Consider the following 113949-nt stretch of genomic DNA (forward strand, 5'->3'; position numbering starts at 1 on the left):
GCAATGTGTAGGATGGGTTAAAGCAGGATGGGGGCAGAGCTGATGCGGGGAGAGTACACCCAAAAGCTGGTAAGCGCTTGGGCGAAGGAACAGGCATTGAGAACAGTGAAGGGATGGATTCAGAAGTAAGAAACCAAAGGCCCTGAGACAAAGTGAATATACAGAGTATGAGAAAAATCCAGACTATCTGAGAGCCTTGGAAATTGCATGGAATATGCTGCACAGTAAATACAGCTGACCCTTGAGCAATGTGGGTTTGATCTGTGCAGGTCCATCTACACTGGAAATCTTTTTTTTTTTTTTATAAACACAGTACTGAAAATGATTTTAATAACATTCTCTTTCCTCTAGCTTACTTTAAGAATGTATGTAACAGTATGTAACATAGAAAATACGTGTTAGTCGGCTATGTTATTGGTAAGGGTTCTGGTCAACAGTAAGCTATATTATCTATATTATGCTCTAGTTGCTCCATCATTAAAATGTATATTTTAAAATGTATATTCTTTCTTAATTAAAATGTAGCTCAAAATTCCTAAACAGTATCCCTTCTAATAACATGTGAGTTTTCAAAAAAACCATAATGTTTCAAAACATTATTTTATAAGAATTGAGACACTAGGGGATCCCTGGGTGGCTCAGCGGTTTGACGCCTGCCTTTGGCCCAGGGCGCGATCCTGGAGTCCCGGGATCGAGTCCCATGTCGGGCTCCCTGCATGGAGCCTGCTTGCAATTCTATTCCACAAATAAAGAACTTTTAAAGATCTAGACAATGATGAAATATACTTAACTACAAAATTCATGTAACATCAATAAAACAATTTCATATTTAATATTTTAAAGTTAATCAAGATATTTTAGACTCTTGAAGAGTGTTATGCATAGAATTTCAAAAGTCCGGTGTTTTTTTTCAAAAGTCAATTATTATATTGTGGTTGTTTGAAAATGTAACTACATAATTAAATGCTCTTCTATTAAACTGAATACTAAATAATACATTTTATTATACCAAAATCAAAGAATGCAGACAATAAGGCAAATGCAGAATAATTTATTGTGCCACCAATTATAATTTAATAAAATACACAAATAACATATTGAATATGTATTTTCTAACTCTACATTGAAATAGCAGCATAAAATAATAAGAAATTAACTATTCCTAAACTCCTAAATAGAGAACTTTTTGCAAACACATATGAATATTTATATTAAGAGGATGGAGGCTTATTTAAGAGTATGCTGTGACATCAACATGTTAACTCCCAGAAGAATCTTCCCTTTTTTCACAGTATGACAGCCTATACATTTTCTGATTATATTCACAAGAAAATAGGACCTAACAACATAAGAACAGATTTGTTATGAATAAATAAAAACTTATCAGTGAAAAATAGTACATACCTATCGAGCACCCACAGAATTAAGTCATTTCAATATGAGTACAATTTGTAAGCTTTAAAATGACTATCACTGGATAATTTTTTCCAAGAAAAAGAATGTGATCCAAAAATGGTATTACAGATTTATTTCTGCCAAAATGTCTTCCAGCATATTGTTTTAATTACTATATCCTAATTGGAAAAAAAAAAACTCCAAGCAATAAAGAATTTAGCTAGCAAAAATAGCACTACAGTGTTCGTAACATGTTCTTTCTGATACTTTAATAGTGAGTTTTAGTATCTCCTCAAATCTTGAAAAAGTACTACTTTGAATTTATTGTGTTCACACATATCCTATATCTGATGTTCCTAATGGTATTGATGAATAAAATTATATGCCAAAGTCACATTCTACAAAGTATATATTTTCATTTTTAACAATTTCTTTTGCTTAACGCCATTCCTTTCTAATTTATGTTATCTTAATATCTTAATATATAACATTTAAAATTATGAACTTGGAAACAACTCTGGAAAGTTATCTCTTTTCTTCATATTTCCAAGGAGAAGTGAGGAGAAGTGAAGAATTTAGAAAGGAATGATTACATCTAACCACTAAATAATATCTATTTAGAAGGAAATGTTTTAGTTACTTAGTATAACAAAAAGAGATGTTTAGAATAATGTATGTTCATTTTAGGAAACAAACCTTTTACATTTTATTAAGAATTACTAAATTATTCCTTAGTCCATCCATGTGATAAAGCACTTTTTGAGATCTCTATTTAAAAATGTAAGAAAAAAATAAAAATTAAAATTAAAATGTAAGAAAATATTTCCCCTCTCATTTCATATCATTTCTAGTTAAACAGTAATTCTGTGTAGGTAATAAGGACTGCAGTTAAAAATAGAATAAAAGAACAAACAGAGCTGATCACTTGAAAAATTACATTGTGCTCTATTGGACAAACAACAGCACATGATTTAGGAGAATCTACAAGACAAGTCAGTGTCTAAGTAGCATTTTAGGTGTAAGCCTCCATCATTCTAAATATTTATATTACAGAAAACATCTACACTGCATGGAAAATTGCTCTTGCATGTCCTTTAACTCCTCTAACATTTTCATGTGTTTGAAACAAGCTGAACTATTGTAAGTCTTACAGGTTTGGGGCCCAATTCCAGTTCATTAAATTGAGAATGGTGGCGATCCTATTTTGGGGGAATGGGTAGCAAAAAAACAATGGACAAGTGACTTGCTTACTTTATAGAAGCTTTCATATAGTTTAATACAGATGTAACTTTCCTACAAAGGCTAATTTTAAAAATGACCTTTAAAATATATTCAAGATAAATAATAAATCCTCAAGATAGAGCTTTACAAACTTAGACAGGAAGCACTCAGACATGCACCTGCAAATACACATTCCCCCTTCTTCATCTCTCTCTGATTTCTCTTTCCAGACTCAACCTTTTTGAGAAAAACAAAAAACAAACAAATGAAAAAAGAAGTCCTAGAAAAACATATTCCAGGGTTTGACCTTATTTTACATTCAATTCATCTCTCCTTTAAAATGCTTAGTGCTGAAGACACACTCATTTTGAAAAAACTAAATCCCCCACGGAGTACGTACAATATTAACAAAATCTTCATCATTTACTATCCCTATACTTAGACCTTCATAGTAATCCTCAAATTCACCATAGGACACTTCATCAGACTTGCTGCAGGCACCTTTTAATGTTTCTAGGAAAGATAATTTGATTTCTTCCTCTGTGGAATGGCCTGTAAGATAGTACCGACTGTGAAACAATCTCCTTAAAATACCAGTAAAATGACTGATGACAATAAAGAAATACTAAATCACCTTATGGAATCTTTTCAACCATTTCAAATCTTATGTCAAACTATCCTCTAATTTATTTAAACATTTTCTTGCATTAATCAGAATTTAATGGTGATGACTTTTACACACATTTGAGGCATCTTTTAAGCTTCTGACCAGATGTGTCCTATACATATAAGCAAAACAACAGTCACTACTGTAGATATTCTTATATTTCTTAATGTTTAAGAGGACTCGGCTTTATTCCCATTAGAAATGAGGAAAGAAGAAAACAAATAATTTCAAATATTTATAGGCTATTAACGCAGTAATGTAATGTGTGAAAAAACATCCCTATCTACATTCAGGCATTACTTATTTTATGGATCAGTTACTCATAACTGCAGCTAGAAAATATTACTGTGAACAGGATTCAGAGGCCTATGAAAATCTTTGCCAGAAGAATTGTCACTGGATTAAATCGTTCTATTTTAATCTGTAACATTAAGTAGGCTATTTTTACTAGGTTATACTAAATATGATTAATTTCATTCTATAAGATGCTACTGAGAGTCACATATGTAAAAAATAATTATAATTCTTCAGTTCATTATTTAAAGAGAGAACATGACTACTAAGCAAACTAAGTCAGAGAAAGACAAACACCCTATGACTTCATTCATTATGTGGAATTTAAGAAACAAAACAGATGAATGTAGGGGAAGGAAAAGAAAAGTAAAATAAGATGAAAACAGAGAGGGAGGCAACCCATAAGAGACTCAAAATGAGGGTTTCTTGGAGGGAAGTGGGGGGTGACTGGGTGACCAGCTGAAGGAGCCACGTGATGGCACCTTGGATGTTGTACGCAACTCAGGAGTCAGTGATCTGTCCTGAAACTAATGTTATATGTTAACTAACTTCAATTTCAATAAGTAAGTAAATAAATAATAAATGAAATCTAAGAAAACCATTCCTTTGACAATGATTCCTAACCCTGCGTATCCCTGAGATGATGGACGCTGCAGTCTCCATCCACGGATTGGGACTGAAAACCACTCCTAAAAAGAATACTCTACAGAGTTTAACTTAGGAGAAGCAGGTCGATTTTAGTAAATCAGGAAAAATATATTAAACCTGGAAATTTTAGCACCATGGTGCTTCGTTAAAAAGCTTTTGTTGATAAAAATAAATAAATAAATAAATAAATAAATAAATAAATAAATAAATAAACAAACAAACAAACCTGGAATGTTTATATCCTTAGAATTTCCCTCTCACAGCTGCTTAAATTTAACTACTATAAAGTTATAAAAAAAAGAAAGAGGGAACATAAAATATCTGATTCAGTCTTTTAATTCATTTGATTTTTTTTTAAGATTTTTATTTGACAGAGAGAGAGAGCGTGCACAAGCAGGGCGAGGGAGAGAAGCAGGGGAGCTGGAGCCTGATGTGGGTCCCTCCCAGGACCCCAGGATAGTGACTCAACCGAAAGCAGATGCCTAACTGACTGAGTCATCCAGGGGCCCCCTCATTTGATTTTTTTTTTTTTAATTCAGAAAGAGAACAATAAGCTATTTAGGTAGCTTGGATTATATTTGATCAGTTAAAGGAAAGGAACAATCTTGGGTGCGACCCTCCTCACACAGATCTACTCCCAGGATCCTAGCACAGAACAGGAAAAGACTCTCATTAAGGTTTTGTTAAAAGGAATTAAAAGATGAAAGGAAGCTACAGAATATGATAGATGATACTCAAAGAAAGTAGAGACACATATATAAAGGCAAAGAGGGTAAGAAAAATTTAAATGACCCTCTAAATCATTTTGAAGTCATGTTGCATTTTGAAATAACAAACTTAAATTGGGAATACCACCCTAATAGTCTAATGGGATGGGCAAAAACAGGATAAGAGTTGGATCTTTTCCAAAAACCAGAGGTTCTCTCCTGGACTTAGATAATAACTCATTGTATGGGGATCCCTGGGGGCTCAGCGGGTGAGCACCTGCCTTCGGCCAAGGCGTGACCCTAGGGTCCCGGGATTGAGTCCCGCATCGGGCTCCCTGTGTGGGGCCTGCTTCTCCCTCTGCCTGTGTCTCTGCCTCTCTCTCTGTGTCTCTCATGAATAAATAAAATCTTTAATAAAAAAGAACTCATTGTAAAGTGCCTTTCAAACTAAAAAACGCTTCAGACAAGATGTTTGCTGTCTTTTAAAACATGCATGCAAAAATAGAGAATAAGTGATGATTCTATTTATTAAAAAAAGACTGAATAAACAAGGACTGACTACTTACTTTCTGCAGAAATAGTAATATAGAACAATAGAGTAGATTTGTTATTGAGTGTTAGTCAAGGATTAAAATTAATCAAGATCTGATCTATATAAAAATATAGACCTGTTGGCAGAAGAGATCTCCTCCTCTCTTTACCATCCATACTTTTGAACAAATGAGTTTTAACACTATTTTTGTAATGAAAACATTTTTAATTTAAATTTGTGTTTCAAATGCTCAAGAATTTTAGACCTCCTCTGTATCCCCACCCAAGAAATACGTATCTTTTACCATTTGTAATTAACCTTTCTTTCTCTCCTCTTAGATACCATGAAGTGTTTAATAAACAATGTTAAATTTCTAATATCTTTACACAGAAATACATTTGAGGTATCTCATTCCTATTAAAGCTGAAAATACTTTTTTAATAAATTATTTAAGCAAGGTAAAAAGAAAGTATTTCCTACAGTTAAATTATACAACAAAAGCCTTAATTTGAAATTAATTATAAATAATCTAGGGACACCTAGGTGGTTTAGTTGGTTGAGCGTCCAAGTCTAGATTTCAGTTCAGGTCACAGGCTCAGGGTCGTAAGATCAAGCCCTGCATTGGGCTCTGTGCTCCGTGGGAAGTCTGCTTCTCTCCCTCTCTCCCTCCCTCTCCATCGGCCCCACCTCCTGCTCACACACACACTCTCTCTCCTTCTCAAATAAATAAATAAATAAATCTTTTTAAAAAATTATAAATAATCTATATTCCAGAGGTGGGTATGTGAATATATTATAACTTGTAATTATAGATAATAATAATTTTTAAATTTTAAAAAACTGTAATTGGTTCCTCTTTTTCAGAGTGTTTATGTCTGCTAGCTTCTCTTCCTTAATGTGAATGTGAAGATGAGGTATGGAATTTCTCAAGCTAATGAAGGCTTCTCCAACAAGAACAAAACCCTCACCAACAATTCAATGACATCTAGCAAAACTAAAGCTACTTTAGCAATTTAATTAAGATTACTAGAGGGGAAAAAAAGATTAAAGAGAAGAACAACATAGGGGTGTTGAAATCACCTAATTTTGAAATAAGTAAACCATCTTGTTCCTATATTTAGCAAGACTAGAATGACATAGGTTTAAAGGAAAAGATATGCTAAATCCAATTAAATAATGCTAGAAATTTTCTTATGGCAACTGCAGTTCATTTAAAGACACTGATAAGCGGCAGCCCGGGTGGTGCAGCGGTTTAGCCCCACCTGCAGCCTAGGGCATGATCCTGGAGACCTGGGATTGAGTCCCATGTCAGGCTCCCTGCGTGGAGCCTGCTTCTCCCTCTGCCTGTGTCTCTGCCTCTCTCTTCTCTCTCTGTGTATCTCATGAATAAATAAATAAAATATTTTAAAAAAAGACACTGATAAGCAAATTATTCAGACCTGAAATAGATTATTAGAAATTGGGAAGCCAGTGATGATTAGCTTTAATCTTCATAACAAACTGTTAGTTTTTTCACTTCATAATTAAAAGTAATAAATAAACCACTTATAAGGGTTAATGATGATAAAAAACTGAAGTAATTATAGTATATCATCTTTTAATAATAAAAATATTAAAGGAAAATTCTAGAACAATAGTATTCTATATTATTTAACAGTATATGATTAAAATCATAAATTAGAAAAACTTCATAAAATATAAATTAAAAATGTTCAAAAAATATACAAACATATGTTTAACCTTCCAAATAACCAGGGAAATGCAAATAATCATTCTTTATAGTCTACTGGATTGGCAATATTCTATGGTGTTGCCATGATAGAGAAATAAATTCTCCAACTAATGGCAATATAATCTGGCTTAGTCATTTTACAATGCAATTTGGAAGTATCAATTAAAATTCAAAATGTAGATATTGTAGGTATTGAAACTACCCCTCCTGCATAGGAAATAGCAGACAATGAGCTTAAGGAGTCACAAATAAGCATGTTCATTGCTTCACTGCTTAGAAATTAAAGTCTGCCAGTAGGAGACTAGCTAGGTAAACTGCAGTGTATTGATTTTTAAAAAGAATAAACGTAGCAGATAAAAATAAGGTCACTCATTGTGGATTATTAATATGGTAAGAGCTCCTAAACGTATTTTTGAGTGTAAAAAGTAAACTACATAGCAGTGTGTTCTTTGTACCTGTCACATTAGAAAAAAAAAAAAACACTTCAAGAAGTAGTAGATATTTATAGTACAGACACAGCTATGAAAATTCATAGAGTAAGGACTGAAATGGTTAAATGATTATGTCTGCTACCTCTATGAAGGAAAGTGTAATGAAAAGAGGAGAGTTACCATGGCCAAGTGCTGTCCTTATACTGAAAATTTATAAATCAATTACGTAAAAATTAAAGTCAGAAGAAAGGGATCCCTGGGTGGCGCAGCGGTTTGGCGCCTGCCTTTGGCCCAGGGCGCGATCCTGGAGACCCGGGATCGAATCCCACGTCAGGCTCCCTGCATGGAGCCTGCTTCTCCCTCTGCCTGTGTCTCTGCCTCTCTCTCTCTCTCTGTGTGACTATCATGAATAAATAAAAAAAAAAAAAAAAAAAAACAAAATAAAGTCAGAAGAAATATAGTAGGGAATGAATCCCTAAAATCACAGCTCTTCCCTGACTCGTGACAAAGTTACATCTGATAAACCCATTGTACACTGAAACTGTGCTGAGCCGAACATCATTTGCTCACCTCGCTACTGACCACCAGCCTACCCTATCGGTGCTCAGGACACTTGCAATCGTCTACACTTGGGCAGAGCACCTGATGCAAAGCCGAGCTCCTAACATAGCATTGACTACCTCACGTAAGTTTTGGAATACTTGTACTGAAAGTGAAAAACAGAACGGCCACAGGGGTAACTCAGAGAACTTGCACGTGTAATCATTCGTCCTCTAAATCTACTCTGTTCTAACTCAAATTCCTCATAATCTCCTCTGTACAAAATAAAAGTTCCATCTCATTTTATAAACATCAAAGAAAAAAAAATAAACACAGACAATAGACCTAGGAATTTTTAAATGAAGAAGACCAAATGGCTCTTATGTTTCTGGTTTTAAAAATAATTGTTTATTTCCTCCCTTAATGGCCTCAGGTCCACACTGTAAGTTAATATGATTTAAGTATACTACTTTTATTAATGACATTTTAGAAATCTAATGCATTTTGGCTCCTGATAATTACCTGAAATGACTTGAGGATGCTTCTTTGCACAGTAACATTTTCTTATGTCTGTAAGAGGCACACAGCCAGTTTTGTTGAAATCCAGTTTCATGAAGGCCTGAAGAGAGAAATGTTATTTTTTTTCTGTGAAATCATTAAACATGAGAACCTAATTCTCTATTCTGTAGGAAGTTCTTTTTGAGCCAGTTTAAAAGTACTAAACTCGGTCCCCTGCGGGGCTCAGTCAGGAAGACATCTGCCTTCTGCTCTGGTCACAATCTCTGGGTCCTGGGATCGAGACCTGCATGGGGGCCCCCTGCCCAGTGGGGAGCCCGCTTCTCCCTCTCCTTCTCCTTCTCCCCCTCTCTCTCTGTTCTTTCTTTCTCTTTCAAATAAATAAATAAAATCTTCCAAAAAACAAAACAAAACAAAACAAAACAAAACAAAAAACCCACAGTACTCTGCCATATATAAACTGATATATGAAGGGAACATCATGAATACAGGAAGATACTAGAGCAAAATGTTGGGCATTCTGCACCACACTTATTCTGCACTTTCTGGCCCCGTGACCTTGACAGGGTAACCTGACCTCTGGTGCTGAAGACTTGGCCAAAAGACCTTCTGGTAACTTCCAGCACTAGGAGTTATAGGAAACTGATAAATGGCCAAGACAAACTACCAGGACTGTTTTGACTCAAAAAGTGAACATGCAAATACTCATAATCAGTGAGAAAGTACAATATTTTTTAAGTGACTTGACTCTATTTCCTTAAACTTAGCACTACTTTCTATATGCCAGTTGTTTTACTGCTCCTCTTACTCAATGCAATTTTTAGTATCATAAAATAAAAAATATTTTATGGGGAAGGGGAAGAGGAATGGGGCATATAGAAACACACAGCCACCCCAAAGCCACAGCCCCACTTGCAGAAGAGTCAAAACTACAATCAAGTTTGTTAATTCACAGTGTGTTCACAGAAATATGGTACCTGATATGGGCTGAACCCCCATCATACGCTGAAACCCTAACCCCTGCCCCTCCCCCACCTCAGAATGTGACTGTTATTTGGAGATGGGGGTAATGAGGTTAACATGGAATCACTAGGGTAGACTCCAATCCAGTGTGACTGGTCTATAAGGACAGGAGACGGGGACACAGACAACCAGACAGGGATGACCACGTGAGCACAGAGGGAAAAGGCAGCCAGTCACAGGCCAAGGGGAAATGCCTCAGGAAACAGCAGACCTGCCGACATCTTGGCCTTGGCCTTCTAGCCTCCAGGACTGTGAGGCGATAAATTTCTGTTATTTAAATCAGCCAGTCTGCAGAATTTGCTAGGGCAGCCCTGGGAACAGTACTCTGTAACTCTACTTCGGCCCCTAGTCCCAGTACCAAGATTCATGAAGGAGATAACCCTCCAGCTTCTACTTCGGAAACTCAAATCTGTCACCAGGACACCTGAAGTACAAATAAATTCAAATTTATAAATTATTATGTGGTGAATTCATTCAACATAAAGTTTTTATTGCGTCTTTTGGCCGGGAAAGATAAAAAATTTGATGTTTTCTATTTGAGATTTACACCTCGTGTAGTGGTTTATACTTTTCATGCACAAAAGCTTTGCCTCAGTATTAGACACATCTACATCTTATATCAGGTGCACGTCCAAAAAAGAAGGAAACTACGTCGCTCAAAAGTATGCTCTGAAAAAGGCCCTCAGAACCTGAGTAATACATACTTTCCTATAAAAATCGAGGCTCCTGGGGGCACCTGGGTGGCTCAGTCGGTTAAGCCTCAACCCTTGATTTGGGTTCAGGTCATGATCTGGGGGTGAGAAGGAGCTGGTGTTGGGCTCCCACTGGGGGTGGAGTCTATGTGGGATCCTCTCTCCTCCTCAGCCCGCCCTGTCTCTTGAGCACACACTCTCTCTCTCACCCTCCAAAATAAATAAATTCATGAATCTTTAGAAAAAAAAAAATCAGGGGTCCTGTTTTTCATTCTAATCTAATAAGGTCATTTTAATCGTCATTTGAACGGCTCGCTAACATGCATATTATAAAACCCAGAGAAACAGCTCTTAGTCATGGTCCTAAGATTGAGCCTCGACCCTGGAACAGCCATAATGTTAAGAATTTTACCTGTTGAATCCTTGTACCACCTCTATGAGACAAGAAACTATGATCAGAGATATTTAATAATAAATGGTCATATAACTGGTCATTTATGGAGCCAGCAATTTATGGAACTAGTCACCTGTGAACCCAAAATTTGATTTCAGATTTTATTTTCCTTTTAAAATCTGTTTCTAAAACACACCCTCAAATTATTTTGCTTTGTCCTGGAAGATCTGTACGTGTACGTGTTTGCCTCCGTTTACTAAACCCAAAAGACATTACGGCTAAAAGGACTGAAGACATGTGCAAAGGCAATTCAATACAGTTTTGAAATGGTGAGCCTGACACTCTTAAAGGCGACTTTCAAAGATCACTCGACGAAGTTACCTTCCGGACAAACGATTTCCTGTACTCATTCATTTCCCCGATGACGGCGCGTGTGAACTCTCCGTAGTCGGCCTTGCCACCCGCGTCGCCCTCCAGAACTTGCCACGCAGACTCCAGGGCCTAGAAGCGTTCAGAGAGCAGATTCGGTGCACCGTAGGCAGCACCACAACTGAACTCCTCTCGACAGTGTTTTGTTACTACTTTTGTAGCCCCAACCAGGTGGCGGACTCAAGGCAATTCCAAAAACTTGCATGTAAACCCAAACAAAGGTGCTAAGAGAGCTACTTGCAGGAACCCCGTGGTGGTGACAGTGCCCTACAGTTAAGGGTCACGTAGGAGGGGCAGTTTCACAAATTCGTATTTTAAGTTTGATTCCTTTCTATACAAAAATGCTTACCACCTATCGAATTTGAACATGGAATTATCTCTGAGTATTAAACACATGGCAACAACAAAGTCCCTCTGGTTCCGCGAGGCTTCCTAACAGCCTGCCTACTGGCCCTCACGTTTGACGGCTCAGGACGTCGGAACAGCTCCAACGTCATTCCACAGTTCACACCCAAAGGTGTTATTTTGAGTAAATCCTCATGCCAGTTTGTTCCTTGCACCATTGCCACCTCATGCCAGTTTGTTCCTTGCACCATTGCCACTTATTTCTTTGCAAATGCATAATTTCATAGAATGTTCTACTCATAAAGTTCCTAATAACAAAAAGAATCACAGCATGGGGTTTTCTTCTACTCCGGTAAATCAATATATTTTCAGTGTTTCAGTCAGGCTGCTAGCTTTCAATGAGAATGTAAATAAGATAGCTAGCAAGGTGCTGACAAACGATGGGTACGAATAAAAGTTCTCTGCTACTACCTCCTATTTTCAATGACCCCTAATTTGTCTGTTACAATGCCCAGTATATGACTGACTTTAAGAGTCTGTAAAATTGTTCTTAAATTAAAAACTGAGTTTGACCTTTAAAATCGTACATAATACGGATAAAAGATGAATTTGCATGCCCAGTTCATGGACTAGAATTAAAAGACACTGCTTGAAGCTTAAAATAAATAATTTTCAAAAATGGAATAATTTACCAAAAGTGGCAACAACTCCATGGAAGTCTTTCTAAGATACGGTACAGAATGGAAAATAACTTAGTTGAAAAAAAAAAAAAACTGAGCTTAAATTTATTATAGTATCTCTAATAAATTAGGCTACTTAGGATGCATATCAATTTTTTACATTTCAGATCAAGGAAAAATGACTATGTCTTCCCCAAACTAGTTCCACAATTAGACCCAGATGGTGATTCTTGATTTCTTATTTTTGCTTATCATTGCATGGTTCCTTAATGGTATTAAAGGGGCAAAAGGAGGGGATATTATTTTTTAAATAAGAAAAAGGGAAGCTTATATTTTCCAAGTATATGTTAGAAGTCTTATATAATTATTTTAGTTTTTATTCCTGACTCCAGTGATAAAAATTTAGCAATCAACCAAGAAGAGAAGTACTACTGGTTGATGAAGAATGCCAGACTGGCCTAGAGTATCTGGGTTCCAAGTGGAATTACCTGTGTGATGGTGGATGAAGACACCAAGGCGTTCTAATTTAATGCTGCTGTTTTTACTGTTACCATTATTTTATTATTCTTGAGAGGAAGAGTTAAAGTTAGATGATTTCTAGTATGCTTCACTAGGTGGGCCACAAAGTTAAATTTGGTAAAAAACACAAAAGAAGGAGCGCCTAGGTGGCTCCATCGGTTGAGCCTCTGGCTCAGGTCATGATCCGGGGTCCTGGCCCCCTGCTCCGTGGGGAGCCGGCTTCTCCCTCTGCTCTGCATCTCCCTGCTTGTGTTCTCTCTCTCTCTCTCATAATAAATAAACACACACACACACACACACAACAGTGTGTCACAGTGATAAGCACATCAAACAGGCACAGGATTTTAGCTGGAAAGGTACATTCCTGCGTCATCTTCTCATCTGAGGTTCAAAGTAACTCTGGCCACAGGTATCATCTGTGGACTGCCCACGTAGAGCCTGGCAATCAGAAAAGGTAAAAGACCTATGCAAGACCACACACTTGAAGTAGTAGGTCTAGAGCTTGAATCTCCATCTCCTAAGTTCAATTCCCAGTGTTCTTCCCACAGAATACACTAGGTCTTGTGACAAGACCATTTGAAGCAAGAGACTCTCTCATCTGAAATCCTTGAGGCAGATGTGTTCCAAATGTGCTTTTAGAATACAGCCCAACCTTCTTAGCACAGCACGCAAGGCTTCTGGGCAGCGGACCCTGCCAGGCTTACTTCCCCCGGGTCTTCTCTTTCCCCATCCCATGCATCCACCCACGTAAACTGACGCTGTTCATTCAGCACCTGCCCTATGCTAGGTTCCGTCCGAGGTGTTAGATACAGAGCAGGAAGCCAGAGCACCTTGGGCCCTGCCCTGATGGAGCTTACACTCTACTTGCCAGAAAAGCCAGAAAACCCTTGCAAAGTGGCATGAAGAAAATAAAATGGCAAATGGTATAGAGAGGACCAGGGATCATGTGCAGCATTGGACACATCACTGTAGAGCCCCAGCCAGGGAAAGCCTGCAGGATGGGAAATCCAGCCACTCAAAGGTCTAGTCGGAGGTTGCTCACAGCGTAAGGAATGGGATGTGTGGAAGCTCAGGGGCCGGGGGAGTGAGGCTGAGGTTCTGCAATTCCTAGAACAGGCAACACATGCCCTCGCCTTCGTGCCTTCACACGTGCTTCTCCTTTCATGTGAAGCATCACTGTGTGATCCATATTCCTCCTCCCGTCTCATCTGTTTAACTCCTCCTCATCTTTCACAACTCAGCTGAGCCACAGCCTCCCCTGGGAATCCTCCTCTTCCCAGTAACCTGGCCTGGTTCTCTATTTAGCACATATGGTGTTTAAATTCTTCCTATCTTTCTTTTCCTTTGATTATAAAGACCTTAAGAGGACAGAGTGTGCCTTCTCAGAGCTTAGGGAAGTGCCTATGTACTAGGTTCTTAGTAGGTATATGAGGGAGGAATGAATATTGGAATTTTAAAGTTAACAGTACTTGTAGCCTGGAGGCTAACACTGATTATGAGGCATAAAGAGACACATGGGGGCCCCTGGTGGCTCCGTCGGTGAAGCATCCAAATCGAGATCTGGGCTCAGTTCATGATCTCAGGGTTGTGCAATCGAGCCCTGGGTGGGGTTCAGGGTCTGGGGTTCAGGGCTCAGCACAGAGTCTGCTTCTGTCTTCCTCTTCGTCTGCCCTGACTCAACTCATGCTCTAAATAAATAAATAAATAAATAAATAAATAAATAAATAAAATCCTCCCCAAACCGAGGAGACACACATGAACTACTAAAATCTCAGAAGGAAAGGAAGCAATGTCCTTCATCGCAGTACGTACGTCTTCAGACACTTGCAAGTGAAACTCTTGCAGAGCTCGCTTGACAGCTGCCTTGTCCAAAAGTCCAGTTCCTTCCTTGTCCAATTGTTTAAGGTATTTTCCCAATCCGGTCAAAATACGAACACCCCTTTTGAGTAGCTGTTCCTTTAGCACATCTGTTTAGGAAGAAGAGAGAGCGAGAAACCAATTATTCCCATACACAAGGTACCACTTGTCTTTTTTTTTTTTTTCCACTTTTTTTTTTCCACTTGTCTCTTGTAGGAAAATTAAAGCTGTTGTGAGTGGTGTAAGGGACGTGAATATGCACCCAGGGGGCATATAGGACTGGCAAGACTCCCGGAGCCTGGAAGCTTTCAGAAGTGTTCAGCGTAAATACACTAGAACTATAGCACCACTGTGTGGTCAAAGTGTTATATGGAAAAGTAAGGGATCACTTCCTCAGCATGAAAATAATTTACGTGTCCCAAATAAAATCTTAGTTTTTACTTTCCAGGCTTCCTCTTCATCTAATGACCTCACACCTCGTTCCTCTTTGCCATAATTACAAAATTGATGCCAGGCAAGTCACTCAGAAATAACAAGCTCAAAGTCTCTAAAATAGTTTGGAATCTTCACATCGTAACCTCCATATGAACGACATCAAGGCTCTGGAGTGCTTTCTTCTACTTGCACACTTAAAGTAACGCTTTCTTCTAGGAATTTTTAGTTATATTCTCAAGCTTTTAACATTCTCTTTGCAGGCCAGTGATCACATTTAATACAGTTTGTGCCATCTTTACTTAAGAAAACATAGTTCACTTTACAAAGCAGTTATTAAATTCATAAAGAACAGATGTCACGGATTCAAGTGACAAATCCTGTGCTGCCCAGGACAGAACAAAGAAAATGGTTTCCTGACAATGACATCAGGAATCTCGGGGGAGTTCCATCACCAACCCCAAACAACTTTTAAATCTGTTTCTAGCCTTCTTACTACTCTTGTATCATTTTTAAGTGACAAATAGGATTTATCGAACTTCATAAATTATAGGTTGATTTCTGTGATTACTTGTCTAATGTCTTCTCCTTGACCATGAGAATCACCAAAGAAGCTATCTGAGCCTAGTATACTCCAGCGGTTACAAGACTGGACCCTACAAACAAAATCTGTAACGTCTTTTCATGTCCGAAGCCTGCACATATCTCATTTATTACTACAACTCTGGAAAGTTAATAAAACTGGTTATCCCCATTTTAGAGATGAAGAAAAAATTGTAAGAGGTTTACACAATATAATATGTCTACCAAATGGCAGAGTCCAAACACCAACCTGGCTCCCAGTCTAGCATTTTTCTTTTATGAGAGGCTGCCATAAATCTCTTTAGTATATCATCTCATGCATAAAACAAGTATTATATTACAAAAATCACTTACATTTATTCATTTCATGGAGAAAACCCATACTATCTAGTGCTTTCTAATACTCTTAAATTCATAATTCATACAATACTAGTTATTCAGTTAAACAAGATCATTAAAATGGAAAAAATCCTAAAAATGTTTTTTCAAATCTATCAACTTTATAAAAATATTTTTAAATATATAAATTCCTAAAAAGATAAGCAAATAAGAAATATAAACAAAGTGCCTTTGTTATAAAACTAAAAAGAAATCTGGAAAACACTGCTTTACTCTGCTTTACTGCTTGCAAAGAATATCATTGCAATTAGAACTACTTGAGACTATAGTCATGATCCATACCTTGAACGGCCTCTAGGACAAGCCTATCATTGGCTTCTTGACTGGTTATATCATCTTCATGTTCCACAGAATCAGTTCTGCAATTGATATGTTCACAGCAGATAAAAATCTATTGTTTTGTGATCTTCAGTACAAAAACGTTACTAAGCTCTTCTCTGTTCCAGATTCAAAGAAACTCTCCAAATTGGAAGAGCGCTTAGAGATTTCTCAAGTCCCAGCTGGCTTGCTGCCGTAATCCCCAGAAAGATTAAATATGCTAAATCGAGCTAAAATCCTTAAGCCTTCCTAGAAGTACCTTTAAACATTATATTCATTTGGTAGCTATATCGATGTTCTTTTAAAATAATTAAAACGATAAAATTTAAAAGCATTTCTAACTTTCAAAGTACAAAATGTAAACACATTATTTTAAAAAGCCAAAAAATTGGGACGCCTGGGTGGCTCAGTGGTTGAGCATTTGCCTTTGGCTCAGGATGTGATCCCAGGGTCCCGGGATCGAGTCCTGCGTCAGGTTTCCTGTGTGGAGCCTGCTTCTGCCTGTGTCTCTGCTTCTCTCTCTCACTCTCCCCCTGTCTCTCATGAATAAATAAAATCTTTAAAAAAATATATATAAGTAAGTAAGTAAATAAATAAATAGCAAAAAAAAACCTGTATTCATTTGAACAATACAGTAAATGACAAAGAAACAGATGTCCTTTAGCTAATTCAGGGGATGTGGCTTCTAATGCACATACAGTATGCCAATTCTTGTCATTTTGAAATGGATTCAGCACCAAGAAATGCTTGAAAGAGTAGGATAAATACATGTATATTTTGTTATTTAAAAATATGTATTTTAATATATATTCTATGATCATATATATTTTATATTTTACTTATGTAACTTATACACAAATATGTATATAAAATGTATATTGTTTATATATAATGCCATGAATGATATGAATCAAAACTGTTTTTAAATGAATTTGGATTTTTTTAAATCACAGAATATATATATTATATACACAAATAATATAGATTGTAACTGACATGTTCATACATATATGTGATAACATATAATGTTTTATATAATATGTATTCTGTGATTAAAAAACTCAAATTCATTTAAAAGCACTTTTGATTCACAGTATTATTTCTTCATTATGCATATCATTAATCATATGAAACTCAAGACATTCTTTAAGTGCTAAAAAAAAGCATTACACTAAAAATGTGGGAAATGTTATAATACTGTACTGTAGCCTACCTTTTGTCTTTTTTATTTTTTTATTTTTAAAGATTTTATTTATTTGTTCATGAGAGACAAAGAGAGGCAGAGACACATGCAGAGGGAGAAGCAGGCTCCTGCTGGGAACCTGATGCAGGACTCGATCCCAGGACCCTGAGGTCATGCCCTGAGCCGAAGGCAGATGCTCAACCATTGAGCCCCCAGGCACCCCTACCTTTTAAAATTGACTGCTTGGTGGTATTTGGTAAAATACCAAATTATCTGCTATAACACAGACCAATTAATAAAGTATCTTTAACATAAAATGGGACACTTTTGATCTTTATATAACTATTCCCACACATAATGTATATTTGAGTACAATACAGCACATAAAGTAGACACATATAGTTATGCTTTGTTTTTAAAAAATATAAACTCTAAAGTCAAAATGCTTTAGGATGGAATATCATCTTAAGATAATAAAAAATGGTGTTTTCACTTACTTTCAAAATGATACATGTATTTGACTTACTTGAGAGAATACAGAGCTATCTGATCAATATTAGTGATTCGAAGTATAAGTAATTTGTTTTCCTTTATGCTTTCTGGAAGTCTGGGATGATCAGAACTCAAAAATGTCAAGTTTCCACCCTAAAGAAATTAACAGATAAATTCCTTAAAGCTAGAAAGTATATAAGAAGTAAAATACAACTAATACTAATTTTAAATAATCAAGTCTGATTATATGTGACATGGTCTACTTTTATACTGATCTTTTAAAAGTGTATTTAGAGAATATTTAGAAACCACACAGGCTTCAGCTAATAATATTAGAAAATAAAGGAAATAATTTCCCAATCTCTCCAACCACTGAGTCACCCGGCTGTCCAGAACTATCTTAGATTTAACAATTGATATCAAGAAATAGGAACTCCAACTGTTTATAAGAGCCAAAGGAAGAAAGGACAAGTTATTTTAACTGAAATTATGACCTCCCTAAGCTCAGAAATAGAACTATTGATTCACAGAAAGATGTAGTGCACACTGCTGAGCTCTGATGGGTTCCTCATCCTCTCACCTGGTCTTTTGCCAACAAACATCATCGAAATGTGAAACTAACTATAACCTAACTGGAGCAGCAAGGCTTTGAAAAGATTCCTATCAAAAATCCCTAATCCAAACTTAGAAAATTGTTATTATTTTAATTCCTGAGTTGCTCAAATAAATATGGTCCAATATGGACAAACACAAATTTAAACTAGGGGCTTAATTTTCTCTCTTGAAAACAAGGGGATAGATCTCTTTCCTCTCCTTTTTCCTGAAGCATTTACTTTAAAAAAAAAAAAACAAAAACTTGTAACTACAGGACTTTCTCCGTTCTTTAAAATGTGTATCAGTTCTTTTGAAATGATGGCAGGACTCGATGAGAGCCTGGGCAAAGGGGGAGCCGGGCCTGCCCGGCTCGTGCGCATCCACAGCAAGATGCTAGGAGGGAGGGACGGAGCCTGCAGGTGCGCCTCTCGGCTGCGTCTGTCGCGCAGGCACCTGTTTCTGGTGTCACCTCAGCAGCCTGCACTGAGGTTTCTTTCTGGGCATGTCGGGGAAACGTCCTCAGGAGGGGGGGGGCACACCAAAGTAAAAGGTGAGTTCCAGAGTGACCCCTGGAAGGCAGACGAGACCTGCCCCCACTTCCACGAAGAAAGGAAAATAAGCCAAATATTTCTGCATAAAGAAACTGAAGATTGTGGCAAGAGCAAGAGATGGAGGACGTCAGAAGGTGGAGGGGAGGACCTAGACTGCGGGAATGTCTAAGGGACATATTTTTAAGAATAAGAATGTCTAATGACAAAGTAGAAGTCGCTCCCCCTGCTGCAATGTACACTTCTGTCCACACTCCCTTCACAGGTGTGCTGCTCAAAGCTCCCACGTGTGGTCTGCGTGGTTCCCCCTCTGTCCTTCGACCTTTCTCCCTTCATCCCTCCATTCCGCTCCCTCCACTCTTCCTTCCTTTCTCTTTCTCCTGTCTCCCCTCCACCCTTTTCTCTCTGGGAAATCCCAAAAGGGAGCCGAGTTCGCATCGGGCTCAAGCAAAACAGGAGAGGGATGCGAAGAAGGAACCATCAACTGCAGTAGATTCTGGAGCAGAAGTTGAGAGCCGACCCTGACCCTCCTGCTGCAGGCTGTCAATGGGATCTGGGGCTGACCCCAGGACCCCGAGGGGCAGCCAGGCGGCCCGGGCACTTAACCCAGTTGAAGGCGGGAGGGTCTTCCTCACCCAGCTCCCCCCGCGGCAGTCACACCTCCTACTGCCTCTGCCTCCTGGAGACTTGAAAAGTCGTTTCTAGTTAGCTTCATAGCCCCGGCCACCCAGCCACCCAGCCACCCGGCCACCCGGCCACCCGCGAGTCAAGGCTGCTCTAACCTCCTTCCCGCTTAACAGAATTAAGTCCAATCTGGTTCCTTCCTCTAGCCGTCAAGGCCTCCCCGTACTGTAACCAGAAAGATCTTCCTTCTAAATCCCAAACCCGATGTCAGCTCCCCTCAGTCCACCCACCTCTCATCTCTCAGTGACTCCCCAATACATTTTAGAGAATTTTTTGACATAACACTCCTCTAAATAAGCTCCGACTCGTCTCTTGCCAACTCCTACCTTCAGCTAAACCAAGCGCCTCCCAGGTCTCCACGTAAGCCACGCTCTTTCACGTCCTTGCTCCTTGCACCAGCTGTCTCCGCCTCTGGAAGCCCGTCCTACCTTCTCCTGTCCACCTATCCCACCCCAGCTAACCCCCTTTCTAGATCAGTATGGACGGCACTCTCCCCAGGAAGTCTTCTCCGACCCAACAAGACTGACTCGTTGCCCCTCCTATCCGGCTGTATTGCCCATAGGCTGTAAGCTCCACAAAAGTAGGGAACTGACTTGACCTACTGCCTGTTCTGTCTCCAGCACTTGGCCTGAGTCTGTATGTTCGTTATGTGGGCGGTCACCGCGGACACTGCTAAGGTTTACTCTTGAGATAATGTGGACATAATTCAAAATTGACGAGCGCAATACAAACTGTAATATTACCTATGACCGACCCATTCTAGGGAACCTCCGTCACACACCGTAAGGTAGGGTCATGTGAGGTAGGGAACCGCAGGTGGAGAAGCCGACTACCAGGCCTGACAGCTGCAGAGGCCCCGCATCCCTCCGTGCAGAGAACAGGCACCTTCAGGAGGCGAGCCTGCATCACAGGACCTTTACCCCTGGGGCCACTGACGTAGCCCCTTAACACTGGCACAGCCTTGTAGGGCCTTTGAGAGTACCAAGGGACACGCTCTCCCAAGCTTATACCATAGCTTCTTGAGGGAAGCTCACTCGCACCTGCACCTGAGAGGAGGGACCTCCTGGGGAAAGATCAGTCACCGGCCCCTGCTCTACAAGGAGGGAGAATAAATTGAAAACTCGGAAACCCTGGTCCTGCTCCCCAGCAGGATCCTACCCAATTCAGCCACTGGCATTAACACATCTGCACACACACACCCCACTTACGACATAAAAATCACCGAGTTGGTACTGCTTCCCTTTTCTTCGTCCACACTGATGACTATAAATGTTTTTTTGAATAAAAGGAAGCACGTTTGTCCTAGAAGGTAAATGATAAAAATGTGAAGTCATTCAGCTTCCCTCAGAAGTGATCATCTTGCCAACTGCAACAATGCTTTACCACATACCTGTTTTTTCCAAATTGCCGATACTCATAAATTGTTAGGGACTGGTCATGAATGAAAAAGAATCCAATCAGCTCTCTGCAAGCATCACGTCCATTTCTAGAAAGGTAGAATGATGTTAAAGATTCTCACACAGAAAAAAAAAAAAAAAAGATTCTCACACAGGATAATTTTCAAATTAAATAATAAGCCAGAATTGTGTTATGTCAAAAAGTGGGCCTAAGTGTCTTGAATGTGCGGCAGCGAGCGAGGCCTACGGGAAGTTACAGGAAACGTGGCACGGCTTGCTGAAGTGTCAGTTTAAGGAAGATGTGGGTGGAGAAAAAGGCTTTATCTTATGCTGATATGATATAGATATATTATAACGTAAATTACTGTTATGACAGAGTTTTAAGATAAAACGGAAGATCTTTAAAAATGCTGACCTTGCAAGAAGTCACTCAAGGATAGACACTTACCAACTTTGCTACAGAAAGTTTAAAATCGCTGAAGAGACTTGATAATTTTTACAAACACACTTCACCTCTAATATACACAAAGAACATCAGCATTGTGTATGATCAGAAGTTTGCAAGAGATAGCTTCCCACTGACCAACATCTATCAATAATCTACTATTAATTTAAGCCATTGCAAGAAAATCAAAGATAGTCGTTTACATAAAGGTTAATTTTTAAATGCTTTACCATCTTCTAGTAGTAGTATATATCTTTAAAAAATTCACTTCTAAAAAATAAATAAATAAATAAAATAAAAAATAAAAAAATAAAAAATTCACTTCTAAGTTTCTTTCGAAAGCCATTTTAAAATGACTTTTTAAAATAACTTCTAATTAAAATGTCTTATTGAAAAAAATAAAATAAAATGTCTTATTGATAGGCTTATAGTCTCCATAATTTTTGTAACGTATTAGTATATACTACCTTAAAATGTTCATTCTAAATTCACCACTTTGCACTTATATGGGACAAACTTAAATAATCTCATTATTGTTATCTCTATTTGAAGAGATTATTTGTTTTATGACCATAGGATTAAAAGTTTAATAAAATCACAATTACCTTGATATGATCCTACCATCAAACTGTACTTTATGAGAAAGCATATTTTCAGTTAATGTGGAATGGGTTCTTATCCTGTTAAGAAATACATTTGTCAGTAATTATTTTAAAGTCTCCAATACTTGATGTAAATGATAAAGTACAAAAAAAGTTATGTTGATATTTCGAAATGCACAGAACGAAGATGTCATAGACCTCTCTTGTTTTTTACTTGAGGGGATGAGCACTGGGTGTTATTCTGTATGTTGGCAAATTGAACACCAATAAAAAATAAATTTATTATTAAAAAAAAAAGAAAGTGCTAACTGAAGCGGACTCAGAGAAAATAGCCCTGAGATATAGTGCATAATACACGCATGACTTCTGTGTTAGGACGTACGTACCAAAGTGCTATATTCTAACTGGTCCTGCTACAGGGCTCGCTGGCTGCCATTTCTAACCCTGTTCTGCTTCGCCTTTCTCCAACCATCTAATTTGCTTTTCTAGCAGTAGAGGTGACGAAGGGACAAAGTTCTGTCAATGGTCTTCCAGGAAAGACTTTCTTTCGTCCTAATAAGAGATGGGCACGGGAACAGTTCCTGCCTGTGGACGTGACAGGAATATGATGCTAGGAGCCCCTGTCGCCATCAGGCAACCAAGTCAGAAAGGCCAGTAAGATCTTGAGGAAGCCAGCCCAGAGCTGTGTTGTCACTGAGCCACTGAACTAAAACCAACTGTCGCTTCCAGGCAGCTGGTTTTATAGGAAAATGAATCATGACTTGTTTAAGTCACTATCAGTCAGGTTTTTCTTACCAAAATAACAGAATAGTGGAAGACGTGCTAGATGGAGCTCCAGCCTTGGAATAGGTCTAGTGGTAGGACCTCAGATCTGCTGTTTGATGTTTATGGCCTTCAGATGGCACTAAATGATTTCACAAAGATTGACGGTCCTGAAATTCTGTTTAATAGTATGAAGCAAAACTCAAATGTCCACACATTAGCACCCTACTACTAGTAGTCTCCTTTATAATAAGAAATCTGAAGATTTGGTAATGTATCTTTACGCTCCTTCCTAAATAACTACATGGCACTCCAATAAAACTAACTACAGGTCTAATGAAACTGCAATAATGTAAATAGTAAGTAAGTGTATGGGTCACTGGGATCCTGAAAAGTAAAACCTCTATAAAGTCTAGGTCTCTGAAAAATAAGCAGCATGTAGACAGGAAAAGTCTGTGGTCCAAAGGAGCTGGTGAACACAGGATAGAGTCCTGAAAGACTGGTCTTCTCACTTCAGTTGAATCCATTAATATCAATGTGTCTATTGAATGCTCACTACCTGCCTGAGAAAATTCTAAATGCCAAGAAAATAACAGCAATAATAACAGCTACTATTTATTAAGAACTCCCTGGACACCAGTCGTTATTAAAATAACTTAAATGCACACTTGTTCATTCAATGCTTGCAATAACTCCACAAAGTAAGTACTATTATCTCTTCTTACAAATAAATTTTCATTATGTAATTAGTGCATGACAGCCCAACCTTGCTTATCATAACCGCTAGGTTATATTGCTTCTCAAAGGTGAATAGAATTCAATTTAACAGCGATAGGCTGAAGTCTAAAGTCTACAGTCTCCTTGAAAAGATAAAAGACATAAATAGGACATTTATATTATAAATGGAAAGTTCTGTGTTAAGGTGTTAGGTATCCAGTAAGTAGTAACAACCACTTCTCTCCATCCAAGGTCTTAACCAACATGGGAATAAGAATCAGGCAGATGAGACCAAAATATGAATTTTATTAGTGACAAAGCTGTTGGAAGCCATGGCTTAGGAATGAAGTGACCCTAGGTTTACACAGACTAACCCACTCATTCCCATTGGATAGGGACTCTGTGAAACCGTGCATGCAGCAGCTTCTGCAGCCAGCAGGCTCCCAAGGAAAGAGGAGAGGAGGGCTGCGGTGTTCCTGCTTCCGACTCTGTGAAGCAAAATCGTCTTCTCCCTCTCCAGGAGAATGAATAAGGGGGGTAAAATCCATAAGTTCAATAAATCTAATTAATACCCCCTTAGGGTTTTTCATTAAACTAGGGTAGCTAAATCTAAAATTTATATTGAAGAGGAAACAGCATGGTATATCAAGATAATATTGAAGATAATAAAGCTACAAGTATTTAATATAAAGCAATAGCAATTAAGACAGGATAGTAAAAAAAAAAAAAAAAGACAGGATAGTATTGGTGGTGGGATACAGAACGGGGAGACAAGACTGAAGGAAAAGCCTTGAAACCAGCTATACATTTATAACAATTTGATATATTATGATGTAAGTGCATTACAAGTCAGAGGGACAATGAGTCTGCGGGAGGCAGAGATTTTGTAAAGATACACGGGGCACTAACAATAAATGGAAAGACTGGAGAACAGGTCTGCATCAAAATTAGGAACTCCTATTCAGCAAAAGACATGATCAAGAGAATGAAAAGGTAACCACAGAGTGGGAGAAGACATGGCGAGCAAACATAACTGAAAGAGCACTTGTAACAGGAATATATAAGTAAGTCCCACAAGTCAACATGGGAATGATAACCCAACCCACCTGCTGGGAAATTTCAGATAGGAGGATGTCTATTTCCCATAAGAGGGTACTGGTGTGGATTCATAAGAAGAGCGAAGATGAAAAACCCGGGCCGAACTGAGTGCTGGCAGAGATGCTGTCAACTAGCATGTCTTTGTGCTCCTGGCGGGAGTGCTGACTGCAGCAGCCCCTCTCAAAACCTGCGGTGTGGGATTTTTTGAAGTTGAACACATGCGTACTCAATGGGCCAGACAGTCCGTGTCTACGGTGAGCAGGAGGGACATCCTCGAGACCTCAACATCCACGAGACCGGGTGCCACGGGTCACGGGAGCACCAGTCGTCACAGCCCAGGCCCGTGAGCATCCGTAGACACACTGTGTGCTCGCACAATCCGCACGTGGCCGTGCAATGCCCTACGGGAGGGTGGGAAACAAATGCACACTACGTCGCGGATACACTGACAACCGTGTTGAGTAAAAGCAGCCGGTCACAGAGTCCAAATGAGGTGATTTTGGTAAGTTCATCAGGAGGCAGCCGGAGCCGGCGTCCCTGGCACCAGGACAGGGGCTGCCCTGCAACGCACCTGCACAGTCGTGGGGGTGCAGGTGGGGAGATTCTGGGGTCCTAGCAATGCTCTGTTTCTTGATCCAGGAACTCGGTGCATGAGTATCGTTCAGTTTGTGGAAATTCCTATGCTGTGTACACTTAAAATGTGTACACTTTGTGGATGTATATATATTTTATTTCAATAAAAGGTTACTTAAGAAAAAAAGAGATAGAAGCTTAGATGTGTCAGCGAAATGACCCTCCAGAGTCTTTCATAGCCTCCGCCTCAGAACACGCCAACCCGTTGGGATGGCATGACATGGGGGGCACCCGGCACGTGGGAGTCGGGGCCTTGAGGTGAGGGAGGGGCGGGCTCACCCAGCTGCAGTCAACAGCCACACGCGTCTCTACGGGAAGGCAGAGGGGTATGTGGGCACAGAAGAGTGTCAGGGTGATAACACACCCGCTGCTGACTTTGCACGTGGAGGAAGGGGCCAGAGCCAAGGAATAAAGGCCTCCAGAGGCTGAAAGGGGTGAGGAAGTGGAGCCTCCCCAGAAGCCTCCAGAAGGAATGTCAGTGGGATCTCAGGCTTCTGACCTCCAGACCGTAAGAGAATAAATCTGCATTGTTGTCTGTGCTCATTTGTTGCAGCAACCACAGGAAATTAATACCCGGTAACTCTGAATACTTAAAGGTATGGAAACAGAGTCTTCCAGAAAATAAGAATAAGCCAAAAAGGTAAGTTCTAAGAACTTTCAGACCTCTACACAGTCTAAAAACATGAAAGAACTGATGTGGGAACTGGTGGATTTTCTTAGTCTCCTAAGGCTGAGGCTACCCACCAACAGCCAGCGAAGTTTTGAGAGATTTAAGTGGACTGAGCCTGAAAACTGCGAGAAGCCCAAAGATTTTATACATTGCAAAGTAAAAGGCAAAATAATAAGGACTTGTAAGCAATACTAATTTTGAAGGTATTATATCGACGAGATATCTCAGTTACTCTATTTTCACATATATTATCTCCTAGGTTGTAACTGTTATTCCTAATTTACTAATAAAAAAAACCTGGAGGGCAAAGTCTACTCCTCTATCTTAAAGTGGTGGAACTGGGATTTGAACTCCGAAAATTCCACTTCTCTTTAAATAGAAAAAAGGAAAAACTAGCCAAAAATGTCTCTTCAGTTGGACACAAGATACATTTTTAAAAATTCATTGCTAACATACTATATCTTAATTTGATTAAGTAAAATTTTCTTACTTAGTTTCATGCAGTGTTCTTTTCCTAAATCGAAGAGGTGCTATCCTGGAATCTGGAAAGACATGAGCACCGTCTTCCCTCGCAGTGGTTAGGTTTTGTTCTGGATCACTGATTACAGCCCTATGCAGGAAAATACAAAGTCTGACAACCCAGTATAATAATCAATGCACTACTCTAGCACTCACATATTCACAGGCAGCCCATCTACAAATGCAAAGTTATGCTAGGGTCAGAATTATGTATTTGCCAGATACCAAATGAATGAATTTAATAAAAGATACCAGCCATAAAAAGGTGGATATTCCCATCTATCTCTTTCTCCACAGGTGTTATCTAAATAGAAACTGAAATTTTTGAGAGAACTCTGAGCTCCATGTCTTATTATTCTTTAAACAAACAGACACTGAGCTGGTGACTTCTGAGTAAAAAACATGAAGCAAAATAATTAAATGACCATATGGATTTCTGGGGGGAAAGTATCCCAAGCAGAGGAGAAAATAAATGCAAAATATCTAACACAGGAGAGAACCTGGTATGTCTCAGGCTTAATGGCTAAAGCAGAAAAGAAGAGAAGGTGAGAAGTAGGAAAAGCGGTCCAGGGTGGGGGTAGGCAGGTCATGAGGGCTGGGGTGAACTATATCACTGGCCACAGTTTTTTAAGACTCCTGATTCACATCCTCACCCTGGCCTCATTGTAGGTGTTCTGTACTAATGTCTCACCCTTCAGCCTTGAGCTCAGCCATTTGACTTTGGCCAATTATATACAGCTGGATGGCTCTGCTGATGTCGATTAAACTAACTCGCATAAGGATGGCTCGACTGGGGATCTGCTCATCCAGCATAATCTTGGCTAGGTGGCCCAGCTGCATTTTCAGAGTCATGCTCTTCTTGAGATCAGTGGGTTGGCCAAGCTGTGTTCTTCTCACAAATATGGCAAAAGCTCAAAAAGGCAAGTGGAAACACACATGGCTTCTTAAGGCCTAAGCTAAGAACCGAGACCACTGCTTTTGGCCAAAGTGGGTAACAAGGCAAGAGCCACTTGGCCGAGCCTAGCCTGCACAGCTGGTCTGAAGATGCACAAGCCCTAATTAATTACTGTCGCTTTACGCTACTAGGATTTGTGGTGAGATGTAACCCACACGTATATTGTACCCTGAGATGGGAAATCACTGGAGGGTCTGGTCTGGCTGACTGGCTCATAAACTTATTTTGGTTGCTGGGTTAATAGCAGACTAACGGGGGGCAAACGCAAACACAAGTCCCGGTAGAAAGTGACTGAAATAATCCAGGAGAAGGAAGATTATACTGTCAACAGGGGTGATGGCAGCAGAAGGGGTAAATTTATTTTAAGGTAGAACTCAGAGGCTTTGCTGATAAACTAATATAGGATCTGAGAAAAAGAGAGGCATCAAAAGCAGCACCAAGATTGTAGATCTAAATAACCTAAAGAATGAAGAAAAATTACAGAGGATTTGGTCATGGGGAAGGAGGAAAGAATGCCCAGGAACCCGGAGCAGCAAAGGCTATACTGGAACCTTCAATTAGGGAAGCATCAGCGTATAAGTAGCTTTTAAAGGCATGACACCGGATGAGATCACTCGGGAAGTCAGTGTAGAAAAGCCTACGAATGGAGCCCAGGGAGCTCCCGGGTGTAAGGACGGGGTTGACAGAAAGGAAGCAGGGAAGAGACTGAGGGGCAGGAGGGAGGAGGAAACCCAGCTACGTGTTGTGTGTAAGGAACCAAACGGAAGAGAGAAAAGTATTTTGGAGAGGAGAGTTTTCAACGGAGACAGAGGTCGCTGACAAGAAGTGAGAAGTCACCATTAGGCAAGCAACGCAGATGTCACCAGTCATCTTACGAGGACATGATACGGTGGACGGTGTGCGTGCAAACATCATCAAAGTGAGTTCAAGACGTAGCAGAAGGAAGAACCAGGAGTATAATTAATTAATTATTAATAATTAATTATTTCAAGACAGTTACTGGAAAACATACATGTAGAACACCCTTCTCTCTGCCACCTAAACAAACCATCATTCTTTTCGTTTCTTTTCGTTTTTCTTTTCTTTTCTTTTCTTTCCTTTTCTTTTCTTTTCTTTCTTTTTTTTCCCATCATTCTTTTCAAAGGTAACCATACGCCTTGCGTCTTCCTAGAAGACTGCCTGGACTACTCCAGGCTTTTCTGAAATCTTATGATATTTCCATATTGTCATGAATGTTTAGCACAGCAGATACTTAAGCTTTACACACTTTTCTAAGAGTCATGAAACTTTAGATTGAGTTTTAAATTAACAGGCCCACAGTTCCCAAACTGTGCACCAAGGCACCCCAAGGTGCCACAGGGAATCCACAGGGAGGATGTGGGATATTTTTAGGGTTTTTTTTTTTTTAATATTTTTAATTTGTGAGGGAAATGCAATGATACTCGATATTTGTTGGCAACTACATGAACTACTAGCTCAAGGTAGTTCACGGTTTCAACAGGGTATTATGCTACACTCTTTACTCTTTCACTCTTTCACTTTTTCACCAACCTTTACAGAGCTGGGTTTTCTACGGTCACCATGATAACTAGCAAGTGCCATGTGGAATTGGAACTGAAAGTGACGGCATCCCAAAAAGGTCTAAGGTTTGCGAGATTGTGCTAAGCAACTGTGGCTATTTAAGAATGAAATACAAATATCTTTTGTTTAATTTATGTGCATTATTTTTTTTTGAAACAGCCATTAAGTTGTCATGAAATAGATACTTCTTTATTTGTATATAATTGCTATTTAGACAAAAGTACTTGACAAATAGAACTGTTGAGGATTTCTACTGGCCTAGAAATGCTGTAGGAAACATCACTACAACACTGTGAGGGCAGTGAACAGAGAACATTTGGGAGCTTCCGAGTTGGCCACTTGTTGATTGACTTAAAAAAAAATTGATGAAAACTTTCTGAATGGATTTCTGCTTCTCATTATTACTAACTCTCACCTAGATAAGTGGTCTGTCATCACTTGCTCTGCAACAGTCTGTTTCTTCCTCTCTGCAGCCACAATTTCCTGAGAAGAATCGAAAATTTTTAAAATTTCATTATCCATAAAACAGAACAACCCTAGAGTTAACACAAGAACCCTAACTAGATTTAACTAGATGTTATTTTTTTTAGATTTAACTAGATGTTAAATTTCCAACTTTCTGCTTAAATATGGATTACTATATCCATCATTAATAAAAACAAATTCCAATTACTTAATCTGAACAAAAGTAATACACTTACATTTCGATAGAAATCATCAGAGAGTTCCACACCTGCCCCTGAATTTCACGGAGCCAGAATGAAGGAGGAGGAGGCTACGATGCCCCTCTCCTTGACAGACACCCCGTAAAAGGCACTTTAACCTGCTCCAAGAAGAATACCAACGTTGACACATTCAGAGTTTGTTCTAAAACTATTCATAGTAGATGAAGCTAAAACGGAACTGGAGTCATTCAATCCTTTATCAAAAATCTAAGAATAAAAATCTTCCAAATGCCTCCTGTCATTAAAAGAATAACATTTTCTCTGCATATAATCCATTAACACTTGATCAACTTATCTCAATTACTGGTTTGATTAAACTACCTTCCCACTAGTTTTTCCTTTTCTAACTCATTTGAGAACAGTTTTACTACATTTTAGGTTATATCAAATTGAAAGATTAGCAATCATTCAGTTCTAATTAGATTATAATGTAACTATATTTACTAAAATGTTTCTTTTGAAGAGTAAATAAAAGATGTTCAAAAATTTAGGAGTCACAATAAAGCCTGTTGTACTTCTACACTGTAAATTACTGTCGTCTCCATAGATCAACCCAGGAAATGAAATCAACTACCATAATATAGCTTACGATTGAGGCTCAGTGGCATTAGGGAGAGTGTTCTATTCAAAATGAGCACAAAATTCAAATAAGAATGACTAAAGTTATGTCATAGAAACTCCTGAGAAACTTGACAATTTGGGTGCAATTACTTAAATGTTAGCCTATAATTGAATTTGGTCTTTTTTTTAGTTTCATAGAAATTAAGGTACAGTTTACAGCCAAATATGCCCCATATAAAGTTCACGTCATTTAACATTTGACTGCATCTGGTGTCCCCTCGGTTCACTTTATAATGACTTTTATTTAGGAATAGATTTAAAACGGCAATTAAAAAGTTAGAAAGTGTATGGTAACTACAGGCACAGAAAAGTGTGTTTTATGTCTCAGGGTGATGAAGGTGAACACTGACTAAAATATGAAATTATTTACAGAAAAGGTCAACCAGAACATAGGTGTAAAACCCAGCAGCAAGCGAAAGAGGGGAGATTAACGAATAGGGAGCCCGTGCAGAAAGCCCACCTTGGGAGTTGACATTTATGGTGGCTTTTTGCAGGAAAGGTTGGAACCACCCCCAGGCACACTGATTTTGAGGTCTGTGTAAACATAAAGCAGATTAGAAGCAGAAGTCACTCTGATGCAAAGGATCTAATAATGTTAAAAAGTGAGAAGCAAACTAGAAGAGATGGATATGAAAACCACAGGTTCACCACTTCTGGTGTTCGATTAAGTAGCTACAAATTAAAAAGTTTCTACCTAGATTTTGAAAATAAACCAGTACCAATTTCAAATGCATTCACACAAACATATCCTTGGGGGGAAAAACCGATAAATGCGTGCCACCACAATAAAGTAAAATACTCGATGCTGAACTTGCTGAACAAAAGCAGCTGTAAGTAAAAAAAAAAAAAAAAAAAAAAAAACCGCTAACACCCGGATGGCTTTGGGTGACACCAAGAACAACACCCGGCGGGCCTTACGCGTCAGTAGCACCCATTTCAAGTACAACTTCAGGAACATATCAAAGTAAGCCTGGTCTGGGATACTGTCGTGCCTTGTCAAGTAGCTTTTTAAATTTTAGGATAATCCTGGCAATATTCCTTATTCTATCAAACATAAATATCTAAATAGTAGGCATAGAAGATGATGTTCATATTGTTTTATTTGGTACAAAAACTACAACAAACTAGCAGCTTGAAACGCCCACAGAACATCCGGCCGTGGTCCAGACACGGATTGCATATTGCTGCCAACTGAGAACATATTAATTCTGGGTGACTGTAATCCAAATAAAATATATATCGACTCTCCTCTCAGTGATAACGATTATATAACTGCCTAAAACCATATCTAAACCAGAGCTCTCCCAACTTTTGAACCACCACACACTGATATTTCACGAATCCATTACAAGGACGTCTAGGGGATTAGTCACCTGGGGGTGTCTGGGGTGGCCAGTGGACTCCGACCTAAAACAGCTTGGTCTGATCACCCCAGGACACTATAAAAATGTAATTATCTATTTGCACCAGACCTGGCCTAAGCCATACTCATCCAACAATCTAATTGATTTTGTTTCTTTGTTTTTTTGTTTTTATTTATGATAGTCACACACGGAGAGAGAGAGAGAGAGAGGCAGAGACATAACTGATTTTGTAAAAGACACCATTTAAAGTTAATATTGAGAGTCTACAGTTTTGCTTCCCTTTTCCTAAAAATAAAATTATTCTTGCCCTTTTCCTTAACTTGCTGGAATTTCTCTAGTCTTATTAGCTTATCACTTCTAAAAAACAACTAGGTCAAGGGCATCTGGGTGGCTCAGTCAGTTAAGTATCTACCTTCGGTCATGATCGAGTCCTGGGATGGAGTCCTGTGTCAGGCCTCCTGCTCAGCAAGGAGTCTGCTTCTCCCTCTGCCCTTTCCCCCTGCTCATGATATCTCTCTCAAATAAATAAAATCTTTAAAAAAAAAATTAGGTTACTTTGGGGGTAGGGGGTGATGTCAAATAAACCCACTGACAAAAATAGCAGCCGATTAACATTTTTAATAGTATAAACTAAATTTTTACAAACTCTCAAAGATTCAAGACCATTTCTCCAAGGTAAATACACCAAACCTCAACCATTTGTAAAAACGAGAACTCAATTTACACATTTGTGAACATCCACCGCAGTCCTAATTCAATTGTTGCAATTATTTACTCAATTTTAAGACTGCAAAATCTTGGGAGGGCAAATTACCCGAATGGCTTAACAAGTAACTTACAGCATCAGATCTTCTCGTGCTCCTTTGTGCATTATAAGGGATTTCTGCATAACCCTGCTGCAAGAGGGCTTTCCTATCCAGAGTTGTGAGAGTATCTATGATGGCTTCTTCACCTTGCACACACTGTAAGCGAAAGCAATAAATGAGCTCACGACAGTTTACACTTAGTTCACATACTTAGCATACTCGTTTTTAACAAAATAGTGTGTTAAATACCCTCTGAACACGTCGATAGTCACTGTGTAGCGACGACAGTATGGACTGACGATCAGAATGCCTATTTGAACACAGGTCTCCATCTTTTAGCTAGAGGACCTCTTGTGCCTCAGTTTACTCATAGTAATGGAATTAAAATGGGAATTAACAGTAACTACTTCACACACGCGAAGATGAAATGTCCAGCACTTATAAGAGTATCTGACATAAGGTAAGCATCAGATAAAAGGTAGCAAGTACCATGACCATTACCTTCCACTTGAGTCTTTGTAGTTAACAAAAAGGGGGATTTCCTTTGTAAAATGAAATTCAGAAGTACTAAGAGGTGGGATGTACCCCTTGACGTAAGGATCCTCTGGGATCCTAAGGAAAAACGCTGAATTTTTCTCTGACTATAAGATGTACTTATATTCCCCTAACAACAACAACAACAACGTCCCGGTAGGATAGCAGCTGCCAAAACGTCATAGATTTCAAGCTTTTCCTCCAGGGTTTGTTCTTACCTTTCTTGAAAGGTCACACTCCATATTCATACCCTACTCTCTGCGACTCTTGACTGCTACAGGAAATCCTATTATACATTTGTGTCTGAATTGTTGCCTGCCTCTCCTGCTGCAAGCTCCATGAGGGCCGGAACCTTGTCTGCCATTTTTCTTGCAGTGTCCCTGACGCCAGAACAGGACCACACATAGTGAGCATTTCATAAATCCTTATTCAACAAATGAATAACGCATCTTGCAAAAGTATTAACTACTGGGAAATCAATTTACGAGGATACGTCATAAGTTTATTCATTTACGTACTAATATATTTGTTTTTCTTGCATAGGGACTCATTTTAGGAGACATCAAAAAGATGTTTAACATTATATAAGGTAAATTAGGCAGATTAAATTAATAGATATGTTTAAGTAGAAGCAAAGTTCTGCACTACGTTCAGGTTGGAAGAAATTTTCAAAGGAATTTTATTTTGTTTCAGTTTGTGTTTATCCTAAACAGTGACATTTTCACTTGATATGTCAAATTTAACCTCCCCAAACCAGACTTCCTGATGGTCCTCCCCACCCTTCCAATTGCTGCGGTCCAACACCTTGGGTCATCCTTCATCATCCCTTTCTCCTAAGCCTACAATCAATCCATCAGCAGATATTCTCAAATACTCAGAATCTATCCAGAATCTGGCTTCTAATCATGACCACTTCTTATCCAAGTGGGCAGCCTGGGTCCATGCCTCCGTCCTCATCTCTTGTTGGGATTATTGTGACAGCCTCCTCAGACATTTTCGCTTCCAGCTTCGCTCTATTCTCAGTAAAACCTGCCCTCAAAGCAGAAAAATGGCTTTCAGCCTTAGAGTGAAAGGCCAAACCCTGGGTAGTGCACAGGGCTCACAGATCTGCCTCCCAGCCCTCCCTTGCCCTTCGCCCTCCAACCACACCATCTTCCCTGATATTTCTTAAACACTCCACGCGGCCTGCTACTTCATGACATGTGAGAGTATATCCTGGGTGGCTTGCGTGTCACCCTTGTCAGATGCCTGCTGAAATGCTACCTTATGGGAAAGATCTTTCCTGGTGGTCCTGCACGAATAGTGACCCCAACCTTGAGCCCTGGTCTTCCCAGTGCCCTTCCATCCACAGCATTAATCACCAACTGTCAGACTAGATGGGGTGACTGAGTCATTCATTCATTCATTCATTCATTCATTCATTCTTTTTTTTTTTCTTGCTAAATCCTTCCATTATGATATGCACTCTGTAAGGGCAAAAATATTTGTCTGTTTTATTCACTGACTTAGTGTTTTCTGCAAAATTGAAGTTTAATGATTTTCAGGCTTCATTTAAATATGTTTCACCATTTAAAATATAAGTTTACATTTTAGGTAGCGATTTGACACCAAGAGATTCATCAATATTTTATACTAAATGGAAGGAAAACTCAACAAAGGAAGTTTGCCATTAAACAAGCAGAGAGGAACTTTTACTGTTTGATTTTCTGTTGACTGATATATCAGCTTGACTAGTTCATGGTTATGACCATAAGTTATTGTCCTAGATCTTAAATATGTTTAACTTCAGCTTTTTACTCAATAAAAAAGAATCAATTTACATGTTATGTTGTTCCCTGCTTTATTGAGGGGATTACATTTCTGATATCAGGAAGCAATTCTATTTCCAGATATTACTTCCAGTGTTAATTAATGTAATTGTAATAGGATTTACTAATAGCCCATTTAGATAGCAGTGTTGATTTTCATAACAGTATACACCTAAAAAAACATCAAATAAGTTGCTTAAATCCATTAAGTACAAAATTATGTATAGAAACCAAGACTTTTTGTAAGACTACCTACCAAAAACATATGAAATAATAATTATATGCATTTATATGTAGATTTTAAAAATCAAAGCAAAACAGAATTTTTCCCAAAAGAAAACTCTGTTCATATCTTACAAGTATTTACCAACCATATGGGAAGCTTCACAAGCAGTATTTGTTCCTCCCTTAACTGAAAATAAACAAGTGCCTTCATTTGAATGAACATATGTTCAAGGAAATCAGTTTTACTTTAAAAGAAATTTTAGGGGCACCTTGGTGACTCAGTTAGTTAAGCCTCCAGCTCTTGATTTTTGCCCGGGTCATGATCTCGGGGTCATGAGACCAAGCCTCCCAATGGGTCCCTGCAGGGAGCCTCCTCCTCCCTCTGCCTGGGTCTCTGCCTCTCTCTGTGTCTCTCATGAATAAATAAATAAAATATTTTAAGGGAGAAAAAAAAACAGCTTTATAATACAGTCTTGTTTCCAATCCCAAGGCAAATGAAAATCTTTTAACACAGAAAAGATGACTAGGTCATATGACTAGAGTTTTCACATTTGAAAATGACAGTAATAAACTTTTAGAGCTATTAAGAGTAAACTAGTTAATGCAAATACTTAAAATAGTCCCTAGCACACAGAACTAAGTGCTAGCTATACATGTACTATGACTAACAGTAAGAAATACCAGACAAAAGGATTTCTATAATACATGTAGTTTTTTTTTATTATTATCAGAAAAATAATTTCATCAGAACCTCATAAAGTCTCATATGTTACCTTGTCATCTATCTTGTTTTTTGGAGACTGTTGCATAATATTTGATTTAGTCTTTTCTGCATTTCTCTGGCTATACTGTTTATACCCCTCTTTCATTTCGGTTTCATATTGCTGATATTTTAGTTTATATTTGCTTGTTGGTGCTGGCAAGTTTTCAGGTGTTATGTCTTGCTCCTGGATATAAAAATTAAAAAATTAAAAGTATGTCATCTACCAGAAAAAAATGATTATTAATTTTCCAAATTAATGTTAACAGGTTTACCATTGATCTTAACATTTATGCCTAAGAAACGGATCGTTATGATCTGTGTGCCAACCAGAGGTGACATCTGGAACGTTTAGCTGGTGTGACATTGCTGAGCCACCAAGCAGATGGAGCTGCTGGGATCTGAAACACCTGAAACACCAGGAAGCCTGTACCTGGTCTCCCTGCAGAAGAACAGTGCTGGTGCCAAAAAAAATTGAGAAGACAAAAATTAACTTTTCTTTCTTCTCAAGTGCTTTAGATCGGCCTTTTATTCCTGCCCCAGCAAAACTCTACTGACAAGCACTTCTTCCAGAGTCATTACAGCAATCGGAGGTCACTAAGGCGGCTGGCTGCCTCTGCTGTGACCCAGGCCTCTGTCAAACGGGGCTGAGAGGCAACAGCCAGTGAACAGAGAAATCTGGAAGGAGTGCTAAGCAAACACAATGGCGTATATACATTGGCCCAAGAGGGACAGCCAGCCTAAAAGGAGGATAAAGCCTGCATGGCCCTAGGAAAGTGTTGGTAACATCCACGTCTAACCTAGAGAAGGAGAAAACAGAAGTTTCAGGGTGAAAACTGGAGCTGAAACACAACAGGGCACCGGTGTGCAGCCATCCAGAGACGGAGGAGAATACGAACAGCACCAGCCAAGGGCACCGGGCTCAGTCTGCTAAGTCCCTCGAGTTGTTTTTGTTTTTGTTTTTAAGATGTTATTTACTTATTCATGAGACACAGAGAGAGGCAGAGACCGGGACCCAGGCAGAGGGAGGAGCAGGCTCCCTGCAGGGACCCGACTGGGACTCAATCCCAGGACTGGCCCAAGGCAGATGCTCAACCGCTGAGCCCCCGGAGGCCCCCACACTGTCTCTTAAAAAATAGAACCAGTGACAGAAGAAAGAGTAACAAAGACAGAAAAGCAAGCCCTCCTCAGAGTGCTAGTCAGAACTTTTGTTTCTAACACAAAATAAGACACTAAATACTGTTTGAAGTATAAATAAGTCCCAAGGAAATAGCTTGAAATAAGTATAGTAATAAGTATGAGCATCTGAGTAGCCCAAAGTAGAAGTTAATTTCTAAGAGATAAACCACATTGTGAAACTAGCAGAATCTGACCTAACACTCTACCATATTTTTTAAATTCCTGCATTCCCTCTTAGGGTACACCAGTACTTTTCCAATTTTATAAGACATGTTTAAAATACTATTCCTATGTGAAAAACGGAAAACAAAGTAAAACTATTTCACCGACATGATCATTTGGGATGTTAATATAGAAACTACTAACCTGGACAAAACATAAGATGGAATACAATGAAATTTCTGGACTAAATACAGCATAATCTAATTCTGAAAGTTGATAATAAGAAATAAATACTAACCGGTTCATTTTCATTAAGCTGAGTACGTGATACTTGACATGGTGTGATGCAACTAAGAGCAGAAGATGAATTTGGTGGGTTAAAATGAATATGCGCGGTACTAAGCGGGATGTGTGAAAAATCATCCTAAAATAAAAATAAATACTATGTATTATACAGTATATATGATATTGTGTTCAAATGTTTATCATAGCAAATACCAAGTAAAAATTACCTCCTCATCAGAGTCAATGAGGCTTTGCAAATCAAGTGGTGGAACCCTGAAAGAAATAATTTATGCATCCCGTAAGTTTTTTAAATGAGGCTTTAACAGTTGCAAATTATATATGCTACATCTTATTTAAAAAAAAAGGTACGCTAAAGCCAATGGTGCCTGTACCTACCAGTAGTGAAAGGCTTTTGTTAAATGTTCAGTAGTTTTTGAGCTGGTTTTTTGTTTTGTTTTGTTTTGTTTTAAAGATTTTATTTATTTATTCATGAGAGACAAAGAGAGAGGCCAAAACACAGGCAGAGGGAGAAGCAGGCTCCATGCAGGGAGCCCAACGTGGGACTAGATCCCGGGACCCCGGGGGTCACACCCTGGGCTGAAGGCAGATGCTCAATCACTGAGCCACCTGGGGATCCCCTCGATTCTTTATCTAGATGAGCATACAGGTATCTGTTATGTAGAGCCACATGAAATTGCTGATACCTGCCCATTTTTCATCTATAAAAATGTCAACTTCATATGGTTTAGACTAAAAATTATTAGGCTTTTAAATTCTATTTTCTAATAAGCTGTATCTAAAATACTTGAAAGAATATAAAAATCCTATATTTCCAAATTTTGGAAAGATGTAAGATAAAACATAAGTTAATATAGTCTAATCCAAAAATAATATAATTTAAATAAGATTGATAAAATTTTCATATTCCTCATGATAAGATTAAAGCCACAGATACTTCCTATTAAATTAATTTTGACTATCTCAGTTATAAAATTCAAAATTGTATAATTTCTTTAATAAATTCATTTATCCAAATTTTCTAAATAAAATAATAGTTAAACTTTTTCAGGAAAATGTAAGAATATTAAAGAAAATTTAAAAACAGGAGAAGTATAAGGGCATGTGGCTCAGTCAGTTAAGCATCTACCTTCAGCTCAAGTCCTGATCCTGGGGTCCTGGGATGGAGTCCTGCATCACTCTCTGCACAGAGCCTGCCTGCTTCTCCCTCTCCCTCTGCCTGCCACTCTGCCTACTTGTGCTCTCACTCTCTTTCTCTGTCAAATAAATAAATAAAGTCTTTAAAAAAAAAAAAAAACAAGAGAAGTATTTCCCTCAGTATCCTACTTAATTTTGGCATAGCAATTTTCAGGCCATTCACATAGATACCAATTTTTCTGTGGTTCACAATCATAGCTACATATAAAATTCTGTTCTCTTTTTTTTTTACTTGTTAATATATTATAAATATTTGCCCATTAAATAGCTCAAGTGTGAAGAAATGTGACTTACACTGGTAGGCGAGGATTCTGGATTGCCCATGATTTGGAAGTCTGTCCTTGCTTTAATTAAAAAAAGAAAAAAATCAGTGTGTATATGCCCCTTCTGTATACTTTAAAAGATAAGCAATGAGTCAATGCAATAAAGCTGATTATAGTTTTCTCAGTAAACTTCATATAAGAAATACTTATTAAGCCTAAGGCTCTTCCTACCATGCTTGAGACACAGAGATAGGATGATAAGCAACAAAAATAATCCTTACCCTCATGGTGCTCTGTCTGCTGGGGATGACATTCACTCAACAAACCATAATGTGAAAAAACACGGGCTATGACAGGGCAGCTACATAGAGCATTTTACTCAAGTCTCGGAAATTGAGGAAGCTTTTTCGAAAACAAAAAGAACAGTGACCTTTAAACTGAACTCTGAAGGATGAGTAGTAGCCAGATAAAGATAGAAGGGAGAAAACTGCTTTAGCCAGGAGAAACAACACTCATCCTGTACCAGCCCTAGAAGGGGCCGCACTCCAGGGGGGACAGGGTAGTGGGGCCAGAGCCGTCGCAAAACAACACAAGTCGAAGACCTCGTCCTAAAGGAAAGGGGAAAACTGCAGGAATTGTGCAAAGAAGTGATAAGTATATACTTTTACATACATTTGTAGATGTTCAAGCTTATTTCCAAAAAACTGTGCAAAAGAGATGAAAATACAGTGAGCCACCATGGAATAAGAAATATATATGAATCATAGAGAAAATTCAAGGTAATGAAGGGAGGAAACAACGCATCCATCAACTCTTCTGGCTAACTTCTAAAACATTATCTAACTGGTCATTTTTGTGATACCGATAGCAAGTATAGAAATTACATTCAAGACTGAGCTTCATCACTCTAATTGACCATGAGAGAGAAAACAAATTCAATTCAGTATAAGCTTTAATATGGCATTGTTTTCAATACAATCCTAATAAAAAGTTAAAATGTAGAAATGTAAAATCAAAATGATCAATTAATTGTAATATATATAATAATAAATATAATACATATGATAACATAATACATATACATAATCTACTTATGCTAAGTTGGCCCTTGAGCAATGCTGAGGTTAAGGGTACCAACTACCTCCCCCCCCACCATGGTCAAAAATCCACGTGTAACTTTTGACTCCACAAAAATTTAACTCCTACTGGCCTACTGTTGACTGGTAACATAAAGTCAATTGTCCTTTTATTTTAAGCTACTTCTATGTCACTCCTTAAAATCATGTTTATGTCTATATAATAGCCCATCTAAAGGTCATGCCATAATTTATGTATTTTTCGATTGCTACATATTTTTTTCATTATTTCAAAAAAACATACTTCAAAAAATACCTTTCTTTTCAAGTAGTTTTGTTCTATGCTTTAGATTATTTCCTTAGAACAGATTCCAGGAATGGTATTATTTGCATGAAATCATTTGAAAATTTTTATAGCTCAGTCTTGTTTCCAAAAATGCAGTACCACTTTCGTTTATTTTTTGTTTTTTTTTTCGTGTTTGATTCTACAGTATTTTAATTTAGACTAGGCATTTTCTAAAGAACATAATATAAACATTACAGTCAAATGCCCCTGCATTCCAGAAACTCAACTCCTAAAAGTTTTGCAAAGAGGTGGAACAATTCCATACCTCCCCCTGGGCTCCTTAATCCCCATCACCTGTTTCAGCCAAGTCCCCACCCACTTCCCCTGTGGTACCAGTTTATAACGCACTAACTCTACATCAGAGTATTTCAATATTACATTTTTCTGCTAATTTAACAGAGGCATAAAAGTATATCACACTGTTCATTTTCATTCTCTTGATTATCAGTGGGGCTGAACAAGTTTTTATATTCTTATCTGCTACACATATTTATCAGTTGTTGGTGCTTATAATGATTTGAAACATCAAGGACCATTTTTTTAAAAAAGATTATGTGTCATTTCTCATTTTTAATTCTAGCCTTTAGATACCCTCAAAACGGTAGTGGTAACTACAACATTTAAACTAAGCTGATAATCTTGAAGAGACAATAACCTGGATATCTAGGATCACATTTTCCTTCATGAACAAGAGTTCTTTTTTTTTATTTTTGATAGATTTTATTTATTTATTTGCAAGACAGTGAAAGTTAGAGCAATCACAGAGGGAGAAGGAGAAGCAGACTCCCCGCTGAGCAGGGAGCCCAGTGTGGGGCTCGCTGCCAGGACCGAGATCATGACCTGAGCCAGAGGCAGACACTTATCCACTGAGCCACCCAGGCACCCAGGAACAAGGGTTCTAAGATAATATAAACTTGTTCCCTCACCCACCACTAGCTGGACCTTCCTCTTTTTTTTTTTTTTTTTTTCTAGCTGGACCTTCCTAATAAAAAAACCAAAGGAGGGTATTATATGGGGAGAAAAAGTTTAGTAACAGAAAGCCTTTTTTTAAGAACTTAAATCATGCGCTGTCTTAACAACTAGGAAAAAAGCTGAAGCCTCCACAATATGATAATCAATCAGTGGGTAAGGCTGAAATACTTGATATTTTGTACTTGACATTTGACAAGAAGGCTGCTTTATTCAAATTATCAAATAATTCAGATTTAACTCATAATATTACGAACCATAGGAACCCCAAAGCACTGACTCATTCATAGAAGGGAGACAGCAGAACACAGGGTAATGAGCACAGATGGTGAGGTTAGAACTGGAGTTCAAAATCTGGGCAAGTCACTTCATCTCCAGGAGCCTCAGTTCTTCCATTTCTAAAAGCAGGTTAATAATAATAATACCTACCTCAAAGGTTTGTTGTAAGAAATAAGTGACATAAGTTAATGAAACATTTATCGCGGTCTCTGCCAAGCGGTAGGCATTCAATGTTTAGAATAATAACAGCAGGAAATATACATCACTTTTATGTTTCTCTAAACTAAAATGTATATACACTCAATTCTATGGTGGAAACAAGGACAAAGCAGCTGTAAACTTGTGGTTAATCAATGATACATATGCACAATGGTGATATTATGAAGGTTATGAAGAATGAAAGGCCTAACAATAAAAGCTCAGATTCATTTCTTTTTTTTTAGATTCATTTCTTATGTAGCGAACACAAAATGTACACTGATAGTCTCTTATTTTTTCTACTATCCCTCTTACATTTTCTGCAGATATACACAGAAAATTTTTTAAATAAGAATATGAAAGCAGGGATCCCTGGGTGGCGCAGCGGTTTGGCGCCTGCCTTTGGCCCAGGGGGTGATCCTGGAGACCCGGGATCGAATCCCACGTCGGGCTCCCGGTGCATGGAGCCTGCTTCTCCCTCTGTCTGTGTCTCTGCCTCTCTCTCTCTCTCTCTCTGTGACTATCATAAATAAAAAAAAAAAAGAAAAGAAAGAATATGAAAGCAATAATAATAAACTTGATTTTTAAAAATGAAACTTATGGGACACCCGGGTGGCTCAGCAGTTGAGCGTCTGCCTTTGGTCCAAGGTATGACCCCGGGGTCCTGAGATCGAGTCCTGCATCGGGCTCCCTGCATGGAGCCTGCTTCTCCATCTGCCTGTGTCTCTGCCTCTCTCTCTGTGTCTCTCATGAATAAATAAAGTCTGTAAAAAACGAAATAATAATAATAATAAAATAAAAATGAAACTAATTCAAGCAATGACCCACTTTCAAACTTTCAAATAATGATTATCTTCAATTCTGGCCACTTAACTCTTCAAATCTAGGAAATATGGATCCTAAATACTTGTGCATATAAGTTGTCATAAAAACATGAAGAAAGGAGTCAGGAAATTATTTAATGAATCATCCTACAAGAAGAAAATGAAATAGCACACATACTTGCAGCAGCTTCTTTCTTCCAGAGAATGGCTGAGCTTGACTTGTAGGAGAAGCAGCAATCCCTTTAACCTCTAAATCCATTTAAGTTCACGTATTGATCCTGCAGTATATTTTGAAAAGGGTAAAAATCATAAAAATGGTAACTTTCACTCTAATTTTAAACAAGTCATACAAACTACGTAACACTACTTCATGAAAAGAAATCATATGGTTAATTATTCTTGTTCCTTTCAACCAAAATCAACTTTTTGGGGGCCAATTACATTATGTGGGGCAATACCTACAGGGCAAACGCTAGTCTGAACCATGTTCCTCCAAAGATGTCCATGTCCTAATAACTGGACCCTGCGGATAGGCTTACCTTGGTCGTGTAATGACCAAGAGGACTTTTCAGATGTGATTCGGTAAAGGATTTGAGGTGTGCAAACTATATTGGATTATCTGGAGGGCCCCATGTCATCACCAGGGTCCTGATAAAAGGGAGGCAACATGATCAGGGTAAGAAAGAGAAGATGTTAAGACGGAAGGCACGGGTCAGAGGGAGTGAGGATACTATACGGCGGGCTTTGAAAACGGGGGGAAAAGAATGAGCAGTCTCTGCAAGTTAGAGGAGGCAAGGAATGAATTTTCCCCTGGAGCCTCCAGAGGAACCAGCCCTGCTGACAGCTTGAGGTTAGCCCTGTAGGACTCATCTGGTGCTTCTGACCTCAAAATGTAAAATAATGAATTTAAGTTGTTTCAGACCACTAAGTTTGTGGTAATTTTTTACAGCAGCAATAGGAAATGAATGCTTGTACTTCTCTACCACAAAGTGATGTACATTTATATTTTCTTTACTCTTTTTCCTAAACCTTTATGAGTCTTGATTTTGCTAGAGTAAGCTAATGAAAAAGTGTATTATGCAAACAGTATTCTTTGATACAAAGAATAAAATACAGTGGGTAGTCCAACCGGCAATTATGAGGCGACAGGTAAAAGTGCATGTAAGAGAATGCTGAGAATGATCAACTTGCAAAAGTGTACAAAACAGAAATCAGATGAATATCTCAGTCACGCAAATTTTGAATATTTTATTTTACACTTTAACTTTATATTACTGAGGATATGTTGTTTAACGATTCATATTTCTGTTATTAGACTTGGATTTATTTTAGTAGTGATTTTTTTTTTTTTTACTTTTTAAGGAAAGAGCATGGCATAGTGCCAGCATAGAGTTAGATTGACGTTAAAATCCTCATTTTTGACACTTTCCTGTAATGTAAAGTTGGGTAAGAACTTAATATTTCAGAGCCAATATTTCTAATATGTAAAGTGAGTTTAATGTTAGCACCTTTCTGATCTTCCTGTGTTAGGTACAACACGGCTACTCGATACATGGTAGCCATCAATATTATTCTTAAAATGTAGTTTTACTGCAGACCCAGTGAAAATCTGAAAGATATTCCAGTTCTTCACTAATTTATCTGTATGGCTCCCCTTACCCCATTTCCATAGCCCCCTCCCCTAAAACTCCATGCCCCAAGCCTAGATTTCTACTCTAAGAGTAATGTCAGGAAGCCTTAGCAACCAACAGTAGACATATTCTGAAAACATCACAAATCATCAGATGCAAAAATAATTTGACTTTTTTTCTGAGTTATCCTTCACAAAGAAGCAACTTTTAAAGTTGTTACTTCCTTTTTTTAAGATTTTATTTATTTATTCATGAGAGACAGAGAGAGAGAGAGAGAGAGGCAGAGACACAGGCAGAGGGAGAAGCCGGCTTCAAGCAGGGAGCCCAATGGGGACTCGATCCTGGGTCCCCAGGATCACGCCCTGGGCCGAAGGCGGCCCTAAACCGCTGAACCACCCGGCTGCCCTATTACTTGCTTTTAATCACATCATAAAAGCTGCTGTATTTGCCATGTCGGATGGCAAACTGAGGAATCAGCAAGTGATTTTCTTCACACACCAGCCACACGGTTCTTTATACCTTAGAAACCATCGTACCCATTTCAAACCATGTTAAGTCACTGTAAATCCCCATCATTCATTTGCAAACAACAAAATTCAACAAAACGTAAATCCCCTTTCCAGGACCTCCTAGTCCCTGTACTTCCGCAAGCTTGACAATCGTACCTCTCCGCTTGTAATTACTCTTTTCGTGCCCCTAACAAATGGCAAGGCCACGAGGGCTGGTATCTCTTGTCCTTAATATAGCAGATACTTCAGAAATGGCTTTTAGTCCATAAAGAGAGTAATGCACAGTCAAGTTCCTGTACACATCATGAACATATTCTTTGTTTCCTTTCTCTGAACCTAAATATGACAGGATCCCAATGCCGCATATAAATTTCGTCTTCAAACAACAGCGCAGGCATTCGAAGCATAAGGGGTGGCTACTATTCCTCACACTACTGCAAGCCTCCTAAAGGCAACGAGTGTGGCTTTGCTCACCTTGTATCTCAGCTCCTAGCAGAGAGCCTAGAAAACAGTAAGAACTTAATAAACATTTGTTAAATAAGTGAATTCAGTCAATTCAGATATGAGCTATTTCAGAACTATGCAGCGTGCAAGAGGGCTTACTCAGATAGAACCAGAGTCTTCACAGGGCAACCATCACCCATGGAACACTCCAGGATCTACGGAATCAGAACGGTCAGGCTACTGACGCCGCGTGTACCCTTATGTCAAAGAATGTTGAAATCTGGACGGGCCTGCAGAGATTAAACAGCTCAACCTTCTGATTTTCAAACTAAGGAATCTGAGAACCAAAACCAGGACCATTTGCTCTGCCAAGTTATTTGCTAGTTATTACTGAGCATGGATTTGTTTGTTTGTTTGTTTGTTTGTTTGTTTCTGAGCATGGATTTATACCACTTTCAGACCTCTTTGTAATCCTACACCCTTGCTTGCACGGGTCAGAAGAAAGAGAAGGAGCTGCAGAGACTCAAGGGCACCAGAAACCTAAACTTGGTGGCAAAAGAATCAGAATTTCTAATGAATAGCATGGGAAGGGACCTTTGGAAAGCATACGGAAGTCTGTCCCTGTCCTATAGCACAGGAGGTGCAGCTGGGGATGAGGGGTGGTGGCCGCAGGGAAACGCTTGGGAACAACTGTCTGCACTCAAACTGGATGGAGACTACATCTCACCTGAGCTGAACAGCGCCGGCTAACACACTCAGATTTTACATACTACCTTCCCTGCTACCAGAGAACTGAACTCACCTCCCCCTTCCCTCATTTTTTATTTTTATTTTTTTTTATTTTTTTACTTTTTTTCCTTCCCTCATTTTTTAAAGATGATTATTTCCAGTTGCAATTATCACCACTGCTCTCTTGGTGAGGGATATCAGTGGCTATGATTTGCTTACACTAAATCAGAACACAAGCGAGAGAGAAGAATAAATTGATCAATTCCATCCCATAATCAAGCAAAGAGGAAAAAGATTATTTAACTTCCATGCAGGTGAGGATCAAATTTATCTTGGGGCCCAGGTGGTAACAGACCCAGGTATTTGTTTTGTTTTAAGGTTTTATTTATTTACTCATGAGACACAGAGAGAGAGGCAGAGCCGCAGGCACAGGGGGAAGCAGGCTCCCTGCGGGGACCCGATGGGGACGCGGTCCTGGACCCCGGGGTCACGCCCTGGGCCGCCGGCAGGTGCTCCACCGCTGGGCCCCCCGCATCCGCAGACCCAAGTATTTTAACGAACCGGGCGTCATTCCTACTTCATAGTGACCGTGTGTCCATCATTCTCCCGAAGCTGCTGCTTTCCGTGGACGGACCTGCGAAGGCCCAGGACCAGCGCCCTGCCGTTCTCCGGAGCTTCGTGCTTGGGGGACGCCGCACCGCACCCAGCAAGCCGCTGGAGGCAGCTCCCCGGCGGGACGGACGGGAAGGGAGTCGCGGGCGCCCCCGAGCCCCAACTCCGCTCCACACACGGCGGGAAGGGCCCGGTCCGGGCTCCAGCAGGCCCAGGCCCGCGGCGGCAGGCTGCCTAGCAACAGGGCCTAGCAACAGGGCCTAACAAAAGGGCCCTATCAACAGGGCCCAGAAACAGGGCCTAGCAACAGAGACTAGCAACAGGGCCCTAGCAACAGAACACTAGCAACAGGACCCTAGCAACAGGGCCTAGCAACAGAGCCTAGCAACGGGGCCCTAGCAACAGGGCCCTAGCAACAGGGCACTCGCAGCGCCTCCCCGGCCGCGCCCGTTCCCAGGGGACGCAAGATCCTCCTCCCAAAGCTCCGGCCCCTCCAGGCTACCTCCCGCCGCAGGCGAGCCAGCCAACACCCCAGGCCCGCCTCGGCCCGGCCCGGCCCGCCCTGGCCACGCCCCGGCCACACCACGCCCCTACCCGGACCGCCCTCCTCTGGCCACGCCCCCGGCCACCCTGACCACGCCTCCGTCGCTGACCCCGCCCCCTCTGGCCACCCCTCCCCGCCTGCGACCCCGCCCACGCCCCGCCGGCCACCCAGAGCTCGCCCCCCGCCGACCCCGCCCCCAGGCCGCCCCGCCCCGCCCTGTCCGCGCCCCCGCAGGGTCCCCACCTGAGGGCGGCGCTGCGTCCCCGCGGCGGGGCAGGGCGGGGTCGGGGCAGGCTGTGGGGGTCCCGGGGTTGCTAGGGCCCAGCCCTGGGGCAGCTCTACGTCCTGGCGGGGATCTGGACGCGGACTCCACCCCCGGGGGCTCCTGCTCTGAGACAGCGCCAAAGCCCGGCCCGGATCCGTGCGGCTCTCGTAGAATAGTGCGGTGAGTGCTTTCCGTTGAGCATAGATTTTTTTTTAAGATTTTATTTATTCCTTTTACAGAGAGAGGAGCGCGCGTGCGCCCGAGCGGTGGGGACGGGCAGGAGGAGAGGGAAGAGCGGGCTCCCCCAGCAGGGAGCGGGCTGGGCCCTGGCCAGATGCCCGGGTCGACCAGATGCCCAACCGGCTGAGCCACCCGGCGCCCCTTAGCACCCTACACGCGCCTCCACCGAGAGCTCATATCCTAAGAGGAAACAATTAGGCTGTGAGGTCCACCGGCGGGACCCTTGCAATTGTTGGAAAGACGAGACTGCCTCGCCATCTTCCAGAGCGGTACCCAGAGGCAGGTACCCAGGTACATGCATGTGTAGGGAGAAAACACTAACACGGGGAAGGGGACCAAGCCCAGGAACCAGGAGTGTCCGTCTCACAATGTCCCAGTGGCCAACCTCCCGGTGAAAGGAAAGGTCGGGGTTGAGCTATTTCCGAGGCTCCGCTCCCCTGTAGCCTTCCTGCTTTACACAGCCGGTGTCGGATGCTCAAGTAGAACTAAGATCTAAAATCTAATCCAGGTCTTAACCACGAAATCAAGTGTCTTTTCAAAGTTAGCCCCCCCTCAAAATAGATGTATCTGACTTTTCAGGTTGGAGTCACTTTCAGAGTAAAATACAAATATATTTGCAATGGGTATATGGTAATGACTCCTGCTTCTTCCCTATAAAAATTCATCTATGCATTCCCCTTCCCCCTACACACAGGAGGAAAGACAAATATAAACTAGAAAAAACAATATATATATAAGTATATAAACAAATAAGTGTTATATAAAGTATATAAACCTAGCATTCCCTTTTTTAAAAAATGTTTTATTTATTCATCAGAGACACAGAGAGACAGGAAGAGGGAAAAGCAGGCTCCATGCAGGAAGCCCGACGTGGGACTCGATCCCAGGACCCCCTGGATCACACCCTGAACCAAAGGCAGACACTCAACCGCTGAGCCACCCAGGTGTCCCTAACATTGCCTTTTAAATTGAGTCTAAAATACTTTTTGAGCCTCTGGTATGTATATGATGAATGAGATCCTTGCTAAAGAAGCTTACAATTGTATGCAACATTATTAGAAAGTTAAGGAATGCCCATTGCCTCATCAATTCAGTCAATAAGTAGTTACTGAGGGCAGAAGTGTTCAGTAACTGCTCTGGGTGCAATAAAGCAAGTAAAACCAGTTTCAGACAGATTAAAATCTAAGGCGACAAATGTTAAATAAATAATGTCATCTCAGGTAGCAGTTAATGTGATGAAGAAAACCACAACAGGATAGACAAGCACAGCATGGGTTGCAGGCCCAGTTCTGCAGACAAGGGAGTAGCCAGGGCCAAGGGCTGGGGATAGAGCACCCTTGTCAGGCCACGGCCTTTGCTGGAGCAAAGCGAGCCAGTGGAGGATGCAGGGATTAGCCGGGTCAGATTGAATCACGCCCTGTGGGCCCAACTAGGATTTTGGATTTAATTGGTATGACATGAAGTCATCAGAGGGTTTTGAAAAGAGGGGAGGCTGTGATGCTGTGATTCATTGTAAGAAACATACTTGACCTTCCTGTTTCGGGGCCCAGAGCTCCTAAAACCCTCGGAGCAAGGAACCTTCTTTTGTTATTTTAATGAACAAAAGCACCTAAGGACAGAGGCTGGCTGCCTGTGGAGTCAAGCCTGTGATTAGAGTTTCAGCCCCACCCTCAGGCCTCTTTAGGAGGGGACAGGGCTGGAAGTTGGATTAGCAGTCCCTGGCTGAGGAGCTAGGACCCCAGAGGCTGGGGCTCCCAGGGAGTGCGCTTCCAGATGCAACATGGAAGTTCTGCCTGAGTTTTTTCAGACTCAAGACACCACATCAACTGTCACCCCTCAGCTGCCCCTACAGATTTTCGGCTTGCCAGCCCTCATAATTGTGGGAGCCACTTCCTTTAAGATCTGTGTGTAGGTACATATGTATATAAAAGGGAGAGGGGTGGAAGTAGGTGTCCACTAGTCCTGTTTCTTTGAGAAACTCTAATATGCAGAGAAAGGAAAAAAGAAAGTAATAAGATACAGGATTATGAGCTGATTTAATGACAGAAGGTTCTAATTGGAGGACTTCATAAAAGGAACTAATGATTGCAGTCTTAAAAGATTCATTTGTTCATCAAATATTGAACTCTTTTGAGATGCTGGGGATACAGTAGTGAAAATGATAAGGAATTCCTGCCTCATGGGGCTTACATTCAATTGAGGGGAGAAATAATAATGTAAATAAGTAAATTGTATATGATATGAGGATAAGGGTTATGGGGAAATAATAGAGCAGAAACAGGCCAACAGGGCAGCTTGGGTGGCTCAGCAATTTAGCGCCACCTGTGGCCCAGGGCCTGATCCTGGGGTCCAGGGATTGAGTCCCACGTCAGGCTCCCTGCACGAAGCCTGCTTCTCCCTCTGTCTCTCTCATGAATAAATAAATAAAATCGAAAAAAAGAAAAGAGAAAAAGAAAGAAAAAAGAGAAAGAAAGAAAGAGAAGAAAAGAGAGAAAGAAAGAGGAAAGAAAGAAAAAGAAGAAAAAGAAAGAAAAGAGAAAAAGAAAGAAGAGAAAGTGAAAAAGAAAAAAGAGAAAGAAAGAAAAGAAAAAGAAAAGAAAAAAGAAAGCAAGCAGGCCCACAGCAAGCCATAGGTGTAGGATGAAAATGGAAAATGCTACTGTGAGGTATTCTGAAAAGATGAAGTGTGAGCAGATGCTCAAGCACGAGATGGCAAGCAGATTCCGAAGCAGCCCTGTAGCTTTCTAGGGGGACGAGCCAATGCCCTGAGGCCGCAGCGCCTCTGGTTCCTTAAGCGGTGGCGACAGGCCCGCGTGCGCGCAGGAGGGAAGGCCGGGGGCTCCGCGGTCAGGGCCTCGGGCCGCAGTGAGGGCGCCCTGGGACAGGCCGTCGGAGCTGGGGCGATCCCCACGGGCCCCCTTGGGCCCAGCCCGCGCCGCAGCGGGGGGAGGGGCGGGAGCGCGAGCCCCCCCCCCCCCCCCCCCCGCCGTTAGCGGCCCCGCCCCCCGCCATGGTGCTGACCGAGGAGCTGCGCTGCCTCTGGACACTGGGCCTGTGCCTGGTGGCCGGCAGGTCCCCCGCCAGGGCCCCGGCCACTGACCGCAGGTTCCGGGAGCGCTGCCTCGACGCCCACAACGCGCTGCGGGCCCGGGTGTTGCCGCCCGCCGCCGACATGAGGCACTTGGTGAGAGCGGGTCGGCCCCCCACCACCCCGACCCCCGTGACCCCCCGACCTGACCTGCCCTGACCCCCTGACCCGGGCCCGGGGAGCTGCCACCCCCTAGGCTGTCTGGCCGCAGCGTAGGTGCCTTTAAGGGGGGAGGGGGAGACGGGAGGGAGGGGGGGAGGATGGGAGGATGGGGATGGGCGGGAGGGTGACGGTGGGAGATGGAGATAGGAGGGAGGAGGGAGGGAGGAGGGGGGACCAGGGAGGAGGGAAATGACCGGGAAAGGTGGGGGTGGAGGATGGGGATAGGAGGGGGGAGGGAGCCAGGGAGGACGGAGATGGGAGATGGGAGGACGGAGATGGGAGGACGGATGGGAGTGGGGAGAATGGGATAGGAGGGAGGGGAGAGGGAGGGTGGAAGGTGGGAAGATGGGGATGGGAGGGGGTAGGGAGGGTGGGGGACCAGGGAGGACCCAGATGGGCGGGGAAGGTGGGGGTGGGGGATGGGGATAGGCGGGAGGGGAGGGGGGACTGGGGAGGACGGAGAAGGGCGGGAGGGGGGAGGATGGGGGTGGGAGGAGGGAGGGGCGGTGGGGGGTGGGGAGGGGTCACAGGGACGGTGATGGGCCGGAGGGTGGGGGCGGGGGACGCCCCCGTGGCGCTCGCTGGTCTTGGTCCCGAGGCCCCGGGTCTCCCAGCCCCGCCGAGCGCACCCCTAACAGCACAACCAAAACACCTCCTGTAAAAGGAGTAGCAGGGGAGGGAGAGCTCTTGTACTTCCCCTGTTGGTGCACCTGATGACCTCCAGGCTGAGCAGCACCACATAGACCCTATTCCTTTTTAAGAAACATTCCACGAGGAGATAATACTGAGACCAATGCTTGAACGACATCAAACTGTGATTTCCATGAGAAATAATGAATATGTGAGATTTAACTCCAAATACTGAAGATGTCTTTTGTAGACTTCCATCCTATAGGCATTAGGACAAAAAGAATACTCCATTGAAGAATGAGCATAAAAAACACTGAATTATTAAAATAATTCGTAGCATTTATAATTTTTAAATAAATGCTTGAGTATAAATTTTATCGCTGGAAATTCCCCTTGCAGTATATTTTTCTTGCATGTAGATAGGACAGCGTTATAAAATTAGGAACGTGATGTTGACAGCATAGCTTATGTGCTGTGCAGATGTAGCTACTCTGTAAAACATCTCTTCTAGGTCTCTTCCTTTCTACCCAACAGAAAATAAAACGGAAATAGTATAAAATCACAATTCAGACACTAAAGGTCAAAACTGCACTATTCTGCTCTGGGGGAAGGACTTTTTGAGGGGGAAGAGGTTTCAAATATGATTCGGAAACACTGAATTAAACAAACCTAAGCTGATCTCCTAAATGCAGAATTGTTAAAATAAGTTAATGTGTAAAATGCACTTTAATCTCCAGTGGGTTAGGGTGGCCAATGACGTGGATTTGCCATACAGTATTTCCTCCATACTTAATTTGAATTTCTTTTTTTAAGGACTATCTTATGTCGCTAAATTGCTATTTAAATTATAGACACACCTATTTGTGTGTGTGTTTGTAAATATATTACATTCTATAAATATATGTAAACATCTACACATTCTCTACAAACACCTATATATGCTATGTTTTCCCGAAGGAAGCAATAAAAAGATATACCTAATATTCATTTAAATTTAAATAGCTAGCCAAAGGAGAAGGAAGAAAGGAATGGGGTGCAGAAGACATGAATAGAAACAAGCCTTCTTTGCATTTACCTTGTTTTATAGTTTTGAGTTTGTAAACGTGTAGAAGTTTCTGTTATTTTCGCCCTTTACGTTTTCTGGTGCTGTTCATTTCTTCGCTATTTCCACCGGGTATCATTTTACTTCTGCCTAAATGACATTAACATTTCTTACACTTTGGTTTGTTGATTTTAATCCTATCAACTTTTTATATTATAAAAGTCTTTGTTTCTCCTTAATTTTTCTGTCACACGGTTCTATTTAACTGTATATTTTTTTCCAGTGGAACTGAGAAATAATCGGCATACATCACCAGGGCTTGCTCACACAAAAAGGGGTTATTCTTAAAATACAGGGCCAGCCAGGCCCCCTGGGCAGAAAACGCTGTACTGGGATTGTGAGGAGCAATTGATTTTAGACTTTTAAATTGGGGGGGGGGGGGTAGAGACAAAGGAAGTTTCCAAAAGGATTTGCATATGTTAAAGAAGACTCACAGGATCCTGGAGGGCAAGCTAAGGTTACTTTTTGCCTCTAAGTATTAAGGTTAAAACAGTTGTGAGTTCTTTGAGGAATGTTCTACTCGACCTATCTCAAGTATTTGTCATTGGGCTGCAGGTTGTAAGGAAATTTAATTTTATCCACATTTCCTGTGCCATCATTCTCCTCATCAGTCCTGCTGCACTTATTGGAGAGAACTTATTTATCTTATAACTGGAACCCAAGGAACCACTAGGAGGTATTGGTCAAGTCTATCACCTGGATTATGGTGATGGTGTAGTGGATATTTGCATATGTCCAAATTAATCAAATTGTACACATTAAATACGTAAAGCTCTTTATCAGTGATACCTCAATAAATCTGATTTTTTAAAGCATGATTTTTGTTATTTGTACCATGTCTTAAGCTCCTTTCAGGAATTTTGAACATTGATGTTTATACTGCTTTTATACTCAGCATCATTCTTGTTGTATCATCTGTTGGGGCCAGGCGGGAAGGGAAACTCCTCAAGATGGCGGATACGCCAAAATGGCTGAGGTTCCTGTCACCACCTCCACTTGGGATGACAGCTTGAGCAGACCCTTACACCTCTCCTTTGGACTTTCAACCGAACCCAATGCCCTTCAAACCCCAGAGGAGGAAGTCACCTTTGGTCGAATTGCAATCCTTCCTTTGCATAGTGAGGGTCACTCTGACTGGTTGGATTGCAATCCTTCCTTTGCATATGAGCCAACCAATAGGAAACCGTTCTGCCTTACAACGTTATGTAAACCCCCTACCACCTTGTCTTGGCGCGACTTCCTCGACTCACTCTCTTTCCCCCGTGAGTCGTGGAACCTCGCCCGAGGGTGCCTGCAATAAAATCTGTTCTTGGACCCTCGCTTGCCTTGGCGGTCTCATTTCCGTCTAGTTACTAAAAAACTTACATCAACCCTGCAGTAGCATACCGACGTACCCTGCATCCTCTTGCCCGCAACCCTGTGCACACTATACTGTTTCTTGCCAGAGCACAAGTAGAAGCATCATGATTATTTAAGCATATTTTTGAAAGATAGTGTGGCAACTCTCCATCATATGAAGCTATTGCAATTCTCTTTGTTTTTAGTTTATATTCTGATGCATTTCTTAGGAGGTTCTCTTAATCCTCCTTGTGCAGAGGAGCTTCAGTGACTGGATGTAATTCATTATGAGGACTTTAGGTCAGAAGAGCTTGCAGGGTATATTTGAGTTTAGGTTATGCAGAGGCCAAGTGATTGGGCTTTTAAAAATTTACATCAGTAAGGATGCCAAATTCTTCTATTTATAAGTTAAGTCAGAATATTACTCAATAAAATTTTTCCTGAACAGCTAGAGACTTAATAACATTTAAGTTTTAAGTGAAAGCATTGCCAGATCTAAGGGGACATTAAAATATTTTTTCCAGAAAGATGTCGTTATTCAATCGGGGGAGGGGAATGAGCTTTATAAAGTCCCTGGGATTCTAAAATGCAAACATTTTCAGAGGTATACATATACCTCGATAATTATAATTTACACATATCATATGTGTTTGAACTGGCTTGAAATGCATGTTTTAAATGCATATAATTCCTTAGCTACCAGATATTAGTTCCTACTCTTTCAAAGTCTCTATGTTCATTTGTATATTATGACTAGATCCTGGGGCGCCTGGGTGGCTCAGTTGGTTAAAGCATCTGCCTTCTGCTCTGGTCATGATCCTCGGCTCCTGGGATCCAGCCCCACATCAGGCTCCCTGCTCGGTGGGGGGCCTGCTTCTCCTCTCCGCCTGCTCGCGTTCTCTCTCTTGCTTGCTCACTCTCTCTCTCAAATAAATAAAATCTTTATTTAAAAAAAAGACTAGGGACGCCTGGGTGGCTCAGCGGTTTAGCCCCTGCCTTTGGCCCAAGGGCGCAATCCTGGAGTCCCGGGATCGAGTCCCACATCGGGCTCCCTGCATGGAGCCTGCTTCTCCCCTCTGCCTGTCACTCTGCCTCTCTGTGTGTATCTCTCATGAATAAATAAATAAATCTTTAAAAAAATAAATAAAGTTAGAAAGAAAAAAAGACCAAATAGCTAGAGACTCAAGACTCAAAGAATGACACAGGGTGAGCCTCACATATTTCCTTTTTGACTCCTGTATTTGCTAGACTAGATATGAAAGAAGCCTGAAACCCAGAAAAGCCAACAAATACAGAAAATAAAAGAAGAAAAAAACTCCAAGAAAAAATCCACTCTCTCTTGACAAAAAGGTAGTCTAATAAGGAAGGAATCTTTTTTTTTTTTTTTAAACAATAACCATCCTATTCTGGACAAATAACATGGGGGGTGGGGTGGGGAAGCAACAAGCCTCCTATCTTTTTTAGCAAAGGCTAAGTGGAGAGTCTAGACTATCGTCCTTGACTGATGCTAGTGAGGCACCCCTCTTACCACCTGTCTAGCAGTGTTGTGCCAGAGGAGGCTAAATGAGGAGGCTTCTGGCCCTCATGAGGTAGGAATATGGTGCCCCTTCCCCTCCCAGCCAGCGTGGTATCAGAAGAGGACAATCATGGAATCCGGACTTTTATACTACCACCCACCAGTAATGAAGTGGCCCTCATAGCAACCTCCCATGGTGTCAGCGGAGACCATGTCAGGACTCTCAGTCCCACAAAATACCGAGGTACCCCTTCCTCTCCTGTGGTATTGGCAGAGGCCAAGTAGGGAGCTTGGATTTTCATCCCTTGATAAAAAGGCGACCCTTACTCTCCCAGTGGGATGATGACATCAGCCAAAGCAAAAGAGGAACCTGGATGTCTATCTCCTCCCAGTGGAACTAGTTATCCTTCCCACAGGGATAGTAAGAGTGGGAAGCCTAGACTTTCACCCACCAATCAAGTGATAAAGAAGCTGTGTCTCCTTTCCCCCATTAGAACAGTGTTAGTGAAATCCTCCTTAAATACAAGGATTAAATAAAATCTAGAGTCTCATAATGTAAAACTCAAAATGTCAAGCATACAAGTAAAAAAAAAAAATCACTCATCCTACCAAAAACCAGAAAAATCTCCACATCAATGAGAAAACACAACAGATGCCAATGCCCAGATGACACAGATATTAGAATTACCTGACAAAAGTTTTAAAGGACTCATCATAAAATGCTTCAAAGAGCAATTATAAAAATGTTTAAAACAAATGAAAAATAGAAAGTTTCAGCAAAGAAATGGAAGCTACAAAGAATATTTAAATGGACAGTTTACACCTGGAAAATGTAATAACAATTCACTGGATGGAGACAACTGACTGGCTCATTCAGTAGAGCATGAGATTCTTAATCTTGGAGTCCTGCGTTTGAGCCCCATGTTGGGTGTAGAGATTATTTTTTTTTAGAGATTACTTTAAAAAATAAAAAATAAATAAAAAATAAACCTCACTGGATGGGCTCAGTAGCTGAGTGAATATGACAAAAGAAAAAATTAGTAAACTTGAAAATTGAATAATAGAAATTACTGAATCTGAGCAGAGAGAAAATGAACCAAAGGAAAAAAGTCAGGGATCTATACAGCAAGAACAAAATATTTATTCATGTCACTGGAGTCCCAGAAGGAATGGAGAAAAATGGGGAGGGGCAGAAAAAATATCCTAAGAAATAGTGGCTGAGAACTTCCAAAATTTGGGTAAAGACATGAAGAACAAATAGTGAAGTCCAAATATGATAAGCCCAGAGAAATTCATGTCAAGGTACATCATAATCAAAATTCAGAAAATGTAAGACAAGGAAAGAAATTTAAAAGCAGTGGGAAAAAAACCAATGCATTACCTAAGGAAAACAACAATTTCCATTTAAACCCCATCAAAATTTTAAAATTTTGCTCTTTAAAAAACTTGTTAATACATAAAAAGCCAAGCTGTAGACTAGGAGAAAATATACACAAACCACTTACCTCACAAAGAACTGTTGTCTAGAATATATAAAGAACTCTCAAAACTCAATAGTTAAAAAAAAAGTCAGTAAGAAAATGAACCAAAGGCTGAAGAGACATTTCACTACAAAGTTACACAAATGGAAAATAAGCACATGAAAACGCTTTCTACACATTAGCCATTAGGGAAATACAAATTAAAACCACAATGTGGTATTACTACACACCAATCAGAAAAACTAAAATAAAAACGAGTGACAGCACCAAATACTGAAGAGGATGTAGAAAAACTATGTGTCATACTCTGCTGGTGGGAATGTAAAACGGAAAATGTTACAGCCACTCGAGAAAATAGTTTGGCTCTTTTAGTCTAAAAAAAACTATGTGTATATTTACCATATGACCCAACGATTGCCCCCTTGGGGCTCTTTTTCCTTTTCCTCTTTCCCCTGAAAAAGGAAAACTCAACTGCTACATAAAAACCTGATCACATATGTTCATTGCAGCTTAATTTATAATCATCCAAACCTGTAAACATCACCTGTGGACAGGTGAAGGCTAAACAAACTGTGGTGTATCTCTTGGGTGGACTACCACTCAGCAGTAAGGATTAAACTAGAAGCCCGTGAAACACTAGAGATGGAGCTCAAGGGAAACATGCTAAACAACAACAAAAAGCCAATCTCAAAATGGTTACATGTTGTGACTGTTGATATAACTTTCTTGAGGGCAGCCCAGGTGGCTCAGTGGTTTAGCGTCGCCTTCAGCCCAGGGCGTGATCCTGGAGTCCCGGAATCAAGTCCCACGTCAGGCTCCCTGCATGGAGCCTGCTTCTCCCTCTGCCTGTGTCTCTGTCTCTCATGAATAAATAAAATCTTAAAAAAAAATAAATAACTTTCTTGAAATGACCAAATCATCGAGGTGGTGAACACATTGGTGACCACCAGGAATTAGGGATAGCACGGGCCAGTGGGGGGCCCCTGGTGGCTCAGCGGTTGAGGTCAGCCTTTGGCTCAGGTCATGACCTCGGGGTCCTGGGATCGAGTCCTGCATCGGCCTCCAGGCTCGCTTCTCCCTTTCCCTCTACCTGCCACTCCCTCTGCTTCTTCCCCCACCCCACTGTCAAAAAATAAATAAAATACTAAAAAAAAAAAAAAAAAAAAAAGTTATGTATCTTGATTGATGGAGGTAGTTACTTCAATTTACTCCTGATAAAATTGCATAAAACTACACACACATGAACAAATGCATGTAAAACTATTGAAATCTTAAGGTCTGTTAATTGTACCAATGTCAATTTCTTCATTTTGATATTGTTTTTTAGTTACATAAAACACTATCAATGGGGAAACCAGGCAAAGCTCGCACAGGACCTCTACGTACTATATGTTGTAATTTATTGTAGATCTACAATTAAATTAAAATAAAAATATTTTTAAAAAGCATCTTGCCAGGGACTGACTCAGTTGGTAAAACATGTGACTCTGATCTTGGGCTTGTAAGTTCAAGCCCCACATTGGGCATAGAGCTCACTTAAATAAAATCATCTTGCCTTTAAAGTTACATTAAGACCTTGTCACTTTTGTCAAAAATTGACAGTAGACCTTATTCTGTTCCATTGGGATATCTGTCTATCCACGTCTTACACAAATACCAAGATTATGATGTCTTGGTATCTTGTACAGTAGGTCTTCTATTTTATTTTTTAAAGATTTATTTATTTATTCATGAGATAGAGAGAGAGAGGCAGAGACACAGGCAGAGGAAGAAGCAGCCTCCCTGCTGGGAGTCCGACGGGGACTCGATCCCGGGACCCCGGGGTCATGCCCTGGGCCGACGGCAGGTGCTAAACTGCTGAGCCACCCAGGGATCCAATTCTGTTTTATTTTTTAACAATTGTCTTAGAATTTGTTCTCTGAATTTCCACATAAACTTTGAAATCAATTTCCGTAAAAAAAAAAAAGCTACTTGGATTTTCTTTAGAAATTGATTAAATGTCAATAACCAAACATTTACAATATTAAATCTTCTAGTTTATAAACATTTCTTATCTATTTAAGTCTTTACAAATTAATCTTAGTGATGTTTTATAGTTTTTCAGTATAGAGCTTTTTTATATCATTTATTGGATTTATTTTTATATGCTTGTTGCCTTGAAGTTGTTTCTGAAGTATATATGGAAATAGAATGTTGTATATTTTCCTGATACTGGAAACTGAAAATTTCACTTTTTTCCTATAGTTTTGTGTATTCACTGAATTTTCTATGTATCCAGTCTTGTTATCTACAAATAATGAAGATTCCAGTTATTATACATTTTATGTTTTTTTATGTATTTATTATACCATCTAACTTCCTGTATTATTTTAAATAGAAATAATGAGACATCTTGTTTCATTCCCAATTTTGGGGGAAAGCTTTCAATATCTCACCATTATATATTGATGCCTGTTGAAATGTTTTGTTTGTTTTTTGGTTTTGGTAGATACTCTTGATCAAATTAAGGAAATTCTACTGCCAATGGGTTAAGAGGCATTTTCTCTTTTTACTTATAAATGGGTACACATTTTTTTAAAGGTTTTATTTATTTATTCATGAGAGACACAGAGAGAGGCAGAGACCCAGGCAGAGGGGGCAGCAGGCTCCATGCAGGAGCCCAATGCAGGACTCGATCTCAGGACCCCGGGTCACCACCTGAGCTGAAGGCAGACGCTCAACCGCTGAGCTACCCAGGTGCCCCGGGTACTCATTTTTCACTTATGATACATTTCCATGACCTGAATTACTAGACTGTGAACTCTTGCCTTACTTAAATCAAATTCAAGTATATGTGATGAGTGCCTATACTGTACCAGGACATCTACAAAGTATTGGAAATACAAAGATAAACTGTCACAGAGTAGGTACTAAATGTTTCTTAAGTAGAACTAAAAGAAAAAAAAAAAAAGACTCACTGTAAACATACCAAAAAAATCTATATTTTATTAAAATAAACAAAATGGATTATAATTATAAGAATAGCTTTAATCCAAGCAAATATGCACAATTCAGTTTACATTATTTTATCTTTCAGAGTTGGGACGATGGTTTAGCGAAGACTGCTAAAGCATGGGCAAACACGTGTAGATTCGAACACAATTCCTGTTTATCAAAATCATATGAATGCCATCCAACTTTTCAATATATTGGAGAAAATATCTGGTTAGGTGGATTAAGCATATTTTCACCAAAATCTGCTGTTGATGCTTGGTTTAATGAAACTGAATATTATGATTATGATACCCTATCATGTACCAAAGTTTGTGGCCATTATACACAGGTAAATTTTTGATGTTTTATTTATTTATGCATATTTCAATCAAAAGATAACTTTTCTAGCATTTTCTTGTGTTTCTTTTGAGTATCTAAAAAGGACACCTTCATTTGGAAGACATTTATACTGGGAATAGAATTCTATGTATTGGAATTTTTTAAATTTCTTTTGTTTGTCTTATTCTTCTGGACTTTAAAAATCTTACTTCACTGTCATCTCATTGCACTGTTTCCAACAAAAGTCTACTCTAACCTTTTCTTTATGTACTTTATGTATCTCTTTGCTCTTTTACAATTCTTCCTTTATCACAAGTCTCAAGCAATTTCATAATTGCTCGAGCAACTTCAAGTCATTACTTGAAGTTTTTCCACAGTTGACTGATGTTCTCTTCTCTTTTTTCCTGATTTTTTTCTTCTGTGATTAATTTCAGAAAGTTTTATCGCTTTTTGTTTAAGTTCACTAATCTTTTCCTCTTTTTGTTCATAAATGACTATATCTAATATGTTTAATCTTTCACTTAGTTTTTTAATCATATCTATGCAAATCAAGACTCTTGTGCATACTCTACCAATGCCCCAGAAATTGGTATTTTCCAGTGTGGCTAGTAGGAACAGTCTCTACTCCTGGCCCTGTGTAAGTTTTAGCATCCTTTCCTCTAGTTTTTATAGGTGGTTCTTTCCCAGGCCTAGGGTAGTTTCTTCACTTATGTGCTGATTAATGCTCTGCTGAATTGGTAATGAGGATTCCCTGCCCATCTCCACAGTTGTATCACTGTAAGTAAGGTTCTCACCTCTCCAGGACTATATTATCTAAACTCCTGCTTCCTTGGTCTCCTCAGACAGTCAGCTTTGCTGCTCAGCTGTGTGCATCCATCAAGCTTTTACTGGCTTCCCAAATCCCAACCCCCTAGCCATGGCCTGGAAACTCTCTCAAAGCAATAATCTGGGACAAATGTACAGCCTGAGTCCTTTCCCCTCAATTCACAGGGGGCATTATCCTTTTCAAGATACTGATTGTCCCATACCTACTTTCTCATTATTTTCCTAGTATTCTGGATATTTCAGTGGGAATTTTTGGTGAAAAGTAGAAGTCATTTTTAAGCTAAACCAATTCTAAAAATGGCACTGAACTCCTAGGAAGCCCCCTTTAAGCAATAACAGGGGATAACTTTCTTCTCCAAATTTACTCATCTGTATAAGATGTAATAGTACATAGTGACATAAAGCAAGTCATTTTTATCAGAGGAGCACCAAACAAATTGTCTGGGAAGGATGCAATATCCCTAACATGGCATGAAGACTAACTCACAGCCTTTATGTAATCCTTTGTCTCTCTCTTCTGTTTCAAGTCAAAAGGAACCTGTTCCAAATACCCTTCTCCCCTATCATTGCTACATCAGAATTGGAAGCTCATTCCCCACTGGCTTCTTTCCACATATGCTTAAATAATTAGGAATGGTTGCATCCTTCCTACTTACTCAGCAACTATATCTTGCTTATTAATGTTCTAAGCAAAATGAGCTAAAAATTTCCTACATTAAGTCTCTGCAGATATTCATACTGAAGTTACAACAAATGTTCATATTGTCACATCTAATCCCTTTAATGAAAACAATACATTTTAAATCTACACATGGTCAATATTTACTTTTATCATTCCCAAAGCCAAACAGAATCATGACTTAAATACATTAACCAAGTAGAATTTCATGGAGTAGCCACATATTCATGAACTAAATTCTTAAACATGATTTCTTGCATATATACTTGCATTTGTATGGTTATTAACTTTTTGGAACATTCAAAAGGAAAAAGATTGTTTAAGGATCAAGCTTAATCTCATTTTATTAAATAGGAAACTAGCTCAGAATTGATGTCAGTCTCCAAAGCCACACATATGGTTAGAAGCAAAATCTCTTACTTCTCTCTTACTCTTCTCTCATCCCTTACTATTACTAAAGAAATAGTAATCTTCTTCACTTTTTTCTCTCCCTCTCCATGTCTAGTTTTCCATAGAAGTCATCTTCCTTTTGAATAAACTTTGCTTATTCTTAGCAAGTAGACAAAAATAAAGATTCACCATCTCTGTGGCAGGCATCTTTTGCAGAAGACTCATTATATTCTTAATTTCTATCCTTATCTGTCTCTTGTGACTTGACAAAGGTAAGAATATGGTTAAGACCACAAAATTTAAAATGTGATCACAAATGAAGTAAAATTTTTCTGAGAAAAAGAAATAAAAGTTTATTATTGTTTTCATTTATAGTTTCATTTTAATATCATTTTTATAATATCCACATGGAGTCAATTTTAATATATTTCATAAGTCATCTAGAAAAAATTTAGCTTTGTCTTTACATTATATTCTCCTTTGAACTTATGAGCATTAACAGTGAGGAAAACTAGTTAGCCCTCAGGGAAGTAGCCTTAACAAAATAAATTGTTTTAAAGTCAATACTAAAAATTAATAAAGAGAGTAAATAGCCATGTGCGTTCATCTTTGGCAGCATAACAAAGATTATTGCTCCTACAATGCGCTGTTTGCATGAAGTTGTTTTGCATATTTTATTTTTAAATTCCTTTCCTTATAGGTAGTTTGGGCCAATTCATATAAAGTTGGTTGTGCAGTGACAATGTGTCCTAAACTTGGAGGATATGAAACTGTAATATTTGTATGCAACTATGGACCTGCGTAAGTTATTCTGCTATTAGAAGTATTTTAAATTAAAATATGTTAAGAATTGTTCCTAAAACAGAACCATATACTAAAGAGGCAAGTATATTTTTAATACGTGAAATCTCCCTCTATAGCGCTACTCAAAATAAATATATTAAAATAGAAGGTGGTGAGAGAATATTACCTTATGTAAAACCCTGTATCTGTTATGAAATATTTAATCTTGAGAATAAAAATTATGGGAACTTTAAGTTTTTTAAGAAGAATGTAAAAATACATTGCCACAGTAATATCTAAATACTTGGAATACAAAATAGGCTTTGGCAGATGCTTCTCTACTATAACAACTGGGATGAGTAAATGATTGGGAATGGAAGTGAAATGCACATTCTCCGAAGAAAAGAATACCATCATTTTTAATTGCCTTGCTGATAATTGCATATCTAAATGGACAAATAACATTAGCCTAATGAGAGTGCCCAAAAATGAAATTCTGGAACTCTAATCCCAATAGATCTGTACAAGGAAGAAGATAAAAATCAGTTAATAGTCCAACTCTTTTAACAACCAAATTTTTTTGAAATGTACAAAAAATGAAAACATAGGCAAAGAATAAATATACATAATTTGCATAAAGGATCAGATATATGCCAAAATTGCAACAGAGAAGTAAGTACAAATGTGTGTATCTCTGTAATTACTTTGGTTACCTCTCAGAAGCAAAAACAAGAATGACAGATACATAGCCTTAAAACCTAGGGCAGAGTGCAGTTTTTATAAATACCAGAGAAATTGTAGAACTACTGAACACTTATTATAAATTAATTATTTTTATAGAATATCTAGAGAAAAAAGAATCTGAAAAAGATTTTTTTAAAAAGCATCATTAATCTGTGAGATAATTTTAGGGAGAACTGATTTCCCAAAAAGAGGACTGGAACAGAAAAATATTTTAAGAAATATGGTCCAAAACTCTCCAAGCTTAAGGAAAATTATAAATTCACAGAAGCAAGATGGCTAATAAATTCCAAGTTACAAGAAACATGAATAAAACTATACTAACCCACTTTATAATAAGAAATTTCAAAACCAGTAATAAAGAGAAAATCTTAAAAGCAATCTTAAAAACAAACTAAGACATGTTACATACAGAGGGACAAAGATAAGGATGACAGATTTCTTAGTGGAAATTAAAAGTGAAAAAAAGATTTTTTTCAAACTACCAGCAATGGTAACTACATGGGTAAGATATAGGATGTTCTCCTTATTATTTAATCCTCTTTCAAGGAGAATTGTTTAATCAAAGATAATAGCAATGCATTGTAAGAGTCACAACTACATAAATTAATACGTGATAACTACCGCATAAAGGCTAAAAGAGAAAAACCTATATTAAAGTTTTTCCACTCTGTTAAGTGCAATAATTTAACTTGACTGTAATATGTAAAAGATGCATACTACAAACTCTAACACTTAAATAAGAAAACAGTTATAGCAAAGGAACCAACAAAGCAGGTAAAATTAGATTTTCAAAAATATTCAATATTCAACCCAAAGAAAGAAAAAGAGGAAAAGGGGAACAAAGAACAGATGAGATGAAAAAAATAAATAAGATGATAGCTTCACGGGATTCCCTGGGTGGCTCAGTGGTTTTAGCATCTGCCTTCAGACAAGGGCATGATCCTGGAGTCCCAGGATCCAGTCCCGCATCAGGCTCCCTGCATGGAGCCTGCTTCTCCCTCTGCCTGTGTCTCTGCCTCTCTCTGTGTCTCTCATGAATAAATAAATAAAATCCATTGCATTTCTATATACTAATAATGAAGTAACAGAGAAATTAACATTTATAACATAGTATATAGAAATTAACATTTACAACAATCCCATTTAGAGTTCCAGCCGAACTGGAAACTTTATTATCATTTACAATGATATGCATTTTCTGGGCTTTCCTGTGTTACTAAACATTTTTGACTAAAACATAATGAAAAGTGTATAGTAAACAGAAATGAACATTTACAACAATCCCATTTAGAGTTGCACCAAAAATAATAAGGGGCAACCTGAGTGGCTCAGTCAGTTAAGTGTCTGACTCTTGATCTCAGCTCAGGTCACATTCTCAGGGTCATGAGTTCAACCCTGTGTTGGGCTTAAAAATAATAATAAAAATAAATAAATAAAAATAAAAATACCTAGGAACAAACTTAACTAAGGAGGTGAAAGACTGTAATATATTGATGAAGGAAACTGAACACAACACAAAGAAATGGAAAGATATTCCATTTCATGGATTGAAAGAATAAATATTGCTAAAGTGTCTAAACTACCCAAATCAATCTACAGATTTAAGGCGGTCACTATCAAAATACCAACAGAACTAGAACAAATAACCCTAAAGTTTTTATGGAATGACAAGACCTCAAATACCCAAGGCAATCTTGAAAAAGAGGAACAAAACTGGAAGTATCACAGATTTTAAGATCTACTACCAATCTGTAGTAATCAAAACAGTACAGTACTGGCACAAAAACAGACACATAGGTCAGTAGAACAGAATAGGGAGCCCAAAAATAAACCCACAATTATAGGGCCAATTAATCTTTGACAAAGAAGCAAAAATATGCAATGGGGAAAAGACAGTGTCTTCAACAAATGGTGCTGGGAAAACTGGACAGCAATATGTAAAAGAATGAAACTGGACTTCTTTCTTACACCATGCACAAAAATAAATTCAAAATGAATTAAGGACCTAAATGTAAGTCCTGAAACCATAAAAATCATAGAAGGGAGAACAGGCAGTAATTTTCCTGACATCAGTCATAGCACCATTGTTCTAGATATGTTTCCTAAGGCAAGCAAAAATAAAAATAAACTATTGGAACTATATAAAAATAAGAAGCTTCAGCACAGTCAAGGAAACAAAGAACAAAACTAAAAGGCAATCTACTGAATGGGAGAAGCTATTTTGCAAATGACATGTCTAATAAAGGATTACTATCCAAAGATAGTAAACTATCAACTAATACAACTGATAGTTGTATAAAGAACTTATACAACTCCACACATACAAAAACACAAATAATCCAACTAAAATGGGCCAAAGACAGGCATTTCTCCAAAGAAGACATACATGTGGCCAACAGATACGTGAAAGATCAACATCACTTATCATCAGGGAAATGCAAATCAAAACCAGGAGATATCACCTGACACGTGTCAGAATGACTAAAATCAAAAACTCACGAAGCAGCAAGTATTGGTTAGGATGTGGAGAAAAAGGAACCCTCACGCACTGTTGGTAGGAGTGCAAGCTGGTGTAGCCACTGCAGAAAACATTATGGAGGTTATTCAAAAAATTAAAAATAGAATTACCATATGATCCAGTAATTCCACTACTAGGTCTTTACCCAAATAATATGTAAACACTAATTTGAAGATACATGCACTCTTCTGTTTATTGCAGCTTTATTTACTATAGCCAAATTATGGAAACAACCCAAGTGTCCATCGATTGGTGGATGGATAAAGAAGTAGTATGTATATACAATGGAATTTTACTCAGCCATTAAAAAGAAAGGAATCTTGCCATTTGCAACAACATATATGGATCTAGAGAATATAATGTTAGATAAAAGAAGAGAAAGACAAATATCATTTCACTCATATGTGGACTCTAAGAAACAAAACAAATGAACAAATTAAAAAGGAGACAAAATCAAAAAACAGACATTTAACTATGGAGAACAAACTGATGGTTACCAGAGGGGAGGTAGGTGGGGAAATGGATGAAATAGGTGACAGGGATTAAAGAGTACACGACTATGATAAGTACTGAATAATGTACAGAATTATTGAATCACTATTCTGTACACCTGAAACTAATATAACACTGTGTGTTAACTCTACTGGAATTTAAATAAATAAGCAAATAAGTAAATAAACAGAAGTAGATTAAAAGTACAAGAATGGAAAAAGTTTTATTATTATGCTAACATTAGTCAAAAGAAAGCAACAGGGTCTACACTAAAAACAGATAATGTTTTAGAGCAAAGAATAATACTAGAAATAAATAAGCCCATTTCAAAACAACAATGAGGTTGGGGCGCATGAGTGGCTCGGTCACTTAAGCCTCTGGCTCTTGATTTTGGCTCAGGTTATAATCCCAGGGCCACGAGGTTGAGACCAGCATCAGGGTCCACACTGAGCATGGAGCCTGCTTAAGATTCTCTCTCTCCCTTCTCTCTCTGCCTCTCCCCAACTACTCCCACATGGACTCATGTGTGCTTTCTCTCCTTCAAAAAAAAAAAAAAAAAAATGACAGTGGGGTTAATCAATCAAGAAGCAACTGGATGAAATGGAAACATTCCTCCAAGAACACAAATTGCAAAGGGTAAACGAAATAAACAAAAACCACAGAACAATATCTACTGTTAATATAGGCACAAAAATTTAGCATTGGAATCCATCAATACAGTAAAAGCCTAATTAATACTCCTTGTCCAAATGAAGTTTATTCCAGGAATATAGAAGTGGTTTAACATTGTAAATACATCAATCAATGTAATTCACCATATTAATCAACCTAAAAATAAAGAACACATGATTATCTCAATAGATTGAGAAAAAGCTAGACATCCATTCCTGGTAAAAGCTCTCAGCAAAGTGGAAATAGAAGGGAACTTCCTAAACCTAATAAGGGCATCTGTGAAAAACCTATATGTAATATTATTACAATAGCAAAAATATTTTCTGTAAAATAAAAGAATAAATATATTAGGTTTTGCATACCATATATATTGTTACCTTCGTCTTTGTTTCTTTTTTTTAAGAACTTATAAAAAAATAATAATTCTTTGTGTGCAAATTGTACAAAAACAGATCATACTTTGCTGACTTCTGGTCTATACAAAAAAAAGTGCAATGAAATCTACGAAAATTCTTCTGAAACTAGGAAGTAAACTTGGTAACTGTTCAGGATACAAGATCAATATACAAAACTCGATTACAGGTCCAAATACCACCAGTAAATAATCAAACTAAATTAAAATAATAATCATTCTATTATAACATTTATAACAACATCAAAAAACATAAATTATCAGGAATAAATCTGGTAGAAGACATAAAAGACCTCTCCACTGAAAACTACACAATATTCATGACAGAAATTAACAAAGATACAAATAATTGGATAGATTATATCTTGTAATGGATATAATTCATTATATCAATATGTGACTCAATATTAAGACGTAATTTTCACTGAATTGATCTATAGATTCAATATAATCCTAATAAAACATTCCAGATTTTTATTGTAGAAATTGACAAACTGATCATAAAATTCATATGAAATGCAAAGGACTCTTAATAGCCAAATCAACTCTGAAAAAAATTTGAAGAGCTAAAAATATTTTTTTAAGATATTAATTTATATATTTATTTGTTTGAGAGAGAGAGAGAACAGGGGGAGGAGCAGAGGGAGAGGGAGAAGCCGACTCCCGGGTGAGGCCCAATCCCAGGGCCCTGAGATCATGACTTGAGCCAAAGGCAGACGCTTAACCAACTGAGCCACCCCCCGGAAGAACTAACATTGTTTTCAAGAATTATGAAAGCTAGAATAATCACAACAATTGATGTAAAGTTAAACAAATAGATCAGTGGAACAGAATGTGGAGTCCAAAAATAAACCCATACACAGTGATCTACGTATGTCCAACTAATTTTCTAAAAATGCACAAAGGCAATGCAGTGGAAAAAAAAAGATTTTTTAATAAGTGGTGCTAGTACTGTTTGTCATTCATATATAAAAAACAAAAGTAAACTCAGATCTATACAACACACAACCTATAATAATTAACTCAAAATGGATCATAAACCTAAATGTAAACACCAAACTGTAAAACTGTTGGAAGAAAACACAGACGAAACCTTTGTGACCTGAAAATAGCCAAAGATTTTTTTTAGCTACCACATCAAAACCATGATCCATAAAAGAACAAATGGATAAGTTGGATTCCATTAAAATTTAAAATCAATGCTATTCAAAGACCCTGGTAAGAGAATGAAAAGACACGTCACGGGCAGGAAGAGTTTTCTTCATAGCTAATATATTAGAAGACTCTTTCTCAAAAATAAGCCATATGGCAATACAGGACAATACAGGATGAACTCTCACAATTCAGTATTAGAAAAACCTAAAACTCAGTTGTTTTTAGATGGATAAAAGATTAACAAAGAAGACATGCAGATGGCAAGTAAGCACATGAAAAAATGCTCAACGTCATTAATCATTAGGGAAACACAAATTAAAACCACAATAAATACCACTACGCAGTGGTATTGGCCAAAGACTGGCCAATCCGAGTCCTGACAAGGAAGTGAAGCAACTCGAATTCTCAACACTGATGGTAGAAATATAAAGTATTACAACTACTTTGTAAAACCTGTGTGGTAGTTACTTAAAAAGTCAAATATGTACCTACCAGATGATCTATTCATTTCTTTTATCCAAGGAAATGTATATGAATGTTCAAAATGTGCACAGTAACTTTATTTGAAATAACCCCAACGGCAATCAACAAATGAATAGATAAATCGTTGTGGCATATTTTTAAATGGAATACTACTTATATTACTAACGTTTTTCTTTGGGTACTCTAGGTAAGTAACACTTTTTTAAGTTTCCACAGATACAGAGATGGGGGTAAACAGGTTTGTTAAAATGCATCAACTTATTTTATTGAAAAGCAGGCATAATAGCTGTGAAACCTTTTTGATACATCACCAAATAGAACTAGATAAGAACCTTCGTGTTAAAATAAAGCCTATGTTTCCACCTGCAATTTAAATTTTATTTATTGTATTTACCAAATCAAGAGATAATCATAGTGTTTACAGCAAAAGCTCTGTGGCTGTCAGCCTGTATAATTACCCTGGGTTCACATCTAATTTGTATTCTATAGAATATTCAAGAGCATAACTGCCATGTGGATTAGGGACATCTTGTAAACAGTTTTAACGGTTTCTTTTCACAAAAGAAAGGAGCATAAAATTAGAACAAAAGCCGTTATTCATGAGTGAGTGACCAAAACAATTTGCATAATTTCATGCACAAAATTAGAGATATTAATAGCCATGTGGCTAATCAAAGATTCTTTTCTTACAGAGGAAATTATCTGAATAGGCCCCCTTACACTAGAGGAGTACCCTGCTCTTTGTGTACCGAAGAAGAAACTTGCACAAACAATCTCTGCCGTAAGCAAAAAAGAAAAAAAAAATTATCACGACATTCTATTTAGAGAGCGATTTCCATAAATTAATTATATTTTAAAATTCGGATCATCAAGTGTTTAAGGAATTATTGACAATATTTGATTGCTGCTATATGATGATATAAATCATTTGTCATAAATGATCATATTTAAACTCAGATTGTTCCCCCCTTCTTCACTGATTATTTTTCCTCTCCAGCTAAAGAACAGAAATAAGTAAGGTACAACCATGACCTAGTTTGCTACTATACTCAAAGTAACTGTTCATTGAAATGTTTCTTATTTGTATTTGCTTCCAATCACCTCCATTTATTAGTTTTTATCAAAATATTTCATGCAGAAGTAATACATTAGTCAACGTGCAAATTAATTGTGATTTAAAGCTAATATGTTTCCCTTCCATTATCAGTCTTTTGGTTCTCAGAACAGATTTTTTTAAAGGTAAGTGAATAAATTTTTGATTAGAAAAGAATTTTCAGTGAAATAGGTGAAGAGAGGAGATGATATGAAAAATTATAAAAAAAAAAAAAAGGAAGATTTGGTGCCATGAAAGAGGACACAAAATGAATGCATGATAAATGATTTCATTTATATAAGGTTCAAATATCATGCAAAACTAATTTGTGTTTGGAGTCGGGCTAGTGGTTACTTTTAGAGAGCAAAGAGGAGTTCGTCAAATAGGAAAGGACACTGGGACCTTCTAGATCTGTGCTACTTTTTCCTACATGTGTTCACTTTGTTTTGTTTTGTTTTGTTTTTTTTCATGTGTTCACTTTGTAATAATTCATCAGTCTTTCCATTTATGAGGCGTGCACACTTCCATATTCATATTATACTTCAGTTACACAATGAATTAGAAGTATGGTCCAATTTTAAATTTCATTCAAAGCAGTTTAAAAAATAAATTCATTGGTATATCTCCAGTCTGCTAACTAAATGTTTTCTAGTTAAAGGGTCATACAAATAACAATGGTAGACTTTATTTTCTCAACTTCCCCTTCCCGCCCGGTATCCAAGCCCCTGTCATTTCTTACCTGAGCCAGTAATCTCCCACTTCTCTTCCTCCTCCAAACTGTTTTATAAAAGGAAAATCCAGGTCAAATCCTTTTCTTACAATTCCTCAATTGCTTCTTACTCCAATTAAAGGAAAAATAAGGCCCTATTCCCGGGCCAGTAAGCCCAGGTATGGCCAGTGTGACTTCCGCTTCTCTCTGCTACCACTGGTGTCCTTATCCTCCCTTTGACACACTGAGCTCCATGATCACCAGCCTTAACACTCCGACGTCCTCCTAAAATCCCCAGCATCTCGGTCACCTCTGGGTCTGTTCCTGGTTTCAAGATTGTTTTGTCTCCTCTTGGTTTTGGTAACCTGCGGTGGTTCTGGGTGTGGTGAATGAACTTCAAAGCCGGCATTAATGAGTCCTCCCCTCCTTCACACATATGCTGCTCCTCCCAAAACTGTGGACACTATTTCCCTGCTCCTGAACGAGGCCTTGATGCTGGGCCCATCCCGGCCTCTGCTTTGGTAGCTCGGCAGCTGCGCTCTTGCTCGGTTGGGAGCCCCAGAATTCCAGGCCCAGGGTCTCCTGCTGAAGAGGTCGCTGGAGAAAGGCCTCGGAGCAGGAGAGCTCATCCCTGCTTCAACCCCAACAGAGCTCCTGCTGCATGCGACTGCCACTTAGTCCCGATGACACGCAGAGTGACCGTCTAGTAGAGGCAGCCAATCCAGCTCACTGCAATAACACTAACAGTTCTTGTGTTAAGCCTTGCACGTCGCCCAAACACGTGGTGTGTGCTAGTGAGTTTCTATCAAACATCTTAACATGCAGAGAACAAAAATGCAGAGTCCTGGCTTTTCCTGCTGAGCAGCTAGGGTCAGGGCTGCTGTTCGCCTTGATCCAAACGCAGCTTCGTCAACAGTGGATTAGGACTCGTGCAAGACATGTCCGCCTCTGTCTCTGTTCCAAGGGCTCAGACTCCAGGGCTTTCCACTGAGAAACTTGGGCGTTCCCCATTGCCTTTCTGTAATGGGTTCTGAATTCTAATCGTTATAGGTTCAGCACTCTGAAATTACTGGAAAAAAAATCTGCTTTGCTTTCCAGAAACCTTCAGCCTAGGATTTTAGCCTCCCGTTCCTCACAGCTTCAAAATCAAACAAATACTTTGAGTACAAAATGGCCATCAGGTGGGCTCCTTCCACCACCTTGACTTTTTTTACCAGGATCTTGAAATGCTCAATTCTCCAATTTTCTCTCTCTAGTCCTTCAGGGCCAACAAAAGCTCCGATGGTTTCTGTTTCCCAAAAATCAGCCCCTGCCTGAGCAAAGCCCAGATTTTCAGTCCCAGACCTGGGCCCAAGATGAACAAACGGCTCCAGGGAAAAAACAGCTTTCCTAATTACAGCCCATTCTCTGTGGCTCCCCAGCTCCTAAGTCCTGACCCTTCGGTCTTTGTCGCCCTAGCAAATCTCGGAGGCCCTAAACATTGTTTTGTTTTACTTTGTCTGGATTTTCTAGTTTTATTTAATGAGGACTTTGTCCGTGACGAGCTTCTCCACCCCAAGATTCAAACAGTTATCACTGCGGGTCTCCAAGGCCGCGTGCAAGCGGCAAAGGCTGCAATAAGCTTTGCTACCTGACCGCTGTTCTCCCAACTTGTTTCTTTTCTAAATTGTTCAGAAATTACCTGGCTCTTCCTCGACCTTTGCTCTTGCAAATTAACATTAGGATAAGCTTATTAATTCACAGAAGATTGTGGAATTTTGGTTGGGATTACACTGAATCTATACATAAACTTGGAAAGAATTAACATCTTTGCTCTGGTATGTTCCACTTAATTGAATCCTATGACTTTCGATTTGTGTTTTTTATGTTGATTATTGTTTATATAAAGCCAATTTTTAGTTTTGTTGACTTACTTTTTGAGAGATGAGAGCAAATTAATGATAGATTTCCTCCCCCTACTTTTCTGTAAGGAAGCTCTATTTTCTCCTGATATCTATTTACCGGAAGCCTAGAATTATGTTCAATACAGAGTACAACACTCAAAATGGGCATAAATGAATGAGAGAAGTTAAACAAATGAATTCCTAACAAACGGCAGGATCGTGCTAAATAGAGGGGAAAAAAATTGATGAGGGAAGGACACAGAGCAAAATTTGGAGCAGGAGCCACACCAGAGATGCATGAGATACGAGTCCCAGAGTCGACACGAGGCAATACGTCGTCTTCCAGGGAATTTAAGCGGGATGGCACGGGGCCACCGCAAGGTTAACTACCTCGTATAGTTCTGTCAACTTTAGGCTTTTTCGCCTTTAGAATAAAAGCTGCCGGGATCCCTGGGTGGCGCAGCGGTTTGGCGCCTGCCTTTGGCCCAGGGCACGATCCTGGAGACCCGGGATCGAATCCCACGTCAGGCTCCCGGTGCATGGAGCCTGCTTCTCCCTCTGCCTGTGTCTCTGCCTCTCTCTCTCTCTCTCTCTCTCTCTCTCTGTGACTATCATAAATAAATAAAAAAAATTTAAAAAAAAAAAAAAAAAGCTGCCTTAGGAATACCTGGTGACGTGACTTCTTTGGCAGGGGCATTGGACAGATCGTTAAGCCGCTGTGGGATTTGGGGAGGAAGCTTTCATTTTCTTAAGTTAAACCAAGTTTAAAGCCAAACTAAGTTTCCTAAGTTTATTATCTTATTTAGAAAGCCAGAAAAGCAAGCAAATGCCTTTAATTCTATAATTTTTTTGTCTACCTTAGGAAATAAAAAACTTGAAAAATATGAAAGTAAGTGTCAAACTATCTCAATATTGATTCAATTACTTCCTCCCCTTGTAACTTTGTGGAGCTTCTAACTGTTGTGTTTTATCGTCAGAATATCCAGATTGGAATCCACAGGGGACGGCGCCTCAGCACATATCATGTAATCCACTGTGCCTAGTTTTGGTTCTTCTGAGACTATTTTAATTACCATTTACATACAGAAAAGTTCTAAGGCATGACAATAAACAAATAGTTTATTGCTAAACGTAACTCTCATTGTTTTAATTCTTAAAGCTTCTACACTCTTGTCTATTATTTAAATTTAATATCTGATTTTAACAAAAGGTGTATTATAGTATAGGAGGGTAGCAGTAAAACAAAGGGAAAAAAATTAAGGTTTGTTTTCTTTTTTTAACTATAATTTTACATTGTATCAAGAGTCTCACACTCGGGGTCCCAGGGTGGCTCAGCCGGTTAAGGTTAAGCTCAGGCCTTGGCTCAGTGGTGATCCCAGGGCCTGGGCCGGAGCCCTGAACGGTCCCTGCTGAGGGCCCTGGGCTGCTTCTCCCCCCATGCCCGCCGCTCCCCTGCTTGTGCACACTCTCTCCCTCTCTGTCAAATAAATAAATGTCAAAAAAAAAAAAAAAAATAAGAGTCTCATTCTCTAATTTTCTAGATTGATATTTTAGTTACAGCAGACATAAAGAACATTTCAGGTACTGGATATTTTCCTTATATGCCACAGATTCCTTTATGGAAACCACCAACATTATTCAGAGGTAAAATGTTATTATTAAGGAAAGTTTCGGATATCGTGTAATGTCATGTCAACAGTTGGGGAAATGGATGGGAACAGATTAAACCAAAAGGGAAATCAATTAAATTTTAAACCTTTGAAAGGTAAATGTATGCTCTTTTAGGAGATTTTTTTTTCTTCTTTCCTTAAAGACCTCACTCATTTATTCATGAGAGAGAGAGAGAGAGAGAGAGAAGGAGGGAGAAACAGGCTCCATGCGGGGAGCCCGACGCGAAACTCTATCCCGGGTCTCCAGGATCACACCCTGGGCAGAGGCTAAACCAATGATCCACCAGGCGTCCCCTCTATTAGGAAATTTTATTTTAAAATGTGCTGTGTATAAAATAACAGGATACAGATGGTATGACTTTTAAAACCTATACAACTGTAGTATAGTCAACAACACCTCTACAAACCAGAGAGCCAGCCAATTCTGGCATTTCTTTCATCTGAAGACAAAAAACAAAAACAAAAACCCACATTATTCAATTCAGTTTTAACAATCAGCTATGTTGAATTGTTGACTTCCACGGGCTAAACTATGTAGATCTTTTGCTTCTCAACTAAAATAATCACCAACTTCCTCAACTATAAATATTAAAAACCATTTTAAAATATACTTTTTAAAGATTTTATTTATTTAGTCATGACAGCTACAGAGAGAGAGGTAGAGACGCAGGCAGAGAGAGAAGCAGGCTCCATGCAGGGAGCCTGACATGGGACTCGACCCTGGGTCTCCAGGATCAGGCCCTGGGCTGAAGGTGGCACTAAACCACTGAGCCACTCAGGCTGCCCTTAAAATGTATTTTTAAACAGAGTTTTTTTAATAAGAGAGAGAGCAAACAGGGGAGGGGCAGAGGGAGAGAATCTTAAGCAGGCTCCATGCTCAGCACAGGATCTGATGCAGGGCTTGATCTCATGACCCTGAGTAGGGACAAGAGTCAGACACTTAACTGATGGAACCCCCCAGGTGCCCCTAAATGTATTTTTTCATGAATAAGTATTGTTTTGTTTATATTGCCAAATACCTAAGAATGTCCACAATAGCTGGATGATTGTTGCTATTCTTTAAAAAAAAAAAAAAAAAAAAAAGCCAAGTGATTTTATATTTCAAATCTGTTTGTATCAGTCAGGATTCTCCAGAAAAGCACCAACAAAAAGAGAGACACAGACAGAGACGGAGAGAGAGGAGGTTTTAAGGAACTGGCTCACACAGTTGTAAGCTGGCAAGTCTGCATCTGGCAGGGTAGAGATTCAAGTAAGAATTGCTGTTGCAGCCTTGAGTTTGCAGTCTTGGAAATGAGGCGGCATTTCTATTTTGCAATCGGATTTCCTTCTTCAGGAAATGGCAGTCTTTGCTCCAAATGCCTTCAACTGATTAGATGCAGCCCACCCGCATTATGGAGGGCAATCTGCCTTGAAGTCAACTGATGGTAAATTTAACAATATCTAAACACCTTCACAGCAAAAGCTAGATTAGTGTTTCATCAAACACTTGCCACCATAGTCTAGCTACAGTGACACATAAAATTAACCATCACACTATGTGCCGTCATGTATGTGGAACTGTTATATTTTTAGTAAACTATTGCTATTTAACTATTGCACTGTAAAAATTCAAATCCAGGGATCCCTGGGTGGCGCAGCAGTTTAGCGCCTGCCTGTGGCCCAGGGCACAATCCTGGAGACCAGGGATCGAATCCCACGTCGGGCTCCCTGCATGGAGCCTGCTTCTCCCTCTGCCTATGTCTCTGCCTCTCTCTCTCTCTCTATCATGAATAAATATTTTTTAAAAATTCAAATCCATAATTCATTACTCCTTAGCTTGCAGTTTGAAACAGGCTAAAGGTAAACTGACACATATACATACACTTTGTATTTTTTACTACTGTGTTGTCTTCACAAGATTTTTTTAAATCACACTTTTTCATGAATAATTAAAATATCCTGATTTTTAATATAATCACCTCCTTATCTTCTTCAGACACCTTATTCATCCAAAAGCATGTTTCCTTAAATCAGATTAACTTAAATTCTACAGAACACATAAAAAATGAATTTTTATAGGATTCTATCCTCTGATTTTGAAGAAATATTTCTCAGCATTTTAAATCGGCACTACTGTGGGAACTCGCACGTAGTTGTAGTTCTCAGAAAAGGGGGTCTCTATTTGCAGAGTTCTCTCTGCTGAAGTTGTGAACGGAGGCTAGGTGGGTGAAGTGCCTGCCTCGGCCTTATTTTGTAGGGTCCCCTCATTGGCAAGAAGAAAAACTTCTGGGTCAAGGGGTTGTCTTTTCTATTCCTATGATCATAAATAACAGACTCTTCCTAAGGCATGTTGGGAGGCCTGACATCACTAGCAATTCTTTTATTCTGAGAAGATCTTGTAAGAACAATAGAGGTCTTAAGTAACCCTCCTATTTCATTCAGTTTGCAATTCCGACACAAACTGCTCTGGGTTTGGCCTTTTCAAATCACTAAGGGCAGTTAACTCAGGATTTAAACAGTGAATTGTTTTGGGGGGGATCCTCTCGTCTTACTAGGCTATGTTTGAAATTTCCACAAATTTGGATCCTCTCGTCTTACTAGGCTATGTTTGAAATTTCCACAAATTTGGTTAATCACTTGGAGGTAAAGTAATCAGATATCTGGGCCAGGTTTATCTCATTCTTACCCCCTGGGAAGGATCATGAACAGATGGTTTAAACAGTAGTCTCTATAGTTTTTTGATTATGCATCCCGAACATAAAAAAATATATATATTGTAGGGTGGTCAACAGTCCTGGTTTGCCTGGGACTGAGGAGTTTTCCAGGACATAGAAAAGCACACTAAACACAATAACAGGGCATTCCCCCTGGTGGCGCAGCGGTTTAGCGCCGCCTGCAGCCCAGGGAGTGATCCTGGAGACCCGGGATCGAGTCCCATGTCAGGCTCTCTGTGTGGTGCCTGCTTCTCCCTCTGCCTGTGTCTCTGCCTCACTCTCTCTCTCTCTCTGTCTCTATGAATAAATAAAGTAAAATCTTTAAAAAAAAAAAAATAACAGGGCATTCCCTAACAAATCCAGAAGCTGGTGACCCTATACGTGAATCAAAAGTATACATGTGTCATTTAATTACATGTATTATGTGTACTTTTCATAGAGCAATATATATTTTAAATACACAAAAATTGAACCTGAAAGCGGTGACATAATAATAAATAAATAATATATAAAAATAATAAATAATAAAAATAAGTGCTAAAGAGAGGTTTATTTCAGGAAGATGGTATGAATCAACTGCTGCTGTTTGTACTTGTGTCTTTACAACTATAATTAATCTGCAATTTCCTGTCAGCAAGACATATGATCATTTTGTAATGGTTGCCTTAGTCAAAACCAGGTAATATATTCTGGAATTAAATCTATGCAGGTTCATACACGGCAGCAAAAGAAAAAAACAAATCCCATAATAATCACTCCCTGTACAATTCCCATTTTTCCTCAGGAAAGCCAAATACCACTTGCCAATGCTCTGTCAAAAAATGCTAAGAACTCATCTGCACACGTTGGATTTGCTCCTTATCAAAATAATTAAATATGTATTAAAAATGCATAATGTGTCTGACACCATGCTAAGGGTTAAAGATTTTAGTCCTTGTGACTATAAGTAAAAATATAAGTAAAAATGAGATAGCAGTTATTAATAGCATTAATTTAATAATAGTAATACCTCAGCAAGGTTTACAATGTGCCAAGTACTAAGTGCTTCACATATAATAATTATATAATCCTCTTAATAATCCTGTGAGGTAGATGCTATTAAAATTTTCATTTCTTGAACTACTAGAAAGTTTAGACATATTTTTATAAATTGCATTCAGATTTACAAATATAATTTTGAGAGTTATTAAGCTAGTGTGAGAGAATGCTGTCCTTCGGATAAGGATTCCTAGGAGTTATTGCATAAATATGACCACTCTAAATAAATACTGACCTCAAGATACAGAACTAATGTAAATTTAAGATTCAAAATTTCATATAAATATTACTAGATTTATATTCAGTTTTATGGCTTTGACTTTTAGAGAGAAGCCAATTATATTTTAGTTTCTGAGGCCCAAACTCATCCTGGAAGCTGGTTATATACAGTACATCATATCTATATGTGAAAATAATTTATGCAGCATGAAATTTCCAGTACAGTTCCTGGCTTTTCTTTTCTTTTCTTTTGTCAATTGCCTGCTTATCTCCTTCATTTATTTTTCTAATGGTCCTATTCATTTTCTTAAGAATTTTAAATGATTTCTAAATGTGCCTTAATGGCACACTGGTGATTTTAATCCTTTGACATTTATTTATCAAATACCTTTCTCAGTTGTCCTCTCTTTACATTTTAATGAACTAAAGTCTATCTTTCCACTTTCAAATGGTGCCTTTTATATGTACCACCATTTTGGTCTTTTCTTATAACATTTCTCATGCACCATTATCATAATTTGAATTTTTGAATTACAGAAAAGATCAATCAAGTGAAGACTGATAAAAAAGTGAAAGAGTAAGAGTAAAGTAAAAAACATTATGGGGATCCCTGGGTGGCGCAGCGGTTTGGCGCCTGCCTTTGGCCCAGGGTGCGATCCTGGAGACCCGGGATCGAATCCCATGTCGGGCTACCGGTGCATGGAGCCTGCTTCTCCCTCTGCCTATGTCTCTGCCTCTCTCTCTCTCTCTCTGTGACTATCATAAATAAAAAAAATTTAAAAAAAAAAAAAAAAACATTATGTCTCCCCCAATAACAACTCTATGGACAACAAAATAATACATATCAGTATCTTTAGCCTTTTTTGCATGATCATTCTCACGTGCACATTAAAAAGGTTTTTTTAAAACTTGCTAGTTTTCATCAATATCAGAGTGTAGAATTAGAGTACTGTTTCCCTAAATTTTTTTTTTTTTTGCGTTTTCCAAAATTACACATTTTTGTATAATTTCTTATTGGAGTTCAATTTGCCAAAATATAGCATAACACCCAGTGCTCATCCCCTCAAGTGCCCCCTCAGTGCCCATCACCCAGTCACCCCAAACCCCCACCCTCCTCCCCTTCCTCACCACCCCTTGTTCCTTTCCCAGAGTTAGGAGTCTCTCATGTTCTGTCTCCCTCATTTCTCTCCTTTCCCTTTTAATCCCTTTCACTATTTTTTATATTCCCCGTATGAATAAAACCATATAATTGTTGTCCTTCTCTGATTGACTTACTTCACTCAGCATAATACCATCCAGTTCCATCCACGTCGAAGCAAATGGTGGGTATTTGTCGTTTCTAATGGCTGAAGAATATTCCATTGTACACATAGACCACATCTTCTTTATTCATCTGTTGATGGACACCGAGGCTCCTTCCACAGGAGCTACTGTGGACATTGCTGCTAGAAACATGGGGGTGCAGGTGTCCCGGCGTTTCCCTGCATCTGTATCTTTGGGGTAAATCCCCAGCAGTGCAATTGCTGGGTTGTAGGGCAGATCTATTTTTAACTCTTTGAGGAACCTCCACAGTTTTCCAGAGCGGCTGCACCAGTTCACATTCTCACCATCAGTGTAAGAGGGTTCCCTTTCTCCACATCCTCTCCAACATTTGTTGTTTCCCGTCTTGTTAATTTTCCCCATTCTCACTGGTGTGAGGTGGTATCTCATGGTGGTTTGGATTTGTATTTCCCTGATGGCCGGTGATGCGGAGTGTTTTCTCATGTGCTTGTTGGCCACGTCTAGGTCTTCCTCTGTGAGATCTCTGTTCATGGCTCTTGCCCATTTCATGATTGGATTATTTGTTTCTTTGCCGTTAAGTTTGATAAGTTCTTTTATAGATCTTGGAAACTAGCCCTTTATCTGATATGTCATTTGCAAATACCTTCTCCCATTCTGTAGGTTGTCTTTTAGTTTTGTTGACTGTTTCTTTAGCTGTGCAGAAGCTTTTTATCTTGATCAAGTCCCAATAGTTCATTTTTGCTTTTGTTTCCCTTGCCTTCCTGGATGTATCTTGCAGGAAGTTGCTGTGGCCAAGTTCAAACAGGGTGTTGCCTGTGGTCTCCTCTAGGATTTTGATGGATTCTTGTCTCCCATTTTGACTTTATCTTTGTTTTTTGTTTTTTTAAGATTTATTTATTTATGATAGACACAGAGAGAGAGAAAGAGAGAGGCAGAGAGACACAGGCAGAGGGAGAAGCAGGCTCCATGCCGGGAGCCCGATGTGGGACTCGATCCCGGGTCTCCAGGATTGTGCCCTGGGCCAAAGGCAGGCGCTAAGCCACTGAGCCACCTGGGGATCCCCCTTGACTTTATCTTTGTATATGGTGTAAGAAAATGGTCCAGCTTCATTCTTCTGCACGTGGCTGCCCAATTTTCCAAGCACCATTTATTGAAGAAATTGTTTTTTTCCCCACTGGATAGTCTTTCAAGAGGAGACAAACTTAATTTTTCATGTATGGGGAATCTAAACAGATATGGAAATTCCAAAGACAGTCAAGCAAAATGAGGTATATATGAAGTCATTCCGAACTAAGCTGAAGGAGACAGAAATCTGGGATCTCAAAGAGAAGGAATGCAATTCGCAGGACAATGAAAAAGAGTAAATGTTTGATAAATGTTTGCTGGCCCTTTCAGGAACAATGGGACATAGAAGACTCTGACCAAGGAGACCTTGCTACGTCCCTCCCTCTCCATCAAAACTAGTTCGTAGTACAATGTGCTAATCTTACTAATCTATGGCAGTAATTCTCTTCCTGGAGCAGTCTTCTGTCTACACTATTTTTAGATACCTCCTAGTTGTGGGGAGGTAAAGAGTTTTTCCTGAATCTGCTGGGTTTTGATTGCTTTTTAACTCAAAATAGTCTTCATGCCAAAGTGGCACATCTTGAGGCACCCTGCTCTTGGGCCCTACAGTACTGACATAGAATCTATGATTTTTAATACATAAAAAGTTAAACAATGATTAAATAATCCTCAAATATTACATGCTTCTTTAAAAAAAATTTTTTTTAATATATTTTACGAGGGCAGCCCGGGGGGTTCAGCAGTTTAGCGCCGCCTTCAGCCCAGGGCCTGATCCTGGAGACCCGGGATCGAGTCCCACGTCAGGCTCCCTGCATGGAGCCTGCTTCTCCCTCTGTCCGTGTCTCTGCTTCTCTCTCTCTGTGTCTCTCATGAATAAATAAATAAAATCTTTTAAAAATAAATAAATATATTTTACAAAGTAATGCATTTTAAATGTTTCTTTATGAAGTACATGATGTGGACCAATTCAGTGACATATCACAAGAACTGAATATTTGCAGAACCTTTTCAGCAAATCCAACCTCTTCCTACACAAACCAAACCAGATGCCTTCACATGCTCTTTCTCTGTACTTCCATTTTAGTCACTTGGGTTCAAAAACTAGCTCTACCTCATACTAGCTGGTGACTTTAGACAAATTATGTGACTTTTTCTGAGTTTTGCACCTGTAAAACAGAGATAATCATAGTGTCTGTTTCTTAAGGTGTTTATGATTTAAATGAGTTAATATTTTCCAAGCATTTACAATGGTGTCACTTATGCAAACAGTCGTGACAATTCTACAATACTGTGAATGCAACTGCCACTGAATTTTACACTAAAAATGGTTAAAATGGTAAATTTCATGTTAATGTGTATTTTACTGCAGTAAAAAAAATCAAAAATAAAATAAGTAGTGCCTGACACATAAGAATTTTTAACATAAACTAGAAATAGGGCATCGAAGGCATTGATGCACTGGGGCATCAAGGTGGCTTAGTAGGTTTAGCATCTGACTTCAGCTGGGGTCATGATCTTAGGGTCCTGAGATCTAGCCAGTGTCCGGCTCCACACTCAGTATGGAGCCCATTTTTCCTTCTCCCTCTCTTTCTGCCCCTCCCCCTGCTCATGCTCACTTTCTCTTTCTCAAAATAAATAAATAAATAAACTCTTTTTAAAAATAGCATGTGCTACTCTGCATTATTTGATGACTTGTCTATGTCACCTTTAACTAAAAGCTTTATGTAGATAGACTAACACCTGTCATGGACTGAGACACATGGGAGGTCCTAAAGAAATACTTATGACTAAGTGTGGTGTCCAGCAATGCAATGCATTGCCTAAGAGACAGTGACTTCCTTCTGAGTGTAATTATTTAAGGAGAGGTTTAATGATCATCTATTAGTGATGTGTCAGACAACATGTCCAATACACGGAACTAGTAAAAGTGTCTAAAATTTCTTCCTAATCTAAGATTGCATTATACTATTTACCTTGTACTTTGATACAGCAATTTTCAGAATCTAACAGTACAAACATAATAAAGGAATTCCATCTTATACCACTTGCCACCATCATCCCTATAATATGCTCTGCTGGTGCTAAAACACCTTTAACCTTTTCAGATCTCCTGGCATATTTACATCCTTTTTTCTTTTTTGTTTAGAGTCTGCTCTGTCACCTGTACGCTTCACTTTCTTGAGGTCACATTCTCTAGAAAGGCTTCCATGGTCCTTAAAAGGGGTGTTCACTGTCCCATACATGCTCAATAGCATTTTGGTTGTTTTTATCACATGGTATAAGAGTTAGCAGTTTGCTAGTTCTCTAAACTACAGGTTATTTGGAAGCAGAGTGTAGGTCTCTCTCAACTATCTAACACATTGCCTGGTAATAAGTATTTATTAAAAGTCTAATGCCATTAATTTAAATTAAATTATCTTGTGAGCTCTACTTTCAATTGTGTACATCATAATTTTTTTTGAAGATTTATTGATTTATTTGAGAGAGAAAGGGTGGGAGCACAAGCTAGGAGGGGGAGAGGGAGAGGGAGAGGAAGAGAATCTCAAGCAGACTCCCCACTGAGTAGGGAGCTCCAGGTGAGGCTAGATCTCACCACCTGAGATCATGACCTGAGCAAAAACCAAGACTCAGAGGCTTAACCCACTGAGCCACCCAAGTGCCTCTATCCTCATAATATTTTAAAAAATATTTCATTTGAAAGAGTGGGAGAGGGAGGTGGGGGAGACAGAGGGAGACGCAGACTGCCCTGCAGCAGGGAGCCCCCACTCCAGGCTCTATCCCAGGATCCTTGAGCTCACGACCTGAGCCCAAGGCAGGTGAACTGACTGAGCCACCCAGGCGCCCCATGATTTTTTCAAGCACTTTTAAAAAAAAATATTTTAACCAACCAGTTGCAATGCTTTCTTTGTAGCAAAATTCTATCCCAGTGTCAGTGATTTCAAATACCCCTTTAATGCTAATAAGCACAATGTTATATGTGAACATGTACCCCAAAACGACCATGTGCTTTTACTTTGTGCATTTCTTGATGGTAATGCATTTGATGGACTTGCATTTCTGATGGTAAGTTTTCTTTAGCAAAATGTTTGAAGGTAAAAAGACCAAACCAAAATCCACTAAGACATTAGCCACTTTGCCTGACAGAAATTAAAAAAACAAAAAAACAAAAGACCCAAAAACCTAATTCTTACCTAGATGAGATCGTGAATAAGACAAGTCGTCGGGGATGATGAATTCTGCTATCCAAGCTATCTATACAGTTCTGATGAGATGAAAAAGAACTACTTTAATCTTACCAGAATTTGATGATTCTAAAAGCTGAGCCTCCCACTCTTCCATTTATTCTATGGTTCCTCACAAAAGATTATTAAAACACTGAGAGAAAATCTCAGGGAGGAAGCCCAAATTAAAGGGGAAATAGTTTTGTTCATGAGGATAATAAAGGGTACGTCCTAAATTTTCAACTCAAGAGGGAATAAAAAAATAAGATCAACTGAACTTTTATCCATATCACAGAGGAATGATGCTCCGCTCACCCCCTGCGGGATTCACAGGTTCCTCAGGCACGTTCCTTACGCAGAAGTTGGCATCCAGGGTACCAGTGGCTCATCGACAAATGATGACACGTCATGTGGCGCCAGAAGTCAACTCGGGATAATAGTTACCTACATGAGTGAAAGGCCTGCAGTCCCTTACCTCTCTCGTAGGCCTGCACACGCGGCCTCCCCGCCCCCTCCCGCAGCTCTGCACACGCGGCCTCCCCGCCCCCTCCCGCAGCTCTGCACACCCGGCCTCCCCGCCCCCTCCCGCAGCTCTGCACACCCGGCCTCCCCGCCCCCTCCCGCAGCTCTGCACACCCGGCCTCCCCGCCCCCTCCCGCAGCTCTGCACACCCGGCCTCCCCGCCTCCCTCCCGCAGCTCTGCACACCCGGCCTCCCCGCCCCCTCCCGCAGCTCTGCACACCCGGCCTCCCCGCCCCCTCCCGCAGCTCTGCACACCCGGCCTCCTCGCCCCCTCCCGCAGCTCTGCACACCCGGCCTCCCCCCCCCCCCCTCCCGCAGCTCTGCACACCCGGCCTCCTCGCCCCCTCCCAGAGCTCTGCAGACACAGCGCTGCACACCCGGTCACCGACCCCGTGACTTCCGTTTCCGCCGCTCCCTCGGCTCCTCTAACAGAACCCGGCGAGTGCATGCGTCATGGGGCCCGTGGGCCGGCGCAAGCGCAGAGGCGGCCCGGGGGCATGCGCAGTGGCCTGCTCGCCCGGCGGACCATGGAGGCCCCGAGGCCCCCGCCGTGGGGGTGGCGTGGCCGGTGGCTGCTGCCGAGGCGAGGGGGCCTCCTGGCCGTGTGGCTCTGGGCGCTGGGGCTGCTGCTGCTGCCTTACCGTCTGGACGCGAAGCTGCCTCACGAAGAGGACGTACACTTTATCAATGAGTACGTGAACCTGCACAATGAGCTCCGGGGCAACGTCCTCCCCCGAGGCTCTAACTTGCGCTTCATGGTGAGGCTCTAACTTAGTGCTTCGTGGTGAGGCTCTAACCTGGGCCCCGGGGCGAGGCTCTAAGGCCGAACCACGTCCAGCTTGCGCCCCCCCACCCCCGCGGCCCCACGACCCCACGACCCCACGACCCCACGACCCCGACCCCGGGGCTGCTTCCCTGAGGCTGATGGATCGCGGCGACCGCGCTTTCTGCGTGGGTCTAAATCCACATAAAGGTCGTTGAGGCTGGGCTGGGACGTTTACTAAGCGCTGCCCCTGAATGCTGCTGTTGACCTTGTGAAGTCTGGGCCGAATGGACAGTCTCCAGGGGAAAACTGCCAAGTGGAGGCCACTACCTCGTGTGTGGTCTGATTGCAGGGCTGCAAAGACTGAATCATGCAATCCCGACCTAAAACATGCCCATTTAGGTCTTGTTTGTATGTGTATAGAGAAAGGCATGTATACAAAAGTGATTTTTTTAACGATTAGTATTCTAAAGGGATATTTATTTTCCAATATTCTATAATTATGTGTAATCTATGAAATTGAGAAAATGCCAAGAAAATCTTAGTATTGGTTTTCAGATACACTGTAACATGTACAAAGTATGTTGATTTTACAACTATTTTGCTGACTTATCTATGTGTATTTTTGTTCTTGTCCTTAAGTAAAATTAAGTAGAACTTAATGAGTCTAAATAATGATAAAATTACACTTTTCTGGATATTTCCAGATAGCTAGCCAGGGAACAGTATCTTGTGATTTTTTTTTTTTTACATTTCTGAGACTATCCATAGAACTTTACATGTGCCTCTTTTATAGTATTTACCAAGTATCACTATGTATTAAAATTTTATATTTATAAACTATAGAAGACAAAATTTATTCACGACTTTGCATTTTATTCCCCACATTACAGTAGTTTACATATACTTAGTATTCAGTAAACGGTTTTAGATGAATATTTTAAATTATTGTATTACTCTGTATAAAAGGAATAAGATTAAAAGTGTATATTCTGAAGACTACGTGTAAGAGTATTATAACCATTTGCATCATCTAGCAATCTGATTTTTAAATTACAATTATATAGATAGTCCTTTGCCTCACGAAATAGTTACTTCATTTATGATTAATCAAAAACATTTTGTCCCATGGAAATTCCACAAACAAGACCCATAAGCACAAAGTTAGCATTGTTTTCCTTAAATCAAATAAGAACTCAAGGAAAATAGTTCAGAAAAAAAAAACTTATTATTAATTTGTTTTCTTTGCTTTTTGCATTCTTTTTTTCAGACTTGGGATGTAGCTTTGTCACGGACTGCTAGAGCATGGGGGAAAAAATGTGTGGCTGAACATAATACTCACTTAGATGAACTAAATATGGCCCATCCTAAATTTAATGGTATTGGTGAAAACATATGGATTGGACCTGAAAATGAATTCACTGCAAGTATTGCTATCAGAAGTTGGTATGAAGAGAGAAAAAAGTACCATTTTGAAAATGACAGTTGCTCTAGTGACTGTTCTCATTATAAACAGGTATCTAATATTTATATTAATTCAACAGACTCCTTAATTACTTTACTACCAAGCTTTTTATTATGTTTCAATATTATAAATAAACTTAAATGGCAAAGTTATTACCTCTAATGGAATCAAAATTCTAATCAGTCCTAGATCTTCAAAATGTCTATGATTCCATGTATTACATGAGGCATACAGTTAAAACATTCCTTTAAATGTAATAAATCTCAGGGCCCCTGGCTGGCTCAGGAGTAGAGCATCTGCTTTCGGCTCAGGTCGTGATCCTGGGGTCCTGGGATCGAGTCCGCATCAGGCTCCCCGCAGGGAGCCTGCTTCTCCCTCTGCCTGTGTCTCTGCCTCTCTCTGTGTCTCTCATGAATAAATAAATAAAATATTTAAAGTAAATAAATGTAATAAATTTCATCTCTATACCCAGAAATGATAGGTGCTATTCTAAAAGTAACACATTCTGGAAAAGGAAGAAACCAGAAAATAAAAATTATTTTTAAATTATAAACATAAGTAAAAGATTTGATATTTTTTGCACAGATTAGTACACATACTATGATATAACTGATTAAAACATTTTAAGTGAAAATTAATAGCGTTGTTTTCCTGTCTCCTAACAATCCACCTTTACACTTTATACTTCGACAATACTGAGCCACTTGTTATTTCCTCTACATACACTTACTATTTCACATATTATTTATAATCATCTATTTATATATGATACTCCACTGGTACAGAGAGCTTGTCTTATTAACGGCAAGAACAAAGCATTTTGGTCTTCTATAAATACTTGTTATCAAGAATCAAGAAATTATTGGATGAACTTCCAAGCTGATTTAAGAGATGATTATTTTTCAATCAATATACTATGATGTCATATTTTATGCAGAACTTAAAATTTTTTTTTTTTTTTTTTTTAGAACTTAAAATCTTGTGATCTTTTTCATACTGAAATCTTGTGTTCAAATTCCATTGAATGAGTTGTGTTTCAAGACATTTGATTAATTCTTCTAGAAAGATATAGTGGCTCTCCATTGTTTTACTCATATCAAAGCCAGATTCCTTAATATGATTTTAATAATCCCAGTAAATTAACCAAGTCTACTGAATATGATTTTAATAATCCCAGTACATTAACCAAGTCTACTTCATGATCAATTCCTCTGGTAATTTTTACTCTTTAATTTTGGTATCCTAGACCTTTTTGTTTTCCCGTATTTGACCTGCTTAACTCCATTTCAACTATTGCAGACATTCTATTATCTATTCTTTTACTGTATCATTCTATTTCTTTAAGAATCACTCTTTTAAAACTACTGAAGGTTGGGATAAAGAGAAAAGGAAACCAGAAACTGTTTTTCTCTTCCACAGATGTCAACAAGACAATACAAGTACTGTTTTATGTGGAAGTATTAGAAATACTAAAGCCATACAGAGAATTTTCTGGAATATCTTTAATGATTATTATATTGCCACTCCAATTCAAGACCTGTTTTTCTTTTTATAGAAACCAGCTTTTTTATTCATTTTTTTTAAATTGCAGGTCCAGACTCTTATTTTATTTTATAATGGAATTTCCTCAACAAAAAAGAAAAATGCTAATTGCATTCAACTACCTTTATTTTTGTATTGCTTATCCTTCTCTTTTATAATCTTGATGTCATTTTTCTCCTTTCTACTTACAACTTCCAGGCTTCCAAAACATTTTCTCCTTTCTTTTCCCTCTTCCTCTCTGCCAATAACTTAGAGCTCTCAGCTTCAACAGGAGTTTGGAAACTGATTCAGCAAGTGTGCCTTCCTTTGGCTCCAAAATTCTTTGGATCAGTGTTTCTCAAACTCTTTATCCTAAGGCAGAACCTGCCAAATATTTCTCTAAATACAATTTGGGAAATGCTTCCCGAAATCTGTGACAATTCTCTACTTGCATCCAAATAAAGAATACTTCATATTCCTTAAATTGTTTGGTTAAAGATTGTGAATTGAATATATTATAGTTTATAGTATGACTGAGTAAATGTTTAGAATCAAATTTGGGGTTTTTTGGAAAATTGTATTTTAGGTTGTTTGGGACACATCTTACAAAATTGGTTGTGCCGTAACTCCATGTACAAAGATTGGACATATTAGATATGCAGTAATTTTCATATGCAACTATGCACCAGGGTAAGTTACCTTAAATTTTAAAAAGAATGTAAAAATAAATTGGGAATTTTTCAAGATTAACTTTTCCTAACTTTCAATATAATCTTCTATATGGTTTTTCAATGTAGCCTTTGTGAACTGTAAAAGAATTAAATATAAGATATTAAGAATTTTAAATTGAAATATTTTCAGTTCTATTGGGTATATTGATTTAACATACAAACTAGCCAAGTATTACTTCCTAAAAGAATTTTAACTTTAGTGTCATTTCACAATATCTAGCCTAAGTAGCATAGAATTTAAATTATTTTCCAAAATAGTTTATTTCCATATTTATAATAAAAGTCAAAGAAAAATAAGGTTAGATGTGTTGAAATGTATGTTGTGAGAGTTGTTTCAGGAGTGCATCAGCTTTGTAACTGAAAGACACTTAATTGACCATCCTTTGCAAGTTGTGTTACTATTTGAGGCTAGTCTCATATAAAAAATCCAAATATCTCAAATTGGCAAGAGTACTTCAGGAGTCTTCTTTTGAAGAAGCTTGAATTCTTTCCACTTACTTACCATGTGATTATTTACCTTACACCTGAATACCTTCCTATGACAGGAAATAACTACCTTCCAAAATAGCCTCCATCTCTGAAGAGTTTTGTTGGAAAGTTTGAAGTTTTCTTATAGGTCAAGATGATACTGTCAGTAATATTATTAAAATATCCAACCAGGGACACCTGGGTGGCTCAGCGATTGAGCATCTGCCTTTGGCCCAGGGTGTGATCTTGGAGTCCTGGGATCGAGTCCTGCGTCGGGCTCCCGACATGGAGCCTGCTTCTCCCTCTGGTGTGTCTCTGTCTCTCTCTCTCTCTGTCTCTCATGAATAAATAAATAAAATATTTTTTTAAATGTCCAACCAAATGAGAAAATATCCTAATCACCATGTCAGGAAAACAGTAAAAAATTGACTACACACTAGGATTAAGAATTTCTGCCAAATAAAATGCTCTGGGACTAAACCACAAAGAAAAAACAAATCCCATCGATTACTGATTACTGATTGTATTCCTCTGGATAGGGAAAATAAGAGAACTATGATGTCAATCAAATTAGCCTCAGAAATCCTTTCCGTGATAGAAGTTTTGTGACCTTGAACATAGTCATGCAAAACAAGTTCAGGATGTAGACATAAAACTTTTTAACTTTTTAGGCCTCCTTTCATTCCTAAAAACTGAAAGCATTGGAACAATACCTTTGTATTGAAACTTTTCAAAGTTAACTGTTGACTGGTATTGAAAATTCAGAGAACCTGGTACTGATGTAAGAGAGGAAGGAGGTTCCTCTGGGGCACTATCTTCATTTATGCACTCAGCAACTCTGTACAAGGCATTGATCTATGTCTACCAACAAGACCAAAAATGGGTGACCCTATTTAGTTTGTAGTCTTGGAAGGGAGACAAACAATAAATAAATAAACAAATAAATAATATTTAAGTAGGTAACAAAATATGCTATAATACTTAAAGCAAGATAGACATATTGGGAATAACAAGTATGGGATAGAGATAGGGTAGTTGTAAGAGAAAGTGGCATTTGGTGTGATAATGACTATTTCAGATAGAAGAGCATGTATAAAACCTTTGAGCTTAGAATGCGTCAAGCATGTTTAAGAAATGAATAACTGGTTAGAGGTAGGAGCTGAGGTAGAAAATTAGGCGACAGCCTCACCAAACAACATACCATAGGCCGTGTTAAGACTTTGGAATTTATTTCAAGTAGTGGCCAAGCCAATGGAAAGTTCTAAAGCAAGTGAGTGACATAATCTTATCTCTGTTTTGAAAAGAACACTTTTAAGGGGATCCCCGGGTGATTCAGCGGTTTCTTCTCTTTCTGCCCCTCTCCCCCATGCTCTCTTTCTTTCTCTATAAAATAAAATAAATCTTTAAAAAATGTTTAAAAATAAAATAATAAACAGTGCTCTCCTTTTCATGTACATTTAGAATATTTTATTAGCTTTATCTCAAGTAATAATTATCCAGGTAGACCTGTGGTTCTCACATGAGTTAGTATCATACTAACATGATCTTATAGTCATGGAATTACTAGGTTAAAGAGGATATATACTTTTAATTTGGATAGCTAGTACTATCTATTCATCTTAGTCATACTGTTTTTTTTTTATTTTTTATTTTTTAATTTTTTTTTTAATTTATTGATGATAGAGAGAGAGAGAGAGGCAGAGACACAGGCAGAGAGAGAAGCAGGCTCCATGCACCGGGAGCCCCATGTGGGATTCGATCCCGGGTCTCCAGGATCGCGCCCTGGGCCAAAGGCAGGCGCTAAACCGCTGCGCCACCCAGGGATCCCCATACTGGTTTTTTTTAAACATTTATTTATTTTTATACTCTATTTTTTATAGTGTGTTGTGGGGAGGTGAGGGCAGAGGGAGAGGGAGAGAGAAACTCTTGCAGACTTGGTACTGAGCGCAGAGCCTGATGGAGGGCTCCATCCCACCATCCTGAGATCATGACCTGAGCTGAAACCAAGAGTTGGAGGCTTAATCAACTGCACCACCCGGGTGCCCCTTAGTTATACTACTTTTCTAATAACAATTCTTTACATTAACATATGACCTCTCATATGATTGCTTTTCAGTTCTCTTGCTAACATAATATATTTTCAAACATTCTGCTATGAGTTCAGTATATTTTTAATTTTCATCTTGTATTTTACATGAGTTTATTTTTTTTTTTACATGAGTTTAGATATCGTTTTGTAAGTTTCAAAAAAAATTGGATTTCATTTTCTGGGACCTGTTTCTATACATTCACGATTTTTCTCTTAAGTTGTTGGATTTTTTTTTTTTTTTGTAATTGTAAGAGTGTTCAGGTAGCAAGAAAATTAATTCTTTCACGCAATGTCATTTATAAATATTTTCCCAGTTTGATGTTTAACTTTGACTTTATTTATGATATAATTTTGCAAAAAGAATTATTTTGTTATTAGAAAAAGTACCAGTATTTTTTTCCATAGGTTTTGAAGTGTGTGTCATCCTCAAGCAAGCCTTCTCAAAGTATTATTATTCAACATTTTTTTCCAGTAATTCTTTATGTTTTTAACTTTTAAATATTTGATCCACTTTGCTTTTGGATATTATGTAATCTAGTATAAGAATTAGTCTCCTGATGAAAATGACTATAAAGACCAGGCAAAACATATAAGAATATTGCTTTTAGTCATTACAAAATAACCAATGCAGAGCTATGATCTTTGCAAATAGAAAAGGACTTACTGAGAACCCTATATTTACTTTGGTTTTCTCTCTGAGGGAATTCTTGAAACAATAGCCAGAGAAGCAGAATCTAAGCAAAGACCATGTTATTTTCTGAGCAAAGGAAATACCAGTGTTTGTTGATGTTAAGTTGCTTCACCAAGCAGAACATAAAAATCAAGAAGTATATATTCACTTGATTATATAAAAATTTAAAATGAATTTGTGGCTAAATAAATACCATAGATATAGCCAAAGAAAAAATAATATACTGGAAAATATATTTGTGGAATATATGACAGAGTTCATCTCCTTAATTTACAAAGAATTCATACAAATAATAAAGAAAAAGAGAAACAACCCAAAAGAATAATTTGCAAAAGATATGAAGACGTCATTTACTGAAGAGAAAAAAGTCATTAATCCTATGAAGAGATATTCAATCTCATAATTGAAGTAATTCAAGTAAAAACAAAAATAAGTTACTACTTTTCACTCATCCGTCTGAGACAAGCATAGAAAAGCATAACTGATACTCTGCACATGCGATGGGGCAATAAATTGTTATAATTTTCCTGAATAGGACAGAATAACAAAATTTATACTTACCTTTTGATCTTGTAATCTCCTTATCAGAATTATATCTTATTAATATCTTCATGAAAACTGGCCAAGATATATATACGAGAATACCCATCTTAGCATGTTTTAATAGCATGAAACAAATTTAAAAAAAAAAAAAACTAATGAGGGATCCCTGGGTTGTGCAGCGGTTTGGCGCCTGCCTTTGGCCCAGGGTGCGGTCCTGGAGACCCGGGATCGAATCCCACGTCGGGCTCCCAGTGCATGGAGCCTGCTTCTCCCTCTGCCTATGTCTATGCCCCTCTCTCTCTCTCTCTGTGACTATCATAAAATAAATAAATAAATAAATAAATAAAATAAAAAAATAAAAAAAAAACTAATGACTCCAGTAATAGCAGACTGAGCAATCAATTTACAATGCATTATTGTGTAACCATGAAAAATACTGGTCTTTATGTACCAGTCTCACTTGTTAAGATGAAAAAGTAAGATGCAGAACAATAATAAGCAAGATTGGGTCTTTTTGTTATAGCAGCTAGTGCTACCAGAAAATCAAGTGATTCAGTAAGAGAGAAGTGGAGTCAGTAAGAGTCCAGTGAGGTGGGTAGCTCTGCGCCACTGTTCATTCAGGGACCCTTCTCACTGCCTCCCCACTCCTGGGAGGCAGGATCTTTGTCCGCAGATCAAGTCCAAGTGGCAGGTAAGGGCTAGCTTAGGCTCACAGTCAGGGAAGAGAAACGTGTGGGCGCATGGCCATCTCTTAAAGTGGGAAGTGATGTGCATAAACTGCTGTTTCCGATGGAAAACGGATCACATGGCCACATGGAAGTTGCAAGGGAAGTTGGGAAACGCAGCAAGGCTAGCCATCAATGTACCAAGCTAAAATACTGTTATTCCTGTATTTTTAGAGATATTTAGCTTGACAGCTAGGAGTCTATCATATAGAGAAGTACTGAGAAACTTTTATTAAAAAAAAAAAAAACTTGCTTCTGGTAGAAATCATGAACTGTTAAACAGAAGCTATCTTTGGGGAGACAGAGGGAAAGTGGAGGATGGAGACATTTTTCCCCTTTAAGGTTGCCCCTTTCTTCTTCCTCCTTTCCACCATCTCCTTAAAGTATTGTACATGCACTGCTTTTACTTAACATCAACAAAGGATATCTGGATTGAGATCAGAAAAATATATAAGACATTTTCAGAAGGCAATGAATAACAGGATTTGCAGGTCATTTATTAAGTAATGGGAGAGAGGAGGGACAGCTGGGTGGTTCAGTCCTTAAGGGTCAGGATCTTGATTTCAACTGGGATCATGACCTCCGTGTCATGGGATCCAGCCTCACATTGGGGTCCATGCTCAGCGAGGGGTCTGCTTGAAGATTCCCTCCCTCTGCCTCTCCCATCACCTGCACACATGCTCTCTCACTCTCTAAAATTAATAAATATTTTGGGCAGCCCAGGTGGCTCAGCGGTTTAGTGCCGCCTTCAGCCCAGGGTCTGATCCTGGAGACCCGGGATCAAGTCCCACGTCGGGCCCCCTGCATGGAGCCTGCTTCTCCCTCTGCCTGTGTCTCTGCTGGTCTCTCTCTCTGTGTCTCTCATGAATAAATAAATAAAATCTTTATTTAAAAAAAAAGGGAAAAAAATGAAGGAAGATGGTATCTTGGGGAGAATTAGAAGATGGTGCAGCTAAATAATATCCATCTCAAAGGAGCTTTACTGGTGTTTAACTGTGGTCCCTAGACCTATAGGTGCAAGATGTGAAAGTGAAGGAAGGAGATGTGACTGAGTTTTACCAAAAGCAATATAAAATAAGGTAGCTTTGGGGCACCTCAGTGTCTTAGTCTGTTAAGTATCCAACTCTTGGTTTCCACTCAGGTCACGATCTCTGGGTCATGAGCGCTGTGTCGGTTGCTGTGCTCAGTGGGGAGTCTGTTGGAGATTCTCTCCCTTTCCCTCTCCCCTCCCCCAGCTTGTCTTCTCTCTCTAAAATAAAGACATCAATCTTTAAAAAAAATTTTTTTTAATGTAAGGTGCTTTGCACATACAAGGATAATTTGGAAAAAAAAAAAAAAACAAAAACGGATTCATGCTTTCCTTGACATTATATAAGTCCAGGAAGTAGTCATGGGGTTTTAGCAAAGACAGATACAGGAGCTGTATCAGACGGGGAGCCAGGTAGAACTGTTAAAAGATAATCTTCCTTGATGCTCACCACATTGTATTTTTCTCCAGCCTTCTGGGATAGATCTTTAAGTCTTCTTGGGAAACCTACAGATGTTCGGACATGAGCCAGAAGCAAGTTCTGTGGTTTTCCTCAATGGTATATGGAAGTAGTGACAGTGCAGGGAGCTGCTTCAGGTGCTCTGGATATTCTGGGTGTGTGACATGGAGCCCTACCCTTCCTGAATGGTCTGTCATTGTCTGCCTTTAAAATCCTTCCTCTTCCTCTCTTTAAATAATGATGGGGCTAAGTTATTCCCAAAACTTACCCTACAGACTGTTTCCTCAGTACCTTGCAGAAAACACCAAACAAAAATACCATTTTAAAAGAGATGTAATTTATTTTCTTTTAGAGTGTAAGCTCCTCAAGAGCAGGGACAATGTTTTCTGTATGTTCTATTGTGCTAGTACACTGTAAATGCTCAATAAATATTGATGATGGGAAAGAAAATCTATCAGAGCATCTATCTGATGTGCTCTGCCCTTGTTCTTTGGACAATGTTTAGACGAGATGGGTTTGCACAGGGAAAACTTTGAAGAGAAGAATTTGCCTACAGATTGTCATGGAGCTGGATTACCTCCTTCACGAGCAAGCTGGTGGCAGGTATGAGTCTAGCGTAGGCAGAGATAGTTTCGGTCACCACCGGGATTGTGTTCTGTCTGAAACAGTATAGCTCTATTGTAAATGTGAATAATGGTCTTCTAATGGACTTGGGTTTGGACATGGGTATAGTTGCCCACAAGGCCTACCAGGTAACACATCCTTATCCAGGACCTGGACACACGTCCTCCAGGTGGTAATACACTGAAGGTATAGACAGAGATGAGTCTAGAGAATGTTCTAGAGGACTGTTCACTCTTGACTTGGTCTCAGAAAACCACTGGGCTGCTTCTTGGAAAAAGCAAATGCCTAAAATGCCTATTTCTCTAAAAATAGAGAAATTTGTCTGTGTCTTCAGGTACTGCCAGGGCAGCTGTGAAATGTCAATGGGCGTTGCTGGTTATAGGTGCTTAACTGTTGTTTTCTCCTCATCCAGACCAATAATTCCAATTACAGGTGTGGAATTGTACTGTAGATTCAGAGTTAACTTGATTTAGGTTAAACTTTTTTTTTAAAAGATGGTATTTATTCATGAGAGATACAGAGAGAGGCAGAGACACAGGCAGAGGGAGAAGCAGGCTCCCTGCAGGGAGCCCGGCAGGGGACTCGATGCCCCAGGACCCAGGGTTACCCCCTGAGCTGAAGGCAGGTGCTCAGCCACTGAGCCCCCCAGGGGTCCCATTTAGGTTAAACTTCTTACAGACTCAGAACAAGAGGAATATCGGTGTGCATGAGAGTATTAGTCTGGCATTTCTGACTATATGATATAAATAGTGATATGAAATTCAAATCTTTGGAAAAGAGGACCCATTGTATTCCGCGTGATGTGTATTTATTTATTTTGATATAGATATATAGATATTTTTTTGCCTTTCCAAAGTCAATCTAGATACAATGTGACTCAGAAATTTGATATGCAAGTTTGTGAATATTTATTTCTTAGTGTTCACCCTTCTTCCAAATGGCCCAGAGTGACCTAACCAGGGGTTTATGTACCTAACATTAGTTTTTAGAGTTTCCAACTACACACTGAGCAAATAAGCATTCCTATTTAAATGACCAGGATTAATGACCCTTTTTTCACTCAAAATTATAATTTCCCTGTTTGTTTTCCTTCTTCCTTAACCTAAATCCTTCATATAAGCTTCCCAATTTGTATCTACTTTGGCCTTTTTTTCTTACGTAGCTTTGGGCAATTGATGTAATAATTTCTCACTTCTTTCTTCTGTTTTGTACAACAGATGAAACGAAATTTGTAAAATCCCATTTAAATTTATTTGCTTGTTTTTCTATTTACATATTTTTAGGGCAGACCTCTAGTAAGTCATGCAGCTGGGTCTTTGGGACAATAGGCATTTCAGGATTTTGCATAGTCTTCAGAAAATTAATATATCATTTCTCTAGAACTTTTAATACATTTGTACCAAGGAGAAAACAATTAATTATAAAACATTCTGTAACATCATTGTGGAAGGAAAATTTTGCTACAAACTAAAATGAAAGTAGCTTTAAAACTCACTCATTTAAATTAGAGTACTTTGTTTCAAGGACATGGCAATTCATTTCAGAAGAGACTATTTTCTTTGGGGATAAAAGGAGAAGATTATATCTCTAATATCAGTACTTCCTAGAGTCCATTTTCTTAGTTAAATCACCTTTATAACCTAACTAAAAATTTCTAACTGTTTTTTGCTTTTTTATAGAGGATCTCTGTCAAGAAGGCCTTATAAACAAGGAGTAATTTGTACTCAATGTAGCAGATTTGACAAATGCACAGATCTTCTATGCAGTAAGATAAAGAAAATAAAAACATCCATAACAGGGACTCCTGGGGGGCTCGGTGGTTGAGCGTCTGCTTTTGGCTCAGGTTGTGACCCTGGGGTCCCGGGGATCGTCCCACATGGGGCGGGGGGGCGGGGGGGGGGTGTCCCCGCAGGGAGCCTGCTTCTCCCTCTTCCTGTGTCTCTGCCCCTCTGTGTCTGGCGACCACTCACCCCTGAAGAATAATGGTTTCCACTTCTCTTAAATCTCCCAAATTTCACTTGCATTCCTGTTTTTGGCAAACTCTAACTTGAAGCTATTCAGAGGAAGGGATTCACAGAAAGGGAGTTCGCTCCAGCTTCAGGTCTGCAACGCAGAATCAACGTGACACCAGTGGGGTAGAGTGCTGCGTGGGCAGTTGGCAGTCCTGCACACTTTGGCTGGTGTCAGACTTTTCCACAATAACAGTCAGTGTCAAGAGATAATGGAGTAATTCCCATACTGTCCTTAATGCTTATGTAAATTCAGCCAAACTTATTATTCAAGTACAAGCAGATAGGCGAATATTGTGGAAACACAAATTTGTGGCACATAATTCTCACAAAGCCAGAGGTTGGCTTTCACCAAAAAGAAGAGATGAATGGAAAATGAAAAACTGCTCTGAAAAAAACTATCCATAAGCATTGAGACTTAATAGACAAAGACTAACTTCTGAAGGCTACAATTACAAAACAAAATGTAAATATAATAAATTTTAGCAATATGTAAATGATATAATTAATAAAATTGGGGAAAAGAAGAGAGAGAGAGAGAAATGTGCTTAATTTCCATAGCCAGGGGCCAAAAAATATTGAAAGCTGATAAATCAAACAGTAGAGATGTAAGTATATTTAAATGTACTTAAAAAAAAATGTACTTAAATATCCAATCAAGTGCAAAAGTAAAAGAAGAGTGTAATCAGTGAAGAATAGTGATGACAAACGAAGGAAAACACAAAGAAGAAACTTGCTATTTACATCATTGCTCAACTAAGTTGATACACATACATGGAATGAAGTAGAGAAAATGCAGACTATGAGGTAAAAGATTTTTTTTAAGAAGGGCTAAAGTAGAAATCATTGCATAAAATATGAAGTAAAATAAGACCAGGCACAAAAGGCTCAAATATCCTCAAAGATCCAACAGGTCAGTTCACCTCTAGCATGGTCTGAAGAGTGACTTCTGAATTTTCTCGCGAGACAAAGCCTCTGGTTGCCGTGGAGTTCCCTGTGGGTAAGGACGCATTTGTCCTCTGGCCTCCCTCCTGACCGCACCGGGGAGGATGGTCTGATCTTACCCACCCAGCACGTGGAGGAAAGGAAATGTATTTCCTGGCAGGTATTACGATAGCATTGGGCTGGAGAGCAGGAACAGGACCAGGCTCCAGACTTAGCTTTGCCCTCTAGGAAGTGAAGGGCAAGTAAAAGCTCCTGAAAATAAGAATTAAAGAGTAAAGTGAGGTAAATCAGAATATTAATTTGGAGTTATCTGGTAGGAAGAGAGATGTAAGTAAGAGACGCTATAAGACCCTAGGATATTGAAGCTGGAAAGAATCTTTAATGGACAGAAGTGAAGTGCATCCTACAAGGTGACTTAGTAATGGGATCAACACGTCCTCGTTCCTATATTTCTGTGTTCTCTATCAGACGAGGCTGACTTTTACTGAAAGGGAATATACTGTATTTTATGATGGGCTACTGGTTGCAAGGGGCCCATCAAAGATGGCAGCAGGATACCTGAGGACTGGGAGAATGCTGTCATTATTTTTAGAAAAATAATCTTATCTCTAGGGAAAGAAGGAATTTCACGTAATTCCTTATGGACTTTCTTTTTCTTTTTAGGTAACGCAGATCGTGACCAATCCGTATGTATGTATTGCTGTCCTTTATTTCTTGGACTACTTAACTACTTTATGTGAAATCCAGCTTTCAGTCCTGCTTCTTTATTTACAGATTATCGATTTTGGTACCCCAGATGGGAAGTTCCCCGGCCAATTGTGTGTGATCCACTGTGCTTATTTATTTTCTTTCTGAGAATGCTGTGTTTTACAATATGTATCACAGTTGTTTTAATAATACAGTCTCGGTTTCCAAATATATTGTTGGAAGAAGAGATAATGTTTGCCTCTGAAGTAGTTGAGGTACAGCCAGAAAAGTTACAGGAGGTGAAGGAAGAAGACAAGGAAAAGAAGAAAGAGGAAGTGAAGGAAGAGGAAGGAGATAAAGAAGAGGAAGAGGAGGACGAGGAGGAGGGGGATGAGGAGGGCAAGGTGGAGGAGCAGTAAGATTTACCACCGTCATAGGCCAAAAGCATAATACAAAAAACAATATAAGCAAAAAATAAAATACTGAGCTTTAACAAAAAAGAATATATATAAACCGCTACTGGAATACCTTTTATTCTCTTTCTTCTTCAACAAATTTAAATTTGAAAAACATAGAAACAAACAAAAAACTTGTATTTTATAGTAATTAGTATAAGGCAAGCTCTTAGACACTAAGAATAGGTAAAGACGTGATGATAGAAATACTACAAAAGATTTGACCAGTCTAATGAGTCTTAAGATTTAACTGTGTTATCCTTATAAAGGAAGGAATTCCCATTGTGTAAATGTTTCTATCTCTATGTTTTAAATATTTCTTAAGAGGGTTAATAAGTTTCTTAAGTATTAAGATTATACATGTAAGTGCATAGAACCATTCCAACTTAAGATAACCATTTAATAACCTTTGGCTTTCTTGTTTTTGTCATCACTATTATGATTGTTATTTTTTTTCTATCTAAAATCAATTAATTACTATTTATAGTTACTGATAGTGGTGATGATGGTGGTGATGATACTGACCATGTGGTATCAAGGCATTGAATATCATTATGTGTATTTGTATTGTGTGTGTTTGAAATAGTTTCACTGGTACTGGCACTGTTAGGAGACAAATTCTTATTTCTACTTCATGTTTAATATTTTATTAAAGACTTGTTCTAATTCTTTACTAGGCTGTATAATTTGTTGCCACCAAGGACAAATAAATGTCAAAAGTTTAATTATTTATTATTGAGCAATTTGGCTGCTTCCAAATTTATGTGCTAAAATAAAATAAAAATTTAAAGAAGTTATTTACTTGAGGTTATTTAATATGATAGCAAAAGTTCATAAATTAACAACATAAACTACTTTCCATTTGTAGTACTAATAAATGACCTGAATAAAGATACCTAACATAGCATACAACAAATGGTATAAACTCCATGTTTGCTAACTTTATTACATTAAAAGCATCTTCTTAAAAGGGGCAAGATGAGAATTATACAAAAAAGCCCTACATATATATAATTTCTGTGTCAACTTCTTTTCTGAGAAAAAGCCTTAGGTAGAGGAAAGGGTTGGTTCTCTACAGTGCTTTTATTTAGTAGTATTTTCTGATATTTATATACTACTAAATAGCATCCAATGTGCTTTCACATCATTATGTAATGATGTGCCCCAAAGCCACTCTGCAGAGTTGGTATTGCTTCCCTTTTTATTTTTATTTTTTTTAAAGATTTTATTTATTTATTCATGAGAATACACAGAGAGGAGAGAGAAGCAGAGACACAGGCAGAGGGAGAGGCTGGCTCCATGCAGGGAGCCTGATGTGGGATTCGGTCCTGGTCCCCGGTCTCCAGGATCACTCCCTGGGCTGAAGGCGGCGCTAAACCGCTGAGCCACCAGGGCTGCCCATGCTTCCCTTTTTAAAATGAGAAGACTGACTTTGGATTTGTGAAATGTTACAACCTAGGACTGAAAAATTATTTTCTGGACATTCTGATGCATTTAAAAGTATCGATTCTTCATGATACCGTATTCCGTCCCCACTATGACTAACTTCTATATCTGTACATCTAACTTCTACTCATCTAACTTTACTCTTCAAGATATGCTCCAGGTAATTTCATGGAATATGATTGCAATAAGCCAGTGGTTCTTAACTGGGGGCAGAAACCTCCCTTCCAGGGACGTTTGGCAAAATCTGGAAACATTGTGGAAGTCGTGACCAGGAAGGTGCTGCTGGTATGTAGTGGGAAGAGGCCAGGAATACTGGTAACAGTCTCACGATGCCTAGGATAGCCCCCACAGCAGAGTTCTCCTGTCCAAAATATCCCCAGTGCCTGGCTGAGAAGTTCTCCTCTTGGCTTATTTCCACCCTGGACATGTGCAAATCACGGATGTATTCTATATGTTATTTATTTCCTTAAGTTCACATTTTTCTAAAAAATTGTTCTCCCATTTTCTTTCCTACCCTTCTTCCCTCACTTTTTATATCCACATTTTGTTATTGTGATTCTATCTCCTTCGTTTGGGGAAGGTCTGCTGACCACACAGGTGGGCACCATCATAGTTTTTCGCTTGAGACCCAGACAGACATTCAAGACAGGTTCTCCGTGTTGGTGAAAGTTTTAAAATGTAAAGCTCTGAGGCTGTTTAGCAGACTACACGGAAAGAATGAATTAATACAAACAAGCAGTTTAAATCTGTAGTCCTTGATACCTAATTTTATCCCAACTTTCCACACGTGTTGTTTTTTTTTCCTAGACTATATCCTATTTCCACCCAGTAAGTTTTCCTTTTTCCTTTCATTCTTATTTTGAGTTGGATTCTGTAACTGATTCAATTGAAAGGACATTCTTACTATAAAGTTATTTTAATTAAAATGTCCATTAGTCTGAAAATAATGGCATTAAAATCAATATATAGAGGTCCCTTCATAGCATCATGTGGTCAAAGGAATACAGTGTCTTTTAAAGTTTTGTTTCCTAAGTCTGGTTCTTGGTATTATCTCTAGCTCTCCGAGAACCATACACCCTGTGTCCTTAGAATACTTACTTTTATCTTTATTACACAAGTTACAGGTTGACTCCTTGCATAAGGGATGATTAGCATGAATCCCAGAGGTGTTAGGGAAAATTACTCTTAACTCAGTTTCCATGAACACTGAGTTTCAGGAATATATTTTGATCAGGATATTCTGACCCAAATAGTCTTTTGAGTGGTAAATGAGCATTTGGTTCACTCCTTAAAGTACTGTATATTCTATTCTGCATTATAAAATTCTGGGACTGTTGAAATGTTCCTGGCCCTAGTGGGATTATCTCCAGCAAGTGTCCATACTACATTGTGTGTAGCATATACTTGCCCTTGGTTTAGGTAAGGGTTTGAGAAAGTGTGAAAGAGTCAGTACACTCAGTCAATAAATATTGACGAAATATTAGTGATCCAGTGCTATCTCGATTCCTTCATTTAAATGGTCAAGGATCAGATGTTATTTCTTAAAACCAGATGAAGTTAAAGATTGTTGGGTTCTCTCTAGGTTCCTCAACTCCCCATAGCGATGAACTATAGTGCTGGATGGAACCAACACGACACAAAGGGAGGCTGGAGCAGAGCAAGAACGAGTGCAGAAGGAACAAGGAACAACACACAGCGCTGGGGAGGGAACTAGATACAGTCACACAGGCTTGGTGACTCCGGAGGGGACAGGACATGCAAGAGGCAGCGTAGCCACGAACCCCTTCCACAACGCTCCATAGAGGTGGTGGGCTAGGGCACAGTGGAAGACACTGGACACTGCAGTCTTTCTCTTCTCTAGCAGAAGGAATTGCCAAAAACACAGGACCACTCCAAATCAACGTACCACCCGAGTGAAGGATTATGGGTGGTATTAGCCAAGATGTCTAAAAATATTTAAAATATGAGGAATACTGTTGATACTGAGCAGAACTGATAGACCTCATCATTGAAGTGAGACATCGGATGGGACGCTGGCTCATGTAGTGTTCTCTTCCTGTGGATCAGACACTCAAGAATCCCACACACAGTGGTTTTGGCTAAAGTCTGAGGGCAGGAGGGTCACATCCATACCCAGGAAAAAGATGTCAAAATAGGTGTTGATTTCAATGAAAATAAACCACTGGCTTTCCCAGAGTGGAAGGAGCCCAAGGTAGTCAGCTTGCCACCAAGTGCGAGTTGGTCTTCTCAAACAATAGTACTATGTTAGGGACTCGGGATTCATCTCCATTTTTGGTAGACTCTACATACAGAGGTAGCTGATCAACGGTGATGAAGTCCATGCAACTGCATTATGTGTAGCATCATGCACCCCCTTTGCCCATCATGTTAATTCTGGGTGGGCAAGGGACAAAGCCTAGCTAATGTCAACTGATGATTTACTTCGTCTGTTTTGTCATTTGATGCCTCTGGTGGGCAATAATCTGTAAAATAATTTCTGCATGCCATTCCCACTCTCTTACTTCCATTCACATGCCTCTGCCCCAGACCCTCTTATTTCTGACCTTTCAATCCTTTTCCTGTCAAACTCCTAGCCTGTGGCTAGACATTTGCTACTGTCCATGTGTCCATATTGACTCTTAGCTCAAGCCACATGTGCTTCCATGCAAAGTGGATAGTCAGGAACACTGCTCAAAGCCCCACCCTGAGGATTTTCTCTTACTGCTGCCTTTCAAGGCTATCATGCAATCACTGTCCATTTTCAGCTTGCCCTCAGATTTTGGGCCAAGTGAATGATAAATTAACATCTGGTTTTTAAAAATTACCTAGAGGTACAGGAGCCCCCTCAGTATAGTCACAAGCATGAACTGAGGTGGGGTGCTATCACTGTGGTGGGTGAAATGGTAGGTTATCTGCTCATGTAGCTCACTCATGCCCTGTGGTCCTGCTTGCATTTGACCCCACGATGACGCTTTGGTTCAATGTCAACTCAGACCATGTGTCCAACTGTTTCCCAAATGTGTGGCTATTCCACCTTTCAAATATATATTCATTCCAGTAAATGTCTGTGGGTTCCTTATGGAAAGTACTTCAAATACCTGCTAGTAGCTTCCTAGGAACTCAGCCACCTCTTCAGTCCCATTTGAAAACTGGATCAGTTTCAGTAACTAAGCAAAGGATCGTGATTTCTTACTAGTTGCTTCATTGGATCACTACTGAAACCAGTTGTGCCTGTTCAGATCCTCCTGAAGCCAATGTCAAGACAGAAGTATAAGAGGTTTATTGGTTGATGCCTATAAAACTTGTGGTACCAAAGAATATAGTATGGGGAAGAGGGAAAAAAAGAGTAACTTTATAGTGGAGAAATCTGATAAATACTATGTCAGCCAAGTGATCAAGATCAATATCAACAATGGTAAGTCATGTTAATAGCATGTATCCTTGATATGATACGATGAAAATGGCATTTTATTTCTGTGGTCTTCTTCCCAAAAATAATGGAATTCCAGTCAAGTCATGAGAAAAATATCAAACAAATCCCAATGAAGGGACATTCCACAAAATACCAATACTTTTTAAAAACTTTCCTTATTTCATCAAAAATAAGGAAAACCCGAGAAACCATCAGAACCAAGATGAGTCTAAACCTAGAGTTAAAACTACTAACTGTAAGATGGTATCCCGAACGGGATCCTGGGACATAAAAAGGACATTAGGTGAAAACCAAAAAAATCCGAATAAGTATGTGCTTTAGCTAATGAACAGGTATCAGTATTGGTTCATTAATTGTGACAAATGTACCACAAGATGTTAATAATAGGGGAAAGTGGCATGAGGTGTGTGGGAACTCTGTAGTATCTTCACAATTTTGATGTAAATCTAAAACTGTTCTAAAATGAGGTTTTTAAGAAAATTTAAAAATGGGACATGAAAATTACATAAAATTCAAATTTTGGTGTTCATAAATAAAGTTTAATTAGAATATGGAAACACACACAAAGGGCTAGGACAGAGCATTAGTAGATCCGGAAAGCCTTCAGACTGGCATGCAGATCTGACACCTTTGAAATTTGTCAGAAAGAGGCTCAGACTGCAATGCAAAAACCCCTCAGCCCACACAAAGCAGGGAGCTACTGTGCAAAAATCCCCTGTGGAGATCTTTTGTTCTAAAAGAAGTATGTGTTGGGCAGCGTGGTCAGAATTTCAATCTAAAAAAACAGAGAGGGACACCTGGGTGGCTCAGCGGTTGAGGAGCTGCCTTCAGCTCAGGTGGTGACCCCGGGGTCAGGGGATAGCCCCCCCCCTCCCCCCTCTCCCCCCCATCCTGCTCCCAGCAGGGAGCCTGCTTCTCCCTCTGCCTGTGTCTCTGCCTCTCTCTGTGTGTCTCTCAGGAATAAATAAATAAAATCTTAAAAAAATAAAAATAAAGTAAAATTAAAGCAGAGGAGGAAAACAAATTAATAAATCAGAGGACACAAAATGGAAAATCTCATGCATGTCACCTAAGGAGCACAAAACTTAAGAACGGAGAGACTGATTTCCCATAATGCCTGATTTACAGAAAACTGACATTATTGGAATTTTCTTATTTTATTTCTTTGAGAAAGAGGAGAGAGCGAGGGAGCACAAGCAGGGGGAGCGGCAGACAGAGAGGGAGAAGCAGGCTCCCCGCTGAGCAGGGGGCCCAATGATAGTGGGCTCCATCCTGGGGCCCTGAGATCATGACCTGAGACAAAGGCAGACGCTTAACCAACTGAGCACCCCAGGCATCCCTGAATTAAAGCTTTAGAAAACATTTTTTTCTTAAATTGTATTTTTATTTAAGAAAGCATAGAGTCCTCTGCAGCCTGTAATAAAAATATAGTTGCCCCTGGAACCGCAACTGACGGAATGTGCTAAAAATGCTTTAGCAAAGAAACCGCAAAAAGAAAACAAAGGGGAAAAAAGAACTAGAACATTCAAAGGAAACAGCAAAATTGCTATTGAAACCACCATTTCCTTTGAGTTTATCAAGTTCAAAACCATTTCTTTCTCAGAAGTGAGGAATTAGGCAAAGTGGGTAGTTATGTAGTGTAACGGTTAATTGGGCAAGTCTCAGTGCTATGATTGTGCCGCCTGCATTACTTCTCTGACTGCCTGTATCTTGTATTCCTACCTGCAGACACTTGGATTATGTTCAGAGACCTAACGAGGTACGCTTGTTCCCATATATGACAAGCTTAACTCACGAATGATTAAATCTAGCAGCATTGCGCATTAAGTGCTTCACAAACACAAGCATCAATCTATTAATATTTATTTATTTTTGCATGGGTATGAATTTAGAAAGTATATATATCCTGTTTGTACTTAAAATAATTTAAAAAGTTTAACCACGAAATTTTAGGATAAATTGGTTTCAGAAGAGGACTGTTTATTTTTTAATTTTTTAAATAATTTATTTGAGGGAGAGTGAGCGTGCAGGCACATGCGTGGGCAAGCGGGAAGGGGGTGCAGAGGTGGGAGGGGGAGAGGGAGAGGGAGAGAATCCTGAAGCTGACTCCCCTCTGAGTGTGGATCCAGCTCTGGGCTTGATCCCTGACCCGGAGATCATGACCTGATGACCTGAGCTGAAATCAAGAGTAAAGCACTCATCCCAGCCACCCAGGGGCCAGAGAAAAGGACCATTTAAAGCAGATATACTTTAAAGGAAGACCAAAAATTCTAAATAAAATGTGGCAAAATGATTTAAATGTTTTTTTTTTTTAAGATGTATTTATTTCAGAGAGTGTGTGCATGTGGGAAGAGGGGCAGAGAGTAAAGGAGAGAAGCAGACTCTCTGCTGAGCATGGAGCCCTACATGGGGTTTGATTTCTCTATCCTGAGATCACGACCTGAGCCAAAATCAAGAGTCAGTCACTTAACTGACTGAGCCACCCAGGTGCCCCTAAATGGAGTTTTATTTAGAAAAATGAAAGTGAAAATTTGGGAATTGAACTTGTCTTTTCTCATATTTAACAAATGTTTAACTGTGAATTGCAACTACAGACTAATTCTTAGAAAATTCTTAGAAAAATAAGATGAAATGAATGTTAACTGAGATCAGCATAATGTTTTAGCAAAGTTATATGATACAAGAAAACAGCATACTTCACATTTGACTTTCAAAATAAAGAGGGCCAAAAAAAAAAAAAAAACAAAAAAAACAAAATAAAGAGGGCCATTTAAAAAAGTAAAGTATGTATAGAGAGGTTGACCAGCGCTCTTCATCAATTTTCTCAAGAATTCTTGTTATACTTTGACACTTAAATCATTCTCCCTTTATGGACTGATGGAGTTATTATTTTAAAATTTGTTCTTCAAATGTTAACTGATTTAATCCTAGTGAGCATTTTATTTGTCGATAGCTTTGGAATAAATTCCTGAAATCCTGAATCTCTTGCAAGAATTGCAACTTCATATTACAATTGATTTTTCTATTGCATTTGCCTTGCATTGCAGGATGTTGACAGCATTGCACGATTAGCAAGGCAACTGCAAAGATGTTGACTCTTCCTGAAAGAATTAGAAGTTAGTGATAATGGAATGGGGGCATTTGAATTGGAAATAATTTTGTGTTAATTTATAAACAGGTTTTTGAGTATGTGTTATGACAGCTTCAGGTGCCCAATGCCACCTTGTAACTGTGGCCACTTGAATATGAATACTTTGATAATGAGCATGTGTATTTTTTGGAAGATGTGTATAATTTAATTGTTATACAAGAATATTTTGGTATGGAATTGATAGAATCTTTCTTTCTTTCTTTCTTTCTTTCTTTCTTTCTTTCTTTCTTTCTTTCGCTGGATACAGTATACTTTATTGACGGCACATGACAAGGGTAGGGCTTCCAAGCCCCTCGGCTTCTTCAGGGGGTCTGGGATGGAAACTGTGGAGGTTGGGAGTTTCTCAGTGTGTTGGGGGGATGAGCTGGGGCAAGGACTCCCCAGTATGAGGGCCTCTCTCTTTCTCTTGCCCTGGCTGGGGCTGCTGGTCCAGGGGCTCTTACTTCCTGGAGGCCACCTGGTCGCTGCAGCCAAGTTCATTGTCATACCAGGAAATGAGCTTGACAGAATGGTCATTGAGAGAGATGCCAACCTCAGCATTAAAGGTGGAAGACTGAGTGTCACTGTTAAGGTGGCAGGAGACAATCTGGCCATCAGAGTAGCCCAGAACATCCTCAAAGGGACCTTCTGATGCCTGCTTCACCATTTTCTTGATGTCATCATATTTGGCAGCTTTCTCCAGGTGGCAGGTCAGATCCACAACTGACACATTGGGGGTGGAGACACGGAAGGCCAGGCCAAGGAGCTTCCTGTTCAGCTCAGGGATGACCTTGCTGCAGCCTTGGCAGCACCAGTAGAAGCAGGAATGATGTTCTGGCAACCCCTCAGCCGTCACGCCACAGCTTCCCAGAAGGGCGGTCCACGGTCTTCTGGGAGGCAGTGCTGGCATGGACCGTGGTCATGAGTCTCTTCACAATGCCGTGGAGTTTTCTTGGATGACATTGCCTGGGGTGCCAAGCAGCTGGTGGTGCAGGAGGCATTGCTGACAATCTTGAGGGAGTTGTCATACTTCTCATGTTTCACACCCATCAGAAACATGGGGGCATCAGCAGAAGGGGCAGAGATGATGATCCTCTTGGCCTTACTCTTCAAGTGAGCCCCAGCCTTCTGCATGGTAGTGAGTGAAGACCCCAGTGGACTCCACAACACACTCAGCACCAGCCTCATCCCATTTGATGTTGGCGGGATATCGCTCCTGGAAGATGGAGATGTGTTTTCCATTGATGACAAGTTTCCCATTCTCAGCCTTGGCTGTGCCATGAAATTTGCCATGGGTAGAACCATACCGGAACATGCAGACTATATAGCTGACGTCAGTGAAGGGGTCATTGATGGTGACAATATCCGCTTTGCCAGAATTAAAAGCATCCCTGGTGACCAGGCGCCCAACATGGCCAAATCCATTTAATCTGATCTTCACCATCATGTCTCAGGGATGTGACTAGCACGGTACCACAAGATGTGGCTGGCTGTCAAACAGGGGAGAGCAGATAGCCTAGAACCTTCTAATAATGGGGCAACATAGCATTGTCACCAACATCTTTCTTATCCTAATCTCCTATTGATAAGAAACTTGAATTTACTCTATAGTTGGCAGAATTATAAAAAATTAAATATTTTTTTTCTGCGTTAGTCACTATATTCATACTGCACATTGTATATTTATTTAAAACATCACTAATACAAATATAATGCAAGCCACAATGCAATTTTAAATACTTTTGTAGCTAAATTAACAACGTAAAAAGAAGCAGATGAAATTAATTGTAATAACAATTTGGCGCCTGCCTTTGGCCCAGGGCGCAATCCTGGAGACCCGGGATCGAATCCCACATCGGGCTCCCAGTGCATGGAGCCTGCTTCTCCCTCTGCCTATGTCTCTGCCTCTCTCTCTCTCTCTCTCTGTGACTATCATAAATAAATTTTTAAAAAAAGTACTAAAGAGATATTTTACATTCTTTGTTTCATACTAAGTATTTAAAATCCTGTGTATCTTTTATACTTAGAACACTATTCAATTTAGGCTAGCTACATTTCAAATGCTCAGTGAGCCCCCTGTGACTAGTGGCTATGACACAAGATAACACAAATTTAAAGACTTAGATCTTGCAAGTGCTCCAACTCTAGAACACATCCTGTCCAATATCCCACCAGGTTTTTGTTTACTTAATCTAATTTGAGGTGGGGATTCTGAAATAGAGGATATATTGACTGGATGTTTGCATCCCCTTCAGATTCTTATGCTGAAGCTCTAACCCCCAATGTGATGGTATTAGGAGGTGGGGCCTTTAGAGACTAATTAAGTTTAGATGAGGTCATGAAGGTGGAGCCCCATGATGGGATTAGTGTCCTTCTAAGAAGAGGAAGAACCCAGAGCTCTCTCTTTCTCTCATTCTCTCGACTAAGTGATGACAGAGTGAGAAGGCAGCCCTGTGCAAGCCAGGAAGAGGCCCTCACCATGAACCAAATCAGCCCACACACAATTGGTGGGATGCCCCGGTCTTCAGAACTGTGAGAAATAAGGTTCTTTTGTTGAAGCCACCCAGTCTGTATTTTGTTACAACAGCCTAAGAGGACAAAGGCAGAGGGAAAGATAGAGGTAATATAATGAAGATAGACTGCTTCTGCCTCACAGTTCAGTGGAAAAGGAAGACATGTATGTAAAGGGAAAAAGGGAACACAGACAAAAGGAGAGTCAGAAAATCCAATAGAAGAGAGGCAACATTTGAGTGGAGTTTGACTCAGAAACTTGGATGAGATGTATTAGAGTTTTCGGATGAGATGGAGTTTGACAAAGAAAGAAGTAAGAAAATGACACCAGGTCAAAAGGAACAAAAACGCTGGATTCGGAGAAGAACCTGGCTTCTGGTGCCTGCCAAGAAGCTTAATGAAGCTTAATTACAGGAGACCAGCTCCTCAGGATGGGCTCGTGGCTTGAGGATTGCAAAAGATTTGGATACAACACTGCTCAAAATAAAAAGTGTATCTGATTTAAAATGCTGAGGAACAAAATAACTGTGATGATGCCCATCATCATGGCTTTCTACTTTCTGTAGTTCTACTTAGCAGAAATGAAACCAACACAAATTCTTTGATCAAGGATCTGCTGACCAAACCCACAGGGAGACCCTAAAACAAGAGTATGGAGGATACTGATGTGAAGATGCCTGTGATCCCCGATTGTTGGTATCTAGGCTAGATAGTGAAAAGGAGCAAACAGGTCAGAGTGGAGGGGCTGATGTGTGAGAGAATAAGAGGAGAAGCCTTTGAGTCACCAACAGCATAGACAGCAGATTTAATAGCAGGGACTGTGCCAGCACTTGGGAGGTGGGAGGCAGAAGGTTGTAGGAATTTGGAGATACAGTAATTCCGGTTGGAGTTTGGAAGTAGAGCAACTTTAGCTGTTATGTCCATGTGAATGATTTGTTAAAATCAGTGAAGTAGAGTGGGCTGACGAAGTTTGTACTGAGTGTTAGGTATCCAAACGGAGACAACAGCCATCAGCCATGGCCAAGTCCTCGGGGACTATAGGGGAGAGTGAGAATGGAATTCATTGCAAATGGCTGTCGTATACTCACAAAAGGTTGCTGAGGAAAGCTTGTGTGGCAGTGGCAGCAGCAGTAGAAAGCTGGGAAAATTTTGGTCCCAACATCCAAAGAGGCAGGGAATGAGAGCCTTCAGGCCAAGTACTTTGCCAGAGATAAGATGTCATTAGGGCAGAGAGAAGCCACGTAGGGTGAAACAGTGGCCATATCCCAGAAACACAGGGGAGAGCTGATTAAAAGCGCTAACCCTGTCATGGTGTGGGCTGCCAAATGCACGAGGTGTATGCGTCTGTCATTGGTCCACAGAAGAGAGATGCCCCGTGGTTTAATTCACGTCTTTCAATCACTGTGTACTCTAGCAAATTACTTACCACTGGCCCTCAATTCCCTCCTCAAAATGTAGCTACGCAACCCCTACTTTCCAGCGCCCCAATGCTATGCCACGCCCTGGGAAGCCTGAGGCGGGGGCTCTGTCTTGTGAAGGGACCGGGGTGAACTAGCAGAAGTGAGCCCCCCTCTTCGCGTGAGCGGCCTAGTCTAGAAGGGGACTGCTAGGCCTCCCAGTGTGGCCGGTGAAAGCAGGTGGCAGGTGAAGGCCTGTTGCTGTGGTAACTGCACACCAGCTCTCCCAGCCTCTCCACATGAGAGCTCCTCTCCCTGCGCACACTTTGCAGTTCGTGCAAAGCTCTTTGCTGAGCTCCCGAGAGGCTGGTAGTACCGTTAGGCAGCAGGGCAAGCACCCTCTGAAGAGGCCCTGAGGGCCCTCGGTGGAGTGCGCGGTAAGAACCCTCCTGCCTTGTTCAATCTGGGCAGCATCACTCCGCAGGGAAACAGAAAACGGAGCTTCAGCCAGATTTTTATGCTAAAACTGAGTTAACTCCTATTTGGACCCTTACGAAACTAGGAAGTGCAACCAGAGGATGTGAAGCTTCAGTGAATGTTTTTCTCTGAAACATATTTATGCTTGGGAAAGTTTTGAGAAGTATGTATACATATCTATTGTATATATAGGAAGACAAGTGTAGCAATGTTTAAGAGTTTAGAAACGTATATTACTCAATCCTCATGCTGTCGTCTTTGAGTTCATATTTTTAAAGGTGACTACTCTGCTTAAGGTTGAGCAGAATTGATCCCAGTGCTTATAAATTTCATTAGCGTGTTGTCTTTCTTGTGATACCAAAGGCAAAATTTAGAAGTTCCACTGTGGCTTCCTGTTTTGAAAAACTGTTCCTTGAGGTCTTTGTGACTAAAGCTGAAATCAGGAAGTGATAAACTATAATCTAAGGTGCAAAAGGATAGAAAACAGGAAGTACCTAAATATGTACATTAGCAAGATGCTCTCCTTGATGGGAATTCAGTCCGATGCCTCTAGGTCCTGTTCTTGACTAGGCCTCAACCTTGCCCCCTACCCCCATCCTTGCCGGACCTGCATCGCCCAGCTTTATCAATAATCTTATCAGTTGAGAGTGCTGGGGAGCAGGGGTTCCTGTCTCCTTCAACGTCCTTCTACCTGGACTAAGAATCAAAGTGATATGAGACAGACCAACAGGAGGAAATAAAATTTAATAATGTGTGTGCAGGGAACCCACAAATACATGGAAATTCCAAAGACAGCCAGGCAAAATGAGGTATATACGTCATCTTGAATTAAGGAGAAGAGGGTAGGGGTCTGGGACTTCAGAGGAAAGGAAGGTACTTCACAGGGACTTAAAAAGAGAGCTCAGAGATAATTTACCTCTGCTAATAACCTTTGTTCTGAGAAAGACCCCCAGTTTAGTCTTTTATTTGGTTTAGGGAGGGGCAAAATTTCTCCTGAGTTCATAGGGTCTTGACTACCTTCAGCCCAAAATCATCTTCAGCTTCAAAATAATCTCAAAATAATCCTCCAAAGTCGCCCATCTGGAGGTAGCTTTCCTTTGGCTCCTGTAAGAGAAAATCTCCCTCACCCTTGATATATGATTAACCTCAGTATTTAATCAAATTCCTCACTTTGATATCTGCTCAGTCTGGCCTGCTCTTTATAATTTTCCATCCACCAATGCCCCTCCCCTCAACTCTGTTTCTTGACTGTAAATCCTAAAATGTCTTTATTGTATTCAGAATTGAGCCCAGTTCTATCCTGGCATCTCTTTTCCCCTATTGCAATAGC

General features: G+C 39.4%; 3 protein-coding genes and 1 pseudogene across 26 annotated transcripts; 2 read left to right on the forward strand and 2 right to left on the reverse strand.

The window, feature by feature from the left end:
- Positions 1-1035: 1035 nt before the first annotated feature.
- CAPS2 (calcyphosine 2) lies at positions 1036-85434 on the reverse strand. Of its 23 annotated transcripts, none has more exons than XM_077913872.1 (21): positions 85412-85434; positions 84816-84944; positions 84471-84541; positions 52802-52918; positions 43051-43150; positions 39212-39261; positions 37930-37975; positions 37716-37841; positions 36090-36263; positions 32783-32905; positions 29649-29716; positions 26669-26788; positions 22302-22376; positions 21245-21340; positions 21063-21156; positions 18063-18181; positions 16318-16394; positions 14578-14732; positions 11174-11293; positions 8690-8786; positions 1036-3168 (listed from the first exon to the last, which is right to left on the reverse strand). In XM_077913872.1, exons 5-21 carry the CDS (start codon positions 43129-43131, stop codon positions 2993-2995), a joined length of 1797 nt encoding a protein of 598 aa, XP_077769998.1. In that variant the 5' UTR covers positions 43132-43150; positions 52802-52918; positions 84471-84541; positions 84816-84944; positions 85412-85434; the 3' UTR covers positions 1036-2992. The 23 variants fall into 23 exon arrangements, with proteins under 23 accessions (XP_077769998.1, XP_077769999.1, XP_077770000.1 ...); XM_077913873.1 differs by lacking the exon at positions 85412-85434 and adding an exon at positions 85351-85381; XM_077913874.1 differs by lacking the exon at positions 85412-85434 and having other exon boundaries at positions 84779-85006.
- GLIPR1L1 (GLIPR1 like 1) lies at positions 50837-74446 on the forward strand. 2 transcript variants are annotated; one of them, XM_077913897.1, is made up of 7 exons: positions 50837-51030; positions 60240-60485; positions 63070-63170; positions 70321-70409; positions 70836-70867; positions 74176-74202; positions 74291-74446. In XM_077913897.1, the coding sequence occupies exons 1-7, from the start codon at positions 50857-50859 to the stop codon at positions 74354-74356; spliced, it is 735 nt and encodes a 244-aa protein (XP_077770023.1). In that variant the 5' UTR covers positions 50837-50856; the 3' UTR covers positions 74357-74446. The 2 variants fall into 2 exon arrangements, with proteins under 2 accessions (XP_077770023.1, XP_077770024.1); XM_077913898.1 differs by lacking the exon at positions 70836-70867 and having other exon boundaries at positions 50838-51030.
- On the forward strand, positions 85361-100898 carry GLIPR1L2 (GLIPR1 like 2). The gene is made up of 6 exons (XM_077913896.1): positions 85361-85780; positions 87056-87301; positions 89358-89461; positions 97809-97894; positions 99747-99773; positions 99858-100898. The coding sequence occupies exons 1-6, from the start codon at positions 85469-85471 to the stop codon at positions 100187-100189; spliced, it is 1107 nt and encodes a 368-aa protein (XP_077770022.1). The 5' UTR covers positions 85361-85468; the 3' UTR covers positions 100190-100898.
- A 4703-nt stretch (positions 100899-105601) lies between these two features.
- On the reverse strand, positions 105602-110154 carry LOC144323447 (glyceraldehyde-3-phosphate dehydrogenase pseudogene; annotated as a pseudogene).
- Between the last annotated feature and the right edge of the window lie 3795 nt (positions 110155-113949).

This window comes from Canis aureus, chromosome 11 (genome assembly GCF_053574225.1).
Source record: "Canis aureus isolate CA01 chromosome 11, VMU_Caureus_v.1.0, whole genome shotgun sequence".
NCBI classification, from domain to species: Eukaryota; Metazoa; Chordata; class Mammalia; order Carnivora; family Canidae; genus Canis; species Canis aureus.

Coding starts and splice junctions, on each gene's coding strand:
- CAPS2 (XM_077913872.1), bottom strand. CDS start 43,131: ATGGATTTAGAGGTTAAAGGGATTGCTGCTTCTCCTACAAGTCAAGCT. Junction 21,157..21,244: donor CGGCAATTTGGAAAAAACAG/GTATGTGGTAAA, acceptor TTTACCTTCTAG/GACAAACGTGCTTCCTTTTA. Junction 14,733..16,317: donor TGTCCTAGAGGCCGTTCAAG/GTATGGATCATG, acceptor CTTCCTAAACAG/ATGTGCTAAAGGAACAGCTA.
- GLIPR1L1 (XM_077913897.1), top strand. CDS start 50,857: ATGGTGCTGACCGAGGAGCTGCGCTGCCTCTGGACACTGGGCCTGTGC. Junction 51,031..60,239: donor CCGCCGACATGAGGCACTTG/GTGAGAGCGGGT, acceptor TTTATCTTTCAG/AGTTGGGACGATGGTTTAGC. Junction 63,171..70,320: donor GTATGCAACTATGGACCTGC/GTAAGTTATTCT, acceptor CTTTTCTTACAG/AGGAAATTATCTGAATAGGC.
- GLIPR1L2 (XM_077913896.1), top strand. CDS start 85,469: ATGCGTCATGGGGCCCGTGGGCCGGCGCAAGCGCAGAGGCGGCCCGGG. Junction 87,302..89,357: donor ACTGTTCTCATTATAAACAG/GTATCTAATATT, acceptor ATTGTATTTTAG/GTTGTTTGGGACACATCTTA. Junction 99,774..99,857: donor AGATCGTGACCAATCCGTAT/GTATGTATTGCT, acceptor CTTTATTTACAG/ATTATCGATTTTGGTACCCC.